General features: G+C 65.6%; 6 protein-coding genes and 1 long non-coding RNA gene across 22 annotated transcripts; 2 read left to right on the top strand and 5 right to left on the bottom strand.

Annotated features, from left to right (window-relative positions):
* Nucleotides 1-2,611: 2,611 nt before the first annotated feature.
* On the bottom strand, nt 2,612-42,233 carry CCDC187 (coiled-coil domain containing 187). Of its 4 annotated transcripts, XM_045562190.1 has the most exons (26): nt 41,453-42,233; nt 40,709-41,072; nt 40,573-40,627; nt 39,729-39,830; nt 35,483-35,617; nt 33,776-34,938; nt 33,215-33,291; nt 31,417-31,997; nt 30,946-31,033; nt 28,091-28,203; nt 24,140-24,237; nt 23,689-23,802; nt 22,437-22,561; nt 22,229-22,314; nt 18,618-18,694; nt 17,834-18,099; nt 16,836-16,923; nt 15,273-15,419; nt 14,287-14,450; nt 12,636-12,781; nt 11,820-11,908; nt 11,536-11,605; nt 9,635-9,771; nt 9,086-9,198; nt 8,524-8,597; nt 2,612-8,043 (listed from the first exon to the last, which is right to left on the bottom strand). In XM_045562190.1, exons 1-26 carry the CDS (start codon nt 41,914-41,916, stop codon nt 5,819-5,821), a joined length of 7,161 nt encoding a protein of 2,386 aa, XP_045418146.1. In that variant the 5' UTR covers nt 41,917-42,233; the 3' UTR covers nt 2,612-5,818. The 4 variants fall into 4 exon arrangements, with proteins under 4 accessions (XP_045418146.1, XP_045418145.1, XP_045418144.1 ...); XM_045562189.1 differs by having other exon boundaries at nt 33,788-34,938; nt 40,573-41,072; XM_045562188.1 differs by having other exon boundaries at nt 9,086-9,195; nt 40,573-41,072.
* Nucleotides 42,234-56,315: 14,082 nt separating this feature from the next.
* Nucleotides 56,316-58,557, top strand: LOC123645911. The gene is made up of 2 exons (XM_045562439.1): nt 56,316-56,337; nt 56,884-58,557. The coding sequence occupies exon 2, from the start codon at nt 57,581-57,583 to the stop codon at nt 58,484-58,486; it is 906 nt and encodes a 301-aa protein (XP_045418395.1). The 5' UTR covers nt 56,316-56,337; nt 56,884-57,580; the 3' UTR covers nt 58,487-58,557.
* Nucleotides 58,558-58,643: 86 nt separating this feature from the next.
* GPSM1 (G protein signaling modulator 1) lies at nt 58,644-84,720 on the top strand. 3 transcript variants are annotated; one of them, XM_045562266.1, is made up of 14 exons: nt 58,644-58,734; nt 65,508-65,729; nt 66,631-66,766; nt 67,533-67,675; nt 67,934-68,057; nt 68,325-68,440; nt 68,948-69,103; nt 70,480-70,588; nt 71,469-71,592; nt 76,731-76,801; nt 77,667-77,846; nt 82,310-82,451; nt 82,826-83,034; nt 84,413-84,720. In XM_045562266.1, exons 1-14 carry the CDS (start codon nt 58,670-58,672, stop codon nt 84,617-84,619), a joined length of 2,004 nt encoding a protein of 667 aa, XP_045418222.1. In that variant the 5' UTR covers nt 58,644-58,669; the 3' UTR covers nt 84,620-84,720. The 3 variants fall into 3 exon arrangements, with proteins under 3 accessions (XP_045418222.1, XP_045418223.1, XP_045418221.1); XM_045562267.1 differs by lacking the exon at nt 58,644-58,734 and adding an exon at nt 62,459-62,637; XM_045562265.1 differs by lacking the exon at nt 58,644-58,734 and having other exon boundaries at nt 65,184-65,729.
* On the bottom strand, nt 72,304-76,620 carry LOC123645795. The gene is made up of 4 exons (XR_006737701.1): nt 76,069-76,620; nt 74,708-75,951; nt 74,126-74,468; nt 72,304-73,545 (listed from the first exon to the last, which is right to left on the bottom strand). It is a non-coding gene; the product is annotated as an uncharacterized LOC123645795 (long non-coding RNA).
* A 3,067-nt stretch (nt 84,721-87,787) lies between the features above and the next one.
* DNLZ (DNL-type zinc finger) lies at nt 87,788-89,787 on the bottom strand. Its single transcript, XM_045562277.1, has 3 exons — nt 89,561-89,787; nt 88,861-89,000; nt 87,788-88,065 (listed from the first exon to the last, which is right to left on the bottom strand). Exons 1-3 carry the CDS (start codon nt 89,756-89,758, stop codon nt 87,897-87,899), a joined length of 507 nt encoding a protein of 168 aa, XP_045418233.1. The 5' UTR covers nt 89,759-89,787; the 3' UTR covers nt 87,788-87,896.
* Nucleotides 89,788-90,022: 235 nt separating this feature from the next.
* On the bottom strand, nt 90,023-98,411 carry CARD9 (caspase recruitment domain family member 9). Of its 8 annotated transcripts, none has more exons than XM_045562270.1 (13): nt 98,290-98,411; nt 96,891-97,091; nt 96,454-96,591; nt 95,566-95,870; nt 95,289-95,438; nt 95,072-95,215; nt 94,643-94,768; nt 93,168-93,359; nt 92,737-92,778; nt 92,509-92,557; nt 91,075-91,148; nt 90,377-90,562; nt 90,023-90,298 (listed from the first exon to the last, which is right to left on the bottom strand). In XM_045562270.1, exons 2-13 carry the CDS (start codon nt 97,072-97,074, stop codon nt 90,188-90,190), a joined length of 1,701 nt encoding a protein of 566 aa, XP_045418226.1. In that variant the 5' UTR covers nt 97,075-97,091; nt 98,290-98,411; the 3' UTR covers nt 90,023-90,187. The 8 variants fall into 8 exon arrangements, with proteins under 8 accessions (XP_045418226.1, XP_045418228.1, XP_045418227.1 ...); XM_045562272.1 differs by having other exon boundaries at nt 90,377-90,453; nt 95,289-95,468; XM_045562271.1 differs by having other exon boundaries at nt 90,377-90,534; nt 95,289-95,468.
* A 1,746-nt stretch (nt 98,412-100,157) lies between these two features.
* On the bottom strand, nt 100,158-120,262 carry SNAPC4 (small nuclear RNA activating complex polypeptide 4). Of its 4 annotated transcripts, XM_045563121.1 has the most exons (25): nt 120,193-120,223; nt 119,530-119,653; nt 118,190-118,328; nt 117,170-117,216; nt 115,757-115,924; nt 115,453-115,578; nt 114,880-114,958; nt 114,333-114,414; nt 113,077-113,181; nt 112,924-112,996; nt 112,368-112,532; nt 111,959-112,106; nt 111,544-111,650; nt 111,296-111,420; nt 108,968-109,062; nt 107,541-107,620; nt 106,743-107,243; nt 105,885-105,968; nt 105,498-105,744; nt 105,043-105,113; nt 104,477-104,551; nt 103,746-103,773; nt 101,699-103,227; nt 100,685-100,820; nt 100,158-100,399 (listed from the first exon to the last, which is right to left on the bottom strand). In XM_045563121.1, the coding sequence occupies exons 3-24, from the start codon at nt 118,317-118,319 to the stop codon at nt 100,692-100,694; spliced, it is 4,194 nt and encodes a 1,397-aa protein (XP_045419077.1). In that variant the 5' UTR covers nt 118,320-118,328; nt 119,530-119,653; nt 120,193-120,223; the 3' UTR covers nt 100,158-100,399; nt 100,685-100,691. The 4 variants fall into 4 exon arrangements, with proteins under 4 accessions (XP_045419077.1, XP_045419078.1, XP_045419076.1 ...); XM_045563122.1 differs by lacking the exon at nt 119,530-119,653 and having other exon boundaries at nt 120,193-120,262; XM_045563120.1 differs by lacking the exon at nt 120,193-120,223 and having other exon boundaries at nt 119,530-120,150.
* Nucleotides 120,263-120,645: the final 383 nt, after the last annotated feature.

The raw sequence follows: 120,645 nt of genomic DNA on the forward strand, positions 1-120,645 counted from the left end.
GGTGGCCGTGCAGGATTTGTGCAGGGATGCAGCTCTACCCTCTCATCGCCATGTGGAGGGGCAGGAAGGTGTCAGGAGACCTGTGAGAGGCTGTCCCTGTCCTCCAGGAGCTGGTGAGGGCAGGTGGAGGTGCCGGTGAGAGGGGTCCGGCACCGACTCTGGGTGTGCTCTGAAGGTACAGCCCAGGTGGAAGCAGAGGGGGGCACGTCACCTGCAGTTGGTCACGGCTGAGATGACAGGCTGCAGAGGGGAGGGTGGGAGAGCAATTTGCACGTGTGGGTGGAAATCAGGAGATTGTTCTGTATCTGTTAAATCTGAGCAACCTCTTCAACACCTAAGGAAGGTGGGAGGTTGGAAGTGAGAGTCTGGAGCCTAGAGGGTGTGTTGGCGCTGGTGGAGGTCCCCAGGGAGGCTGTGGGACAGAGGGCAGGGCCACACCCTGAGCCTGGGCCCCCCTCCCTCAGACCGAGCAGCGGTGATGTGGAGGGGAACGAATGTGCGGAGACCCAGGGGCAGAGCAGAGAGCGGACGGGAGTGTTCCCATCAGGCTGAGACGGGCATTGAGAGCCCACGCTGGGCTTTGTGCCAGTCAGCAGCCGTCTGAGCAAACGCAGGGGACAAAGGGGAGGTGTTTTCCGATAGAACAGAGGGGGAAGGAAGAGACAGCGCAGAGCTTTGCTGAGAAGGGGAGCAAAGAAACAAGGTGGGGCAGGAGGCCCAGGGCGGGTGTTGGCAGGTGGGAGGCGTCGCCACAGCGTGGGAGACTCTGAGAGCGGAGTTGGGGGGTCCTGGGAGCCTGTAGCGCATTCGTGGCAGCAGGATGGAGAGTGGGACAGTGGCATATTTGGCCATGGCAAGGCCTAAACATCTGTCTGGATCCCTTCTACGTTCTCAGTGAGATAGGACACAAGGCCGTCAGCTGAGGGTCAGGGACTGAGAGGGACACCTGCCGTGTGTCCCCTGCTCCAGGGCTGGCCTGCCAGGGTGAGGTTGGGCTATGGGAGTAGATTCAACCAAAGAAAAGAGGCAGGGAGTTGAGGGGACGCAAGGAGGAAGCAGGAAAACCAAATCCAGCCTGTGGGCAGGACACAGGCGGGAAGGGGGCTGGGCAGAAAAGGTCGCTGCACCTGCACCTGCCTAGCTCAGCCCCCAACGAGCCACCCTCTCTTTCCACAGTGGGGGCCCCACTGGCCTCCTCGGGCACCCCAGCCTCTGAGGGGTCTGTGCTGGGGGCCCTGCTGCCCATGGGGTGGAGTCCAGGCTCCCCCACGGCTGACCCCTGTGGGTGGTTAAGGGCACATGGCACATATGTGACCAAGAAGGTCTCAAAGCCACGTGCCCCCAACACCAGGAGGGCCGGTTCTGACCAGCTCTGAGCCTCCTTCCCCTCGGCATTCGGTCGGCGCCCGATTGATCATGCCAGCTCTTGCCCCGGTCGGTGGACGTGAGCCCTGGAGGGCAGGGCCGGGCTGGTCCCTTCTGTCCCACCTCGGTGGAGCAGGTTCTGCACGGGGACAGTGACGACGAGGCCAGGCAGATTTCACCTGTACCAGCTCCAGGACTCACCCACCCAGCACGCCCGCCCTCTGTAAGTGGGAGCTTGGCATTCAGGGCTCACCTGCTCATGCCCAGCACCCATCCCTTGGGAAATTTATGAGATGGAATTAGCACCCCTGCGCTGGCACCCCTGCACTCTAGCTGCATGCCAGGGATTGTGCTGGTGGGCTCAATCTCCTGTCCTCACAGTGACACGGGAAGGGCAGGGTGGCCACCCTCCATTGACTGGATGTGGAGGCACGTCTGGGGACAGGGTCCCTGCCACACCCCTGGTGAAAAGCGGGCTGGGGCCCAGGACACAGGCAGCCTCAGGCCCCAGGTTGGCACTTAGCTTCCCTGATGCCCAGACTGTGTCGTGCTGCCACCTGGGTGGACACGGCTCGAGGGAAAAGCCCCCTCCAGGTGAGTGGCAGGCGAAGGGAGGGTGGCAGGAAGCCCCCGGGCAGGGGCCTTGTCCTTGCCCCCAGCTTTGTCACAGGGTGGGTGGTCAGGACAGGGACCACGGGGGCTGTTGTGAGACCTGAGGACGTCCTTCAAGGATCCCAGAGCTGCCTGGAGCTGTGGGGAAGGACTGATCTCCGAAACCGGCCTGGGCAGAAACTGGCCAGGATCATCCCCGGGACAGGAGACCCCGACCCGGCAGGGACTCGGCTCCACCTGGAAGGCACATGGGCTCCCTCAGCTCCCAGCCCATGGGGGACCAACGCCCTGGGTGCCGGGGGGCCCCGTCGGAGCAGACGCCATGCTGGAGTGCTCCCCATGAGTGTGTACGGCAGTCACCCTATTGCAGCCAGCACTGCTGGCCTCCTTGTGTTTTATGAGTGTGGCCGTTACGGCCGAGCAGGGTAGGGAGTCAGAAGGACTCGTAAAGTTCGTCTGACGGTTTGGGTTTGGGCGGCGGAAGGCAGGTGTGTGGGCATTTTATGCAGGAGGGACTGTTAAGCGGGGAAGCTGAAAGAGACAGATCACAGGAAAATTAAATGTAGGGCTAACTGAGAAATAATCATTTTCTATGGAAGATAATGACTTCTCCTGAGGCTGGTGTCAAGATTTATTGGCCGGAGCGCTGACTCGGATGGGAGCCAAGGCAGGCGCAGCGGGAGACCTTGCCAGGGAGGAGGCTGGGACTGGAGTCTCGCCTGGGATCGATACCTCCGCGCCAGGGCCCTGTGCTCTGTGCATGTGACACTGGGGGACACTGAGTTGTCTCAAGGCCCTGCTGGCTGTGCTGCTCCTCCAGCCGGAGTCTTCGACGGCTCTGGCCCCTCTGGCCCCTCCGGCCCCGCCGGCTGGCCGCAGCAGGCCAGGCCTGGATCTTCCTCGGTCCCCACGACCAGCCTCCTCTCAAGGGCACCACGCCACAGGCCAACGATGACTCCAGTGACGCTGCACACCTGCTCGGCACCCGGGGAAGGCATCCCTGGTCCCTGCTGCATGTGCAGCCCCCGCACCATCCCAGCCGTCGGCACCAAGCCACAGCGGAGGGACAGGCAACTGGGGATCTGAGGCAGATCGCGGGGTTTCCACGCGGGAGATTTATTGCCATGACAAACACGTGTGTGTAAAATACATAATTCCTCTCACACGGCCTCATAAATCCAAAAGGGTCAGCAATAAATAGAAAAATATAAAAAATTACAGACTAATTTGTTCAGAAAACTAGAAGGAAATCAATATGAAAGCTGTAGCTCAAAATCTGTTTTGAAATTGTACACGCCGAGAATGGACACACCCCACCGCGTTCCTGCTCTAGGGTGGCTGGGGAGTATCAGGAGCAGCATCAGAGGGAGGGCTGCAGCCCGTACGTCCCTGACCTGCCAGGTGCGTCCGTAGTGAGCGGAGGTGGCCAAGGTCAGCTTTGGCAGTGGGCACCCGGAGCCGCCCGGGCCGGAGAAGGCAGGCTGGCCGTGGCTGCAGCGCGGGAGGGGCCGCCTGGAGGGGGCGCCTGCCTCACAGCAGGGGGCCCGAATGTGGCCTAAGGGGCTGGCGTAGGGGGCACAGGTGGCTGTGTGTGTCCTGTGACCTGGCACCTCGGGGCTTGGCCTGGCCTTGCAGATACCAGCTTTGGAGATGTCTCCTACTCAGGCTGTGCACATGGACATCTGGGTCTCCCAGGGGTAGGTGCAATTAGCGAATGCGTGTCTCTCTCAGGCTGGGGAAGCTGAGTGCTGGGGGGACCAGCACCGGGGCATGGAGGTTCCTCGGCCACACACCACTCGCCAAATCTGGACTCCCCGTGCAAGCAGGGCCTTCCAATCTAAGAAGCGAACTGGGAAAGGATGGCTGAATGGCTGGATGGCTGACAGGTGCACAGGTGGAAGGTGCACAGACATGAAGACGGCTGGATGATGGAGGACAGATGCAGCCGCACGTCCCTACACTGCCATCGGACACGGAAAGTCAGCTCTGGGAGGTCGGGCCACGGTGTAAGTGAGCCTCCTTGCAGATCTCACCGCGTGGAAGCTGGAAACCCAGTTTGAGAGCTGCTGTCCCCCATACGCGATGGATTGCCGGGCGCATTTAAAAGCCACTTCCCCAGTGCATGGAAGCCATGACTCAGCACAAAACCACCGAAAATGCAGAAGTGACACGCCCTCAAAACAAACAAGGTGTGTTGGTTAAGAGGAGACTGTCACGGTTGTTTCTAGCGAACTCCCTGCAGCAGAAGCTCAAGTGTGCTGGAATGTTGACAGCCACCCTTCAAGGAGGAATACACGCGGCCCGGCACCTGGTCACCCTGGGAAGGCCTGTCCCACCCTCCCACACGGCCCAGAGACCAGCCCGCCAGGAACCGAGCGGACGCGGCTGCGCACCTGTGGCTTTCGGTGGGTCGTGGCTGCAGAGCTGCTCTGTGAGAGGGTGGGCAGCGGGGACCCCAGCCAGCCTGTCCCTCCCCCACAATACGCCAAGCCCAACAGTGGCTTACAGCGGCGGCTCCTATGGGAGGTGACGGCTGTTGTGGCCCCCGCAGGCCCTCACACCTGCACACGAGGACACTGTGCTGAGTCCCCGGCCAGCCTGCCCCGCACACAGACCCCATCCCCATCCCCCTGGTGGTCCCTGTCCCCAGCCAGATGAGGCCCGACGGTCTGCAGGGCTGTTTCATTTTACAATTAAACTTTTCAAGACTTCTTTCCCCACAGGAAATCCTCCTCATGCTTGAATCAACAATGATTCCTGAGCTTCCCGCCTGGATATCTGTTCTGAGCGAAGCAGGTGCTCTTGGGCAGGGGAGCTTGCCCCCGCTTGGTGGTCAGGACCTGCCCTCCGCGCACAAGCCGCAGCGCCACCTGCGCCGCCTGCCAGCGCCTCTGAATAACAGCGCCAGGTGGCTCCGCACCGGGAGGCCTGCCCGGCAAGTGGGCTCTCGTTTCTCCCGGAGGTGGCAGCACCGGTCTCGCCGCCTGGCTCTGTGTTCCTGGGAAAAGGGGGCCCCTGGGGTCCCAGCGAGCCCTCGGAGGCGAGGCAAAGTCCCTGGCACCGGCAGAGACCAGCTGCACCCCCGCTTCCAGGCACAGGGGGCCCCGAGCGCACAGGGGACGAGGCCTTGGCCCACCTGCCCCAGAGGAGAAGCCCCGGACCGGGGTGGCTGTGGGTGAAGGGACCTTCGGCCCTGGGTTGGCACTTCCCCCAGCCTGTTCACTCAGGCACACGATGCACCCATGCCAGTCACCCCAGTGCAAGCAGCTGCTGGAACAGCAAAGGCATCAGGGCCTGCACCTTCTGAAGTCACAGCCGGAGAATGTTCCCACCGATGACTTCCTGAGCAAGGCCCTTGGGCGCCCAGTCGGGGTGAGTGCAGCCCAGCGCCCGCTCCTCCTCACCCCGCTCCTCCTCCTCCTCCCCCCCCACTCCTCCTCGCTGGGCCTTTGCCAACCCCAAGCCCCTGTGCTGGCCCAGGTGCTGCCCCATCCTGGCACCGCCCTCTGCCGGCTCCTTGGACTGTGCTCGCTTGACCTCCTGGCCTTGGCGCCTCTCCCGACCAGTGGCCTCTGGACAGCACCCGCACGACCCGCTGTGTCTGTGTCTCAGTCACTTTGGGTCCGAGCCGCTCCGAGGACTGACGGACGCAGCAGAGCCTCTGTCCAGAAGGCAGAGCCAGTGAGCAGTGGGTGTGGGGCCGCTGCCCGCCTGTGCCGCCTGCAGGGCGCTGCTCCGTGGGTCCCTGTGCCCTGGGCAGGTCCGGGCTTCCTAAAGGCCCTGGCTCCCGCGCGGCTGTTGCGTGGACGCACACACAGTTCACAAGGCCGTCTCAGCACCCCTAGGGCTGCCCCTCGGGGCCAGCGCCCAGAGAGCCGCTAAGGAGTCGCGCAGGACCCTCCTGGTGAGCCGGGTGGAGACCAGGTCCACCACCGCCTCCCTCGCCATGCCCGGCGAGTCCTGGGCCCCCGGCTGGGCCTCCGCCCCGCGGCTCAGGGCTCCCTCGGCCCCCTTCCCCAGCCCGCCCCAGGGACCCGGCCTGCCCACTGGCCCCCACGGGCACTCGGCCTGGGGGAGGGGCTGCTGGGGCCACAGGCCGGGGGTCTGGGGGTGCGGCTGCTCTGCGCTCACCCGGCATTTCTGTGGGGTCTTGGCCGCTGAGGGGCGTCTCGGCCAAGCAGGTGTGGCTGCCCAGGGACACAGCAGAAGCTGAAATGGCGTCCAGGGGCTCATCCGGGCACACTAAGAGATGCCCCGACCCTCCCGGGCATGCTGCACTCTCGAAGCTCTGCACCCTGTCCCAGGCCCCCTCCCGACGGCCTGAGGCCTCCTCGAGGGCCATGCCAGCCCAGGACCCTGTGTCCAAAGTAGGTTCCAGGTCCCCCCGCCAAGTGCCAAACAGCATGTCTGTATCACCAGCCGCCAACAGCCTTGGCAGGCCCTCCCCAGCCACACAGGGCTCTCGGGACGAAGTTGAAGGCTGTGCCGATGGCCCTGGGAGCGGCCCAGGGACACTGCCTGCCCCCTCACGCAGGAACCCCGGCCAGCCGACCGGTTCAGACCGCTGGCTGCCTCCAGCCTGCCCTCCCACCAGAGCACAGGATTCACCCGACTGGTCCTCAAAGCTCCCGCCCTGCCCGGCCGCCCCCAGGCAGAGCCCCGACCCCTGGGGTCGCAGGGACAGTGCCTCCGGCAGGCCCTCCTCGGACAAAGAGGACAAGTCCTCGGTGGTAATGGAGGTGTCTGCTCCCTGGGCGCCCCGCGAGGCCCCGGGGAACGCGGCTTCCTCGGGTGGGGAAGGGAAGTCCTCCGAGCTCAGGCTGGCGTCTTCCTCGTCACTCTTTGCTTGCGGGGTGGGGGATGGTGGGGGCAGGTGGGCGTCCCCGTGTGCGGAGGACGGGAGGTCAAAGCTGCCATAGGACAGCACCTCATCGACGGGAGACAGGATCTCAGTCAAGACGCCGCCAGCACGCGGGGCATGAGCTTCCTCCAGGCCAGGGGAGGCTGCGTCCCCGCCAGGCCCAGGTCCCTGGCCCTTGGCTACTAGGGGTGCCAGCCCACTGGGGTCCCCAGGAGGGGCCTGCAGGGGTTTCCTCTGGGTGGATAAGCTTGGATCAGCACGCCAGGGCCCACCCCGGTGGCCAGCTGTGGCCTGAGGAAGCAGCATCTGTCTTTCTTTGCCAAGATCCACCCCTGAAGATGCCGAGGTCCCCGAAGGACAGGCCAGCGGCAAGTCTAAGTCACCGCGGGGGGAGGTTGCTGATGGGAACACCATGCAGGCTGCCTCAGGGCACAGCCGCTTGGCTTTTCCTGTATTTGATCCACTGGTCAGGCTCTCGCTGGTTCCAGAGGCTTCCTGCCCCTCCCCAGGGCCCAGGGAGGGGAGAGCCATGTGGGGCTCCCCCGCGTCCTCAAGGCCAGATGAGCCGTCTGCTGGGGAGGAGCTTCCGGATGCTGGCTTGGCACCCGCACTGGGTTCCGGCAGGCTCTCCTCACTGTCCTCGTCCCAGACGTTGCTAGAGGCCTCTGACAGCTCTGACCCCAACCCCAGGGAGGGCACATCCGGGAGAGGCAACGGCCCACCCGCCTGCAGGAGGCTCCGATCCGGCTCCAGGTGCCCCGCCACAACCACGTCCACGGAGGAGCCCTGCAGGGGCCGGGTCCCCTGTCCCCCACCCCCAGGAACACCTTGCTGCCGAGGCTCGCCCCGGTGGAGCCCCCAGGACAGAGCTGGGCCGGGCTCCTCGCAGGAGCTCTGCGCAGAGAACTCCCCAGACCAGCTGAGGCTGTCACCCGGCGTGTCCTCGGCTTCCAGGCTGGACAGGGAGACGGGGCTCTCGGAAAGCTGCACCAGAATGGCGGTCGCTTTCTGAAACTCCCGGATGGAGGGGCAGGACAGGCCGCTCACAGAGCCCGCCGAGGAGGTAGGGGAGGACACGGGGGCTCTCGAAGACCCTGAGCAGGCTGTGGACGCAGACGCGGAGCTCAGGTCCCCAGGAGGCGGCCTGGGCAGGGCACTGCTCCGGCACAGGGCGATTGGCGCCTCCTCCTCAGGGGCCACAGGAGCTGCCGAGAGAGGGCGAGTTCGGGGATGGTCCAACAGTGGTCACACTCGCCCCTGAGACCCCACCCCACACCGCAGCCCCCAAAGCCAGTGGGTCAGGACCAGAAAAAGACCCCATCAGGGGCAGGAAAAATGTCAATGGTGCCACCGTGTTCAACCCCTTTGGTTCCAACCCAGCAGCCACCCTAGGCCACGGCCCTGTTCTGACACACATTTCCCCATCTTGGGGACACGCCTCGGAGCCGCAGCTACTGTTCAAGGCTGAGTGGTTGGCTTTTCCGGGTTTTGTTTTCATTTGAGATATGGACGGTTCCAGACAGAGCATCGGCCAACTGGCATCGCCGTGGCAGCCCTGAGCGGGGTGTGCAGCGGGAGGGCAGGGGCTGCGTGCCACGGGGGGAAGCCTGGCCCTGGCGTGGCAGCTGGATGGGGAGGACCCTTAAGTGGGCTGGAGAGGCAGGGGCTGGGGGCGGGGGCAGCACCTGGAGAGGTGGCCAGCCAGGTGTCTTCCAGACGGGCGGGGGCAACCCCCAGGTCCTGCAGACAGGCCTCTGTCCTGCAAGCACATTCGAGGAGGAGTTCTGGGGAGCCCCCGGGAGGGGCCCGGCCGCCCACCTCCTCCCCAGGCTGGCTGTCAGGGGCCCCACAGGGGTCGGCCAACACTGCACATCCTTGGAAAGCACCCCAGCCAGTCCTCTGCCACTACTGGAGCCCCACAGGGCCCCACAGGGCTCCTGGGGGCTTCTCTTTGGGGGTGTCAGGTCTCAGTCCCACAGGCTCAGGGAGCAGGTGGGTGGTCACCACTCCCAGAGGGCCGGGACAGCCCATGCTCAGGGCAGGGCCCTCTGCTGCCCTCACAGCCAGACCTTGGGCTGGTTCATGGGTGACATCTTTATCTCTGAAAGTGGGTCAGAGTTGGCAAGGCTGGGTGAGCCGTGCTCGCCGGTGCCGGGAGCAGCGAGAGGACAGAAGTGCTGGCGGAACCTGTCTCCCGTCTCCACGCCCCACCCCTGCCCAGGGCTCTCCCCGGCACAGGCTCTGCACCTCTGCGCCCCCGACCACCAGCTCTCTGTGTCCTGGGGCTCCCCCACGGGACTCCTGGCAAGACCCGGGCCCGACCCCGACTGGGCTTGGCTGGTGCTGCCTTCAGCCGCCTGCTGGAAACAGGAGAGAAATGACACCGTCAGGACGTGGCCTCTGCTGGCCCATCCATGTCCCTTAGCCACAGGCCACACCCCTGCGCCTGCAGTGACCACGGCTAAGAAACAAAGGCCACCGCTTAAAGAGGGCTGTGGAGACCCCCACTCACCAGACACCCCCTGCCCCTCTTCCCTGTGGCTCCAGAGACCTGTCAACACACCAGGGCCCTGCTGCCATGGAAAAGAAGATCTCTTCCCGCCCAGGTGTTGAGTCTTGGGGCAAAACCCAGAGAATCGGGGTATCTCAGAGGTGTCTGAACCTACCGGGAGGGGCTCAGAGGGCCGCAATCCCACAACACCCCCCACGATGGGTGACCCCCCATGATGGGCGACCCCACAAAGCCAGGCCAGGCCTCCCAGGCCTGCAGAAAGAACACGCCGCACCCCAACTCACACTGGCTTCCTGGGGGCCACGAGGCCCCCCTCTGCCCTGGGAGTGCTGGCTCCGAGCCCGGAGGCCCCTCGCGTGGCTGTCTGTCGGAGTCCCGGGCTCCTCTGCTGAGGAGGGGCAGGGCTGGGTCTGGGGGTCTCCTGTGGGCAAGGGGGCTGTCAGTGCTGGCAGGCGCAGGCGCAGAGAGCAGCCCGAGCAGCTCCCACGAATTCCGAAGCCGCGTGAAAAAAGTCTTAAAATTCAAAATGGACGCAGCACTTATTTGCACTATCTGGTTGGCATGAAGACATCAACGTGCAGCGCAGTCTGCTCCTAAAATTATCTCTGGTTGGACAGTCAGTGATACGAAATCTCAGAAAAAAGCTTTCAGGAAACTGTCTCAATTTAGAGACCTCTTTCCCTACTTTGGGGAAAGCCCCTCACAGGGCTGGGAAACCCTTTGCCAGAGCTCGTTCCTTCCCCTTGGTGGCCCTCCAGCCGGACACGTGGGGTGGGGCAGGCCTCTGACACACCGAGGTCACCCCCGGCACAGCCAGGAGGTCGGCAAAGTGGAGACGAAGGGGTGGGGACGCTGCCGGGGCGCCCCAGGAGCACCGGGCCTTCACCTCTACCACGGCGCCATCTGCTCTGCCCTGGGAGCGGGCCGGTGTGGGGACGTGGAGCCCCAAGGCCACCGGCCTAAGAGAACCTGAGCTCTAGCTGAAGCCCAGACGCATGGGACATCTGCCCACGGGAACATCCCGTGGTGGAGGCCAAGGCGACGGGAGCTGTGCAGGAGGGACCCTGGGCTCCCCCAGTGACCTGATGGGGCGTCACCCCGGAGCCCCTGCAAACACAGTCTCTTGACCCGAGCGCAGGTGGCGCCAGAGCCAGGCAGGCCCAGGGCGAACCCAGTGGCTCACAACAGGCTCTGGCCAGTCTGCAGCTCAAGCTCGCTGTGCCTCCTGGTCTGCAGGGGGGTGGGATGAGCGAGCCCCTCAGAGAGGCGGCGAGGGTCCGTGAGGGGCGTGCAGGTGCCTGCTGCCCCCAACAGTGACGGCCGCTCCCCACGGCCGGGGGCAGCAGGCAGCAGCGCCGACAGAGAGGGGCTCCCGGCCACAGAGGCCTGAACAGCAGCCCACCTGGGCCTGGATCCAGGAGAGGCCGGTCGTGGGGTGTGCTGTGCGTCCCTCTGCCCCCCCCCCGCCTCAGGCCTCACTGGGGAGCCCCGCCTGGCCGGGCTCTCTGGGACAACCCCAAGGCTGCGAGTGGTTCTGACCTTCCCATCTCGACAGATCTGTGCCGCGAGCGCGAATGCAGGGAGCCCCCGGCCTTGGCATGAACAGTGTCCTTCACACTCTTGGGGTGGCTGCGGGGGTGGGGGCTCCCCAGGGCCGCACGGGGAGCTCTGCGGTAGCAGCGTGGCCCCTGCAACCCTCCCGGTTCAGCCCACGGCCACCAGGCATGCCACCAGGGCCTCCCCCACCCACCTGTAAATCAGGGGCTCGGCTTGGCAAGGCCTGGGCCACGTGTAGGTTCAGAAAGACAAAAATGTAACATGCGCAAAGCCTCCTGTTCACGCCTGAAGATGCTCCTGGCAGCTGGTTTCCAAATACTTAAATACCCAGATAAACAATAAACGAAGCTGTGACTAAAACAATCAGAGCCAGCTGTGACTTTTAATTTCCCCAGAAGAGCTGTGTGTCACCTCCTGCAGGGAATGGAGCCTGCCAATCTTCTAGCTGTGAAGGGGTCTGCGGCCAGCATCGGGGGCCACCGGGACTCGTCCCCTCTGGTTTTCGCGGGCCTCCCTGTCCTTGCCTGGCAGCTGGGCTCCAGCCTTGGACGGGCCGTGCTGGATGTGGGGGAAGCTTCCAGCAAGATCCACGCGGAGGGTGCCCACCAGCCATCTCCAGGGGGCTTACCTGGGGGTGGCTCCTTCGCCTCCCGTGGGCTGCACTGAGCTGTGGGGTGGCTCTCCTCTGCCACTACGGCCTGGCCAACAAGACAGGAGAGACGCCATGCAGCGCAGACAGAGCTAGCTGGGGAGAGGGCACGGGGCCAGGGACTGACTGGGGACCCGCCCGCCCACAGGAACCAAGGACACACTGGCACCAGGGGTCCCAGCCAAGATCAAGCCTCAGCGGGGCGGAAGGAGGGGCCCTGAAACAGGCAGCTCTGGGTGGGGGGCTTCCCGGCGTGCACGTACAGGAAAGGCCGGGCCCGGCTCCTGCCCGACGTCCAGGGAGCTCTTGGGCTGAAGACCCAGCAGAGGGACACGAGGCTGCTCCCCAGGCTCTGAAAGACACAGGGTTCCCAGAGTCACTGGTTTTGGGGTGGGGAGGAGGTGGGGGCGGAATGGGACCCCCGCCAGGCCAGGCGGCCACACCGGCTGCTCAGGGCTCCTGGGGCATCTGAGGGCAGTGGGGCTGCTGTGGTCAGGGTGTGGGGGGGTCACCCCACACAGGACTGGAGGGACAGACAAGCCAACCTCATGGGCGACAGGGATGGTGGGGGCCACGCCAGGCTCTCTGCCCCACTATGTCCCCTGCCTGGAGGCCTAAGTGCCCCAAGGGCCACTGAGCCCTGAGCCAAGGGCAGGCAGGCCCCGGCCTACTCCTGCCTCCTGCCTGGGCAGGGGCTCTGGGCAGGTGTGTGTTCCCAGGGCGGCCTGGCAACACTGGCACCTGTGCCTGGCAGTGGGCCGGGCAGCTCTGAGCAGCTGCCCCGACAGGAGCCCTGCCCAGAGCAGCAGAGCCTGTCGGGGTGGCTTCTGGCCAGCGGCCGCTCGCTGTGTGTCTTGGGAATGTCGGCTACAGTGGGGGGGGGTGCGGCCTGCCTGCCCCACGCCCCCTGCACAGTCTGCTGCATTGGGACGCAGGGACAGAGAGGCCCCAGGGCGCCCCAGTCACACACAGGGTGCAGCAGGTTGGAACACAGGGGTCTGACCCCAAGCCTGAGGCCACCCCCAAGTTGCCCAGGGCTGGCCGAATGAGTGACCACTGCTACCACCCCGCCCAGTCACCTTGGCCAACATGACTGCCACTCTCCACCAGCCAGCCCAGGGCGCTGAGTGTGTCCTGTCCCCATGCTGGCCTCGGAGGCTGTAGGTGACCGTCGGTGTCTGAAGTGGTCTGGGCAGGTGCTGTGTCCTGCTGCTCAGTGGGGAGGCTGCAAGGTGGTGCCAAGTGGAGGTGACCACCTGCCCCGCCTGTTCCCTCCCAGGGTGACCAGCCCCGACCATGACGCTCCATAGCACCCTGTCCCTGGGGACAACCTCATGGCACATACAGGGCCAGCTGTGGTCAGTGGCCAAGCAGAAGACGGGGCTCTGGCCCCTCACCCAGCCACTTCCCAAGCAGGGCCACGGCTGTGGGGGTGACAACGGGCCAGGCACCGCGCCAGGTGTGGTGGGTGGGGTGTCTGCCTATCCCCCAGTGTCTGCTTCCCTTTCTGCCCAGGCACCTGCTACAACAGGGCCCCACCCAAGGGTGACCCTGGGCCTTCCACCCTCAGTCAGGGGTGTGGCGGGAGGTGTTGGCTCCGAGGACGGCCATCCTAAGAGCCTAGACCGCGTCTCCTGAGACCTGTCCTCTCGCTGGGGCAGAACCTGGAGGCGCCTGCCCACACCACTGTGCCCCAACGCAGGCTTCCGAGGGGACAGGGCAGTGCCCTTGGGGCCTGTGCCCCTCAGAGTCTCCACAAAACAACAGGGCCGAATAAAACTGGGAACGGGAGCCCCCCCTGTGCATTCAAGTCCCCTCCCGGCACAGGGTCTCAGGCCAGGACCCCATGGCACCCCTGCTGGCTGTCCCTTGCCATGCCAGCTCCCCTGGGGCCGGGGGCCGCCTGACGCTGCTCACTGATGCTCCCAGCCCCTGCACGCTGGGAACCAGCTGACTTCCGGACAGATGAATGACCAGGTCCCCGTTCCCGCGTGGCACGACCTCCGGCAAAGTGTTAGTGCCAACGGCTATTTTCCCAGGGGAGGGAGTTACAGGAGAGCGGAGGTCTCTCTATGTGCCACTCACTGTTCCCTGTTTTCTAACTTGTGCACAGTGGCCGTGCATTGCTGCTGGACGAGCAAGCTGCCCCTCTCTGCCACGGGAGGACGGCTGCCCTTGACCTCAGGGTCCTGCCGACCTGCCTGCCTCCAGCCCTGTAAACAAACTCCGGGGTACCCAGAGGTGACAGTCAGCCTGGACCTTTCCAAAGGTTCCCAGGCCACACAATCGACAGTAACATGACTGTGGACCAGGCCTGAGGACGGCTGCAGGACGAAGCCTGCGGAGCCGCTGGCTGGTGGCCGAGTGACGATGACATCGCTCACCGCGGGGCCCCGTGGGCTGGAGAAGAGCTGCTGCCGCTCCCCGGGAGGGAGGGCGCCTCCCCGGTCTGCACCGCCCCCCAGGCTGCAGTTTCGGGGGTTCTGTGGTTAGACCCTGGTGGGCTGCAGGCTCTGGGGGCCGACGCTCAGAGAAGAGAGAACCTCCCCAGCTCTCGTGGCCACTGGGAGCCGGACGGGAAGAGCTGTTCCCAGCATGGAAGCCGGGGGGCTCTTGATGGGAAAAGCAGCCACTCCTCCCACGGGCAGCTCCCCGAGCAGGGCAGGGCGCAAGTGCAGGTGGCCGCCCCGCAGGGAAGGGTTCCCGTGCCAGGCACCAGGGCCAACTCACTGTGTGACTTCCAGGCTTGCAGGGCTGCTCCGGGAGTGGTGGCTGGCGGGGCTGCCAGGCCTGCGTGGTGTCAGGGGGCACGGGGAGCCCTGTGCCAGCCCCTCAGGCTGCTGGCTTTTCTCAGGGCCCCCATCCCAGGCAGCCCTGCCTTCGGGGCTGGAACTCTATGAAAAACAGCACAGGGTGAGCCTGGTGTGGCCACCTGTGGCCCGTCTCTTCTCAGAAAAGCGGGTGGTGGGCTTCATGTGGCTGTGCCCACAGCCTCAGCACCTGCTCTGCATGCTCCCACTGGCAGTGCCAGACAAACCATGCTGCCAGGGGCCCTGCACCCCTGCTGAGAGGCTCAGAGAAGACAGTCCCTGCCCAGGGCCAGCCATGCCCCCATGGCAAGCTCTGGAGTCGGGTAGCCGGGGTGCCCTCTCTGACAGGCCAGCCTGGGCCAGGTGCTTCGGAGAGCCCAGTTCATCCAACCCTTGTCTCCACCCTCCACGTGAGACCACTGTCACCCCCAGCTTACAGAGCAGACACTCAGGTGGAGAGGCACACAGCCCTCTTGGGGACAGCGCCCCGCCCCTGTCCATACAGCCTGCAGCAGGCTGTCAGCCCCGGGGGGGGTGGTGGGGAGCAGGAGCCCCTTCCAAGGACCCTTGCTGCTTGGGGTCCCTGAGGCGCTGGCCTCCCTGAGCCCTCCGGCCACACACTCCTCCCCCCGCCAGGCCCATGGGGATCTCCCTGCTCGGCCCCACCCTAGGGAAGCCCTGGCTCCCCCCCTTCCCCCTCCACCGGGGTCTGTCTTCACACTCCCGGCCTGGAGCACCTTCCACGACCACCTGAAGTGCGGCTCTGCCCCAGGGCCCCCTCCTGCCTTCCACCTACGCCCCCAGCAACTCCCCTTCTACCTGGGGCCACGGGGCGATTTTACAAGGGACTTGCTTGTTTACACAACGCAGCCAGGGGACAGACCCCCGCCAGGCGAGAGTGCCCACCTGCGGCAGCTTGGTCGTGGCTTGCAGCTGCTGCTGCAGGTGGGCCATGGACCTCTGCAGGGACAGGATGTCCTTCTGATGCTGCAGCAGCAACTTCCTGTCTCGGTGCATGAACAGGTGGATGTTCCGCAGGTGCCGGATTTCCCTCTGACCCAGCCGAGAGAGAAAACGTCAGCATAGCCCCCAACCCACGAGCTCACACAGGGAAGAGGAAAAGGCTGGTGAGCGGGAAGGGGGTGTCTGGGGGATGCCCGGCTCCCCCACTGTGCTAGGGCCTCCCTCTCCCTCCACACGCCTCTGCCCGGCCCTCCTGCTGGGCCCAGCAGGCCCCCTTGGCCACTCTGGCTTGACTCCGTCTCAGAAAAGCAGGCAGTGGCTTCACGTGGCAGCTTTGTGCGTGGTACTTCACTGCCTCAGCCCAGGCTCCACAGACCAGACAGGAAACTGAGGCTCAGCCAAGCTGAGTCTCTCCCCCACGGCCCCCAGCCACCCCCCACGGTGTCTCTACGACCTACAACACGCACGCCCCCAGCTACAGGCCGGCGTCCCTGCCGCTGGCCAGCTCCAGGCCCTCCAGCCAGGGCTCCCCAGGCAGGGCTTGTTCCGCCAGCTGCCTTCATCGCCTTGTGACAGCTGGACCTTCTATGCCCTTTGTGTCCCACAGGCCGGGCTGGTCCCTGCAAGGTCACTTGCATTTTCTGTCCTTCCACATCTGAGAGAACCTGATCTGCGGCCTGGGCCTCTGCTGCCCTCCCTGGAGTGCCCCCCGCCTGCCACGCGAGTGCGGGTGTACGCAGGGAGTCTGGGGTGGGCTGGGGGTCTGGGCTTTGCACTCAGCCCAAGGTCCCGCACCACGAGCTCGGTTTCTGCATCTGCACCAGGGGTGTCATGTGGGGAGACCGAGATGAGGACAGCCGGCCCAGTGGCCCCAAACAGAGAGGGTCTGTGATCCCAGGTGCTGGCCGCAGGTCCTTGTCCCCGTTCCCCGGGCTCTGTCTCCACCCTCCCTCTCTGCCACTTGCACAGCCCCGACCCCCTGCTGTCCCCCTGCTGCAGGTGGGGCCCACACCAACTCTCTCCAGGGATCCGCTTCCTCCGGGCCTGGTGGTGACGCTGGTGTGAAGGCAGAAGTGGCCATTGACGGAGACCCCGCCTGACCCTCATGTGCATGTGCACATTGTGATTGTCCCCATCTTCCCACGAGGGACCTGGGCTCAGGGCAACTGGGAAGGTCCCCTGAGGTCACGCATGTGCACACATCCACCCCAGGCAAGTGCCGGCCACACTGAACCCCCCAGTCCTGCCACCTCCCATTCCAGGGGGGACACAGTCACCTGCCCAAGGCCACAGCCAGCAAGAGGCTGAGCCTGGCCTGGAGCCAGGACCACAGGGCCACACTCTACCCTGCCCATGACGCTCCACAGATACTCTGGCACACCGCAGGGTCCTGTGTGGCCCTGGAAGGGGGGCAGGCTCGCAAATTCTCCAGCTGTGGTGCTGGGATGTCCAGATGCCCACCCGCCCCAGCCCACCCAGCCCTCGCGAGCCCTCACGAGCCCTCACCTGCTCCTTCTCGAACGTGGTGAGGGCTTGCTGCTGCTTCTCCAACAGGATGGCCAGCGTGGCTTTGTCCTCCTTGCTCCGCAGACACCTGGGGGGAGATGGCAGGAGTCCCACCAATCCTGAGAGTCTGTGCTAGAGATGGGAGGTGACCCAGACACAGCCCGCCCCGTCAGCCAGGTCCACCCAGGACCCCCTGCGGTGCAGCTCTGCTGGAAACGGGGCCGCCACGTGTGCACAGGTGCGGGGTGCGGGGGGAGGGGGCGCCCAGGGCGTCACTGTTCCCACCCCTCCCGACCACTTTTGGTCTCAGAGGCAAAGACTGGCCGCAAGCTGGCACGGCGGGGGTGCGCCCACGTGCCGGGCCCTCCCTCCCTGGGTCCCACAGCCCGGCGGCTCTGCCGAGCACGTCAACTGCTCGGCCTTCTACCGCCAACCTGGCAGCATCCAGAGCTTCCAGGTGGTTCCCACTGGCCGCAACTCCACGCCTGGGAATTTGCCTGGAGGACATTCTCTGGATGTTCCGTGACAACAGCCCAAGGTGGCAAGGAAGGGAAGGGCCCAGTCGGGGAGGCCGGGGCCACGGCCTCTGCGCGCCCCACCCCACCCGGCGCTTGCGCAGCGCCCTGGAAGGGCTTTCGTGACTTTGGGCCGGAGCCCAGGCGCGGGGCACGGGGCGCGGGGCGGCGACGCACGGCCGCACGTGCACCTGCGCGAGCGCCAGCGCCACCGTGCGGCTCCCGCCACGGCACCTGGGGGACACCCGGGAGTGCGCGGACCGCGGACGTCGGACTGCGGGCGCTTAATTTGGCTTGTGTTTGGGCACTTCACTGCCTGGCCCAAGTTCCTGCGAACACCTGTCACTGGGCCCGTGGGAACATTTCGTTCCCCAAACGCGGTCGGGAGCCGGGGGCGGGTCCCGGCGGGCGGGGCGGGGCGGGGCGGGGCGGGGCAGGGGCGGGGCCCTGGCGGGCGGGGCCCCACGCGGCGCATGCGCTCACCCCCGCTTGTGCTCCAGCCAGACCAGCTCGGCGCGGGTCTTCTCCTCGAGCGCCATCTCGCGCAGGCGCAACAGCGCGGCCTGGTGCTGCGCGCGCAGCTCCTCCTCCCGCAGACTCTGCTCCAGCATCTGCAGCTTGAAGCGGCCCAAGGCTCCGAAATCTCCCGGCTCGGCGCTTCGGGGCCTCGCGGGGCTCCTCTGGGGCGGGCAGACCAACCGAGCCGCGCCACCGCCAGGCTTCCAGGCCTCCCCAGAGACTGGCCTCGCCTGGAGGGAGTGGCGCCCGTCCCTGGGGAAGAGGCCACCGCCTCCGGGAAGCCCTCCCTGACTGCCCGCCCGGCTCCTCCCTATGCCGTGCCCCTCCTCCCCATGCGCTGTGTCCCCCTCCCGACTGTGAGCTCCCCAAGGGCAGGCGGGGTCCTCATCATTTGGCCTCGTGCCCAGCCATGATCCAGTCCATGTACTCTGGAGGGTTTGTGCTCTACAGGGTTCCAGAAAGACTGGGCCACCTGCCTTCAAATGTGGGCCAGGCTGCCTGAGGTACAATGCCTGCCCTCATCTCCTGCCCAGGGCTGCGGGGCAGGCTTAGGCAGCTGCCGGCTGGAGGGCAGGGGTGTGTTGGCAGGACCTGCAGGGAGACCCAGCCCCTAGGTTCAGGCCAGGAGAGGCAGACCTGGGCACCCGGTGGCCTGTGCCCTGCAGGAGGATTAAGGTCTGATGCCCCTGCCAGTGTCGTGCTGGACCCCGAAATTGTGCCCCTCCCCCCAGGGGACCTCTCCCTGTACCTGGTGGGTAGGGTTGTCCGGAGGGCAGAGCTTGGCCAGGGGCAGCTGGGAGGGGGCTTGGTCAGGCCTTCCCAGCTCTGAGGACAGAAAGCAGGTCATGGTCGGGTCATGTGGGGGTCTGGGTGCCCCACATCCACGGGCCTTTTCTGCAGGAGAGCCTCACAAAAGTAGGATGTCTGGGGTGGTTTAATGCCCCAGCCCTGACACACACAGCATCACACCAAATCTTCACAAGGCCACACCAGCAAGGAAAAGTCTCCTTTTTCCTGACGTGAAGTTCTGGTGTTCGACCCCCACCGGGCATGGGAAAAACCAGACCAAAAGTAGAGGGAGCTCAGGGGTGACAGCCAAACTGCTCTGCTGGCACACAAGGGGACACTGAGGCCCAGAGGGGGAGAAACACTGTTCATGGTCCAGCACCAAGGAGGTGGCAGGGTGACAGCGGAGCCCAGCTTCCCAGCCTGAGCAGCTGTCCTGCTGCTGGCCACCCTCCCATTCCGGGTGTGATGGGAACAGAGGCCCGGCTACGGAAAGGATCATTAAAGACATTCACTTCCCACCAGGCAGGAGTAAAAGGGATTGGATTTTGGATTTACCATCCCATCTGAAACAAAAATTATATACAGATATGTGTAGATACGTGTGTTTATATAGAGCTACGTGTGTGTGAAATGGAAGAACAGTTTTCTGGACACTGGACATCAGACAACAGCACGGTGATCCCTGAGAGAGAAACTAAGGTGAGACCTGCTGTTATATCAACTTACTGCCCTGAGAGAGTTTCTGGGCTACAGCACAGGGAGGGGAAACTGAGGCTGGGCCTGGCGGACCCCCTGAGAGGAGGAGACAGAGGTGAGAGTGTGAGGAGACTGAGGCAGCCGAGTGGGTGGGACAGAGCATCAGAGAAGAGAGAGCCACACAGAGGGAGGACCCTGGAGATCTGAGCAGTGCTTCCCTTGAGTATTCAGCAGAACTGATCGATTAATGCATGTAAAGAAGCTTCCAGATGCCGGAACACAGGCATCCAAAAGGACTAGAAGGCTGAGAACTGCACCAACATCCGCCAGCCAAGCTGGAAGACCTCAGGGTTCACGGGGGTTGGGTGGTATGTACAGAACACTCTGGCCTTGGTTGTGGGCAAGAACTAGCCCCAGGCAGAGCACTAATCTGGATCCGCCTAATAAACTATAAAAGCAGCTGGCTGTGCACTGTGGCTCATGCCCATAGTCCCAGAGCTCCGGGAGGCCGAAGCGGAGGACTACTTAAGGCCAGGAATTCACGACCAGCCTGGGCAACATAGCAAGACCCCTATCTTTACAGAAAGATGCATGCCCATGGTCCCAGCTGCTCAGAAGGCTGAGGCAGGAGGATCACGTGAGCCCAGGAGTTCGAGGCTGCAGTGAGCTGTGATCACACCACTGCTCTCCAGCCTGGGCGACAGAGCAAGACCCTGTGTCTAAAAAAAATAATTAATAATAATAACAAACTATAAATGCAAGACCTGAAAGGATCAAATTACTTCCAAATAACCGCATTCCAGAACAAAGCTTAAGAATGTTCACAGGTATACAAAAATATCCAGCACTCAACAAGGTGAGATTCACAACATCTGCAAGGTCTGGAAGAAACTGGGAAACACGATCCGTGATGAGGAGAAATAGTCAATGGGTAACTGACCCAGGCTTGACGCGGGTGTTAGAGTTAGCAGAGAAGGGCGTTCAAACTTTCATAACTGTATTCCATATGTTTAGAAAGTTAAGTAGGATCGTGGAGGATATAAAAAAACATTGAAATAGAACATTCCGAGATGAAACTAAGACACCTGAGATGGAAATCACGCTGGGTGGGATTCGTGTCCGCTTGGACGTTGCAGGAGAAATGATCACTGTGAAGCACAGCAGTAGGATATCCAAAAGGAAACAGGACAAGGGAATAAAAGTAACAATGAAGAGAGCTGCAGTGCCACAGCCAGCAAAGAACGCGTCAAAAAACAAAGATGTGATGAAGATGTCGTTAGACACACAAGAGCCAGGCTGCCGCCAGCAGACACGCACTACCAGAAATAGGAAAAGCAGTCCTTCGAGCAGAAGGAAAATGATGCCAGTTAGAAATCTAGACCCGTGAAAAGGAACTGGTAAAATGGTGACTACAGGGAGATACGAATACAGATAGAACCTAAAACTCACGACGACGAGATAATGGACCATTTAACAAAGTAATAGAAATGTGGCCTCTGTAAAACACTGAGAATAAGATGCGCGAAGGCCAGGGAGGGAGGGTGGAGGCGGCGAGCGGGGCTCCGCTGCGCGGTCGGACGCTACTGGGAGGTGGGCCGCGTGGGCCGCGCCGGACCCCACGGCCAGCGCTCAGCGACGGAGTGCTAGCTCACACGCCAGCACTGGAGAACACGGAATCCAGAAACTACCGTTTAATCCAAAAGGAGGCAGAAACTAAGCAGCAGAAGAACAAAGTAAAGGACAGGGAGAACGAAACAAAGATAAGACAGCGCCCCTCCCAACCACATCAGCAGTCACGAGTGATGTGCACGGTGTGAGCACCCCAATTCAAAGGCAGAGGTTGCCAGACTGAATTTTTTTAAAAGCAAGATCCAACCGTATGCTGCCGATAAGAAACACCCTTGACACCGGGCACGGTGGCTCACGCCTGTGATCCCAGCACTCTGGGAGGCTGAGGCGGGAGGATGGCTTGAGGTCAGGAGTTCGAGACCAGCCTGAACAAGAGCGAGACCCCGTCTCTACTAAAAATAGAAAAAATTAGCCGGGCATAGTGACACAAGCCTGTAGTCCCAGCTACTCGGGAGGCTGAGGCAGGAGAATCGCTTGAGCCCAGGAGTTTGAGGCTGCAGTGAGCTAAGCTGATGCCACGGCACTCCAGCCAGGTGGCGACAGGGCGAGACTCTGTCTCAAAAAAAAAAAGAAAAAAAAAGAAACGCACTTGAAATACAAAGAGGCAACTACATCGAAAGTAAAAGGATGGAAAAGGAGATACCATGTATAACGCTAGTTCAAAGAAAGCCCCTGTGGCTCTTTCAATATCAGACAAACTCGACTGCAGAGCAAGGCGTGTTCTGGGATAAAGAGGGATATTCCGTAACAAGGGGCCAGTTCACCGAGAGCGCATCATAACCCGGATGTTTACGTGCCTAATGTCGGAGCTGCAAGACACACGAAGCAAACACGAATGGAGCCGCGGTGGGACTCGGGTTGCGGTTACAGGAGGTATTTCCACGCCCTTTGTTATCAGGGCAGGAGCAGCAGGCGAGAATCCCACCAGGCCGTCGGGGATTTGGACAGCACAACCTAGTCAACATCATCGAGCACCACACCCCACGGCAGAACACACGTTCCCTTCAAGAGCTCACGGAACGTCCACCAACACAGGCCACACTCTGGCTGAAACCCGAGTCTCAACGTGATTAGAATCCTACAGACCTGTTTTATGGCCACGACGAGATTAAGCTAGAAACAGCCATCGGGGGCCTTGTGATGCGGCACTGTCTGGCTGGCGGGATGCACCGTCTGCCACGACCACACCGGGGCTACAAGCCAGCTGCCGGCACGGGGAGGCAGGGGACTTGGGGACATTCTCACCTGCAGGGGCTGACGCGCCCGCCACACTCGCCCGTCCTTCCTCGGTCGAGGATACAGCGGTGTCTGTGCCCAGGGGTGGCTGTGACCTGCCACCGGGTGAGAGAATACACTGGCTACAGCGCCAGCGGTGCCAGAGTGCCACACCTGTGGCCTGTACTCCCCGCCTTCTATGTTGGGAGGGGGCGCTGGCCTCAGCCTCGGGCCTCACCGGGGTCTGGCCATCGTGGTCCTCTGAGAAGTTGTCCTCGGCGCTGGGTCCCCACAGACCTGCAGCTGCTCCAGCGTTGAAGCCGTTTCCGGCCTGGCCTGGGCCGAGTGTCTCTCCATCAGCCGCTGCGAGGACAGGGAGGGGCGTGTGCTATGGACGAGGCACAGGGCGGCTTCACGGCCCGTGGACGCTAGGTTGAGCCAGTTGCGCCCGGCCGGGGTCCCGGGGAGGAGCCCTATGTTGGGCAGGTGTCCAACCCCAGGGCCTCATTTGTCCATCTTCCAAGCGGGGCTGACTGGACACCACAGGCTGGGGAGGGGACAGGTGCCTGGCAGACAGGCAGGGAGGCCAGGGCTGGAGCCCCAGGGGTGGGACGGGGACGGCCTGGGGCCAGCGGCACAGGGGACGCCCGGCGGGGAAACCCCAGCTCAGGGCTGCTGTGGCTGCGGCCACCCAGCAGGCGCAGGGCCGGGGGCCGGAGCACCGGAGGGCAGCAGAGGTGTGGACGAGAGGGCGCAGGGCAGAGTAGGGGACAGAGGGAAGGGCCAGGTGTGTCTGTGCCACTGTGGGTCTGAGGGTGTCTGTATACATGCCCCCCACACGCAGGTACACGCGTGTATATACGCCCGCACATGCACGCACACACTCCCTGCGGTTCCCTCACTCTCCCGGGAGCGCCCCGGCGTGCACTGTGCGTGCACATCCCCCCGGCAGTCACGGGGCCAAAGGCACAGAGAGCCACTTTCCAAAGGCCCGTCACACCCGGCCGCGTCCCAGCCACCAGGGCCGGTCAGCGCCTGCTGGTGGGGTTGCCGCCTCCAGGCCTGGCACCATCTTCCCCCTCGGGGCAGGTGAGGGTTGCCCATCTGGCGAGAGCCGCCCGTCTGACGGGGTTCAGTGGCGCTGGCACAGGAAGGCTGGGCAGAGGCAGGCTCGGGAGCAGCCTCAGGCTGTGGGCACCCCTGGCTCAGATGCCCAACAGGCCTGGGACACAGTGGAGACAGTCGCCTGAGACCCGGCTCTGGTCCCAGGCAGGGGCACGGCCAGTGCAGGTGCCCCCGGGACACTTGTGGCCAAAACGTCCTGATTCTATGCGGAATCTGCTTTCCAGTGGGTTCTAGAATGAGCCCACCATGCCGGCCTCTGGCTCGCTTGTCTCTGCCTCAGCCCCGTGGCGGCGCGTTTGCGTTCCCTCCCCCCGACTGCCGCACGGAAGGGCGGGTGTGGGCACCCTGTGGGGGTGCTGGCTGACCTGCCGCTGGTGCCGGAGGAGCAGCCTGTCCAGGGCCGTCTGGGTCTCCCAGGCCTCCCGCTCCGCCCGCTGCTGCAGAAGGGCCAGCGCCTGCCCCTGCGTCTGCTGGGCCAGCTGCCGCGAGAGCCCGGGCTCAGCTTCTCCCGCGTGCGCCCGCCGGGGCCCTCAGCCGGAGAGCGCAGGCCCCTCCTCGGAGGGTCACCCCGACAGACCCGCGCCCGGGCAGGGACCGTCCCTCAGCTGGCCCGACTCGCTGTCCTGCAGAGCTTCCCACCCGGCCAGGGAGGGCCAGGTGCCCAGGGCGACTCCACCTCCCCACCTCCACACCCCCGTCCTGTTTCTAAATTCTACAGTTCTGTCCACTCAGCCTCAGGGGGACAAAGGCTGCTCCCAGCTCACCCCAAACCGAAGAGGCCTAAAGGGGACACGGTGTCATCGGCGTGGGGCATACCTTCAGGGACTCGAGAAAGCTCAGGGACTTCTGCCGGATGTCGGCGAGGCGTGCGGCCCACAGGTCTCCAGGACGAGGCTGGCCGGGCTCCTGCTGACCTGCAGAGCCACGGGGGCAGCTGAGCCCCGGGAGCTCCCTGGCCTCCCCAGCACCCACGGCAGGTGCACACAGCCTCTCGCCTGCAAGGAAACTGAGGCACAGAGGCCAGGAGTGCAGGTGGCCTGGTCCTGGGCTGGCTGCCAACAACCACATTAAGAAGAGCCCCCACCCTGCGTGTCCCGGGAGAGCTGGGCGTCACCTCGTCCCCCCAGGTTTGCTCCACCTGACCCCGGCCATGAGCCTTTCCAGGACCCATGACCAGGGCTGTGGGCGCCACGGAGGCCCAGGGCTTGGGCTTTGCCACCAGACAGACCTGGGCCCCAGTCTCGGCTCCGTCATGCACTCGCAGGTGACCTTAGACAAACCCCTAGGCAGTCAGAGCCTCTGTGGGGACACTGGGGCTCCTGTCCCGGTGTGAGGGTCCAAGGAGATGGGCTGACGAGCGCTCAGCAGTGGTAGCTGTCACCGTCACTGAGAACCAGGGCAGCGACGACGGGGGTTACAAACAGAGGCGCGAATCCGAGGGTTCTTGGAACCTCTGGTTGTTCCAGAACGTGAATAAGAAACCTCCACCTCTCCCTTGGATTGTGGAGTCCCTAAGGGCAGCAGAGGGGGCTCCTCTCTCCCCTTGGAGGTCCCCAGGAACCCAGCTCTGCCTGCATGCGGGGTGCTCCCACCCCGTGCAGGAGGGGCGGTGAGAGCGCCTCCTCCCTGCCCGCCTCGCCTGGGCCTGTGAGCACCGTGGAGGAGGACGGAGGAGGACCGTCGGCTCCCTGCCCGGGGAATGCCATCCCGGCACGTCAGAGCAGTGCAGCTTCTCATGGCAAGAGCGGAGGAAGAGCTGTGAGCAGCAGCTGAGCCAACTCTGTGCCCATAGCAGGGGGGAGCCCCGAGGCACTGAGACCAAGAGAGAAACGGGCGCTGGCCGCCTGGTGCCCGCCTGCGGCACGCGGGATGACCCCCCAGGGCCCCAGCTCACCTAGCGCCCACTGGCCACCACGGGAAGTGAAAGCACTTTTAGACTGTTGGGTTTTGGTTTAAGTGTCGGCTCTGAGCTGAAATTCCTTTGCAAAGGAAGGGCAGAAAACCCACCCTTGCTTTTCTCAGCGGCCTTGAGAGAGGTGCCCCAGGCCCCACCAAGCCCCTCCTGGCACCGGGAGCTTTGGGGGCCCGAGGACCCCTCAGATGTCCCAGCTGTGGGCCTGGGGGGGGTCATCTCCAGCCACGTCACCAGGGAGGACCTGGGCCACATGTCCCTGAGAGTGACCCAGCAGGAAGTGAGCTGTCCTTCAGCCGGGCACGGCCCTGGCTGGCCAAGTGGCCGGTGGCCCCCAGAGACCACAGGAGTTCCCCGGTGCGCTCCCCGGCTCTTCCGATGACAGCAGCAAGGAGCCCCAAGATCCCAGCACCACCCACCACCCTACAGCGCCTGGCAGCGGTGGGGATTAATAAATGCTCAACACGTGGCAGCTGCTATTACTGCTGCCAACAGTGACGGTGGGGACAAGGTGTGTTCTCAGTTGTGGGGTTGGGTCCTAGGGGATCAGGCCTCAAACCAGAACGAGGCTGGCAGGGCCCTGCCGCGGGGACCCGCGGGTCTCAGAGCTGGAGCTCGGCTGTCCCTCCGGTGGCCAGCAGCCACGCCCATTTCCGTTTAAACTTAGAGTAAGTTTAAAGCACAAAACTCCACACTTCAGCCCACCCCAGATGTGCCTGGTCTCAGGAGCTACGCGGGGCTGGGGCTGGTTAGCACCTGGATGGGAGACCACCCGGCAATATCGGGGGCTGCAGGCTTTATAAAAAACGAACGCCAAAACCACACTCTCAAGTCACACGGGCCACAGTTCAATGGCTGGGCAGCCACATGTAGCTGGTGGCTGCCATATTGGACAGCCCAGAAGCCAAAACATTGCCCTCATCACAGAAAGTTCTCCAGGAGGTGTGGTCTACATGTGTAAGTCTAGAAGTTTCCACTGGACAGCTCTGGTCTCTGTGTTCAGGTCTAGAAGGTTCCATTGGACAGTGGTGCCCCCAGTGGTAAGAGCAATGGCCAATGGTCCCCTGCCACCTGTCCTCTCCTGGGGCTGCCGGCACCTTCTGCCCAGAGGGTGGCGAATGAGCCTGCCCTGACCTCACCCCGGAGGTCCTGGCCAGGAAGGGCCATCCTCCTACAGCCAAGAACTGCCCTTGGGCTCCACGCAGCTGGCCCTCTGCCCGGCCAGCCCCCAGGAAGGACAGTCTGCAAATCCAGTGGGGGGTGGACAGAGGCCCGGTCCCAACCTGTCCCTGGATCTCTCTGGGCAGCACTTGCTGGGGAGAGGAGAGGCCGTGCTCTGGCTCGAATGTCTGTCCCCTCCAAAACCCACGTTGGCATTTCACGGCCATCCCAACAGTACTGGGGGGACCTCCGAGCCACCATTGGGCTGGGACGGCTTCACCCCCCTGAGGTCAGTGCTGCTGCCAGGAGAGCGGGTCCCTCTTCTCCCTCCCCCACCCTCACCCCTGCCTTCCTCCGGGTGGGACACGGCACACAAGCCCTGACCAGACGCCGGCACCTTGATCTTGGACTCCCGGGCTCCAGAACTGCCACCGGTAAACTTCTGTTCATGGTAAATTACAGTCTGTGGTGTCCTGTCACAGCAGCACAAACAGACCGAGGCCAACCCGCCGGGCCACCCCTGGCTGCGGGCCCCTGCACATGTGCTAAAACGCAGGCACCGCGAGGGCAGGGCCAGCCACGCTCAGCGAGTGCGTGTGGGAAGAGCAACCGCACACGGGCCGGGGAGCCAGCAGCACCCCCTGGGGCCCCCGGCACCCCCCGCCAGGCTGGGAGAGTTTCCCAGAGCGAGGGCCAAGGCAGAGACCCTCCTCCCTCAGAGGGCCCGGCTGTGAGCCCGACAGGCCCCGTGTACACATGCACACCCCCCTTTCTGCCAGTCCACGGAGAAGAGCTGCCTGCAGTGGCCGGGGTGGCCTCTGGGGCCCAGGGAGGGCACCGCTGGTTGGGGAGGGTGCTGCTGAGCCGGCCCCTGAGAAGGTCCCCGGGAGGGGTCGGCCGAGGAGGAGCCAGCTTGGAACCCAGGCCTGTGGGAGGCCGGAGCCCAGGACGGCCGTCACTCCCTCCTGCTGCCCCGCCTGGCGCTCTGCTAACCGTCCCCAGGCCTCTCTGCCAGCCGAGCCGTAAGGAAGGTGCAGGTTGTACCAGGGGCTGCTCCAGGCTGGGGACCACGTTCACTCTGAACGCGCCCACGGGCAGCCGTGAGCGGGCTGCACCCCTAGGCTCAGAGTTGTTCTGAGAAACTCAACGCACAAATAATGACGCAACAGCGAACGGGCCCCACCCACACGGGCCTGCAGCCGCCCTCCCCGAGCCCACACTGGGCAGCAGGACCCCGCGGTGCAGCCCATGTGCCGCTGCCAGGACGAGGCCCCCAAGCCAGGGCAGGTGCAGGCGGTGGGCACCCCCACAGCCAAGCGTCCTCAGCTGTAGCTCAGGGACAAAGAGACTGAAGTAGCCAAAGCAAAGACAGAGTCCTGGGCTGATGGGACGGTAAGGACACGGCTTGAGCCGCGTGGCGGCGCAGGAAGTGCAGCTGTTCCTGAAAAGAGCGCGTTGGCCCTCGTCCGACCCAAACCCATCGCGACATGCGCGACAAGAGCACAGAGCAGCCAGCGGGTCCCAAAAGCCTCCAAAAAACTTTAATACCGATGTGTGGGTGCTGCCCACATGGAAGGGGATTTGTCCACCCTGCAGGGCCAACCTGGAGGGCTACGCAGTTGGGCAGGTCCCCAGCGGACCCCCCTGGCCACCCTACCAGCCAGCCCAGGGCCTGCCTGCAGGCTTGCCCTTACCGCAGCTCCGGGTGGGCCAGGGCTTCGCCGGACTGGCCCCTCCGGCCGACGGCAGCTCCTCCAGCTGCAGGGAGCTCCAGGCAGGGTCTGGTGTGGCTGGCGCCCCGGCTGAGCTGAGAGACACACAAGCACACGCATGAGCAGAGGCGGCACGGGCAGGGGGCAGGCGGATCTGGGGCAGGTGGGGGACAGCCCCCTCGCTCAGCAGGACTCTGGCCTCCCGTGGCCAAAAGCAGCCTCAGACCCATAAACAGTGTCCCGGGTGGGGCCCCAGGGCCAGCAGGGCAGCGGTGAGCAGGTGGCTCCTGTACACTCGTGGGCACTGCAGTGCCCAGGCCTGCTCACTCGGGGGCTCTGCGCTCGGGCCAGGGGACCAGCGGCATCCCAGCAGGAGCGCAGGTGGTCAGATTTGGGGTCACTGTCAGGCCCTGCGGCCAGGATCAGAGCCCCCTTTCCAGCATGTCATCTTGGTCACCTCTGCCATCTACTAAGGCCACTGCCCACAGCTGTAACTGCCTCACACCACCTCCCGTGCGGGCACCTGAGGTGGCAGGTGACCTGTCTGTGGAGTACTTGGGCCAGGACCAGGAGGCAGGCCTGGCCGCACTGGGACACCCGTCCCCCCCACCTCCCACGACTTGCCAGCACGTCCTGCCGACGGGATTCGGGGCTGGGCGTGGTGCCGGGCCCTTCCCCAGGAGGCAGCGGCCCGATAGAGCGGGAGGGCTGCCAAGTGCCGGCGGCAATAGCCGCTGAGATGAGGGGCCTTGGGAGCACAGGGGGTGACGTGCAGGCAGGCACATGGCAATGAGCACGGTCCCCGCCACCGTCATGGCTCTCGTCGGGGCCTGTCAGGCCACTGAAGTGGACGGTGCTGAGCACTGGAGCACAAGACCCCAGAGTGGGAGCAGCCCCGGGGCTGAGACCAGAGATGCCAGGGCGGCCGGGGCTTCCTGGGACCAGTCCCGGGGCACGGTCAGTCGGACACCCCCAGGTCCCTCCCCCTTGGGGTGACGCAGAAACCAGCCTGAGCGGTGGCGGGAGCCACGCCCTGTGTCCATGGGCTCTCCCCTATGGGAAAGCCACGTGCCAGAGGGCTGACCCTGGTCCTCGGACTCAAAGCAGGTGGAGTGACCAGAGGCCCAGCTGGTGGATGCCGGCCCCAAAGCCGCGCGGCCCAATGGGGGTGAGTGGGACCGCGGTTCTAGAGGGAACCGTCGGGGTCCCCTGTCCTGCCGCCCCAGGCCCTGGGAGTGCCCAGCGGCCTCTGAGCTGCTTCCCGAGTCCCCCGTCTCCAGGAGCTGCGTCCTCATGGGGCACATGCCGCTTGCTGTGTCCCCACAGCCTCCACAGGGCTGGGGGACCAGGCACAGCCAGGGCACGGCCCCCGGCCCCACTGCAGGAACCCCTGCCCAGTCCTGCCCTCTGCCCCGCGGGCTACACCAGAACACCGAGACCTCTGGGCCAGGGTCTGGGCCTGCGGGCAGGGGGGACCCGGGCACTGAGCTCCCCAGCAATCCTCACAGCCCTGCCCCCTCTCAAGGGTGGGGACGGGGTGTTGGCAGAGAAGGAGACGGCCAGGCCAGCGCCGCCCCCTCCTGGCCACAACAACTCAGTGCCACCGACTGGCCCGAGCCTGGGCAGAGGGCAGGTTGGGGGGCAGGTTCAGGGGTGGGATGGGGCCACCCCCAGGACCTGACACAGGTGCCAAGACCCCCATCCACTGAGGTCAAGGGGGCTTCAGGGGAGAAGGGTGGTGGGTTTTCTGGGGGCCGGCAGGGTGGCATCAGACTGGGGACATGTCCCAGCGGAAGGGGGCAGGGCAGCCCCATGTGGAGGGGCCGTGTGGGGCTCCCTCTCCCCAGCTGTGGGAAAACTCCAGAACCAGAGAAGCAACCCCCCTGCCTGGATTCCAGGAGTGACGGCACCCAGACTGCAGTCCCCACCCGCTGCCCTGGCTCCACACGTGGCACCTGCTCTCACCGCGCCGGGCAGAGGCCTGTCCTGACACCGCCACCCCCAGCTCTGCGTCTTCTGGGTCACAGCTCTGGGTTTGGGAGCCTGGGTCCCTGGGCTGCCGGGGGCTCCCTGCCCTGGTGCTTCAGTCTGAGGACGGGGAGGTGGGGGCAGGGCCACAGGAGAGCGGGCCGGGGGCCCGGAGGGGCTGCTGGCGCCCAGGAGGCCTGGATGAGGAAGGAGAAGCCAGCCGGGCAGGTGATGGGGTAGAGGGATAGTCTGGCATATTCTGGGGTGCAAAGGGGAGTGTTTCAGGAGAGGAAACCCGAACACGTTCACGGGTCCTGCGCTACAGCTGCTAAACGGGGCTCGGATACTGCGGGGGCAGCTCCTTCTCGCAGACCGACCTGCGCCGCCAGCACCCAGCGTGGTTTCCCCCTGCACAGCCCCCAGTGGGCGAAGCTTCCCGGGCTCCACTGCCGCCCAGGGAGAGAGGGGGCCGCAGGGCCTGGGCGGGAAGAGACCGCTGGAGTCAGTGTGCCCTGCACACAGTCCACCAGCAGCCAAGGAGAGACGTGCCAACCGCGTCTCCCAGGGCGTGGAGCCAGTGGGGGAAGCATTTGTCGGGAAACGCGTCCCGGGGGCTCATCCCTCCGCAGCAGGGAGCTCGGGTTGCGGCCCCACGGCTCACAGCCCCACCACAGAGGTGTCCAAGAGCCACCACCGCCATGGGGCTCCCCCGCCCGGCCGGCGCGAGAGCTGCATGGCTGCCCCTGCAGCCCAGCTGCACCCAGAGCCCTGCCCCCGGCCCCCCGCCAGCGCCAGAGGGAGACACACTGGGAGTCCTCAGCCCCTGATGGCTCAGGCGCGGCCAGGGCCGAGAGCGAGTGGAGGCTTACCTCCCCAGAAGGGTGCTGAGGGCCCGGAGGGCGGCCACGTTCCTCTGCGGCCTCTTGTCCAGCTCCTCACACTCCTCGTCCGTGAAACCTGTGGGGAAGGGAGCGCAACCTCACTGCCGGAGCTGGCGGGAGGGAGGAGCTGCGGGTGGGGGGCCGGGAGGGGCGCAGACCCACAGCCGGAGCGTCTGAGCTGGGCGGGACACGGGCCTTCTGTGGGGGGCAGGGCAGGCAGCGGCTGGCGCAGGAGCAGCCTCAAGCCCCTCCGGCCAGAGGACTAGGCAGTGACGACGCGCCCTGCCAGAGAGGACCGGCACGTGTCACCCTCAGACGCCCTGGACAGCTGCCGCGCTACTGTCCTCACACTCCCCTTTCAGAAGAGGAAACGCAGAGCAGAGGGAAGTAGGGGCCTTGTTGCTCCAGCCCGTGGGGCCCCTCGGCCACGGGTCGTCTGAGCCCCGGTGCCAGCCCCACCTTCGAGCTTCCCCTTGGTGAGGGCCCTCAGCTGCTCGCTCTGCTGCTCCCCGCCGGGGCTCCATGACAGTGTCTCCCCGTCCAAGAGGTAGTTGGTGGACGGAAGGGGCCGGACCTGCATGTCCACCCAGTCCTGGGGGGCCCCTCTGCCCCTGTTGGGCACCAGGGCTCCGGGCCGGGCTGGCGCGGTGAGCATGGGGACAGCAGGCTTGGTGCTGGGGCGCGAGGGCCGCAGGTCCAAGGCCAGGTCTGGGACGGCATCCAGCACCTCGGGCCTGCGCAGCTTGGCGGTGAGGCTGTCAATCCGCCGCTTGAGGACATTGGCCGTGGTCTCCAGCGCCTGCAGCCGCGCCTGCTTGTGCTGAATGTGCAGGGGCCCGGACGTGCCGAGGCGCTCGGCCTCCTGGGGGTCCAGGTAGATGCACAGTCCCCGGGACAGGTCCTGGAGCTGCAGGTGGCTCAGGGAGGAGGCAGTCGGCAGCAGCAGAGGGGCCCCGTCCTGGCCGTCCCGGGAGCCTCTCCTTCCGGGCAGCCCTAGGGTCTCAGCGTGGCTGCAGGCTCTGTTCAAACACAGGCAGAAGCTGCAGGGAGAGAACGTGGACTGGCTCAGTCCTGGTGGTATGTGCACAGCACGCGTGCACGGGGACAAGCACTGTGGTGGCATCTATGACAGACCCAGTGGCTGCCCACAGGGACCAGGAGCGGCTACAGCGTCTGCACGGCAGGACACATGCAGCTGCTGTCAGGAACAGGGAGCCAACGCAGGCCAGGGTGCGGGGAGATGGGACCCGCCCACGGCTGGCGGGATGCACAGCGGTGGGGCGGCTGCAGGGAACAGCGTGGCGGGTCCTCGGGGAGTTGAAGACAGAATCATCCCAGGAGCTGGCAGTCTCCCTTCTGGGTCCCAGACGGACCGCAGCAGGGTCTCGGAGAGCTGTCTGTGCGCCTGGCTTCCTGGCAGCCTCGGCCACATGCGCCAGCCTAGGCAGCAGCCTCAGCGCCCACCCGGGGAGCACCAGGCACGATGCGCCTGGGAAGGAAACTGACACACGCTCCCCCACGCCGCATGGAACGAGCCGGACAGAAAGACCAGTCCTGTGAGATTTTCCGTGAGGTCCCCGGAGGTGTCAGATCCACAGAGACACGAAGCAGAGTGGTGGGTGCCGGGGCTGGCAGGGGGGGGGGACGGGGAGTCGGTGTCATGGGGACAGTGTCAGTGTGGGAAGATGGGAAAGTTCTGGAGAGGACAGTGGTGACGGCCGCACACAGAGACAGAAACAGAAAAGAAACAGAAACGCGTTGGCAAGGATGCCGCGGCTGCGGGGAAGACGGTCTGGGAGTGCCTCCCACAGTCACACGCGGAGCTGCCATGCGGCCTGGCAATTCCACTCCCCGGCCATGCCCAGGAGAAAGCAAGCCGGGTGTCCCAGTGCGGACAGGACAGCCACGTTCACGGCAGCGCTACCCAAGCAGCCAGAAGTGGGAACGAGCTGTGTCCATCAACACAGGAACGCATGAATAACGCGGTCTGTCCACGGAATGGAATGCTGCTCGGCCGTGACGAAGGCCGCATTCCGACAGTGCTGCAGCCGGAAGACAGACCCGACCTCTGACCCCACCATGTAAAACCTCAGGAACAAGCAGATCCTGACGGAGATAGCGGCAGGTCCAGAGGCCGGATCACCTGTGGGGTGCAGCCCTCCCAGGAGCCCCAGCGTCATGGGGCGGTGGCGGGAGCCCCCCGAACATGCCCATCACGGCCCCGCCTGGCAGTGCAGCCCCTGCCCCTCACACCCACCTGCCTGGGGCCTCCTGGTCCCCCAGCACCATGCCAGACGTCACCTTGCTCCACTGCAGCGCTGGTGACTCCAGGTCCTAAAGTAGGGGAGACGCAGTCAGACCCCCCCCGCCAGAAGACCCCAGAGCCCCATCTTTCAGCCTCAGAGCTGGGCCCTGGCCTCCAGCAGGGGTCTCGGGCTGATTCCTCAGAGCCGTGCAAGGAATTGGGGGTCGCTGCTTTAGGGGCTGTGACAGAGCTAATGGGGTCCCCTCCGGAGCACTGTCGTACCAGGGGGCAGGTGTTCAGGGATGCTCTCGAGCACAGCCAAAGGGAAGCAAGCTCTGGGGAACATCCTGGGGCAAAGGTTCTCCTGTGTCCGAGCCCTGCCCCCCGCCGGGCCCCCCAGGGGAAATGTCCACGGACGCAGCGTTTCTGACATGACTTGGCAGCAAGGCCGCCTGGACCCCGGCCCGTCACAGCCCCGCCCCTGGCCTCACCCTCCATCCACCCACTGCCAGTGGGCCTGGTGGGGGGCAGCCAGGGCCCTAAGCTGGAGCTGAGCACCCCACCTGCACCCACCCTGGCACGTACCCCAGACTGCGCAGAACTGGGGACAAAGGTCACGATGCCAGGGGAGGTCTGCGAAACCACGGGGATGGCTCTGCCAAGGACAGCCTCCCTCTGCTTCCTGTACACCTCCCGCAGCCTCTGCTGTCTCAGCTCCCGCGTCCGCACGGCCGCCGCCTTCTCCTCCAGGGCCTGCTGCCGCCGCGCCTGTGCCTTCTGGCGCATGAACTCCCGCAAAGACTCGGAGCTGTGCTGGTGGCCCAGGAGCCCCCGGGGCCTCGGGCTGGGCGGCAGCGCATCCTTCTTTCCGGGTGGGTTCCGCGGGACACTCCGCAAGGGCCGGGGCCAGGTGGGCCTGGCTCCCAGGGAAGGGGAGATGGCGCCTCTGCCCTTGCACGGGGCTCCGGCCCTCTGCACGGAGGGGGTGCTCCAGGGCCACTGGGCGGGAGGGTTCGGCCTTTCCAGGGGGCTCCACGGCCCGGGGGCAGGGGCCTCCCCGTCTTCACAAGCTGTCCAGGGCCTCTGCAGACAGGCCCGCCCGGCCAGGGCGCTCCAGGGCCTCTGGGGCGGGGGGCTCAGCTTCTCAGGGGGGCTCCCAGGCCTCTGGAAGGAGGGACGGCATCCTTGGGCTGCCCAGACCCTCTGTGGACGGGAGGCCCGCCCGGCCGAGGCGCTCCAGGGCCTCTGTGAGGAGGAGCCCCACCTCTCAGGGGGGCTCCCGGGTCTCTGGAAGGAGGAGTACTGTCCTTGGGCCGCCCTGGCCCTCTGTGGACCGGACTCCCACTTGGCCGAGGAACTCCAGGGCTGCCAGGCATGGAAGCTCGTAGCCCTCACTAAAGAGGAGGGCTTCCCCTTTGTCACGGCCCCAGGACTCCTGCAGGAGGAGCCCTGTGCACCCGGGGCACTGCGGGGACCCTGCCGTGTCCTCCCTGCCACGTCCTGCAGCCTCGGCTCCCGCCCTCCCCTGGGGCGCTGGGCCAACTCCAGCCCAGCCTGGATTTGCCGGCGCAGGTCCCGTAGGATGGCCATGGCAGTGTGGATTGTCGCCTGCTGGTCGCAGGAAGCCAGGCTGGGCGTGTTCTCAGACACCTGCTGGTTGCTGCGGGCAGAGACAGGACAGGGCGCCTGGGCACGGACAGGTGAGCCCCCGGTAGCTACAACTTTCCTGCTGTCCCCTGCAAAGACAGGCAGTCACAGAGCATCAGGGGCCACCAGCGGGAAGGGAAGAGCAGAGCTAGCTCCTCCACCCAGAGGGGTGGCCATGGGTGGGGGAGGCCCGCAGGCACTCGCCCACACCAGAGGCCCTCTGAGGGCAGGTGCCGCGTCTGGGTGACAAGGCTGTGCCGGGCACCTGGCATGGAGCCACCCAATCTGGACATGCGGTAATGCAGCACACATAGAGGGGTGGCGGGGGTCTGGGGGAGCCCCTGCCAGCCCCTTCCTGCACCCCTCCCATGGAGAAAGCCTAGGTGCATGCCCTGCCCCAGCAGCTGACCAGGGAGCCTCGTAGCGACAGAAACCCTCTTCTTAGGCTTTAAAAATACTGATTTCCCTGGTCCCTGCTGGTGGCAGGTGTGGAGGGTGCCTGGCAGGCTGCGGGGAGAGGCGCCAACACCCCTGCTTCCAGGTGGCATAGGGGCTGGGTGCTTCCTGCCCTGTGCCCACCCCCCAGATGCCACAGCAAAGCAGGATGGGGCCCGTGACAGAGGCACGAGATACCTAATTCCACAGCGAGGGCTGAGTCTCTTGAGCATGCCTTGCTCTGGGGCCTGGGGAGGCCAGGAGGGGGCCCAAGCAGCAGCCTCGCCAGAGCTTGCCCTTTTCTCCAGCCATAAACACCAGCCAGCTCAGAATCTGAAACAGAGAAAACACATGCACACAGCGGGGTATGCTGGCCCGGATGGGGAGCTTGGTGGTCCCACACAGCCCTGGGAGACCACTACCCACGCTCCTGGAGGGCATCAGGGTGAGACCTCTCATGTCCAGGCCCCTATGGGGCAGAGCCAGACTCTCTGCCCCAGCCAGCCTGGGACAAGGCTGAATCTCAGGGTGACCACGAACAAGTGACTTCTCTGACCCTTAGTCTCTTCTTCAGTAAGCCGAGGGTAATAAACGCTGTTCCCACAGCTTGGTTTGCAAAGCACTCATCACAGGCCAGGCACAGCACGCTCAGGAAATGCTGGCCGGCAGCAACAGCACTGTAGTAACGGGCCAGCAGCCCCCACAGCCACCGCACACACACACACACACACACACACACACGGTTCAGCGTGGGGTAGGAGGCCACACTGTCGTTGAGCGCGTGTGCTGAGCCAGGGGAAATTAATCTGTTTTTAAGCTGGAGAGAGTCGGCTACTGCCAACAGGAGTGGGATCAATGAAGACTCCCAGGCTGGCAGGACAAGGGGTCCGGACATTGTGGAAATGAACGACCGGCACATCCCAAGCACAAATGAGCTTTCTTTAACAGACGCTGTCACATCATAAACATCATTTATCACGGTTTTACTTCATAATCCCAGATCGCACTCACCAAATGCCAATACTGGCCCCACCATCCTGACAAACCCGTCCACAAGGGCCTCAGCAAAGGCGGGAAGCAGTGGCCGGCCTCCCGCTCACACAGGCGCACACACGTGCACACACTTGTACACACGCATACGCACATGCACGCACACGCCACACCAGGCCCAGCTGGCTCTGCACGGCCAGGACCACCTGCCACGGATCCTGGCCCCTCCCACGCACCTTCCTGGGGGCCAGCCCAGGGCGGAGCCACTGCCTGGCCTGGGATCGAGACCACCGTGCGGTCTCAGCCAGGACGTGCCCTTGATTTCTGCACGTGAGAGGGAACCCTGGCGGGCACTGTCCGGAGAGCTGACCCCCGGGGCCAGGCTGCCAGACTGAATCGGGCGTCAGCACCCTCCTCCAACTGCCCTGACCCCGCCGTCAGCCGCAAGCCTGAAGCTCCCTCCAGAAGGGGGAATGGGCTACACAGAGCCACACCCCTGAGCCACGCTGGCCCCATGTCTCCTAGGACAGGACTCCAAGGCCATGCCCCAAGGCCACGCCCACTCCAAGACAGGAACCCAAGGCCACGCCCTCCAAGCCATGCCCTCCCAACACCACGCCCTCTCTAGGACAGGACCCATGGTCACACCCACTTCGGGCTGTGACCCAAGGCCCTGCCCTGCAGCCCATGCCCCCTGCAGGATAGGATCTCAGGGCCCTGCTCTCCCAGGCCACGCCCATTTCAGGACAGGGTTCCAAGGCCACGCCCACTCCAGGACAGGATCCCCAACCCCCTTCCCCCGCCAAGGTTAAGAGTGTGGTCTCAGAAACCCCAGACTGGGGTTAAAGTCTGGCTCTGCCTCTGATCAGCTATGGGCCTTGGGCAAGTGATTTAACGTCTCCACGGCTCAGTTTCCCCATCTGTAAAACACGGAGTGAGCAGTCACTAGCATGACAGGAGCACTGCCTCAGGGTGGAGTCGAAGGCCAGAGCCGAGGCCAGAGGGCCGTGGGGTGGGCTCGGGTGGGCCTGGGCAGGGGTCGGGCTCCCCAGCAAGGGCCCTGGTCCTAGCCCTGCAGCAGCTCCACAGCACAAAACTGGCCCCGTCCCTCCACGGGCCCTGGGCAGGGGCTGCCCCCGGCCCCCACCGCCCGCCACTCAGCCTCCCCATCAGCCCACCAGAGGGGTCCTGGTCGATGAATGGGTCCTGATAGGCACATTTTTTTCTTCCGCTGAGCAGTTTAATGGCAATTAATTCTTTTACGAGAGGATTTTTAATCTGTGGAAACGGATGAAGTCCCCAAGTGCCCTGTCAGGGTCCGGGCCAGCCTGATCTATGATAAAAAATGCAAAGTGAGGTGGTATAATCCGAAATTAAATATCGGGCTTCATTTTCCTTCGGCCTGGATGGATGAATATTTTATAACTATTGTGATTTAATTTTTTGTTAACTACAGCAGATTTCTAATTCATCCAATTCCCAAGTCCGGTGGCTCTGACCTCTGAACCCAAACTCATCTCTCCTTAGCACAGCTGTGACTTCCGCGTGACAGGGACGAATGGTCAACACGGCCAGGGTGACGCGGCGGTTACGATGATGAATGTGGCCCCTGGCACAGCCTCTGACCCCGTGTCAGGCAGAGAGCAGGTCATTTTTCAAGCAGGACATTAAAATAAAACAAACCGAGAGCCTGGGGGAGGGAGGAGATGACAACGCAGAAAATTGTCGTATTTTGTTTTTGCAGGGGCCTTCCAGAACCTTCCTGGTGCCTCCCAGCCTCCCTCCCCTTGGGTCCTAGTGTGGGTTTTTCTTCCTCTCCTGCATCACCCCTGACCCAGCTGAAAAAACACATGTGACCCCGGCCAGGCAGCCCTGCCGAGCTCCGGCCTCCCGTGCGTCCGCTGGAACGCGGCAAAGGAGGCAGGTCCCGGTTCTTTCTGGCAGGTGCCGCCCAAAGCGGGACAGTCTGACAGTGCTGGCCAGGAACGGGCACCGGCACGGACAGAGCGCACACCAGCCACTGCCTACCCCACGGTCCCGGGGCTGTGGTCGCAGGCAGTGTGGGGAAACTGAGGCATGGAGCATCACAGGGGCAGCTCCCACACTGCACCCCGGCTGCGCCTGCTGCCCATGCTTAGATTAAGGGTCCCAGAGAGCTGACAGCCCAGTCAGTAGTGTTCTCCCCGCCTGGGGAGCCCTTGGTGGTGTCCCCAAAACCCCGTGGTTTGGAGGTCCCAGAACCCAGGCCCGGAGGATGGGCCTTGGCAAGGTGCCCAGGTGTGGCACTAGGTACACACGGCTGGGCTCTCAGGTCAGGAGTACAGGCCTGCAGCCCGAGGGGTCAGGGCCCAGCCTCGGTGCTGCCTGTGCGGCCAAGGGCAGGCTGTCCCACCTCCTGAGCCTCAGTTTCCTCCCCTGCGGAATGGGACCACGCGGCCTGTCTCGGGAGCTGTGGGGATCCGTGAGCTGAAGCCCACGAAGCTCGTGGCACACAGCACAGGCACTGAGCAGCCCCCGCCTGACCTGGAAGACGTAGCAAAGGACAGCTCCGGAGGGGCCTGCCGCCTCCACCCCACAGCTGCCCGCAGCCACAGCCAGCCCTTCCCTGCGTGGACGGACCCAGCCCCGGTCTGTCCCACAAGCCCAAAACCTGCACCCAAGCCGGGCAGCGGAGTCTTAGCAGGGCACCGGCAGCCTGCCCCATCCTTAGGGAGGGGACACCTGAGTTAGAAATTCCTCTGTGGCCGCCGACTCACCACCAACAGGACACTTAACAGAACTCTCCAGGACACGTCTACGAAATTAGTCACCACACAGATGCCAGCTGACTCGCAGCCCCGGTGACCGCTCCGAGTCCCCAGAGCTGTTGGACAGAGCAGGAGCCACCCGAGGCCTTTTCCTACCACCACGTGCCCGGGTAAAAGTAGCTGCTCTGGGCTTGTCCCGGCCCAGGCTGGACAGGGAACCTCGCTCCCACGACCAGCTGCTCAGCAGCCTGCCCCGTGGCGCTGTGTAACAGAAATCACACGCCCCGCTCCGCCAGGCACCAGCGCTGCCCGCCCCACGCCGGCCCTTCCAAAGGTCTGCGGACGCTCTGAGGAGCAGCGAGCGACCGGCACGTGTTTCCGTGCGGCAGAGTGGCCTCCTGTCCTTACAGCCGTGCTCAGTCTGCGGTGTCGAAAGGACAGAGGACAGCACCCGGGGCCTGGGGACTTGCACTTCGTCACCAGGGACATCGCTCCGTCTGGGAAGGAACCACCCGCTGCTCCAGCGGTGGCCAAGGTTGCAGTTGCCCAGGACCCTGACACTGACACTCAGGCCAGGCCCCTGCTGCCCCTAGGTGCCCCAGACCCCTGTGCACGCAGCTGGCCGGCCCCGTACCAGGAACGCGAGCCATCTGTCCACCTAGGGAGCTGCCCTGGCCTGGCCAGGGCCTCAGATGGGCAGACCTTACCTTTGTCTTTCGTAGCTTTTCTGAGGGAGGGCGACGTGGGGGCCTTCTGTCTCTTGCAAGAACCGCTTGTGACCCTTTTGGGTTTCCCCCTTAGCGCTTCGGCTAAGGAGAGAGAAGGGAAGCAAAGATGGACAGGTGAGTATTGAGACACCACAAGGCACCTGCCACGTGCAGCTGGTGGGCGCGGGGCAGGCCAGAGCGGGGCTCGGGGAGGTCTGCCTGGCTGTCAGTCGCCCCCCCCATCCCTGCCTGCGTCTGCACCTGGCACGCGTGGCACACGGGTGGGACACGCCCAAACCCACGCCTGTGGCTGTTACCCAGCGGGGCCCCACTGGAGCACAACCTTCACCCTCCACCCCGGCCGCCACCACCCCGCCACGGGATGGGTGACGATCGCTCCCTGCACAGGCCCGTGGGCCTGACACGCCCCCCACACCCCACCACCCCAGGGAAAACCACACTATTCCCCCCGCGCTGAGAACCACAATCTGCGGGCGCCAGGGGAGCCCTGGAAACACCTCTGCTCCCAAGCCGCCTGCCTGCTAACCTGTCGTGCAGCCCTCCAGGCCCAGGGACCAGGGGTCCTCCCCACCCACCCGCAGGCCCTGCGTGGCCCCCAGAGCACCCTCCCTCGTCTCCACGGCGCCCCAGCCATCTCCACCGCCGAATCAGATCATCCTCATCCTACACCCAGCTCGCAAGCGTCTTCCTCGTGGCCTCTAATCCCCAACTTGGGGGCGCGCTGCACACGCCTCCGTGTACCCAGCACAACCGACCCCGCCCGCGCTCCACCCTGCCCACGGCCTGGCCGCCCCCGGCCCTCGCCAGCAAAGCTGCCACTGACCTGGGTGCTGGGGGGCTGGAAGGGCGTTTGTCACCTTGCCGGTCTTCCCAGGCACCTGCGAGGAAGCTTTGCAGAGGCTGGAGGCGCTGGAGGGTGCCGTGGTGCCCAGGGAGGCGCAGCTCCCCTGCCACCGCACCTGCGCCCGGATCTTGTCCCTCAGCTGCTCCAGCCGCGGGTCGCTCTTTCTGGGCTGCCGCTGGGGCCCCAGCACCTGGGGGGGCCTCTCTTGCCAGCGCCCGGAGGGAGGCACACATGGCTTGTGGCCCCCTGAGGAGCCGGAGAGGCGGCCCGATGACACCGAGCTGTCCCCATTGCTGGCCTGTCCAGTGGACCACACGGGCAGGCTGCGGGGCTCCCCCCGGGGGCCTGGCTCCTCAGTGTGGTCAGAATGGGCCACGTGGGGGGCTGCCCGGACTGGGCCTGGCTGCAGGGAGGGCGCAGGCCGCCTCAGCACAGCCATGAGGTCATCCTCAGCCGTGGGCGGACGGAGCCCGTCTTCCCTGGGGAGACAGCAGCAAACATGCGGTCAGGCTTGGAGGCCCTGCGAGGCTGAGCCCGCCGTCCCCGGCACCCCTGCTCCCCGCTCTTCTGGCTCAGAAGGCCCATGGCCGGGGAAGGAAGAGGGGCCGTGCTGGGACATTCTCTCCAATGCTGGCCACAGCCCTTTTAGGTAGGTACTGTGACCAACCTGACTTACAGATGGGGAAACTGAGTCCGGGAGAAGCCAGACTGCCTGCCCGAAGGTACAGGCAGGGCCGTCTCCCGCGGGCACCCTGGGCCCACGCCCTCGCTCGTCTCACCAAGCCGCTCCCTCTCCCTCTGCAGAAGGCGTGGGACCCGCCGGGTGTGCCCACACGCTCGCCGGTCACACAGACACTACCTGGGCTCGCTGCCAGCCTTCCAGGCAATTGTTCTCCTCGGGGCCCCGGGGGAGAAGGGGCCCTGCCTTTGGGTGCCTCTGGGCCACGGCTGGAGTGTGTCCCCCAGACAGGCAGGCAGCAGGCCCAGGACCGGGGTCGGCATGGCCACAGGGCCGGCTGAGGGTGGTGAGCAGGCGCCAGGCGAGCCCCGTCGCCCCTGCCCTGGGGCTGGTTGTGCTTTCACATGGCAGCCACGAGGTCCACAGCCCGGCCTCTGTCCCTGCTCGGGCCGGGCTGGCCGCTGCCCGGCTCCGGATGCCGGCCCGTGCCGGTCTCCTGGGCCACAATGGAGACCCTCACGTTGGTCATTGAAACTGGGTGGGCACAGTGGGCTGCCAGGCACCGGGCTGGCCACAGCTGGGGCCTCCCCAGTGATCAGCCTCTCAGTGCAGGGGACAGAGTTCCAGCTGGCCCGTGACAGCATAATCGCCCTGTCACTCAGCGACAGAGCCTGGGCCTCCAGCTCCTGCTAGGCCCCCGCAGTGCCCACCCCAGTGCTGCCAAGGCCAGAGTGGGCACCGTGAGGGCCGGGGGCAGGCTGGGCTCGTGGGGTGTCAGGCAAGGTCCAGGTTGGCAGGGCCAGGGCCAGGCTCAGTTCCGAGTGGGGTCAGCCTGGAGCGGGCGCAGAGGAGAGGCGGCCCTGAGGCACGTACATCCCAGCAGCCGGTGGGGACCCAGCCCTGACATTCTAGCGTGAAAACGTCAGCTGCCATCTGCGGTTTCCTGGGGCTGGGCCAGGGGAGGTGGCCAGGGGAGGAGGTCCACGGGCTGTGGACCTCGTGGCTGCCATGTGAAAGCACAACCAGCCCCAGGGCAGGGGCGACGGGGCTCGCCTGGCGCCTGCTCACCACCCTCAGCCGGCCCTGTGGCCATGCCGACCCCGGTCCTGGGCCTGCTGCCTGCCTGTCTGGGGGACACACCCCGACACAGCCCAGGGCCCCCTTTTGCCCACAGAACTAGCACAGAGGTGGCCAGACGCCACCCTTGGCCAGGAGGCCCAGAGTCCTTGGCCTGTGACCCCCAGTGGCTCCCTGTGCCCCCTGCAAGGAGGCTGGCAGGGCAGCGTGGGGGGGAGGACGCAGCTCTGTGGTCGGCCAGACCGGGGCTCGGCATGGTCCCCCAGGAGGAACCCAGACTCAAATCCCAGTGCCCCCAGCTCCCCCACCCGGCAGTGTGCCCCTGGGCGCCAGGCAGCCCAGCCCGGCCGCCGCTGGGTGTTTCGCGCGACCGGTGAGTTCGCTGCAGCGGGGGGTGGGGGGGCAGGGGAAGGTGCTGGGAGGATTAGGAAGCTTATCCTTGTAGGAATGGCCTGAAAGGTGTCCCTTCCCGCGTGTCCCCGGGGAAGGAGGCTCTGCAGCAAAGACCCCTCACTCTGGGCAGCCGTGAAGAACGGAAGCCGCCCTCGGGCTCACTGTATGGAACCTGTCCTGGGGGGCCGGGGGGCAAGTGCCTGGGGACGCGGCCCAGGCCCAGCTCCATGTCTGCTCTGGGCATGGGGTGGGGCTCCAAGCGAAACGGGCCTGGTCCTGGCAAGTACAGCCCCTGGTGTCCAAGGGACAGAGTCTGAGCCACCAGCAGCCATAGGGGGAGGTGGGGGAGTGGCTCAAGCGCTGGCAGGTCCTGCCTGGAATGTAAGGTGCCACCACCTCCACCCCGACCCAGCCTCCCCGGCCCCTCACAGCCTCCAGCCCCAGGCCCCAGACCACACCTGGTGACCCGGACCGACGGGACCTCTGTGGCAAGGGCCAGCACCATTGGCTCTGCCTCAGCCACCTGGCCAGGGGTCCTGCCCTGCCCAGGCTCACCCAGTCCATGGGACGTCACCTGGTGTGGCTAAAATGGGGCAGATCCCACCTGTGTGTTTCTTGATGACGTTTGCAAAGGAGAAGCTCCCGGAGAGCCAACCCCATAGTAGCAGGAAAGCCCCCAGAGGCTTGGAAGGGTTTAGGCCTTTCTGGACTCTTCTAGTACCTTCTGCAGGGGATGAACATGTTCCTGCAACAAGACTCAGCCTGCTACACCCTGGGCAGCAGGTCTGGGTAGCACAGGAAGCTTTGGGGACATGTGGGGGTGACCGTCATACCCTGGGACCCTGAGGACTACCAGCAGACGTCCCTGCATGCGGGAGACGCCTCTGCAGCCTTTGTGAGAATAGAAGCCGCTCCCTGCAGCCCCAGGGCCACCCACTGCCCTCCCGCCGGTCCCGCCTTCCCGCCCGGCCCTCAGCAGCTCTCAGGAGGGGCCCGGGCACTGGGAGCCCAGAGGAGCCGGGTGCCAAGAAGCTCCTCCTAACAGACGGCCTGGCGGTTCTTTTTCCCCATTAGCAGGAAAACAGTCAAGTACTAAACTGACGCCCCCAGACAGCTGGAGACTGAGTCCTCCGGGAAGAAGCTGCAGCGTAAACACGACGGAGCAGCCAGCGGAGACGCTTTACTGTCTATAAAAGGGAAACTATGAAAACAAGTGCCTGGTGAATGGGGGTGAAACCCGCGAGCAGAGCTGCCACGTCGCCCTGCAAGCCGCACCCGCCGGCGCCAGCCTCCTTCCCCTCCCCCGCCACGCGGCAGTCCAGCAAGCTCCCGCTTTCCCCGCTGATCCGGGTCCCGCAGGCAGCGGGAGACACATGCCGGCTCCCAAGGGCAGGGTCCCGCTCCTGCCCTGGGCCCTCTGCTGACGTCCTTCCACAGGCGTGGCCAGTGACCTGCAGACTGTCCCCCTGCACTACCCCGAACTCTCTCTGCCAGGGCTCGAGTCTTCGAGCTGGGTCTGCAGCCGCATGGCCAGGAGCAGCAAAGCTCTGAGAAGCCACCAGGCAGAGGCCACAGCCCCGGTCAGGGAGCGTCCCCATGCAGGCCTGGCCTGCACTTGTCCCCAGCACCTCAGCCAACCCCAGGGCCCTGCGGCCCAGCTCCCGGCCCCTCAGCGACCTCGCAGCTCCCTCCGCCTCCGGCCACTGTGCTCCCGCCTGGGACCCTGCTGCCTGCCTCCCCAGCCTGCCTGTCTGGGAGCAGGGTCCCCAACACCCCTGCCGAGTGACTGGGGCCCCGGTGCTGCTCCCACCCTCGGCCCTCCCTACCAGGTCCCCGTCTGCCTCCCCCACAAGGCTGGGACCCCCGGGGCCGGGAGGTTACCTTGCCTGGGCTGGTGCAGATGTTCTCCCTGCAAGAGCATGTACGGAGCTGCCGGCACGCCAGGCGTTGCTAAGCACTTGGTGACTTTTCTCTTGCCCCGTTCTGTGACCACCCTGCGAGAGAAGTCCAGCTGTCACCTTCACTGTACGGGACGCTTGAGGCACAGCCTAAGTCACGTGTCCAGGGTCCCACCAAGGTCACGTGGGGGACGCCAGGCCATCTCCACAGCCTCCCAGCCCCTGGGGCCAGGAAAGAACCGCAGCCCCCACGGGGGGTCCCCAGCACCAGTGGAGCCACCGCACGAAGAGGGGGCTTGTTGGCAGGGAGGGGCTGGGAGGAGAGGCCAGCGGAACAGCCACTGTCTCTCCCTGCCTGGCGACGGCGGGCACAGCGGCCAAGGGCCCCGCCCCCAGACACACCAGGGGTCCACGGCGACTGGGGCACTTGGCACAGCCCTCGGCACGCGCTCGCTGCTCGGTAGAGAGGGCAGGACGGGGCCCCCAGGCAGGGCTCTGGGGGGTCAGAACACACAGAGCACAGAGCGCCCACCCGGGGCGGGGCGCGGAGTGAGGAGGAAGCTGGAGGACAGCGCGGGCACCTCTGTCCTCATCACCCCCGCAGAGCCCAGGCCCCGTCCACTGTGGGGTCCGCGACACACCGCGCGGGTGCAGCCCACAGGCGGCGGCTCACTATGGCAGCAGTGCCTCGCGGGGGCGTGGCCACCATGCCCACAGCCCGCTGCCACCGCGGGAAGCACGTTGGCGCTCCAGCCCGTGGCATATGCCGCACTTCTGCTGCAGGCTGGGCTGCTGGGGGTGGTGGGCGGCAGCGGGGGAGGGGCTTCCTTCTAGAAGCTGGCAGCAGCCCTGCTCTCATTAGAGACGCTGTTTACTTCTCACCGCCTCATGCCTAGAGAAGCAAACCCTGGGCAGGCCCGGGCAGGCTTAGGGGACAGTCAGCGCCGTGACGGGGAGGCAGGCCCACCACGCCCACCGCCTCTCAGGCCCAGGGTCGGCAACCGCAGCGCGCTCCGCAGCAACAGCAGTGGGGCACAGCCTGGACGTCGGCATGGCACCCAACCGCCACCTCCTCAGCCCAGCCCTGGGCGCCAGGCAGCAGCCTGGCAGCCCGGTAGAGGCTCCTGCTGCCGATGGCCACGCCCCGAGGGCTCCAGGAAAGGCAGCGGGGGCAACACTCCCCACAGGAGCCCTGGCACGGCCCCCCCAGAGGCCCACCCAGGCGAGTCACAGCTGCAGAGACACCTTGCAGACAACCAGCACGCCTGGGCACCGTGGGCCCTGCACACCTGAACGCACACGCCTCCCCTGCGGTACACACAGCACACGGCACACACAGCACATGGCACTAACACACCATGCACAACACACGCACATAACACACACAACACACACAACACACAGATAACACAGCACATAACACAACACACACATAACACAGATAACACACAACACAAAAAACATACGTAACACATGTAACACAACACACATAACAGAATAACACATAACACATAACACACAAAACACAGATAACACCACAACACACAGCACACAACACATAACACAACACACATAACACAAAAAACACACCTGTAACACATGTAACATATAACACAAACACAGAACACAGAATACACACACATAACACACAAAACAGAGAGATAACACACAACACATAATATAGAATACACACATAACACATGTAACATATAATGCACAACACATATAACAGAACACATGTAATGCAAAACATACACATAACACAACACATAACACACATAATGCATAACACACAAAACACAGATAACACACAACACACATAACACAACACACAACACTTAGCACATAACACACACCATACACATAAAAGACAAAACACACAATATACAACACACATAACACACAACACACAGAAAACACACAACACACATAATATACAACACACACAACACACATAATATACAACACACATAACACACACAACACATATAACACGCAATGCACGCACACTCCCCACACCAGGTCTGCAGCGCAGTGAGCCCATGCAGTGTCTGAGTCAGGGTGGCCTGTCCCTCCGGCCTCGGCCACGCTGGGCGGCTGCAGGTGGCTCCCACTGGCCAGCCGCTGCCCAGGGAGGCCGGCGGACACCTGGAGCCTGGTCAGGCCCCAGGGACTCGGGCCACACAGAGGGCAGATGCGAGGCGGGAACAGGTGACACAATAGCCACAGCTGGGGAAGACGCTGGGAGGAGGGTGCCCTTGGGGAAGCCAGATGGTGGGCCACAGGAGGCTGGTGGGCGAGAGGAGGCTGGCGGGCGAGAGGAGGCCGGGAGAAACCACGGGCCGGCGGCTCTGCCCTCCGAGGAGCAGGCACCACTGCCAGAGGAGCCGCGTGTAGGAAGGGAGGTCACAGCTGCGGCACCCCCAACCTGCCAGCCCACCCCACGAGCCCATCTGCTGGGCAACCAGGAATCGACCCCGAAAGCCGCACAGGAGCCCAGGACACGCTGTCCACCTTGCCACAGACACACCCGCAGACGTGCCCACAAGGAGTGGGGGCGGCAGGACCCCGCAGCACAGGCCCATTCAGCACAGGGCCCCCAGCCTGCCACCTCCTGTCCCCACGGCCAGGCCTGGTCAGCAGCAGCCCGGCCCCTGCTGCACACGGCGCCCAGCGCCCCACTGCAGGCAGCCGTGGACAGCAGCGTCTCCTAAGCCAGCGGCCGCTCGGGGCAGCAGGCCCTGTGTCCACCCGCTGCCCGGGCGACCCTGGGCTCCTCACAACTGCCCACAAGGAGGGCACTGTCACACTGCAGGACAGAGACCCTTCCTCAGCACCCCCTGGAACAGGAGCCCCGAAGCTGCTACCCCAGCAAAGGAGCCTGTGGACAGACACCCCCACCTCAGGCACCAAAACCACCCGCGGTGGCTCTGAAGGGCCCCCTGGTGGCCACAGCTTTTGGGAGGGCACAGCTGTGGGCCACTTCCTGCCAGCTGCCAACGTTTAACCCACACCGCCCAGCCGGAACCTTCCAGCAGGACAGGCCCAAGCAGGCCAGGCCATTTGCCCAGGAGGGTCGCTGGGGGTGTCCGTGCTGAGCTTGCCCTCCTGGCCGGGGCAGCCTCCCCCCACGCCGTGGTCGGGGAATGGACTTGCCAGGTGGGGCAAATGCAGAGCCGGGCACAGGCGCCATAGGGGCCTCGCAGTGTTTACCCCCATTTTACAGACGGGGAAACTGAGACAGTTCGTTAGATGACAGTCTAGCTCCAGGGCCTCGCAGCGGGACCTGAGCCCAGAGGCAGGGCTGCCCAGTGGGCAGGGAGGCGGAATCCCACTCCCGGGGCCACCTGGCTTCCCGCTGAGCAGGCCCCAAGGCCACAGAGGCAGCCCCCAGATGGGAGAACCCCTCCCCAGGGGAGGTGGACAGTGGAGGGTGGCTAGTCTGTGCCCGGCTAAGTTCACAGAGAAAAGAAAGCAGAAACCCCCTTCCCACCTGCCCCAGCCCCCTGCCCCCTGCCCAGGTGCTCGGGGCAGACTAGGGGGGAGCTCAGGAAGAGCCCCCACCCCCACTCACCGGCCGGAGGGCTCCAGGCCGCCCTGTCCGTGGGGCAGCCGTGGACGAGGACCCGGCGCCCTGGGGAGGCCCAGCTGGCGCGTTCAGGTGCAGCAGAGCCGCACGGGAGGGTCGTTGCCAGAGAAACCGGCGGCGTCTGTGCCGGCTCCTCCCCCGGGGGCTCCTGGCAGCCAGGGCCGCCCAGGTGAGGGCGGAACGGGGTAGGGACCTGCCCCGCCCCCACCACCTGCCCAGGACAGCAGGGAGGGGCGGGGCAGCTGGAGACCCCAGCACTGGTGCGGCCCCTCCCAGCTCATTGCTCCCCTCCTCTCTGCGTCCTCCCCAGGGGACCCCCACTGCGGCCAGCAGGGCTCCCAGCCAGCTGCCTCTGACACTCAGTGCAGGGGGTGGGCACACGGGGCAGAGAAGCCCGCCACGTCCAATGACACCAAACTCAAACCACGCAAAGCCACCCGGCTGCTGGGTGGGGTCGGAGCTCCCTCGAGGGGCAGCGTCGGGAGGGCTGTGGGCGCCAGGCTGCCCGTTCTCCGGGTCCCTCCGCCGTAGCATCTCGCAGTTCTGGGCGTCAGACTTCAATTTTCAACTAGGGGCGCTAATGGGTGGGGCATGCTGTCCCCACTCCCGCCCAGCTCCAGATGCAGGTGCCTGGGGGGGCCGAAGTCCCTTGGAGACAGGCCCCTGTCCCACTGAAAATCCAGGGTCCCTCCCGGCTTTACTGAGGGCGTGGGTGGTGCCAGCAGGTGGCGCCCTCTCCCCGCCATGGCTGGGGAGTCACCCTGGATGGCCTCCCGCCAACCCCCAAGAAGATGTGTCCCTCCCACCCAGAAAAGCACTCTGGAGAAGCAAACTTTTGCCAAGAAACTCCCGTTGGTGTCAGGAAATTTGGATTTGGGGCGAGGAATGTGAGGGGCCTGGCCGCTGGGACACTGGGGGTGCCCCTGCCCCTCGGGAGGCAGCTGGGACACAGGGCCCCTGGGGAGCGCTCAGCACTGTCCGAGGTGTGGCCTCCTGGGCCAGGGCAGGGCCCCCAGCAAGAGCAGCTGGAGGGGGCTCCCAGCCCTGCTGGCAGGGTGAGGGTGAGGGTCACCCCTGCTCCACCTGCCTTGGCCACCACAGGCCAGGAGGGTCCAGCGATCACAGACGAGGGCCGTGACTGGGGCTCCAAGCATCCAGCACCCGAAGGCTTATTCCCACATGTGGTTGGGGCTCAGGTGTGTGCCGCCCTGGGCAAGGTGCAGGGGACACAGGGTGACTTTGTCATCAACGTCAGGGAAGCAGGAACAAGTCCGCCTGGCCCAGGGCTGAGCAGTCTGGAACCTGCAGGGAGCAGGCGGAATTTCTGCCGCGAGTGTCTGGGCCGTCCCGTCCCCACCGCTCTCCCCTGGGTTACAACCCCTAAGTGGCAGAACAAGACCCAGCAAAGCTCCCGGGGGCCGGGCAGCCCATCCCTGTCCAGATCCGGCCCTCCCTGGCCCACCACCCCGACCTCAGCATCTCGGCCCCTCAAAGCGCCTCCAATGCAAACTCTGAGATGATGTTGAGGTCAGACCCCAAAAGCACCACAAATCAAAACAAATGAAAACCTTTTTCTTTGTTAACAGGAAATGTGCCAATGCAGACGGGTCTCTGAGCTTTAAAACAACTCTCCCCCCAGACCTGGGACTCCACCCGGTGCTGCCAGGGCCCCCTTGGCTCCTCCTTGGTCCTGGCCTTGTCTACCTCCTCTGCTCTCCGACCTGCCGCTGCAGCCACATGGGCCCTCTCGGCAGAAGGACGGGGCATCTCCTTGCACGGCAGCTTGGGGTTCGCTCTCTCTGCCAAACGGCCCCGAGGGTCAGGAAACTCACTTTTGAGCTACCAGAGTTAAGCCACGGCAGGGCCGCCATGGCCAGCTCACGGTCCCACGGATGCACTTCTGACTCTGACAGCTCAGGCCTTAGGCTGAGTGCCCGTGCCACGTTACGGCTGCACACGCTGCTGTTCTCCGGGACCCGGCCCGGGGCACTTTCCTGTGCTCACCCGCTCCTTAACCAGGAGGAACAGCCCCCAGAGCCTTGTCCGCAATGTTGGGCTCATGAGGGTTTACAGTGCTCCTAACAAGAGCCTAGACAACCGCACAGCACCCACATGCCCCCAGCCCCATGCGGGCCCTGCTGCCACCCGTCCTGGGCTAGCCCCGGCTCCAGGCTCAGGCGGTGGCCCCCATGCTCTACAGCAGTTGCAGCCAACACCCCCCAGCAGCCCTGCTCCCCAGCCACAGACGGAGCCCCCCGCAGCCTGACGCTTCCTGTCCGGGGAGCGCTGTGGGCAGGCGCTGTGGGGGGGCCCAGCCTTGCTCAGGCGAGCGGCCCCTGCTCTGTCCGTGCAGTCGGCGAGGCCCAGTGAGTGTGCCGCCCTTCGCACAGGCCCCTGTGGGGGCTCCCCCGACCCAGCGGGGCAAACGATATAAATCTGTAGTGCAAGTGTTCTTGCAAAGCAGCCAACAGACGCTACAGGCTTCTTATGAAAACCAAGGCGGCTTCCCCTCCCCGCAGGCGAGCGCTCAGCTTTTTAGCTGCTCCTCTTGGCACACACTCGGTCCGGCTGAAAAGCGTGCTCATGCCACGGCTGCCTGGTTTCCCAGTCTGGGGGTGTGCCGTGTGCCCCACCTCTCCGCACGTCCCACCGCACACGGTTCCCCCGCGGTGGGAGTGTCGAAGCATCAACTTTGGCAAAATCAACATTGAGAGTTTAAACAAAAATGCTGTTTACAGCTGAGCCCTGTAGGATCCTATAAATACTTTTCCTCCTTTTCCCCCCTGGATTATGTAATTTTCTGTGCTTATGACTAACTCAACCTCAATTTTCTTCCAATTGTCTAAATCTCCGTACGTGCAGACGTACCAGGCAGGCATTATCATTTTCGTCTTCTGGAAGAAATCTGTCCAGAGTCCTCCCAGCTGCTCCAAACCGGACTGACACCAGCTGCAGGGCAGCACCCGGCACCTCCCCGTCATGCCGAGGGCTCCCAGTACTCCGGGGAAACCTCCTCTTATCTTTGTGCCCTCCTCTCTGTCCGGGTTGACGTCTTGTTTGGGGGAGCACACCCCGCAGGTGGCTTTGTGCGTGAGGCGTCTTCACTCCACCCTCTGTGCGAGCGGCAGGATGGTCAGCTGGGCTGGGTACAGAATTCTAAGTCGGGAAACATTTTCCTTCCGAAACACAAAGGCGTTTCCACACTGGCTTCCAGCGCCTAGAGCTTCTCTTGAGACCCAGGCACGTCAGACCGCTCATGGGCGTCCCGTGAGCACACGCCCAGAAGGACCTGCCAGGTGACCGTGCATCACGGGTAGGCCCGTTTACCGTCCTCGTGGCCATGTGCCTGGTGCTGGCCAGAAGGACACCAGGCATGGCCAGCAAGGCTGATGGGAGACCCCCGCAGGCCAGGGGCTGTTACAGATAGCTACAGAGAGAGGGGCCCTCACATAACAGAAGCCAGAGGGTGGCACTTAAATGCCAACAGCCAGGAGGTTACAGATGTCACAGCTAATGGCAGGGCCAGAGGAGTGGCCCCCTGGGAGAGCTGTGGAGCCAGCTAACAGAACGCGGTGTCCCTGGGCGGGGGAGAGGGCGGCTGTCCACTTGCACCACAGAGCACGTCAAGGATGGGAGACTGAGGCGTCGCAATCTTTGCTCGGGTTAGGACCTGAGCCAGTTTTCAGCCCTGGAACCCGCTGACTGGGGAGGTGGCCGGGAGCAAGGGCCATACAAGACTCTGGCACATACAGGACAAAATGCCTGGTAAGGACACCCCAGCCCTTCTCCACGGGGACTTCTAGTAACTGCACTGGGGAAGCGGGCCACCAGACACTGAAGGACTGCAGGGTCAGGTTGAGACCGGGGACGGCCTCACAGACGGGCCTCTGTTGGAGCGGCAATTAGCGGAGCTCTGCCCAGGCTCCGGCCTTCAGTGGTCGTGCCCCGCGCAGCAGGCGTGATCGGGGTGGACACACTGGGCTGTCGGCACCGTCAGTCGGGTCCTTGGTCTGTGGGCTAAGAGCCACCGTTGTGATCACAGTGGGGAAGGTTAAGGGAAGCCTGAAAAACCACGCCCCTCCCTGGCCAAGAGTGTAGAGAAAAACAGTTTCCCCTCGGGGGAGGGAGACGGCGCTGGCTGGCGCCATCCTCAGGGTCTGAAAGATGCAGGGGTTGGTGCCACCAAGCCGGCCAAATGCATCAGTCTGGCCCCGACCACCCTGAGCAGATCCTGGGGTGACCGCAGCCTGCGGAGAGCCTGACAGGCTCGGGATGTGGCATCTTCCCTGGTGCAGACTGACGTGGCTGCAGGGACACCGTCTGAGGCCCGTGATGTGGTGCGTTGTCATCGTGACCAGACGGACATGACACAGACAACCCGGTGCACTGACAGTTCTGCCCCAGGGCCACGCCAGAGCCCAGACCACCTGGACAGGCTCCAGAGCGTCACGTGGATCCAGTCCGTCGACGAGGTCATGGTGCTGGGCCGGCGGAGCAGGAGGCCTCGGGGTGACAGAGCACCCCAGAGCATGGTGGCCCCGGGCGGCAGTGGCGTGCCTGCTGTGCACTCGCGGGCTGTGACGGGCGGGAGCTTGGAGACACTCTGACACCTGCCTCGTGCGTGAGAGTTTGAGAGCGTCAGTGGCCGGTGCACCTGGGCTTCCCCTCCAAAGCAAAAGCCGGTTGTTGCTCCTCCCACCACGGGGTGGAGACGCTTGGGTCCGGGTGGGCCTGTTCAGGGCCAGGGAGGTGGCACAGTCCACACCTGGCCCGTGCTCTGGCCATCTGCTGGTGACCGGGAGGCTGCCAGCTTTGGGCGGACCCAGGGCGGGCCAGACTGAGCAGCAGGCGGGGCTGCAGGGCTGGGAGCCCCGCCCAGGCCCACGAGCCAGGAGACCTGCCGGGGGGTGTGTGTCAGGGCTGGGGGAGCCCGGCTGGTGGGGTTTGTGGCAAGCCCCAGTGGGAGGCTCACAGCCCAGGCCCCGGGGTTGGAAGAAAGGTTGACGCTGAATGTACGTGTCCCCCAAATGCATATGCTGAACTCTACCCCATCCCCGTGTGGCCATACTTGGAGTAAGGAAGCGATTAGGCTAAACGGAGGCGTGAGGGTGGCCCTGGTCTGGGAAGTTAGTGTCCTTGGCAGAGGAAGCGCCAGAAAGGCCGCATGAGGACACAGTGAGCAGGTGGCCTGTGCCAGGAAGAGGCCCTGACCAGAAACCAAGTCAGCCAGGACTGATGTCAGCCTTGCAGCCGCCAGGACCGTGAGCACTGAGTGCCGCTAGAGCCGCCAGGCTGTGGTGGTTTGTTCCGGCAGCCCAGGCAGACCGCGACACACGCCTTTTGGAAACCCAGTCCTGGTGTGCTGCTGCCCCGGGGAGAGACGGGCACCTGGCCAGGGGTGAGCAGGAGGCAGCAAGCACCACCCCCAAGCCACGGGCAGGCCCAGTAGGGCCCGCCATGAAATGGAGTGGGGGGCAGGAGGTGTGGCTGCAGGGCAGGTGCCCACCTCGTGCCTCTGGCTGCCCAGGGCTCACGGGGCGCTGCAGGAGGAGGGGAGGCCCCCTCGGCTGGGGGTGGCTCAGTGCAAGCAGAGACGGAGACCGAGACCTCAGCTCAGTCTCCCTCCGGGAGTCCCCACAAGGCCGCGGTGAGCTCAGCCTCCAGCGGCGAGCGAAGATCCCGCACAACTGAGCACACGGCACTGCCCGGCCTGCGGGGCAGCATCCCCACACTGCCGGCCAAGGCTCACAAAGTGGCCGTGGTGGCAGAGATGGAGGTGAGAGCTCTTAGCGACCGAGCTCAGTCCAGCTGCCGTTGCCCCCAAGTGCCCGGCCGGACGGCACTGAGCCCTGGGAGGGCTGGGATCCCAGTGGAGCCCCCCTCAACCACGCTGGGCCTCTTCTGTCCTGCATACGTTTTCTGGGTATGGGTTTGCCTTGGCAGCCACAGGGCCTCAGCCAGGACCCCCTCGGACAGGGGTGGCATGTCTGGGCCCCAGCATGGGCCCCCACCACATGGCATCATACTGGGGGCCCACGTTCACCAAAGAGGCAGGGAGTGAGCTGGTGACCCTGAACTTGCGGGGCATAGCGTCAGCCGGGGGCACCGCCTGGCGAAGGGAGGGTGCCCTGCTCCTGGCAGTGCACACTCGAGCCTCGGACCTCCACATGCAGCCCTGTCCCTGGCAGGAAGGACCTGTGGCCTGGAGCCCAGGGGTGGCAGCAGGGAGGTCCCACTGCCATCTCTCCAAAGGCCCATGGGGACCCGGTCTTCTTGCCCACAACTCTGGGCTCCGTGGCAATGGCAGGGGCCGTGGTTCAGCCCCACAACCTCTCCCTCAGTTTCCCTCAGGGAGGAGGCCCACGGAAGTCCCAGAGAGCTGCTCTCCGATGTGGATGCCAGTGAGCGAGGGGTGGTCCGTGGGAAGCCTGGAGACCCCTGGAGGGAGCGCGTGCACCCAGACCCCGCCTCACCACCTGCGTCCCGAGAACCGACCCGAGACGGGCAGCGGGGACGGAAAGCAAACGAGTGGCTGTGAGGTTGGCAGGCGTTGGCTCTGACCCTGCACGGCTTCCTTTTGGGCTGATCAAGCCCCCCAGGAGATGCCTCCACTCTCCTGCCCAGGGAATGGGGTGCTCGTGGTGGGCAGGAGCCCCCAAAGGGAGAAATCAGCTGCGTTTCTGTTTGCCGTGGAGGCCGGGTAGGATTTACTGGGGCGGCGGGTTCCTGTTCCCAGTTCTGTTTGGTTTGGCCGATGTTAAAACACTGCTCTCCTGCCACACGCCCAAGGCCGTGGGGTGCCTGGGGCCGCCCTCAGGACCAGAGCTGAACAGACTGTCCCTTTGCGTGTGCGTGTGCGTGTGCGTGTGTTTGCACGCTCGCACACGTGCATTTCCCCGGCACTCACGTCATCGCTCGTCTGTCAGGCCTGGCGGGGCACAGGGTGGGGGGAGGTCCGGGACGAACCACCACGGGCCAGGTCCACGTGTGCCCACTTCCCATGTGCCCTGCCTGCCCCCACAGGCCCTGGGGACATGGCCTGGGACACAGCCTGTAGCTGCCAGCGAGTGCCCCGGGAATGCAGCGTGGCCAGGTGTCCCAGCTGACGTGGGCAGCGAGCAGCCTCATGTGGCCTTGAGCTATTTCCCGGGCTGCGAGTCACCTCCCAGCGAGGCGCTCAGGCCTTCAGGGGTGGGACAGACCGCTTCCTCCCGGCCCACCTACCCCCCTGCGGCCCCACCCTCCAGGGCGGCAGCGGGTGACCCTGTAATGGGACTCAGGGCCACAGGGAGGGACGCGGGCCCACGACTGTGAGGAAGAATAAGCCCTTTCTCAGGGCAACGAGATTATTTCGCAACAGTGGTAAAACCAAGTGTTCTCTTCATTTGAGATTATTAAGAAACAGCGGTCACACTGAGTATCCTTTTTACGTGTGTGTGTGTGGCCCTCCCTCCCTGACCCCGTCCCCCTGCCCAGTTTGGGATCCACGCAGAGCTTGGCCAGGAGCCATCACGTCCCCGGGTTGGGCTCGGCCCCCAGCCAAGGGCACCTGGGGGAACCTGGGCCCTGCAGGAGCCGCCCGCTGGGGATGAGGCCCAGGGGGTGGGAGCAGGAGGAAGCCAGGGTCTGAGAGGCCGTGGGCTGCCACCCCCACCACAGGGACATTCCAATCTAGCCCTAGCCCTGGCAAACCTCAGCAAGGCCTCGAGGCTGTGTGCCCCATGGAGGCCCATGGGCCACTGCTCTGTCCCTGGGCTGCCTTTCCTGCCTGGTCCTCACCCAGGGGACCGCACCAGCCTGGAGTGTCCACCTCCCTCCAGAGCCCAGGCCCCCACTGCCAGGGTTCAGCCAAGGACCCTGCAACTGTCCCTAGCCAAGAGGCTTGTCCAGGACGACAGGTCAGGAAGCCAAAGCTTGGCCTCAGCTCCCCACCCACTGCCAGGCCAGGTGACCTTGGGCCAGTCACCGTTGTCTCCTCATCTGTGAATCAGCAGGGCGTATGGGGGTGTGGTGCATGCCAGGGAGGGCCCGGCGACCACAGGCCAGCTGGGGCAGGGCCCACAGGTAGAGGTGGCACCAACGATGACGGCCAGTGAGCAGGGCCCTGGGTATGCTGGAGTCACACTAGCCCTGGGCGCTGCGAGTCCAGCGGCTGGGGCCGGACCCCCTCACCGGGCACAGGGGAGGTGGGGCCTCCCCGCCCAAGGCAGTGCCGCCATCTGCGGAAGCCCTGTCCACGTCCCCTCCCTGCTCCCTGTGCAGTTGGTTGGGGCTAGAAGGAAGCGACTGGAATGGGAAATGCTTGTCTTCCCTCTAATGTCCCTTAGGGAATCAGGCTGGCCAGGGATGGAAGGGGTGTGCCCTGGCCCCTGGGGGAGGGTGCTGCCCTGGCTGGGGCACGGGGGAAAACACAGGATGGTGTGTAGTGTGGCGACCAGGAGAGCATGGGCAGCCAGTACCCGGGAGGAGGACGGGCAGAGGTGAGCAGAGCAGATGGGAGGGGAGGGGTGCCCAGTGCCAGGGGAAGGTGGTGACAGAGAGCTGGAGCCCAGGACATCCCTTCTCCATACAGGCAAAGCGTGTCGGGCTTGTCAACTGGCGCCTGCCCTTGTCACATTTCATCTCGGGGGGCCCTTCGTGGATTCCCTCAACAGGAGAGAGTCGGGTCCCTGGACAGGAGGTGCTCTGCGTGACGGGGCGGCCTCCAGGCCCAGCTCAGCGGGTTCGGGAATCTCTGCAGCTCTGGTATGAAGGCAGGACCCTCCCGTCCCATCACCCTGCCTCACGGAAGGAGAAGATGCTCTCCCAGCGGCGGCTGCTGTGGGGCCACAAGGCCCTCCCTCACTCCGTTCACGTAACACCACCATGGGGCCTTCTTGTCACCAGGCCACGGGCCAACGACACAAGGTTGCCACTGCGAGCCCTCTGTGGGCCTCCTGAAGCCCATGGCAGCCCCTGCCCTAGACGGTGCCAGTTCAGGGGTGCCCAGAAGAGGCAGCCGGAAGCCCGGAGCTGGAATCGCAGGCCGCTCTCTGCCCAAATGAGGGCGGTGCCCCAGCCGGCCCCCACCCGCCCTGCCGGGGCCAGAGCCTGGGCCGAGGCTGGGAGCAAGGCCCTGCCCGGCTCCTGCGGTCACTGTGGGGAGGGCGGGAGGGGTGTGCGAGCCCTCGCGCTGCGCCAGGGCACAGATGGTTCTCATTCCCTGCCGCCTGTCTTCCAGAGGAAAACAAACCAGCCAGGACCAACAGACCCTTTTTTATCTTGGGGTTATTTTTGTTTCCATTTTCCTTTGCCCGAAGCTGCTGTCCTGTGGGCTGCATTTTGCGAGGGTCTGGCTGGGGTGGCCTTGGCATGTTCCTCACCTTAGGGCGGCTCTCCCAGGAAGGCCTGGGGTGCAGGGAGGAGCCCCAAAGGAATGTCACCCACTTCCTGCTCCTGGACTGGTCCCTGTCCTACCACGGGTCACAGCCACCTTTCAAGGGTTTGGAGTCTCCTGATCAGAGCAGGAGGGGTGGGATTGGGATTGGCACTGGGGGTAGGGGAGGGCACAGGACAGCAGGGCAGGACCAGACAGCGAGGGCTGCTGTGTGCCCAGCACGAGGCCCTGGCCGGCTGGGGAGGAGGCCGTCAAGACCTCCAGAGCTGAGGGTGGATGAAGCCACCTTGTACCACCCAGGCCCAGGGACTCCCAGGAATCGGGGGAGGAGTAGGAGGGCAGCCTGCTGGGCGCCCCGTGGGGTGGGGGCACAGCCTGGCTGCTCTGCCTGGATCCACTCTGGCCTGCACGGCCGCCCCAGGAGGAGGGGGCTGGCTACACCCCATTGCTCAGAGGTCGGGAGGGTGCTGTGGTTACCCAGGGTCTCAGAGGTAGCACTGCAGGGAGGTGGGGGCTTGCCCACCGTCCCACAGCCGGGCAGAACCCGTGTTTGTCATCGGTTGCCCCAGGTTTGGCCAAAGCCGGGCATCCCTGGCCTAGCCCATACCCACTGGCAGAGGTGCAAGTCAGCGAGGCAGTGCAGGGACAGGACGGGAGGAGGGGACAGACAAGACCACCAAGGGGGAGGGGCGCCTGCCCGACAAAGGCTAGGGGGCCTCCAAGGCCCGGGCAGTGGGCGGAGCCCAGCAGGCTCAAAGTGGGGGTGTGGAAGAAAGGGGCCCCTCCCCTGCACTCCCCGGGGTGCGCTGGGGGCCTCCGCAGCGCCCCTCCCCGGGCGTGGGTCCCGCCCACCGGTCCGCGCCCCCTCCCCGCGGCGGTGACATCACGGCCACGGCGGCGGGAGGGGCGGCGGCGCCCCGCGCACATCACTTCCTCGGCGTCTCCCGCGGGGGAGGACGGCGGCGGCGGCCGGAGGGACGACGGAGGGGCGGGCGCAGCGCGGACGCAGGCCGGACGGCGGGCACAGGCGCGGCGCGGACCCCGGTCTCGTGCGTCCCCGGCCCATGGCGGGCCCGGCCCCACCCCCGGACGAGCTCCCGGGCCCGGCGGCCCGGCGCCTGCACTCCAGGTAGGGGCGCGAGCGCGGCGAGCGGAACAAAGGCGGCCCAGCGTGGCCAGACGCCCTCCCTGCGGCGGTGCCTCGCCCCGAGCCCGCGCGGGTGGCCAGGGGCCCGGGATGGGATGGACGTCAGCCGGCAGCCCCCGGCCCCAGGCCAAGGGGACAGGGGCGAGAGGGGCAGCTTCTCTAGCCGGGCTCCCCCCCGGGCAGCTGGCCGGGGCGCTGCCAGGAGCTTCCCTCCCAAGCCTGGCACTGCCACGAGCCGGTAGGCAGGGAGCGGGGTGGCCAAACAGACCCGGCTGTCATGGATGGGGCCCTGCCCCCCAACAGCCATCCCCAGTCTGTGCCCAGTGGGACCTGCTGAGGTTGGAGGGAGCCAGCCAGCCAGGTGGGTGTGTACCTGCCTGAAAAGGCTCCTGCTCTCCAGGCAGATTCACAGGTGATCCCAGCGGTCTGGGCTCCGTGCCCCACGCCCACTGGGATGACAAAGTGGCCCCGTTCCACCCGCATGCCTGCCTGGTGACTCCCTACGTGGAAGGTGTTCCCCCAGGTGGTGCCCTGGGCCCAGGCCAGGTGGGCACGTGGCCCCCACTGGCATGAGGCACTGCCAATCTGTCCAGGCCTCCGGCAGAGCCCTGTGGGCCTGAGGCTGGGCAGAGCAGGCCCTGCTCCCTGGAGTGGGCCTAACCGGCCCCCAGCTCCCAGGGACACCACTGTCCTCATTCTCTCCGGCCATCTCTGAAACTTGGTGGCCTCCCCACTAGGGGCCTGGGCTGCTGACCCTTTGGGGACCCTAGCCTGGCCCCCAAGGATTCTCTAGCCCCAGCCAGGCAGTACATCAGCCAGCAAACCTCTGCTGGGCACCCCTACGAGCAAATGAGGCGCTGGTGGCAGTGAAAGGAGGCCTCGCCACCCCTGCCCCCCTCTGTGTTGCTAGTCAGAGACACAGCCCCCATTGTGTGGTCTGGCATGGAGCTGAGCCCCCGCCTGGCTCCGGGGCCCCAGGCGAGGGGACGGGTGTGAGGAGAGGTTTGCAGGGCTCTGATGCCGGGGCCTGCCCTGAAGGAGTCCCTGCACAGCCCCCGCCAGAAGCGCTTTTGCCCCCGGGGGGCGTGTGTTCTGTGGCTGGCGGAGCCGGCCTGGTGGCCAGCAGCAGACAGCCTGGGCTGGGCAGGGGGGAGCTGGGGGTGAGGGGGTCCAGGTCCTTAGCCCTGGGAGACCTCTGCTCGGCCAGGCATGGGAGTCAATTGTTCCAAGGGCTGGACCTGGGAGCCTGGGTTCCAGTGGGGACTCGCCAGCCAAGACCCTGGCCTGGGACAGGGACAGTGCTCAGAGGGGCCACTCGGAGAGGCCCCAGCCCAGCCTCGCATCCCTCCAAGCAGAGACCCCAGTTGAGCTCTAGCTGGGCCCAGGCTTCCTGCAGGGCCTGTGAGGAGGCCCCAGATGCAGTTTGGACCCAGCCTGGGCCTCACCTGGGCTTGGGCGGCAGTTCCTGGTCTGGGCTGGCCTGGGGGGTGGGCAGGGGAGTGGGCGTGCAGTGCCCAGAGGCTGCCTGGAGCAGAGGAGCTGGAGAGGAGGGACCTCTTCCCACATAGCCAGCAGCCTCAGGCCGCTGGGGCTGGAGAGAAAGAAGTCCAAACGTCTCTGTCCCCTTGTGGAACCCCATGTGCCCCTGCTGGCGTGGGAGCCGAGGGCTGTGGGCAGCCTGGCGTGTGGACGTCCTGGTGGTGGACAGGGTCCATTTGGCCTGCACACTCCTCGCGTGGCCGTTTGGGGGACTCTCAGTGTGATCGGGGCTCCCTGGCGCTGGCCTGAGGTCCCCTCTGCCCTGCCCGTTCCCACACCCACACTCCTGCCTGGTGGGGACAGTTTAGTTTTTATGGAACAGGGGCTCGGCGGGGCACTGCGCGTGGGGTGTCCAGTGACCTGCCAAGTCCCCAAGTCTCAGGGAGCAGAGCACTGGGGGGTCCCTGCTCAGAGCCCTGGTTCACCTGTACCTGGGCCCCTTGTCTAGGGCAGGGGTTTGGGAGGGCCCAGGGGGATGGGCAGGTGGCTGAGAAGCGCCCCCCAAAGCAGGGAAGCCCAGGGGGTCCTCACGTGACCTCCCAGCCCTCTTCCAAGTGTTCCCCCAGGGCTGAGAAGGGGAGGGGGTGTCGAGCAACCGCCTTGGGGTAACCCTGTTAGAGGTGCACCCCCAAGCAGCAGCCACCAGCACCCAGACACATGTCCATGCCACCCCCAGCCCTCACTCCGTCCTCCCGCTCTGGGGCCCACCTCCTGGGCATTGTGCCTGGCAGGGCCCCTGGGGAGTGGTAGCCTAGGAGTCCCTAGCAGCCTGACCCTTAGGCGCTTCCTAAAGCTGGGGTGGCCTTTGTGTCCCCCGAGCGATCCCAGCTCCCACCATGCTCTCCGTCCCCTGGTCTGGCCCCTCCCTCTCCCCTCCCCCTACCACTGCAGGGCAGTCGGTGTGGTTTCCCTGTGGGGGTGGCTGGGGGTGCCGGGGACAGGGAGCCAGTTGTGAGCAGGGGTCTCTTGGGCAGCTGCCCAGAGCGTGGGTGACAGCCCTGGAGAGGGGGGGCGTGGCTGACTCAGTTACTGGGGAGTGAGCTAAAGGACCCCTCCAGTGGCCGCAGGTGTGGGGGGCTGGTTTGGGCACCAGAAGGCAGCAGTGAAGGTTTTGGGGGTTCAGCCTGTTGATGGGGGCTGGGCGAGGAGGAGGGGCTCCAGGCCCTGCCCTGGCCGCTTGGTAGGGGAGGAGAGTGCCGGGGGCATGGAGGCCTCCCACCCGTGCTCCGCTCAGACCCGCAGCTGCACCTCCCTCCCTCCGTCCCCGCCCTTAGCGCTCAGCCTTGGCCTCCCCCGCCCCCATCGCCCACAGCTGGAAAGGGCCGGTGGCCTGGTGAGGGGGGCTCCTGAGACCCCATGACCCCCTCTCTATTGCTGGATGTTGGCACCCCTGACACTGGGGGTCCCCTCTTTGCCCAGGGAACGCCCCACTGTCCAGGCCCCTCTGGGCCACGGTGCTGGAGGAGCTGGGGGCCGAGCGGGGCAGGTGGCTGGGCCGGGCAGTTTGGGGAAACGAGCTGGGTGTGACGGGTGGGGAGCTGGGCCTCCCAAATCCCCAGGCCCCTTGTGGCCCTGAGCTCACCTTGGAAGGTCAGGCAGGGCAACTCGGGGCACCAAGGCCCGGTGGGCAAAATGCGATGACAGGGACTCCAAGTTCTGGATCAGTTGCCCCTGCGCCTTGCCGGCCCCTGGCTGGAGCTCGAGGAGGGGCCCGAGCTGTCCCTGCCCTGGGCCTGCCCTCCTGGCGCCAGGCAAGGTGGGGCAGGCTGCCGAGCCTCTGCCTCGCGGGGCCGGGCCGGGGGTGCCCACGCTCCATGTGCTTTTCCTCCTCTCACCCCCAACGGTGCTCCCCAATGACCACAGTCCGAACAGGTATTGGTGTGCTGAGTTGGTGGGCGAGCAGGTGGGAGGGCACTGCTGCGGGTCCGGGTCCCCGTTCCCCGGCCACCCCCCAGAGCGGCAGGTGGGATTCCCCACCCCCGCCCGGCCCTGCTGACGTTGCTGATCCGGCCTGAGCTGCCCTGATCCCTCATCCACGCCAGCTGCCGGAGGGCCAGGGGTCTCCTGGGGCTGCGGCCGCTGAGCCTTCAGCCCAGCACCTGGGGAGAGCGGAGAACCCCAGGTGGCACAGCCCCAGGACCCACAGCCTCAGTGGGGCAGGCTGGCCAGCGGGAGGGAAGCGACGCCGGCTCCCGCCATGGAGGGCCAGCCTGTGGCCCTGAGCCTGGCAGAGAAGGCCGTGTGCAAGGTGGTGTACGGAGCCCCCCGCCCCCGCCCGCTGCTGCTGCCTGTGGGGCTGGAGCTGTGGCTGTACGTGCAGAAGATGCGCAACCTGCGGAGGAAGAGGTCGGCGGGCGGCTGGGTAGCGGGGGCTGGGGCCCACGGGAGGGTGCTGGAGATAAGAGGGGGTGGGGGCTTCTGGCTTGGACACCCCACCTGGTGCCTCTCCCAGTGGCCCCCCCACATTGCCAGGGCTCACATTGGATCCCGCGGTCACAGGGTCAGCATGGACGTGTCCCAGTGCACGCGCCTCCCTGCACTTCGGCCCCTTTGCTTGGAGCCACCCGTGCCCATCCCCAGCCGAGAGGGAGGTGGGAGACAGCGCTCCTGACCAGTCTGCGGGGGGCGTGTTCAGCTCCGCTTGCCCCCAGGTTTCAGACCCGAGTCCTATCTCCTCTGCACTGGCCCGGAAGGAGGGGGCAGCGGGGGCGTCAGACCGCTTGGCAAACAGCTGTGCAGGGACAAACAGGCCTTAATTAACAAGCCCTGTGCGTGGCACTGGCTGCAGGAGTGGGGCTCTTGGCTGGTTGCCATGGTGACCGGGGGCTCCTGCAACCAATGTGGCATCCAGATGGCCCTCCCTTCAGGTGGCTGCCTGGGAGCCTGGCAGGTCGTGGGTAGGCAGCACAAAGGTCTGGTCTCCTGGTCTTGGGGCTGTGTCCCTGACCCTTGGCTCTCTGAGAGGCCGCGTGGGCTCTGTCCGTCTCTGGGGAGGCCGCGAGGGGCTGGGGTTCCTGAGCCTGCCTGGCTGGCATCCCCCGTGGAGCAAGGGGCCTGCTCCCCAGGCAGTAACTCAATGCCCGTGTGAGAGTTTGGCTTTTCTTGGTGTCTCCCTGCATGGCCCGGGCTGTGGCTGTGCCTCTATTTTGCAACGTCTGGCAGGGGTCCAAGAGGGCCCCCAGTCTCCTGCTAGCCTCCCTGCGAAAGGCAGACTACGTGGGAACCCCTGGCCCAGGAGTGGGGGCAGCTCTGGGCCGGGCACGGAGTAGGTGCTCAGTGAACACCAGAGATGGAGGGTGGCCCAGGGTGCCCGGGCAAGGCAGAGCCAGTCTGAAGCAGGCCCTGGGGTCCCGGAAGCCTGGCTGGCTCAGGGGCCACGCTGCTGGGCACCAGGCCCCCTCCTGCATGTGCCGACCCCGTCCTGAGAGCTGGGGCAGGAGCTCAGGGCTGCTCCGAGGCTCCTGACCCGGGAGGGCCCGAGAAGGGCAGAGTGGCCTGGCGAAAACGGAGGGGCCCTAAGAGTGGGGTGGCATGGTCAGAAAGGAGCTCGTCCAGTGTTGGGGGGCCAGGCAGTGTCGGGCATGGGGCACTGCGGCCTGGGGGGAAAGCTCTGAGCCGGCGGGGCGTGGGGCACCCGGGCCAGCTTGTCAGAAGGGACTCATCCCCCCGCGTAGGCTGTTCCCGTGGCGCCATCACCTTGGGAAACTTCAAAGTGGCCGTTTTCTCGACAAGGCGGGAATCAAGAGATGGGCATTGGGTTCCTGTCCAGGGCCTTTGCTCAAACCAGCGGGGAAACACAGCTCTCGACAGTGCTTTCTTTTTAAAGGAAATATGTTGCTTTTTCTTCTGCTCGCTCCGGATCCTTGCATAATTCCACCATCACAGAGGAGGGCTCAGCGCCTTGGGTGCCACAGGGGCTTTGGGTGTGGTCATTCTAAATTACTTTATAATTTAAAGCTACTTTGTAGCTTTTCGCAAACTGCTGGTCTTACCAGAAAGCAGAAAACTGGAGTGATGGGGCCGCCCGGGCCGGGGCCAGCCCCTCTCCCATCCCTCTAGGTCCCCAGGCTGGGGGCTGGGCGTGGGCCACTCCATGACAGGTTCTCTCTGGACCCCCGCCTCCTGGGGCCTCCTGGGGCCGCCCCTGTGACCCCTGGCTGAGTCCCCTGTGCCGCTCACCCTCCACCCTCAGCCACCCTGGAGGGGGCACCCTGCTCACCATGTGGCATCCGTGTCCCCAGTAGCAGCCCTTCCACCCGAGGCAGGGCAGTGGCCTGGGCCCACACCACCGGTCAGAGCAGGGCCGAGGAGGGGACCCAGGCTCTGCAGCACCCCGAGGCGGTGACCTCACCCCAGGCCCAGGGCTGGGGGCCCTCAGTGAGTGGGCCCTGGGGGCAGCTGCGTACAGCGACCTTGGGGGCTGTGCAGGGCCCAAGGGTGAGGGGCTTTCCTGCCTGAAGGTGGGGAGATAAAGGGCTGCACAGCTTCCAGTAGGGGTGTTGGGGGTCCTGAGGGGGGCCTGGGCCCTTAGGGTTGGGCGCAATTTACGGGGCAGGAATTGAGAGGTTTTGCAGGGGCCTGAGTTCCTCCCAGGACGTGGCACCGTCCACTTCCTCCACAGCGGCGTGGCGGGAGCAACCGTCTCAGGCCTGTCCTGGCAGGCAGCCAGCGAGCGCGCTCAGCCCTGTGCAGCCCCAGCTCCGCGTGGAGGGCTGGGAGGTGGGGGTCCTGCCCTGGGATCAGATCCCACTGTGTAGCCTCGACCGGCTCACCCTCCTCCCGGAGCCTCGGTTGTTCTCCGCGGGAACTGGAGGGCCAGCCCAGGTGGCTGCAGCCGCTCAGGAGGTCCCCTCGGCCCACGGGGCTGGGGTTTCGGGGCGGCGAGGAGTGGAGGCTGCTCCTGTCCCCTGGCCTCTGGGACCCACGTGTCTCACAGTGTCACACTTGGGCTGTCCCCGGTGGTGCCCCTGACCCTGGCCGTGGCGGGGGCCAGGCAGGGAGGTCTGGGCAGAGGTCAGAGGCCCAGGTGAGCCAGCCGGGGAGCCTTTGGGCCCAGCACCTGCCTCCGGCCTGCATCCCAGAGAGATGCTTAGGTCTGTGGGCGCAGGGCTGGCACGGGCCCCAGTGCCCCTGAGGGGCATCATCCGCAGTGATGCCGCAGAGGGGCTCGGGCCCCCGAGGGGTGACCAGGCCGTGACCCCCCTTCCCTCGCGCAGGATGGAGGCGTCGTGCCTGGAGCTGGCGCTGGAGGGCGAGCGTCTCTGCAAGGCTGGCGACTTCAAGGCGGGCGTGGCCTTCTTTGAGGCTGCGGTGCAGGTGGGCACCGAGGACCTGAAGACGCTGAGCGCCATCTACAGCCAGCTGGGCAACGCCTACTTCTACCTGAAGGAGTACGCCCGGGCGCTGGAGTTCCACAAGCACGACCTGCTGCTGGCCCGGTGAGCGCGGCCTGGCAGGCCCCGAGGAGGGGGTCCTCACCTCCAACCCGGCGCCCGGCTGTCCGGTTGGGGGCCAGGTGGACGCTGCCCTGCCCTCGGGCATGTGGGGAGGGGCAGTTCCAATGTGAGGACCACGGCGGCTCTCGGGGTCCGAGGGAACCAGCAGGGCACCTCCAACCTGGAAGTGCCCCCAGGGGGCTGTGTTTACGCCGAGACACGTGGGAGTGGGTCTCCATGTCAGTCTTCGTGTGAGAGCGTGGGGTGCGACCCAGCACTCTCTGTGTGGGCGCGTCTGTCCGTGCAAATCCGTGTGCATGATCCTGCATGTCTGTGTGACCCAGAGCCCGGCCCAGAGGTCGGGCCTCTCCTGGCCTGGGGTCCAGGTGCACTCCTCGCCTGTTCCGTAGCAAGCGGCCCTGCCCTGGGGGCTCTCCCTGCCCTCCCGGGAACCCCAGCCCCAGCAGGCTCTTGGCCCCTTCCCGCCCTCGGGGCCCTGAGCGCCTTGTCTGCCTGGCCTCCAGGCTGTGCCCAGGCGGAGCCAGCCGGGACACCCGTGCGCTCCCTGCCCAGCTCCTCCTCCTCCTCCAGGCCACGTTCCCCACCAGCCCTGCCCCACTGGGCAGGGAGCCCCGTCGTGGCTCAGCCCCCTGCCACCGGGCTCAGGCCGGGTCCTGAGGGCCCATGTGTAGCTCACGGCCCCTCTGCAGGCTGCGTGGGGCTGACCCCCAGACCTGGCCCGGCGGAGGGACTGCTCCTGAGCTGGGCACCCTGCCCCAGGGCTGCCCTTGGGACCTCGTGCCCAGCCTGCGGGCCCTGCCCAGCATCAGCCCCGGGGGCCGGCCGCCCCCTCCCCCTCCCCCTCCCTGGCCAGTGCCGGCCCTCACTCCCTCCTCCGCTCCAGGACCATCGGTGACCGCATGGGGGAGGCCAAGGCCAGCGGGAACCTGGGCAACACGCTCAAGGTCCTGGGCCGGTTCGACGAGGCCGTGGTCTGCTGCCAGCGGCACCTGGACATTGCGCAGGAGCAGGGGGACAAGGTGAGGGTCGGTCCCCGGCGGCCTGCCCCTCCTCCCCTTCTCTGAGGCTCGTGTCCAGAGCCGGGGTGTGGGCAGGCGGGTGACACAGCACGTGGCTCTCCCCCGACGGGAGGGAAGGCGAGGAGGTCGGTTGCCCAGAGCCCGAGTGACTCGGGAGTCCTGGGTGACCAGACCGGGCACTTCCCGTTCATGCTGACGCCAAAGGGCAGAGGCCCGGCCCGTCTTCCACACTCAGCTCTGCACCCTCGCTGGCCCGCCTGAACCCGTCAGCACCCCAGTCACTGCGTGCGGCCGGAGGGAAGCAGGGTGGCCCCGGGGGAGGCCTCGTGGGGCAGGCAGAAGCCGCGGGAAGTGGCGGCAACACTCAGAGCAGGGGCAGGTCCGCGCTGGGCTGGCCCCTTAGCCGTCCTCCTGTGCTGGCCTCCCCATAACCCTGTGAAATAAACGTCCCTGCTCCCCAGTACCGATGGGGAAGCTGAGGCTGGAGGGGTGACATGACTTGCCCCAAGGCATCTGGGCCGGGGCCGGGGCTCTCACCCTTGGGCGTAAGGGGACAGAGCCGAGGGCCTGGCCACCTCAGCCACCCCGACTGGCAGAGGAGGGAGGGGTGCAGTGGGCTCCCCCGTGTCCCCATGCTCAGGGCCTGCCCGCCTAAGTGTCTGTGACTCGGTGATGGCCCGAGGTCCTTGCCACTGGGGCCCAGAGCAGCAAGGGCGGCGGCCAGGTCACCGGCCCAAGCACCCCCCACACCCCGGTGCCGCCGCAGGTCGGGGAGGCCCGGGCGCTCTACAACATCGGCAACGTGTACCACGCCAAGGGCAAGCAGCTGTCCTGGAACGCTGTGCAGGACCCTGGGCACCTGCCGCCCGACGTCCGGGAGACGCTGCGCAGGGCCTCCGAGTTCTACGAGTGAGTGGGGTGGCGGGGACCGAGGGACCCCCAGGCCCACATCTCCCCGCAGCCCCCCGGACGGCTGACAGCCAGGCTGGCCCCTCCTGCGCCCACACCTGTCAGCGACTGGTGGGGCCACAGCGAGCCCCGGCGCTGGAGCTGAGGGGGCCGGTCCCCTCCACCCTCCTTCTGGGGCTGCCATCCGCTAGCACCTTCTAGCCTGGGGTGAGCGCAGACGTGGGCTGGAGGGACGCGGCTCACGGGGTTTCCCCGCAGGAGGAACCTGGCCCTGGTGAAGGAGCTGGGCGACAGGGCGGCCCAGGGCAGGGCGTACGGCAACCTGGGCAACGCGCACTACCTGCTGGGGAACTTCACGGAGGCCACGACCTTCCACAGGGAGGTGAGCCGTGCCGCAGGGTGGCTGGCCAGGGCTGCCCATGTGCCCGCCTGGCCTGGGGTGGCCTGCCCCGAGGCGGTCCTCCAGAGCACGGTGGGGTGATGTGGCCGGGTAGCCGGGTGTCCCCTGACCCCTGGTTTCATCTGCACTCGGTCCTGTGGCTCCGGCTGCTCCCCCTGGACGTACAGCCAGGGCCAGCGACCGGGGCAGGGCCGTAGCACCCACCTGGGCCTGGCGGGACCAACCAGGGCTGCGGGTCTGTGTGCACAGCGCCTGGCCATTGCCAAGGAGTTTGGAGACAAGGCGGCCGAGAGGAGGGCCTACAGCAACCTGGGCAACGCCCACATCTTCCTGGGGCGCTTCGACGTGGCCGCTGAGTACTATAAGTAGGCGCCCCCCCACCCAGTGAGAGGGAGGGCCTGGGGGGCTGGATGCCGGGCCAGGGAGCCACCCACCCCAAGGCAAGGGGTGGGACAGCCTGGCCTCCCCAGGAGCCGAGCGGGGGCTTCTGGGCTGCCCCGGGAAGGGCAGGTGGACTGAGCTCACAGGGTCCCCAAGCTGTGCTGGGCTCTGGCCCATCTTCCTCCTGGCCTGGGTGGCAGAGCAGTGGCCACCGTGTGGGGCAGGCTTGTCAGCACTGGGCCCTGTACCCAGCCCCAGACAGCCCATCTCAGGGCCTGAGCAGTGGGCATGGCTGTCCCCTGGGGGGGAGCGGTGGCTCAGGGTGGTCAGGAGACTTGCCAGAGTCCCACAGGAGCCCGTAGCAGTCTGGGTCCAGCAGGGTCTGAGGCCCCAGAGAGACCCCACCGGGACCGTGTGGCCGGGGGCCAGTGGGCGGGCCTCCTCACCACTGCCCACCCTCCTCGCGGGGGGCTGCCCCTCACCCTGCGCAGGAAGACGCTGCAGCTGTCGCGGCAGCTCCGGGACCAGGCGGTGGAGGCGCAGGCCTGCTACAGCCTGGGCAACACCTACACGCTGCTGCAGGACTACGAGCGTGCGGCCGAGTACCACCTGCGGCACCTGCTCATTGCCCAGGAGCTGGCCGACAGGTGCGCGGGTGTGGGGGTGGACGGGTGCGGCCGGCCCAGAGGGCTCTCAGCAGCCCCTGCCGGCCCACCGGGCTGAATTCCAACAGCCAAGGCGCGAGGGCCTGGATCTGAGCCCCTGGCTCCACTGACCAGGACGTGACCCAGGCGGGACGTCCCCAGGCCTCTGCCTCCCTCCCCTCAGTGGGTGACACTGCTGTGGGGACTAAGCCTGTGTGGGCACCGGGCTGGGCACTTATGGTGACCCAGGCACAAGCTGGTGGGGCCCACCCCTGGCCCGCGGTGCACCACGGCCCCCATGTGTGTAGGTGGCCGTGTCTGGAGGGACAGGCAGACCCCAGGCTCCCGGGCGCAGCCCCACACGCGGGTCTGGGTGGGTCACGGCCAGAACAAGGGAGGCAGAGCCTGTGGCTCTCACGGCTGGGGGAGGGAGGGTCTTCTAAAGCCTGGCCCCCGCCCCGGCGGCCTCAGAGTGGCCCGAGGTTGTCCTGGGGTGACGGAAATGGTTTGGAACTAGACAGTGGTGGCCACACAACGGTGTGAATGTGCCACGTGCCACTGTGCCGTCTGCTGTTCGGTGCGTTCCACGTCCGTTTAGAAATAACCCGCGGAGGGGCTGGGTGGGGGTGGGCCAAGCGCCGAGCGACGCGAGGCCCCTGCGGGCAGAGCCAGTGACAGGACAGCCGTGGGTCGTGGCCTGTTGGGAGCCAGGCCACACAGCAGGGCGGGAGCAAAGCTCCGTCTGTGTTCACTGCCCCCACTGCTCGCACGGCCGCCCGAGCTCCGCCTCCTAGCAGATCGGGGGGCACCAGACTCTCGCAGAAGCACGAACCCCACTGTCAACCGCACACGCGAGGGGTCTAGGTTGGCTCCTTGTGAGCATCTGACGCCTGGTGACCCGAGGTGGTGCTGAGGCGGTGACGCTAGCGCTGGGGAGCGGCTGCAAACACAGACCGTCCTTAGCAGAGAGGTTTGCACAGTGAACGTGACATGACGTGCTTCAATCATCCCGGAACCATCTCCCCACCCCCAGTCCATGGGAAAACCGTCTTCCATGAAACCAGTCCCTGGTGCCAAAAAGGTTGGGGACCGCTGCGCTAACGCTTTCAATGGGAAAAGGCTCAGCTCACTGGGGCTTCTCCCTCATGGTGGCAAGATCGGTGGGAGACCCTGGCTGGAGGCGTGTCATCCTACTGTCCTGCTCGTGCCTCTTGGGCCTGGGGGCCCCTGGTGACCCTCAGGGCCAGGCCGCACAGCCTGCTCGTGTCGCAGGTGTGGCATCCAGCGTCACATCAGCGTCCTGAGCACCGGGAGGCTGGGGGCGCGGCACGGGGGCAGGACTGGGGAGGGCAGGTGTGGACTGTCTCCCTCTCTGGCAGGGTGGGCGAGGGCCGGGCGTGCTGGAGCCTGGGGAACGCCTACGTGTCCATGGGCAGCCCGGCACAGGCCCTGACCTTCGCTAAGAAGCACCTGCAGATCTCCCAGGAGGTGAGCCAGGCTGTCCTCCCGCCCCAGACTGTGCCCTGAGTGCCCGATGGCCCCTCTGTCCTTTCTGGGCTCGTGCAGCCACTCAGCTGCCTGGCCCTTGAGGCCTGCTGGCTCCTGTCTGCCGCCCGCGGGGCCTTCCTCCCCCGGGGAGAGGGCACATGGGGTCTCCGTGGGCCCTGTCCACCAAGACCCTCCTACTGTAGTGAGGGTGGGGACCTCACACATGAACCCTGGGCCTGCCTGGCTCCTGGCCTGTCCTTGTGTCACCTCACTCCCAGGAAGCAGCCCCCTCCAGACACCCCAGGTCTGCCCATGCTAAAGGTGGGAGGCGGCTGGGTGGGCGAGGCCTGCAGGTGCCCAGGTGTAGGTGGGCAGGGCCAGGAATGCTCAGGTCAGCAGAGCCCCCCCATCCAGAGAGCCCCTCCCCCAGTGGCCTCCGAGGACAGGCTGAGGCCCCCGATGTCCTCCGGGGCCCCGTGCGGCAGCCCCGCCGTGCCCCACCCACTGGGCTTGAGTTTGTTCCTGGGCACGCAGTCACCCTGGCGTGCCTGACGCCAGCCTCAGAGCCACGGCTGGGCCAGGCTGACGCCCCCTGGAGGGCCCTACACCGTACAGGGCCGGCTGCTCAGACCCGAGCATTTCTGAGGTGGGGCTAGGGCTGCTGGGGACACAGGGGCCACCTCACCCAGGGACAGAGCCCCAGACCCCACCTCCAGGGCCACAGTGAGTCCTGGTTCCCTCCGAGGCCCTGGGGTCAATGGCCAGCCCAGGCCACCTAGCGGTTGGACACGGGTGTGCTGGGGGCCCATGGCTGACCCCGTGGGAGCCCCCAGCAGGCCTCAGCCCCACTTGCCCACTCAAACGCCCCTGCTGGCCACAGATCGGGGACCGCAACGGGGAGCTCACGGCCCGCATGAACGTCGCGCAGCTGCAGCTGGCGCTCGGCCGGCTGACCAGCCCGGCGGCCGCAGAGAAGCCCGACCTGGCCGGTTACGAGGCCCAGGGTGAGTCCTGGGGCTGGGGGGGGGGGCAGCGCGGTGACTTACGGGCTCAAAACTCAGCCTGGGAAAAGCAGGCCTCATCGGCAGGGGCATGGCAGGAGGGACACCTGTGGGAGGGGTGCCGGCTTCCCTGCGTGTGGGTCACGAGGAGGGGGTTCTGTCCCCAGAGGGGAGTTGCTAACAGAGGCCCCATCCCTGGGCATCGGGGCACATGCTCTGACAGCCCTTGTGCTGGGCCAGGAGAGAGACCGAGACCCCTGCCCTGCGCCCGAGGGCTCACGGTGGGGCTGGAGGTGGGCAGGCAGTGTGCTGAGCAGAGGGACGGGGCATGGGAGCGGGAGCTGGCAGGGGGCAGCGCCAGCCAGTGGAGGCGCGGTGTCCGGCCTGCCTCCGTCATCCCTGGACGGCAAGAGCCTACGATTGCCCTGGGCCCTCCCACCCAAGTCCCTGGTGGCACCACAGGCTGATGGCCGAGGGACAGGAGATGGCCACTCACTGTCCCCGGCTGTTCTGGCCTCCACTGCACCCGGCCTCAGGGCAGCCAGTGGGACCGCCTCCGTCTCGGTCGGGTGGGGTTGGGGGGGCTGCCCAGGCTGGGTGGGGGCTCTAATCAGGCCAGGCCCAAGGCCACAGCGGTGACCTCATCTGTGGGCCGCTGCTCAGCCCACACAGGTCAGTGACGCTGCACACATAGAACAGGACGTTCCCCGCAAACCAAATAGATTAATAAATACGGGGCCAGGGGTGGGGGATTGTCACATCGGGCTGGCTTCCCGAGGTGGCTGCCAGGTGGGTGAGGGGCAGGCCTGGGGGGCAGCTGCCCCTGCCCATGTGGCCCCACCCTGTCACCCTGTGGTTCTTGAGTTTGCCAAGAACTGAGCCTGGTCCCCGCACGGCTGTGTCCCTGAGCCAGCCACCCTGCCCCGGCCTGGGGCCCCCAGAAGGGATGTCTGGGAGCCTCGGCCCCCCCAGGCCTGCTGAGTCCTGGACGTGGTGGTGGGTCTCTGGGGTTATGACGATGACCTGTCCTGGGAAACTGGGGACACACGTCACCCCCCCCCAGAGGCTGAGGACAGAGGGAAAGGAGCAGGGGCTTCTGGGGCCCTCGAGCCTGCCGGTGGGCCCCAGTGGGGGCTGGAGAGCGGCCCCCTGCCCTGGCTGTACAGGCCAGAATCTACCCCGGCTGGGTCTCCTGAGGGGTTGCTCTGCTGAGAGCTCCCGGCGCCCCTGGCCCAACACAGCCACCCCCAACCCCGGCAGCAGGTGGGGGCAGGGCTGGGCCAGGGCCTTGAAAGGCTCCCACGGAGCTCCGGGTCCCCCTGCTGTTTTCCTTCTTCTCCGAGCCAAGGAAGAGGGGGGCCGTGGGGGGGAACGGCGGACAAGGCAGCTTCTGTCCCTCTCCAGGCCCTCTGCCGGCCAGACCCTTTCCAGCCAGGGGCCCCCGGAAGCCTCCGCCCCAGGGCTGCCAGTGGCCGGCTGCCTTCGGACGCGGAAGGAGCGTCCTCCCAGGGCAGTGTGCAGGCGCCGGGGGCCCGGCAGCCCTGTCTCAGCCCGGGGGCCCTGCCTGGGATGCAGCTGCACCAGGCAGGCCAGTGCCCTGGGAGCCTGGGCAGCCCTGGGGGAGACCCCCGCGCAGGTGAGCCAGGCAGGGGCTGGACTCGGACTCTCCGGTGGGCCGTGGTGGGCAGGTGCATGTCCAGAGCCTGTCACTGGTGGGGGCACAGGGGGTCTGGTGGGCACCGGGCAGTGGAGTGTGGGGAGGCACAAGACGGCTGCATTCTGGTGTGGCCGTGGCTGGGGCTGGCATGGCCGGTGGGCGTGGCCTTTGGAGCTGTGGGTGTGGTGTTGGAGGGCGTGGCTGTGTGGGCGTGGTCATGTGGGGTGTGGCGGTCGCTGTCCAACTTGAGGGCTGGCAGGAGGCTGGTCCAGCTGGACTCAGGTTTCCTTTAAACTGTCCTGAGAAATCAAGGGGACTTTTATGCAGCTGGAGCACAAAGAGCCCTGCTGGGCTTCGAGCTGTGTTAATCTCACCGCCCTGTCTGGCCCCTCCCAGCCAGCAAGGGGCCCCAGAAGTGTGTCTGGGGGGCACTGCCTCCCGCTACCGCCCCACCCCCACCATCCCAGCCTGGGCACAGGGGTGCATGGGGCACGCGGGATGGGGCTCCCCTGCGCCATGCGTGACGTGGCCAGCACGCACCATGGGAAAGAGGAGGAGGGAGCTCGCCTGAGCCCTGCTGGGCCCACTGCCCGCTGCCCCTGCCCCTGCCCCCAGCCAGCACCTTGCTAGTCCCTGGCTCACAGGATGTGCAGCCGCCCTTGGCTCCCTGCCCGTCTATGCCACCCAGACTCCCCTTGCTCTTTCCCATGACACGTGCCCCCAGCCCTGCCCCTCCAGGGTCCTCGGCACTTGGCGGTGGCAGCAGTGGCAGCCTCTGGGTCTGGAAGGGGCTGGAGGGGACAGTGCCCCGCACGCTCAGTAAGTGCTGGGCACCGCTCCACGGCACTCAGGAAGCACCTGCCACATGCCAGGTGCTACCTGAGCTCTTGGGGTACGCCGACAGACAAAACAGTCGCAGAGCCGAGTCCCGTCAGGCCGGGTGGAGACAAGCAGCAAACACAAGCAGGTCGTGCGTTAGACGTGCTTTGGGAGAGAGGCGAGGCGGGGGCATGTGGGGTGGGGTGCAGCAGCCCGTGCAGCAGCCAGGTGGGCTTCAGGAGGGGCTGTCTCAGTCTGCTCCAGCTGCCAAGCACAGCACCACAGGCCGGGTGGCTCAACAGGCCATTCTGTCTCCCAGTCTGGAGGCCGGAGGGGCCAGGCCCGGTGCAGCACGGTCGGGCTCTGGTGAGGACCCCCTTCCTGGCTCGCAGTCACCTCCTCACTGTGTCCTCACATGACGGAGAGAGAGAGAAAGGGAGGGAGGGAGCCTGAAAACTGGTGTCCTCTGACAAGAGCACTAATCGTCATGGGGGCTCTACCCCCATGACCTCATCTGAACCTAATCATCCCCCAGTACCATCACCCTGGGCATTGGGGCTTTAACATGTGCATTTTGGTGGGACACAAGTACTCAGTCTTGAGCAAAGACTTGGCGCTGGAGAGAGTGAGCCCTGGGCTTACCGTGGCAGGAGCAGCAGTCCAGGCAGAGGGAACAGCCGTGCAAAGGCCCTGAGGCAGGACGAGCCTGGCAGGTGGAGGGCAGTGGGGGGCTGCGTCTGCAGCTGACGGAGCCAGAGAGGGCAGGGCCCTCCGACCGAGAAGCGGAGGGGCCCGATCTAAGTGGGTCCTCACTGTGTCCCTGATCCCGGTGTGGAGAAGGGACTTAGGGGGCAGGCGAGGCAGCAGGCAGGTGAGGTGCAGGTGACTCAGGTCCCTGGGAGGGCAGAAGGGGCTGGGCCTGGGTCTGTTGTGAAGTCGGGGTGAGGGGGCGGGGGCTGCCCTGGCCTGAGCCGAGGGGGTGGGGCCGGTGCTGCCCGTGGGGGACAGGCTGGGCTGCGCCGAGGTGCCTGGTGGCTCAGGTGGCTGTTGGGTGCAACTGTCCAGAGCTGGCCGAGGGCAGAAGTGACGAGTGCACGGTGGTCAGACTCAGGCAGGGGTGTGGCGGTGCTGGGAGAAGATTCCAGACCTTGCTCGTGTAGCGGAGAGGCAGGAAGCAAAGCCAGCAGGGCCGCGGCCTCGCAACCTCTCCGGACAGAGGGTGCATTTAGCCGGGCGCACAGGGCCTTCCGCCTGCAGCCGGTGCCTGGCCGCGAGGGGCCACGCAGGCTGCATCTCAGACGGGCGTTTGAAACACCGGGGGGGAGGAGGTTCGGGCCGGTGGAGAGACAGGCCTCAGGCAGCGCGTGGGGAGAGGGAGCGGGGTTTCCGCGGGGTGTGCGAGTGGGCCCGCCTGTTACTCCGTCCTGCGCGCAGGGAGCGGGCGCTGGCACAGCCCCAAACGCCACGAGGTTGGGAACGAGGCCGTCTCTCCCTCAGCGCCACCTTCCTGGTCCCGGGTGGGGGCGGGCACCGGGCAGCCTTCAGAGAGCAGGGCCCCTCCCAGCGCCCTCCTGTCCGGTCCAGGCTGACGGCCTGAGGCCGCGGCAGTCGCAGAGGGGCAGTCCCGCCAGCACGCGACGTGCCCCACGCGGCTCGCCCTTCCGCCCCTGCCCTGCCCGGCCTCATCCCTGCCGGCCCAGTCTGACGGAGGAGGGCACCAAGGGTCCACGTCTGCTGGTCCAGTGGTGCCAAGACTGGGTCCCCAGTGTCCCCTGAGACCAGGCCTTGCTCTAACCACGACTTCCTCTGTCTGGTGGGGGCTCCGCACAGGCCCATCCACTGCACGTCTGGGCGCTGCAGGGCCAGGAGAGGAGGCGCAGGTCTTCCTGGCGGGCAGGGCGGAGGCGAGGTCCTCATTAGCCAGGCTCTTCCTACTCGCGTTCCCTCTGCCCGGAATGTTCTGCCGCCCTTTCCACGCTGGCTGCTCCCTCCATCCCACACACCTTCTCAGGGAGGCCCCTGCCGACGCTCGGTTCTCAAGCAAGTTCCGTCCCTTTGTTCGTCTGTTGCCTTGTCCTGGCCCGGCTGCCAGGCTGGTTCTCTCCTTCACGTGCCCGAGGAGTCCCCGGGCTGAGGCTAGACCTCTTCAAACCTTCGGCTCAGGCGCCGTCCCCATCAAAGCAGGCTGTCACCTGGGGTCCCCGGGCCGAGCTGCACCCGCCTCCACCAGGGCACCCCTGAATGGAGGTCTGGGGTGGGGCCAAGGGGGTGGGCGGCAGCCCAGGGAAGGTGCCGTGGCAGGGCTGGCCTAGGACTCAGCTGTGGCCTTTGTCACCCCTGCCCCAGCCTGGGCGGCCCACCCAGAGGCCTACCCCACCCGCCCCAGGGCCCAGGCTGAGGAGGCCGGGGTGGGGGCGGCAGGAAGAGTGTTCCGGCAGGCGGAGCAGGGAGCCAGGCCAGCAGGAGGCACGTGGCGAGGCTGGGAAGAGGCCCCGTCCAGAACCCGGCACTTCCAGGCCTGGGTGATGGGAGCCACAAGCCAGACCCTACTGCCCAGCAAGGGTCCGCCCGTCTCCACACACGCCGGCTTGTGTGGCTGGCACAGGGGACACCGGGCAGGACCTTCGCCTCCACGCAGGGGCTGACTGGTCTCCCTGTCTTCCAGGGGCCAGACCCAAGCGGACGCAGAGGCTGAGTGCGGAGACCTGGGACCTGCTGAGGCTCCCCCTGGAGCGGGTGAGCGGGGGCCCCACGGGGACAGATGTCAGCGCAGCTGTGCCAGAGCGTGGGCAGTGGGTGGTGAGGTTGGGGCACGGTTTGCTGCCCTGCCACCACCTGCCTCGGACCCTTCCCTGCCCACATGCCCTTCCCTTCCTGCCACCCGGAGATAAACGTGCACTCGGCGGCCGGAGGCCCATCTGCCACCTGCCCCCCGAGCCCGCAGCACCCCAAAAGGGCACCTCACTCACTGTCCGGCCGCTGGGCCCCCCGAGCAGGGCGTGGCCCTTACACTTGGCAGACCCTGTGCCCTGACCCAGCCGCTGTGTCGCCAGTGTCCTGGGAAGTCCACGGACAGGGACACCCCCTCCTGCCTGCTCCCTCCCGTTCAGACTTTGCCCGCAGGGGATGTGGAGCTGCGCCAGGTGGAGACGCCAGCTGGGGCTCCGCAGACCCAGGCAGACAAATTCAGGGGGTGGGTGGGCTTGGGGCCCTGGGCTGGCTCTGTACCTGCCAGGTGTGGGTGCTGTGTGGCCCTGGGGCAGTGGCCTAACCTCTCTGAGCCTCTGGTTCTTCCAGTGTAGCCTGGTTCAGTTGTGGACGCCTGTGAGGTGGGGGCACGGCTCAGGGATGCCCACGGTCACTGTCCTTGCCCAGTATGAAAGGCCGACAGCAGGGATCCCTCAGACACCCCGCCCCGCCCCTCCCTGCCCCAGCCCCAGGTGCCCACAGCCTGTCTCCTCCCTGTTCCTCGGGAACCAGGCGCCTACTGTGTGCCTCCGGGAAGTGGGGGTGGCACCTGCACCCACCTGGCCTTCCCCCGAGGGTCCTGGGAGAGGGGACCTTGGACATTGCCCCGGCCACATCCCAGTCCCCTCCCCAGGAGCAGAATGGAGACAGCCACCATGCAGGGGACTGGCGGGGGCCCAGCAGGGACTCGCTCCCGCTCCCCGTGAGGAGCAGGAAGTACCAGGAAGGGCCCGACGCCGCTGAGAGGAGGCCCCGGGAGGGCGGCCACTCCCCGCTGGACAGCTCGGACGTCCGGGTGCAGCTGCCGCGCACGGTAGGCGCCTCGTGGGGCCGGGAGGGAGACGACCGTGAAACTGCGCAGCACCCGCTCCTCCGCACCCGTCCAGTGGGGCCAGCCAGGCGTCACTCCAGGGCAGCAGGTGTCCCTGTGCGTCCCCTGGGACCCCAGCGGTGCTCAGTGTCGGGGGCTCAGTGCAGGGCAGTGTGTGCATAGTTGCCCGTAGCCCCCAGTCTCAGGCAGGCCCAGGCCACCAAGGAGCCTCAGTCCTGCATGGACAGGGCCCCCCCACCCCGGGCCTCAGTTTCCATCTTTGCCATCAGTCAGGGGCTGGCTCTTCAGTCTTCAGTGGCCCTGCTGTCTGTCCCCACACCCTTCCTGCCTTGCTGGACCCTCCAGACCCATCTGCTAGTCACAGGAATGTGTCCCCCCGAGAGGGACTGGCTGCACCTGCTGTGGGAGCCGGCCGCACAGACCTGCCTCCCAGACGGTGCACCCCTGGGTGGCCCTCTCGGGGCTCTGGCCAGGGGTGTTGACCCTGTGGGTCCTCTGGTGGGAGCCCCCGAGAGGTGGATGAAGCTAACACAATCGCGGGGGGTCCTGGAGTTGCAGACACCTCCTGCGGGTCTGCAGAGCCGTAGGGCAGGGGCCCGAGCAGAGGGACCCAGCGCAGAGCTGCGGAGCCCCCACGGCCACACCCGCGGGTCAGGCTCAGACGTGGAGGCACCTGGACGTGCTGCAGCTGCAGCCCAGCAGCAGTGTTGCGGGGTCTCCTCTGTCCTCAGGGACCGAGGGCAGGACAGGTGGGCACACGCTCCAGCCCTGGTCCTGGGGGCAGGATTGTGCACAGGATGGGGCTGGGGTGGCAGATGCCAGCTGTAGAGCCCATGGTGGGGGGACAGGGAGCTGGGAGTCCACCCAGGGTCCCCGTGGCCAGGAGCTGGCAGACCCCACCCCGCCCCACCGGGCTTGGGGTCACGCGTGGAGTTGGACGGGGGCCTTGCTGGGGTGGGGCGATGGCCCAGCCCGGGGACCACTCAGGTCCTCAGGCCCGGCCAGGAGCCCCCCGGGCACAGCCAGCCTGCGTGGCGATATTCAGTGGTGGAGGACGGATGGGGACGGTGGCACTGATGGCCACAGGTGTGGATGGACAGACGGGCGGGACAGACAGACTGGGGATGGGGGGCCAGGCCTCTGCTCAGCAGGGTCCCGCTGTGCCAGGCCTGCGCCATCCTCTGCAGGGACACAGAGGGGCCGAGTCCAGGTTCAGAGGCCAGCCAGGCGCCCCCCCCAAGCAGGACACCTGGGTCCAAACCCCCAGAAATTAGTCTAAAAACAGTTCCGTCCGTGGGCTTAATCAGCACCTTCCCAGCGTGCGCGGGGCGTGGGTGCCGTGCCGGTATTCTTAGCCCCGCGAGCTGCCGGAGCCGTCCCTCCCACCAGCCCCGTGCAGCCTCCCCCGACCTCATTCGACCCCAGGCTGCCCGACGGCCTGACTGCCGGCCAGGGTCGGTCTGTCCCTGGGCGCAAGAGGCCAGGGGAGGGCGCCTGGGGGTCCCCCCATCAGGCCCACCAGAGAGTGCTCCTGGGTGGCCTCTGCCCAGCCTCCCTGGGCCTGGCGGGAGGGCAGGACCGGCCGATGGGGAGCGGGAGCGGGGCGAGCGTTCGGGACGGGCCGGTCAGCTCTGGGGCCCGTGAGGGACGGATGGTTCTCCAGGAAGCCCAGGCCCGGGAGGACCCCAAGCTTCGTGTGCCCCAGCAAATGGCCCTGGACACAGCCAGGGGACCAGTCCCAGTGTCCAGCTTCACAGGGCCCAGCTGCAAGGCAGGCAGTCTGGGGACAGCAGCCGCTGCCCTGCGGAGCCCCTGCCTGCTGGGGGCCCTGCCCCTGCCGCCACCTCACAGGGCAGGACGCCTGGGGACAGCCGAGCCCTCAGCACTGTGGGGCGTGGCAGCCTCGCAGGCCTCCTGCTGCCCTCCCCGAGGATCCCTGCTGCCCTCCCCGAGGTCAGGGCCCTGCTGCCCCAGAGGAGGGACCGTCTATTCCCCAGGTGGCAGGCGGCTGGGGACTGCAGCGAGGGTGGGTTGGGGACACATGCCCGGGAAATCAATGGCTGGGTGGGGTCCGAGCGCCCCAGAGAACTCGTCCGGGGGTTGGGGGTAGGGAGCAGGGCAGGCTGGCCTCAGAGGGTGGGCTCGGCGTGGGTGGGGTCGGGGTGTTCTGGAGAGGCCGCAGCCGCCCGCCTGGCTGGGAAGACCTCAGGCCAGGGCGGTGAGGGCCACCGAGGACTCTGGAGCGGGGAGGTCCGGCTCGGGCCGGGCACGGCATCGGGAGGAGGACAGCTTCGGCTCCTCGGGGGCCTGCTCGGGAACTGGCTGGGGAGAGCGGCCTCCCTGGCGGGCCCGCTTTGGAGACGGCCCAGGCCTGGTGTCAGCAGGAGGAGGGCTTTCCAGAGAGGCTGTCCTCCCCGCCGCCCTGGCGCGACCGCCCACAGCTGCTCGGGGAACCCGTGTCAGTGTTTGCAGAGCACGCCTGGGTGTGTGAGCGTGCGTGTGCACGCACATTCGAGTGAGCGAGGGCGGCACTGGGAGGGCTGGGAGGGCTGGGCCCCCGCCTGGGTCCTATTTAAGCACCAGGCCAACACCGTGGGGCCCGGCATCGGGCGGCGCTGGGCCTCTCGGCGTCCTGCCTGGGCTCCGCGTGGCTGAGTGCCCCGCACGGCTGCCGGTGCTGCGGTGGAGCGAGCCTGTGGGCCGGCGTGAGTGGGGCCCTGCCGTCCCTGAGGGGGAGGCTCGGGGCGCACATGGGCCTTGCCAAGCTGGGGTGGCTGGGCTTGACCAGGGTCTGTTCCTTTCCTCCACGGAGACTCTGGGCTTTAAAGCAAGAGAGAGTGCAGTCAGACTCAAGGAGGAACTCTGAGACTTCCAGGAAGGACGGGGCCAGGGTTTGGGACAAAATGGTTAGGTGGGAGCAGGGGGGCAGGACGCCCAAGGCTGCCGAGTGTGTCCTGTGGGGCCGAGGGTCATGCTCCTGAGTGAGGGGCCTGAGGGAGCCTCGTGCTGTCTGGACCTGCCCCTGAACCAGGTGCCGGGGTCTTGCCCTGTGGTCTTAGGCCCCCAGCGCCTCCCCAGGAGGGAAGCATCAGCCGCTGGCTCAGGACGGGGAGGGCTCTGCTGGGGGGCTCTGGGCACGGCCCCGTGCCTGATGGGGCCAGGGGAGGCCCAGGCCAAGCCCCCCGTTCTTTGAGTGCACCCCTCAAGCCCCAAGTTTCCGTGCAGGGGAGGCGTGGTCTCGACCCCCGTGGGTCCTGCCTTTCCCAGGAGGGGCCTTGCCCAGTTTGCCTGGGGAGCCCACAGGACTGCTCCAGCCTGGGGTGTCCAGCTCGGGCCAGATGCAGGGGCTGGGGGCCCGGAGCAGCGAGTATCCCTTGAAGCGGGCTGTGCTGTGTCCACCCCACCCCAGGCTGTGCCCGGGGCTGCCCACAGCCACTCTGGCCCCAAAGAGCCCGAGGCAGCTCCCCTCTGGGCTTCCCGGGGAGGCACCTGTGTGGCCCACGGCAGACGCCCTCTGCGGCCGGCAGGGTCCTAGAGCCCCAGCCCAAGCGTACGTGGCCCTCAGTGCCAGCTCTCCCTTCCCTCCTGGTCCCGCGGGTGGGGCTGTGGGCCAGGGGGCTTGAACTCTTCCCAGCTTCAGCCCCCGAGGGGCAGCCGCGGGCCTGCTGCCTGCTGACCTGGCCGTCCCCACCACGTCACCCCTGCTGCCGACAGCCTGGGCCAGTCCTAAAGCAGGGTGACCCGTGGGGCCCGCTCTACTCCTGCTCCCGGGACGCTGGCAGCCACACAGCCTCTGCGCCTCGCTCTCCTCTGTGCCAGGGGCTGGTGACAGGAAGCCCTGGTGTCCTGTGCTCCAGGCTGTGTCCGGCCCCCAGGAGGCGGTATCTTTGCTGACAGGGCCTCGCTGTGCGTTTGTTCCTGGCTGTGGGGGCCCTGAGGAGGCCCCCGCCGAGACGGCCAGGCCAGGCCGGCAGGTGCCCCAGCCCCACGGGGAGTGGACAGTGAGCCCGTCCACCTGTCAGCCCCCTCGGGCAGAGTGCTCTGCCCTGCCCCCCGGGGTGGATGTGTAAACCGAGGCCAGATGGGGTCACGGCTTCCAAGGTCACCTGCTTACTCCGTGGCAGACACTGGCAAGTGGGGGGCCGTGTGCACAGACACGGGGAGCCCATCCAGGGGCTGGCGGGGCTGACAGGGCCGGGGGCAGGGGGAGGCTTCTGAGGTGAGCTGGGGCTTCCCAGGCTGTGGCTGAGTGGGTGGGCGGCAGCCACGGAGGGAGAAGCACGCAGGGGGCTGGGGGGGCACGGGTTTGGGGCCTGGGGGAGGGATGGCCACAGGGGCAGGTGAGGGTCCTGACTGGCCCAGGTTGCAGGACTGAGTGTGGCCGGCACAACGTCCAGGGCTCTGAGGGACCAGGTGTGGCTGCAGCGGCCCCGTTCCCTCCCCAGAGCATCCCGCGGGCGCCGTCTGCAGGCGAGGAGTGCTTCTTCGACCTGCTGAGCAGGTTCCAGAGCAGCCGCATGGACGACCAGCGCTGCCCGCTGGACGAGGGCCAGGCCGGGGCCGCCGAGGCCCTGGGGGAGAGGATTGGTGAGTGCGCCCTCCTTCCACGTGGGGCAGACCAGCGGCAGCGCCCTGCCACCGAGCACCCCGCCCTGCTCTTGCCCCAGGCTGTGTCCTGGGAAGCGTGTAATCGCCCCTGCTCCTCCGGAACACGCGGTGCCAGGGCGCAGCAGCGGTCTCAGCGGGGCCTGGGAGGCCGGGGCTCTGCTCCTGTCCTCCTGGAAGTCCCCAGAGGCAGGCGCAGCACCCACCAGGGGCCATGTCCCCAGGGGCACAGGGGGTGGGCTCAGAGGTCAGAGCTACCAGCGGGTGGCCTGAGCCTCAGGCCCGACCCTGCAGCGGGTCCCAGCCCCCCAGCACAGCCCCAAGGGCGCCCCAGGCCTCACCCTCTGCCCCCGCAGCCCAGCCCGCGGCCACGGCCTCCCCGCAGACCGAGGAGCTCTTCGACCTCATCGCCAGCTCCCAGAGCCGCCGGCTGGACGACCAGCGGGCCAGCGTGGGCAGCCTGCCCGGGCTGCGCATCACCCACAACAACGTGGGGCACCTCCGTGGCGACGGGGACCCCCAGGAGCCAGGGGACGAGTTCTTCAACATGCTCATCAAGTACCAGGTGGGCCTGCTGCTCATCCAGGCTGCCCCGCCGAGCCCCATGTGGGCCGTGGCCCCTTCGCTGTCCAGTGGAGGCGCCTCGAGGGCCCCCAGGGGGATGAAGTGGGCTCTAGTCCCTCAGTGCAGGGCCGTGTTTGAGGGATGCCCCCAGGGGCTGGAGCCGCAGCTGGTGGCCAGGGCCACCTCAGCAGTGTCACTGGACGACCACGGGTACTCGGACCTAGAGCCTTCTTTCTGGAAGCCCCATCTGCTGCAGAGATGAGGGCCCCCCAAGAAGGCAATCCCAGGACAGCCTCAGGCTGGGCTGTCCCCTACAGCACAGCAGCTCAGAGCTGGGATTGGGGGTCTCCGGGTCTGAAGTTCGTGTCCTCAGGGATCCCCACCAGGTGCCACATCTGGGCAGAGAAAACCAAGCGCGTGACAGCAGCCCCAGCATCGGGGCAGGGAGACCCCGCGGCTGCCAGGCACCAGCGGGGTGAAGGCGGGGACCACGCACCATGCACAGCGGGGGCGGAGAGTCCGGAACTGCGGGAGGGACAGCGGAGCCAGGGCAGGGGTTCCAGCTGGGCAGCCTTATGGCGGCGTCCCCCTCACCAGCCTGGGGGGGGTCTCACGGTCGTTCGGGGGTCCAGCCACCTGCCATCCAGGGCAGGCGGCACAGCAGGTGGGGGTCGGGGTCAGGAGACGGAGCAGGTGGCTCAGGGGTGGGGCACGGGCAGCGGCTCGGCCTGCAGAGCCAGCAGGTCTGCATTCCCACAGAGAGGAAACCATGGCCCCGGGCCCTGCATCCGACAAGCTGCTTCGAATCCGGCCCCTCCCAAGAAGCCCAGAGCCCCCCGTCCACACGCACGCATGCGCCTCCGCCCACGGCTGTGCCGGCTCCCGGCCCTTCTGCTCCAGGCCCTGCAGAGAAGCCCAACGCCCCCTCGGGCCCCCCCTCCATGCCGGGGCAGGCAGGGCCCCCGGGCTCAGCCACCTGACCCAGGGGGGAGCCCTGGGGAACCCCACACTATGGCTCCGTGAGCTGCAGCCCCCAGGTCCACCAGGGTCAGCCCCAGCTGCGCCAGCTTCCGGACCAGTGCAGAGGGGTGGCCACGCCTGTCCCTGGGGATCAGCAGGCCTCGGGGGCCGTCCTGTCCCAGCAGCTATCTCAGGGCCTGGCTCCTCGGAAGACTGTTCTCGGGGTCGGGACTCCCAGTGCAAGACCCGAGTCAGGTGGCCCTGGAGGTGACCTCCCAGGTGGACACAGGGAGGCCCAAGGTGGCCAGAGCAGCCCACTTGAGCCACTGGGTGTGGGCTTGACCTCGGAGGTGTCCATGAGTCCCCAACCAAGCGGCCAGGGGAGGGTGAGGCCACCAACCGTGTGTGTGTCCACTCAGTCCTCCAGGATCGACGACCAGCGCTGCCCGCCGCCCGACGTGCTCCCCCGAGGCCCCACCATGCCGGACGAGGACTTCTTCAGCCTCATCCAGAGGGTGCAGGCCAAGCGCATGGACGAGCAGCGGGTGGACCTCGCCGCCAGCCCAGAACAGGAGGCAGGTGGGCCATCTGTGCCCCCGCAGCAGTGCCAGCCCGGTGCCAGCTAAGGCCCCTCACCCACTCGTGGACGCCAGGGGCTCATAATCGTCCATGATGCCCACAGCCCCCCAAGGAGCCGAATCCCCCCAAGGCCACAGCTGAGGGCAGGCTCTGAGCCCCAGGCCCTCCCCTGAGCCGACGCTGGGCACACAGCCCCATGGCTGGCATCCCCAACCCAAGGGGCAGGAGGGCAAGCTTCCGCTCCAGGCCTCCTGCAGGCCTGCCCGGCCCAGCCTCACCCCTGCCCCTGCCCAGGCTGGCCCGGCCTTCAGCATGTTGGCCCCAGACCCAGAGCTGGCCAGACCCTCCCCGCTCTCTGCCCATACCCCTTTCCCAGCCTCGTCCTGCCCAGCCAAATGTGAAACCCTGCCGTCTCCCCACACCCTCCAAAGGTGTCTCTGAAGCCTCTGGGGCTTCTGGAAACATGGGCACATCGTGTCCTACAAAGCTGGTCCTACGATGGCCACGTGGCAGACACACTCAATGCCCCCTGGCTTGGTCCCTGGGGCAGGGCTGCCCCTGAGCCTGTCCCCCAACTCCTGGCAGCCACAGAAAGCCCACCCAGACCGGCGGCAGAGGGCAGGGGAGTGCCCCTGGAGTCCCTGGCCCTGGCACGTGTCCTGAGCCAGTGGGGGCCTTGTGGAGGGAAGGATGGGGCATGAACCTCAGCATTCCTGATCCCCAAGTCCCTGGGCCAGAACACAAGTGGGGCCTGGTCCTAGGGCCACTGGCGGGCAGGGAGGTCAGTAGCCAGAGTGGGACTAGGCTCTGTGTCCGTCACCGAGTCGGTGCGTCAGCGAAAGCTGGGAGGGGCTTGACTCCACTCAACCCTCTGAACTCCCTCAAACAAGAACCCTCCTCCCCTCCATCAGCTGAGGGTGATGACATCACTGCCTCCTTCCGTGGGGGGTCTAGTCCCCACACACCTGAGAGCCCATAGGACACAAAGCTCAGGCCTGGAGACTCGGGCGGGACCCGCCAGAGCCTCTGGAGCCAGGTCCCTTGGGGGACAGTGGCCTCAGCCCACCCTCTGGAGAGCCCCTGGGGCTGGAGGTAGCTTCCTCTTGGTGGGTGCCTCGGGTCCTGCTCTCCGAGCCTGGGGAGGAGGCCTGGCCCCCACCCCGTGGTACGTCCTGGAAGCTGGGCGGGGCCCCGGCAGGGGAGGGTGGTGGCCCCACTTGTGAAGAGAGCAGGGCAGATGCCAGGGCACAGGGTCTCTTGGGGACACAGTGCTGCCCCACATACTTGAATGTACATGCATATTTATTGCTCACACGTGTTTGCCATGTTGTCAGTGGGTCCTTTCCAGCCCAAGAGGTACACTTGTTTTTCTGTTTTTCCCAAAAAATAAAGTCTGCCAAGCGAGTGCTGTCTGTCTCGGGATTAGCCCCGGGTCTGGCGCTTCCTGGAGCCCCGGGGCTGACCTGAGCCCGGAGGGAGGCTGCGCCCTACAAGGCACCCACGCAACCCGTCTAGTCCCAAGACCACTGCAGGAGGGGTCCCTGCTGCATTTAGCAGGGGAAGCTGGGCAGAGGAGCCCACAGGGGTGAAGGCCACCCACACTCCTTGCCTCCTGGGGGACGGAGGGGGCAGGAGCCAGAGCAGGAGGCCCCCGAGCAGCCTCCCTCCGGGTCAGCCAGGAGTCTGGCTCCTTGGGGCTCCGGTCCCACAGGTCCATACACCACGACGCAGCTCAGAGCAGCGCGGCAGCCCTGGGGCTCGTCCTGCGTGGGACCCCCACAGGGCTCCGGGACACAGCCACGCCAGGCAGACACACCCCAGCAAGGACACCCCACACACACCAGCGGCCAGCCCATGCTCCCCTGGCGCCCTGCATGGAACCCCGCCACCTCCCCACCTGCAGAGGGGATTTGGATGTAACTGCTCCGACTCTGGGCCTAAAGCCCTGGGACTGTGTCTGGGCCACACAGGCACCTGCAGGAGCCTTCCGTCCCTCAGGGTTCCGGCCAGGCCACCTTGAGCCCACTTTAGGGATTTCCAGCCTTGGTCTGCTCAGGGTCCCGCCCCCCAAGCTGGGTGGGAGAAGCAATCGCGCAGGATGGAGCAGCACACTCCGAACAAGGACCGCCCCGCAGGGCAAAGGGCTGAGTGTGGCCCTGTAGGGCGAGCTCGCTGCTGGGCAAGGCCACCGCAGCCCACCTGCTTGTCTGCTCTGAGTGTGGAGAGGTGGGCGCATGAACAGGGCACGGAGAAACAGGTGTGGACCAGACCACGCTTACGGGAGGAGCAGGCCCACGACGTGACTCTCTCAGTGAATTGGGTCCAGAGCCTTGAGTCAGCAAGGCAGCTGGGCCAAGTCCAGCCCCGGCGGCCCCCAGGAAACCCCCAGCTGCCCCATGGCCGGGCCCTCAATGGAGAAGCCGGCCCAGGTGTGCGGGGCTGGCTCAGCCCCAAGGCCGATGACAGTTTGCACACCCGGGGCAGGAGGCTCTGGGCGGGAATAATAGAGGGTTGCTTGCCGAGGGGAGGACAGGGGGTAATCAAGTCAGAGCTCACAATGCCGAACAATGCCACCGCCCCCAGCCTCCCACAGCCCAGCGTGAGCCGGTAATCACTGGCTGACACCTGCGGGCAAGGGCCTGTGTCAGCGAGGCTGGTGACTAATACGGAAGGTCTGGAAATAAACACGCCCCTGCGTTTGCTCACTTTCATAAACACAAGAGCGTCCTGAGCACACAGACGAGGCTGGGAGACAAACCACACAAGCCCAGGAGGCGTGGGGACACTGGCTCCTGACCCAGGACGCTCAGCCCCCAGCTCACACACCCCTCCTGAGCTTCCTCGAGGGCCGTGCACGGCTGGTCCTGCCTGCGGCCACAGTGCCTGGTCTTGTCAGACTGAGACCTGCGCTGGCTACAGAAAGGAAGCCACCAGTACTGTGCAGGGGTGGCGGGGGCACAGCAGGAAGGCAGAGGCTCAGAGGGGCAAAGTAACCTGCCCCGGGTCACACAGCCACAGCCTGGAGGGGTCTGACCCCACGTCCAGCCCCCTCGAAACTGGACATGGTACTGCGTGGGCGAGGGGAAGCGGCTGCAGCAGGAGAGGCGGCAAGGCCGGGTCGTGCAGCCACAGAGCCCCACCCGGCAGCGCTGGGGGTTTGTGGCTGTTGTTCCGACTCTAGAAAAAGAAATGCCAGAGCCACAGGCCCCAGCATCTGGAAGCGACGTCTGTTTATTGATAGAAAACAGGCCACGTCCAGAGAGGCCCGGGGCCGAAACATCCTTCCGGAAGGCCTAAGTCCCACAGCACCAGCGAGCGTGGGAGTCAGCTGGGCTCTCCCTTGCCAGGGTGGCTGCGGTCCTCGTCCTCACCCGCTTCCGGAGCAGAAGTGGATGTGGGGGCCCCTTCAGCCTCCAAAACCAGTTCCAGGGCCCCCTCGACAGCCACTCGGCGCACCTGCTCCCCTCTGGCCTCCAGGATCTCCTCGATGTTCCTGAGAGGCAGGCACATGGTCACTCGCCCGCCCTGGCGGCCCCTCCTGCACTCCGGTCCCTTCAGGGCACCCCATGGCCAGGCACTTGTGTGGCTTCAGGCCAGACCTGTGCGCCCTCACCCACCCCCCTGGGGCTGTCAGCAAGCGCCACTTCCGGAACCAAGGATCAAGGAGGTCTCTCAACTGCTGTGGGGCATGTCCACTAAGGCGCCTCAGCCCTGACCCCTCACCACGCCACCATTCCGCAGCAGACCCCGCTCCCCACGCGTCAGAGGGGACAGTCTCCCCACAGCCCCAGGTGTGGCGGGAGGATGGCTGGAGGCGGGAGGGCAGGCACGTCCGAGCAGCTTCTGTGCTGACTCGAGGGACCTTCTGCTGCTGGTCCTGCCCAGGGCCTCCCAGCGGGCTCGTAACGGCACCTCCACTGCCCTCCCGGGAGAGGCGGCAGCGACCCTCAGGGCCAGGGCCCGGTCCACACCCCCACGTCCCCCCGTGGGGCAACCACCCCGAGAACGCAAAGCACCGGGAAGGGAGGAGGCCGTCAGTGCGGGTGACGGGCAGACGGTGAGCACAGGGGCTGGCCAGGGCGCCCACGTTCGGGGCACACCAACGCTGAAAAGCTCTCCGCGGTTCCTCTGCAATCCAAACCTAACCGTCCTGCATTGATAAGGAGGCTGGGCTGCCCAGGTGGGTCTGTGAACCGCCACGCCAGGGGCAGAGTGCCCCAGGGAGGCCGGGTGCCCTGCGGGGCTCCTCACCCAGGACCCACGGGCCCGCCCCCGGCGCAGGCCTCACCTCTTCCCGTCCAGGTCCGAGAACCAGCCCAGATTGTCAGCGATGATGTGATGGCTCCGGCAGCCGGGGCAGGTCACGATGACCACGCCCTGGTGATAGGCCAGCTTGGAGATGCGCTTGGAGGACCGAGCCCCGCACACCTGGCCGGATGGAGAGCCCGTGAGGACCCAAGCCGCCAGGTGAGGACGAGCCCCGCCCCGCGATCGCACCGCCCCCCCGGATAGCTCCACCCCTTCCCGTGGCCCGGCCCGCCCCCTGGAGGCTAGCCCCACCCCTTCCCGTGGCCCCGCCCCTGGAGGCTAGCCCCACCCCTTCCCGAGGCCCCGGCCCTGGAGGCTAGCCCCACCCCTTCCCGTGGCCCCGCCCCAGAGGCTAGCCCACCCTTCCCGTGCCCCGCCCCTAGAGGCTAGCCCCACCCATTCCCGTGGCCCCGCCCCTTGAGGCCAGCCCCACCCTTCTCATGGCCCCGCCCCTAGAGGCTAGCCCCACCCCTTCCCGTGGCCCCGCCCCTGGAGGCTAGCCCCACCCCTTCCCGTGGCCCCGCCCCTGGAGGCTAGCCCCACTCTTGGAGGCCCCACCCCTTTCCGTAGCCCGCTCCGCCCCCGGTCCCGCCCCGGGCCGGAAGGCCGCGCTGGGGCCCCTTCTCACAGTGCCCTCCGCCGCCAGGTGCGAGCCCGGCCGCGCTCCGCCGCGCGCCCACCTTACAGGTGTAGACGAGCTGGTAGTGCGCCGCTTCCACGCGCCCCGGCCCCAGCTCGGTGCTCGAGTGCCGCCATCCCCAGCCCCAGGCCCGCCGGTTCCTCGTGGCCTCTGGGCGGGCACTGCGGCCCCACAGCTGCCTCGCGCCGGGTTCCCGGGGCCACGCACGGCTCAACAGCCTCAGCGTCGCTCGCAGCATCCCGCCCGCCGGCTCCAGCCACCCGGCTCCGCCCCCGCCCCACCTCCTGTACCTGAAGCCGCGCTCGCCATTTTGGAAGCGGGCACTGCGAGCGGAAGTGGCCCTCGGCTTCCGTCCGCCCGGCCGTGGCGCGCCGCGCTCTGCTGCCCCCTGCTGGGGCCCTGCGCTCACGTCCGGGCCTTGCAGCACCGCCCAGCTGGGGGTCCCGCACTCCCCGCCCCGCCGCCCTGGGGGTACCGCCGGGCGCGCAGCGAGGAGGGACAATTGCTAGTTGTTATTTATTGATCAGCCGCCGCTTCCACAGCGCGAGCGTATCGGGTAGTAAAAGAACCGCCGTGGTTACGTCGGCGGGGACCAGCCCGCGCCCTCGGGCGGGGCAGCTCGTCGTGGAGCCCTGGGCTCCCCTCGGGGCTGCGGGCCGGGGCTGGCTCAGACGCCCGCTAGCAGCCTTCGGCGTCGGTGTTGTCGCTGCCCGAGCTGTTCTCGCGGTCCGCCTCGCCCTGTCTGCAGCTGTTCTTCATCTTCCGGAGGGCGCGCTTCCTGCGGGGGTCGCAGGCGTCCAGACCCGCCCGCTCAGCCAGCCCGGCCGGCCCTGCCCGCCCAGGCGACACCACTCACCTGCGGTAGTTCTCGAAACTCTCCTTGAGGCGCCGCCGCTCCTTCTCCGGGGGCTCCCCGCTGGTCAGGCCTGTGTCCTGGAGCAGGGGGAGGCTCGGGCTCCAGCCAGCGCCGCTGGACGCCGTGCACACACCGTCCACCAGGCCCCGGGCTGCGGACTGCAGGGCAGGCCAGCCCCCAGACTGCCTGAGCTCAGCGAGAAGCCAGGCTCGTCACCTGGGGCCTGCTCGTACCCCTGAGGCCAGCCCGCGTCGGTGTCCCGCCTTCCAGATGACAAGGCAGAGGCCCAGGACGCGCAGCCAGTGGGCTGGGCCAGGACAGGGCTCTGGCCTGGGCCCCCAGCTGCTGTTCCTTTTACTGCTAAGCCAGAGGTGGCCCCTTTGCTGTCAGGACCCCTGAGTTAACCCACGGAGGTCAATGCTGACCTGCTGCAAAGGCCCCCAAGGACCAGAAACAGCCGTCGTCCATGGCTGCCCCACCCGGGCACATCCACTCCCAAGCCCACCCAAGCCTGTTGGTCTGTGGGCAAGGGGAGGGTGGTCCCCTTCTTGTCCCAAACACCCCACCCCAGGAGCCCAAGGGCAGAGGCCTTGTGATCACCCAGCCGTCCAGGGGCCATGGGGGAGGGCCCAGCTGGTGAGCACTCACGCAGGCCCAGGCGGGGGGACCTCGGCTGCAGGGACCCCAGGCAGCCTTACGTTGGGTGTCAGTGAAAGGTGCTCCTTCTGCAGAGCCGCAGAGGGCTGCTCCGGGTGCTCCCCGTCGGCCAGGCCTGGAAAGGACAGTCGTGCCCGTGGGTCCTGCCCACTCTCCAGACTGCACTCAGCATGGCGCCCCCCACCCCCACCAATGTTGCTGGGCACGACCCAGGACCAGTCTCCAAGGTCCTGTGGGAACCTCCCACGGATCCAGTGATGACTGTGCATTTTACAGACCAGGAGACAGAGGCTGAGGCCGTCTCCTCACTCCCAGGAGGGGCCCTCTAGGCGGGTGCTCCTCCCAGCCCCGTCTGCTCCTCTCGACTGACTGCCCCCGACCACTGGAGACAGGTGGGCAGGAAGGCTTCTTGGCCCATGGGAGAGTTTGCCCACTTAGGCCCAGGCCTGACCAGGCCCCAGCCCCTTGGCAGCGTCTCCAGGCAGAGCAGCTCCTGGGGAGTAGAGTCAGGCGGCCACAGTGGAGGTGGCAGCTGGGCACTGCGGCAGGTCGGGGCAGGAGGGTCAGGCTGGACCCTGTCAGAGTCCGCCAGGGCCTGGGCAGACCAGGGCTCAGGCCCCATGGGCAGAAGGTGCACAGGTGGCCACTGGGACCTTGTGCGTCCAGTCTCAGGTGGCACCGCGGAGAGAGGCCGGGCCCAGGCTGTGCTGGCCAAGTGGCAGCCCCTCCTTGGAGCTGACACCCTCCCCTGCTCGCTCCTGCCCCGCCAACGCCTGGAGGGAGCTGCCTGAGCTGGGGACTCCCGCCCACCTCTGTGCCACATGGGGCTGGTGGCCTCAGGCGCACGTCTGTTGGGCTGCGGGGCCCCCACTTCTCCATCTGCGGCCCCTTCTTCCCCTTCTGCTCGGCTCGGAGGTTGGGGTCAGGCCTGACGCTGAGGAAGTCTGTCCGACTTCCCACGAAACTGCTGCCCTCCACCCGCTCAGGACTGCCAGCTCCCGGGGACGCCGCAGCTGCTGCTCCGTGCCGGCCCCCGCCAGTCCCCTTTTGGGTGGGCGGAGAGGTCCTGCTCCACCTGCTGAAGCCCCCGCTGCCCCAGAACACAGCAGGCCCTTGCCCACCCCTGCACCTGGCCCATCGCTCAAGCCACACGTAGCCCATCTGTACCCCGTTCTAGCCTGAGAACCTAGGTATCAGTTTATGTCCCCTCTCTCCGCCCGGGAGGAAGCAGGGTGGGCAATCCCTGCTCACCTCCGTGCCATGCCCGGGGGATCCACACCCGCTGGGCCCTGGGTTCCAGTCAGGCTCTCCAGTTTGCTGTCTGGTGGCCTTGACCAGAGTACTTATCCCCCTCCGAGCCTCAGTTTCCCCATATGTAAAGTAGGGACTGGGAGACTGAGACAGGAGGTGACTGGGCAAGGCTCGGGGTGACCAGGGGGCCGTAGCCCCAGCACCTCCAGGCGCACGGCCCTCACCTTTGTCTGAGAGTGGGGCATCCTCCTCCAGGTCCTGGGGGAGCGAGAGCTTCCAGAGAGAGGCGGGTAGTCTAGTTAGGCCAACCTGGGAGCCATGCCCTCCCGCTGCTCCTGCCCCCTCAGCCGGGTACAGCCACCGCTGTCACCCCCTGCAGAGCCTCTCAGGGACTCCCGTGCCCAGCCAGGCTGGGCAGATGGAGGCCCTGGCATTCCTGGGGCCACACTCACCTCCTGGGAGTTCCGGGGTGAGCCATCCTCCAGGTCAGAGCTCTGTTGCCACAGCAAACGGGGCGGGGGTGGGGGGTCAGCTGGCCAGGGGGCACCGAGCCGGCCCGGGCATGGGGTGGGCAGGGGTGGTGAGGGGTTCCTGGGGACACCCCTCCCCCACACACCCAGGGCCGCCTGGTGGCCACTGCCACAGACAGTCCCACGTCCTGCTCAGGCCTTGGGCTAGTTGCACCCCTCACCCCACCACGAGGAGGGGGCTCGGTGGGGCTGAGCTGGCCTTACAGAGGGGCCGGAGCTCAGGAAGGGCCACAGAAGGCCAAGGCCACTGACTGGGCAGCAGCCGTCCTGAGGCTCCACAGCCCCCTGCACCCTGTGTGGTGTGCCTGGCATCCCCCGGGCTCCCCTCCCGCCCCGGCCACCCGGAGGCCCACCAGGATGAGCGTCTCCAGCTGCTGCCGCTTGAGCCGGCCCTCCGTGGCCAGCAGCTGGGCCTCGCGCTGGAACAGCTGCAGCTGCAGCTCGTCCGCCTTCTCGCCCAGCTCCCGCACCCGCTTGCGCAGCTCGTCCTTCTCCTGCAGGCTCCGGGCGTACTGCGTGTGCAGCTCCTCCCGCATGGCGATGGCCTGGGGGACAGCACGGGCCAGGCCCTCAGGGGTCCCCACAGAGCTTGCCCGGCCCTCGGCCCCAGAGGTGCTTCCTCTTCCTGCAGCCCGCTGCTCCCCACTCGGCCCCGACGCCCAGCCAGGGTCCCCGCTGAACGCCACGCAGAGCCACCACGAGGCACTGGGGCCCAGAGGGGACCAGGCAGCACCGGCCTCTTCCTCTTTGTTCTCCATGGATTGTAAAAGGAAGGAAGGATCCTGAGGGAACGTGTGGGCGTCTACACATGTAAGGAAAAGCGAAGTCTCCACATTCAGCACCAGAACAGTCCTGCTGCCCTGTGTGGTCTCCGGTCTACACTGCAGGTGGACCTGGCCCACGTTTGGGGCCCTCTGCACACAGCGTGCGTTTGGTGAGTTTTGGCTGCAGCTGGGTGTGGAGGCTGTGATTGCTCGCGGCTGTGTGAGTCTTCCACATGCGCACAGTGCGCTTCTGTGCCCGCCCCCACGGGGACGCTGAGTGTCCAAACTGCCGGCCGCCAGACCACAGCAAATAGCCCAGAGGCCACCAGTGCCCCCGTGGCCATCGGCCCCAGATGGCCGGATGTCAGCCATCGCTGGCCGCTCCCCTAAGTTTTGTCCCCACTGTTGAAGTGGGACCAGCCAGAGAAGGACAAACACGCCCCTGCCCAATCCCACTGGACACCGGCCAGAAGCCCCCTCCCCTGCCTGCCTGGGGTCTCCATCAAGGTCAAGGCCTTCACTTCTCTCCTGGCAGGGAGGGGTCTGTGTTTTAAGGCTGATAACACCTGTGGCCAAGTTCCCAGCATCTCGCTGAAGCACCGGCTGTGTTAATTAGAAACCAGCTCAGGGTGTTACTTGGGAAGGAAGCGCTGAGGCAGACACGGCCCACTCTGTTCACAGGATGCCCCCGGTGCCACGGCTGCCACCCAATGCCCCCAGTGCCACGGCTGCCACTGGCTGCCGAGGTGCCCAGTTTTATTAAAAGTAAAAAATCTACTTGCAAAACAAGACAGATGGAAAGCTTCCATTTTTCTAAAACAAACCCCAAAACTACATGCCCACGGACCCAGGTCTGGAAGGGGAAGCCCACGGTGGTCGTGGTTTCCCCAGAGAGCAGGCTGGGGTGGGGCAGGGAGGTTAACTTCGTTACCATCTGCATGAAAATGAGCACATAGTACTTCTGTCATTTAAAAACTGGACAACTGCCCCAGAAAGGCTTCTGCCTGGCTGCGCCCTGGCCCTCGGGGACATGGGCGGCTCCCTCCCGCCTCGGTGAGGCCCACCTGGTCCCGCTCGATGGCCACTTCCTCCATCTGCTGCAGGATGGCCTCGATGCGCTCCTTGTACATCTTGGAGTCCTTGCGCAGGGCCAGGCACTGCAGCTCGAACATCTCCTTCTCCTCCATGCACTGCCGGGGACAGCGGCTCAGCCCCCTCACGCCCAAGGCCCCCAGGGTGTGCTCAGGGCGGGAGCTCGGGGACACTCGTGGTCAGGGGCCCTGTGCTTCCCGACCGCGGCACCATGAGTCCCCCCCCCCCCCGACAGGGGACGCGGACAAGGAGAGGGCACCAGCGGGCGGGTGTCTCCAGGAACGGGGGAAGTGGAGGCGTTGAGCCCAGGCCCCAGCACCGCCTTCAGGGCGCGGGGCAGGCGTGGCAGCCACCCAGCCTGGCTGGGCCCCGGGCAGCGTGTACCTGCCCTGCCCGCGTACCCGGATGCGCTGGGCCTCGCCCTGGCGCAGGTCCTTGCGCAGGGAGAAGATGGTGCTGGCCTGCTCCTGCTGGTCGCGCAGCGCCTGCCGCCAGTCCTCCTCCAGCACCTGGATGTAGGGGCTGCTCCTGCCCAGCTTCCCCTCCTGCGGGGCAGAGGGCTGTGGTGCTGGGCGGCCCCCGCGCCCTGCCCGCCCCGCCCGCGGCTCGCAGCCCCACCTGGACCGAGGCCTCCAGGCCCTGCAGCCGTGCCTGCAGCTGGGCGTTCTCCTGCTGCAGCTCCCAGAGCAGCTCCTGGCTGGGCCGCTGCTCCATGGCGTGCCTGAGCTTCAGCGTGTGCTTGCGCTCCACCTTGCAGTCGTCCTCCGCCTTCATGAGGCTGTGCTTGAGCCGGTCGATCTGCGGACCAGCCGTGAGCCCGCCGGCCCCCGCCCCTGCCTGCAGCCCCCCGGCCGGGCGAGTGGGGCGCACCCTGCTTCCCGGGGGCGCACCTCACCTCGAGCTGCAGGTCGCGGTTCCGCATGAGCGCCGCGCCCTTCTCCTCGCTCTGGCGGGCCAGGCGCATGGCCAGGTCGTAGTTCTCGTCCTTGCAGCGCTTGAGCTCGCGGCTGCCGGCGTCGCACTCCTCCCTGAGCCGCTGCACGCGCTCCTGGTGCCGGCGCAGCAGGCCGTCCTTCAGGCGCAGCTCCTCAATGAAGTCGTCCTTGGAGCGCAGCAGCACCGTCAGGTCCTGCACCTTCTTCTGCAGCTTCATCACCTCCGTCATCAGCAGCTGCGTCAGGCCCGACTCCCCGGACGCATCTGCGCGAGGCCAGCGTCAGGCGGCGCCTGTGCCCTCGGCGGCCCTGCCTGCTCACGCCGGGCCTTGGAAAGACCGGCAGCTCACGGCTTCTGGGGACACCGGCCAGGCCAAGGGGACACGCTGGCCCCCGCAGATGGAAGCTGAGCCCCGAAGAAGCGCTGCTACCTCGGTGCCAGGGCTGCCCAGTGCTGAGGAAAGGACCCAGATCCTAACCTGCCCTCTGGGCCACGTCCCCGGGCACGGGGCAGCCAGGCGCCAGGCCATGCCCTCTTTGTCTAACGTGGTGACGGGTCTTAACGAAAGACGTGACACGATCCCCCGCTAGGAGAGCGTCCTTCCGCTGCTGGCCCCGCAGGATGGGGTCCCCGTGGCAGCAGGGGTGTGGCCTGGGGACAGGGCTGTGGGGGCCACACCCTCATCTGGGTGAGTACCCAGAGCCATGAGGGGGTTCCCACCCCCGCTGCCCCCCCTCCAGAGGCCCTCGGGACCCCAGCCTGGCAGGGCGCTCTGACCCCGACAGCAGACAGGGCAGGCCCTGGGGACAGGAGTGGGGGGACCACAGTGGCGCAGGCGGGGCCTCACCGATGATCATGGAGAAGACGCGGGAGGGCTCCTTGCCCGTGACCTTCTTGTACAGCTGCGGGTAGTACAGCTCCAGGCTCTCCAGAAAGGCCACGTAGCCCTTGTGGCCAGTGCGCTGCAGGATGTCCAGGAGCACGCCTGCAGGCCCCAGACGCCGGGTGGGACACGCGGGCACGCTCTGGGCAGAGGCCAGCCGGGCTGCGGGCGTCCCCCTCCCACCCTCGCAGCCTGCAGGGGCCCAGGTGAGGCGGGAGCGGCACCTCCCTCCTCTGGACAGCCCTGCCGACGGGAGCGGGCCGGGGGTGCGGGGGGCTCCCGCTCCGGGTTGGGCTCACGGGGGCCGGGACAAAGCTGGCCGGGCCCCCCTGGGGCAGGTCAGGGACACAGCCGCCTCCACGGTGGCTCCTGGCTGGGTTTGGGGGCCGAGGGGCACCGACCTGCCTTCCGCTTGCGGATGACCAGGCTGGGGTCGCTGAGCACCTGCTCCTCGTCGTCGGGGTTCAGGACCTTGCACTGCCGCAGGTAAGGGGTGATGCGCGAGGGGTCGATGACCGAGGTGAGCGTCACCCGGAAGCCCTCCAGGGCCGTCCAGCATTCGTCGTCATTCTCGTAGTCCGACATGGCCTCTTGGGGGTCGGCTGGGGTGGGGAGGGCAGCCTAGGTTCCGGAACCTGCTCCCTGAGCGGCGTCCACACAGGGACCCAGCCTGGGGTGCCCCTCCTGCGCCCCACTCCGGCCCTCTGCCACCCCGTCACCGCACAAGCTGGGGGAGGCACAGGTAGGGTCTGAGCAAACACTCCCTTGTGCCATGACCCTCCTCTGGCCTCTGCCCCCCGGACACCCCCAAAGTGCCCTGAGCCTGCAGGGGCAGCCGCTTCCCACCCATGGAGGTGGGTGCAGTTGTTTGCACCTGGGGGCTGCCCTGCCTGGCACCTCATCCTTGTGTGGCCCGGGGGCGGTGGGTCCAGCCTCCGGCCGGCCAGTGCTGTGTAACCCCCCGCCTTGGCAGCGGCCGGCCCGAGGCAGCGTCTGTGCAGGACTTCCTCATTGCTCAGCCCACTCACCGCCCAGGCCCACACCCTCCTTCCCGCGCCAGCTGCTGCTGCAGCCGAGCCCACCCAGCCCTCAGTAGCTGCTTGTCACCGTGCCATCCGGGAAGAGTGACGGAGGCCTGCCCACAGGAGTGGGTCTGTCACCCCTGCCAGGCCCGGGCACCAGGGAGGGGCTGGCGACGTGGCCCACGGCTGCCAGGGGGTCCCTGGGTGCTGGGCACCAGCGGCTTCCTGCGCTGGTCACCCCAGATGAGGCCTGGCCCCCAGCCACACCTTCGAGGTGGTCAGGCCAGCTGTCCCCTCCACCCCAGCTGTCCCTGCCACCAGCTGGAAGGTGCCCTCCCAGGACTGGGCCAAGGCTGGGCACAGCCGGCAGGACGCAGCCCCTCGACGGCCTCCAGCCCCCGGGACACGCTGCTGTCCAGCCCGCGGGGGCCGGATCACTGCTCCTGGAGACATGGGTTGCGGCCGGCTGGGTCTTCGGAGAAATTTCTCAACTTCCTGCTGTGCTGTCATCCACACAGCCCAGTGACGGGGGGACTGCCTACCAAACCCCGTGGCTCTGCGGGACATGGGCCCACTGCTGCCTGTCTAGCCCCAAATCCACTCGAGCCGCACCTGACTCGACTGTTCGTGCCACTGAGACAAACAGGTGCTCACGGAGGCTGTGACAGGCAGGACGGTGGCCGCCTGGCCGGCTGTCGGAAGCTCAGTGCTGCTCGGGCTATTTGCTCCAGGCCCCCCAAAAAGAGCGGCCCCTGGTCTTCCCCACCCACTGACCTACCTCGGGGTCCTCCGGGGCCACCTGCGCGGCAGACACCAGACGTGCTCCGTAGCCAGCAGCGCCTGTGGGAGGCAGCGCAGCTGGAGGAGGGAGGAGCCACGAGGCAGGAGGCGCCGTGCACTTCCTGGCGGTCTGGGAGCTCCGCAGGGGCCAGTCCTGGTGTCCTGCCTTCCGATTCGCCCAGCCAGGGCGGCCCCAGGAGGTGGGGCAGGGGGAAGTGGAAGTCCTCCCTCTGCCCTCCAGAGGAAGGCTGCTGGGAGCCCTCCCGGCCTGTGGGTGGCCAGGGGTCCTGGGTCCTAGGGCCACCCTGGAGGCCCAGCCCTGGCACCTGGCAGGTAGAAGTGAGAGCAGAGGCCTCTTGTGGGCTGGAAGAGGCCGGACACAGGCTTCTGGGGGCTCCTCCAGTGGGGGTGCTCTGTGCCCGACACCTGCACCCTTGTCAGCATCTTGGGGACAGGGGTGCAGGCCTGGCTGCGGGCAGGTCCACGGGGCGCGGCAGGGGAGAGCTCACCCAAGCCCGGCTCACACCCACACGACACGGCCAGCACACGCTTGGGTCACACAAGGCCCAGCAGCCCACCTCATGGTGTCCCGGGGGCAGGCAGGCCCAGGAGGCCGCTGCAGGCTCCGGGGGCCGTGGGCATGGGCCACCACCCAGCCTGACGCGCCCACCACGGCATCTTCCTCGCTGGGCGTCCCCACTTTGCACCTCCCTCTTTACCGGGCCCCCTGGGGGGACTGGGAGGCCACTTCCGGGACCCCGAGCCAGTTTCAGAAGGGCTGTTGGTGGCAGGGCACGTTCGTGGACAAGGGCTGCAGAGTCCTCCGTGGACGGCAGGCTCCAGCACGCCTCCGGCAGCCAGAGCCTCGCTCCGATGCAGTCTCGGAACCCCAGGCCTTGCCTCACCCGGCAGGCAGAGCCGGTTAACCGAGCTGCCGCCCGGCAGCTGCAAGAAGGGGCGGCTGGGCAGGAAGGGCAGGAAGCTGGCGCAGAGCTCACCTGACCGCTCCCTCCCGTCGGCCTGTGGCCCTCAGCCCTCGCCCGTCCCTGCTGCTGGGCTCTGCAGGAGGACAGCCCGACACCACGCAGGGAGGAGTGGCCCTGGGGTCCCGCTGCCGTGTGGCACCCGGGCGGTGAGCCCTCCGACAGTTTTCCCGTTTGTGAAAGGAACATAACGGTGTCTTCCTTGTGGTGTGTGTCCTTAATAGTGAGTAAAAATGCCACGTTCTCCGACCGTATTAGAATTAAGCTAGAAGTCAGTAACAGATATCTGGAAAATTCCCAAATATTTGGAAATTAAATAACAAACCTTAGTTGCCGACAGGTCCGCGAAGTTGTGCGAAAGCCAGGAATGTGCTCCCAGGGCGCTGGCGCGAGGTGGGACGTGCCGTCTGCAGGGCTCGGGGCAGCCGGTTGCCCACGGCGGTTACTGTGAGACGAAGCTCATGAGTGAGCCGAGGGCCCAGGGGCATCGTCACCACAGAGGGACGCAGGACACGCAGTGGGACAGAGCTGCAGCCAGGACCTGCTCTCGTGCCAGAGATGCCCGTGCAAGAGGGAGGGAGCCACCGCCATGACTGTGGGCAGCCAGGCGGCCGTTGGGGTCAGCCTGGGTGGCACGAGGGCTGGCAGCCGCCTGGAGAGGGCACAGGCTCTGCCTGAAGGCCGGAGGCACGATGCCATCCATGAGGGCCAAAACCTGCTCCTCTGTCCCCTCCCCAGTGCCCTTGTGCGAGCTGAGGCTCAGGGTCGTGGGCACAACCCTGGGCACAGGAGACTGCCAGGACCCCAGTGGCTGGCCCAGCCGTGCCAGGAGGAAGCTCCCTGTACATGCTCAGTATCTCAAGGCAACAAAACCACAAGAGCCTTTTTAATTAAAAAATAGAACTTTATTCCTTCAAATGCTCAGGTTTCCACTTGGGGAGCAGCTAAGCCCGTGATGACATGGTCCACTGGGGGCCTCCCTTGCCCCCTGCACACAGAGGTCTGTCCCGGGCAGCAGCTCCCCTGGCCTCCGGCACTTTCTCCTGCGGGGCGGCGGTGGCTGCTGGGGCAGGCGGGGGCCCTGCCTCTCCTCAGCTGCAGCTGTGGCTTTTGGGGTGTCCTGTCCTGGAGCACAAACACTCTGGTGGGGCCCCAGGCACACCCAGCCAGACCCCATGGGCAGTGCTGTGAGGGACAGGGACCAAGGCTGGCACTGTGCCAACTGTCCACCTGCTGGACCACCTGTCCCTGTCTCTGATGGCCTGGGAGGCAGGGCCATGCTTGGGCACAGGAGCCCAAGGATGGGCTGCACGGGGGGCAACTGGACGGTCCCAGGCAGCCCTCGCAGCCCCTGTCCCCTCCCGCGTGTGCTTTCTCCTGGCTGTGGGGGTGGCCCCCACTCCCCCTCACCTGCTGCTCACAGCAGCCGCCTGCGCTTCCGGGCGTGCCGGGAGTGCCGCGTCCTGAGCACGTCCAGGTCGGTGTCCAGGTCGGCAGAGGTCTCCAGGCAGGAGGGGGCGGAGCCCTCACCAGGGCCCGGGGTTCGCTGCAACACAAAACCCAGGCAGGGACACGTGTGACCCCCAGCCATGGCGGGCGGGAATCCGGCGTGGGGAGCAAGGGCTCTGAGGGGGTCCCGCATGGGACAGGGCGCCAGCTGCCCCAGGCCCCCCAGACGACGCGTGGCTCTGGCCTCCTGCCCCGAAGGGAGGACGGTGAGGTCCCGGGCAGGGCTGGGGGCTGCACACGGGTGTGGGCACGGGAGCTCTCCCGGCTGACTGGGGCGCAGCCCCACTCCCCGGGGCGGTGCGTCAGCCCAAGATTCCCGGGCTCGAGGCAGCGGCCTTGGGAAGGGAGGCAGAGCTGCCCCCCGTGTGCCCGGGGCGGGAAGGAGCTGCTCTGGGGCTTCCCAGGGAAAGGCCGGCGCTGCCCCCAGGCTGCTGCAAGTGGCAGCAGGGGAAGGGGCCTTGCTGGGGGCTCCCTGGGTGCAGCTGTGGGGGACCCAGGGACAGTCCCACACGCTTTCCACGTCAGGGTTCTCGTTAGGAAATAAGTGGTTTTACGCACAGAGCTGAGAACACTCTCCCCACGTGCAGTCAGGGAGGCGACACCCGGGGGACCCTGTGCCCCCAGACATGCTGGGAAAGACGCAGCTGCTGCCCTACGCGGATGGCCCACGTGTGTGGCGCATGGCCTGGGCCAGCAGCCCCGCGTCCCCACACTGCCCCAAAGGGGAGGCGACTTCTGCACAGACGCCACAGGCGGGGGGGCTCGGTGCCCACTTCCTCGTCCCAGGGAACCCAGCTGCCCGCGACTTCTGCCTGTCCCTCCGCTGCTGTGGGCAGGCCACACTCGCTGGGGCGGGTGAGGGTACCACCGGGGCCACCTTGGGGAAGCGGGGCTGTGGCTGGAAGCCCACCGTACCTGGTCGGGGCTGCTGGCCGCCGTGAGCTCCGGCTCGTCCAGGCCCTCGTCCTCACACTCTGAGCCCACGCCTGTGGCTGCCGAGAGGGTGGTGGGGACGCCACGGGGGGGCAGGGTGGCCAGGAGCGCGGGGATGGCGAAGGCAGCCAGGAACCGTGCCTTCAACAGGAGGTAGGCAGGGTTGTCTCGGAGCTGCCCCCGCACCAGCCCCAGAGCGGCCTGCAGGGCTCCGGCCCGGGACTCGGCCTGGCCCCCGGCTGCCCTGCTGTCCACCAGGGAAGTGGCCTTGTGCTCCAAGGCCTTCTTGTGGAGCAGGAGACCAGACAGTGCCCGCAGGCTGCACAGGGCAGGGGGCTGGTAGGGCAGCCTGCTCCCCAGGGGGGGCACACACCCCCCGCCCTGCCCCCGCAGCCACTCCAGAGTGGCCGCCTCACTCTCCTGGGAGAGCAGGCCCAGGTCCAGGGAACCTTTCTCATGCCCAGGCGGAGGCCCTCTGGGCTCCTGTGTTCCTGAGGGGGGCCCTGGTGTCCCTCCTGGATCACTGCCCGGGCCAGCATCACTGCAGGCAGGCAGCCGGCTGGGCCACAGGGGCTCCGCCTCCAGGTGGTCGGGCTGGGGAGACGTGCTGGCCACACAGGCCACCCCACCGTCCACTTCTGCAGGGCCTCGTGACGGGGGGGGTGTGGGAGGGGTCGAGGGGCTTGTCTTGGGGGAAGGGTCTGCTCCCACGTCCACGCTGGCCTGGAGCTGCCAAGGGCAGCTCAGCCCCGGGGCCTGGGGGCCCTGGACTGCCCGAGTCTGAGCCGGGGGAGGCAGCAGAGTGACCGGCAGCCCTGTAGGGTCCGGGGTCCCTGCTGGCCTGGGAAGGCCCACCACAGCTGGCACAGACACAGGAAGCAGCCCCTGGGCCGTGAGCACCCAGGTGACAGGGAGAGGGATGTTGGCTGCCACATGTGGCCCACCCCTGTGTGTCAGGCTGAGGGGCTGGGTGGGCAGCTGAGCGGGGCTGGGGGCTGCGGGGAGAAAGGGCAGCGCCTCCGGCAGGCCCTGCTTCCGGGATGTGGCAGGGACCTGAGACTGTCCGAGACTATTTGGGTGGCAGCTCCCGGGGACCTGGCCGGGAGGGGTTCCAGATGCAGCCGCAAGGGGCAGGGTTTGCAGGGTGGAGGGCCCCTCGTCCTTGGCTGAAGTGCCAGCCTCCTGCCAGGAGGCAGAAGTGCCCGGACTAGCCACCGTGTTTGAGGCCACGGGACCTGAAGCAGGGGGTCCGTGGGGGGCCGGCGGCAGAGTGGGCTGGAGGATCACAGGCGAGGGGAGCAGCAGGCGGGGCGCGAGCACCGTGGGGCCCTGGGCGGCCTTCCTGGCACGGGCCTCCCGCAGCCGCTTCTCCCGAAGCAGTTCCGACACGGTCTTGGGTTTGGGCCGAGGGCCACACGGAGTGGGCGGGGGCACCGGGGCTGGGGCACACTCTGCCTGGCGGCTGGCATTCTTTGCAGCTTTCTGAGCTGTCACGTTGGGGAAGAGGCAGCCTGCAGGGAAGAGAGACCCCATAACTGAGTGTCTGTGCTGGGCAGCAGTTGGAACGTGGACACCAGGGCCTGCCCTGACCTCAGGGTACCCAAGCCCCAACACCCCGGTCACAGCCTGGGCAGTGGAGGTTCCAGCCAGCCCAGCCCCTAAATCTTGAACATCTTGGAGACCGGGACCGTGGGGAGGGCACTGCTGCTCCCCACTGCTCGCCCGAGAAAGCTTCGTCCCCTCGGGAGCCCGGGCCCTGCCTGACTCTGCTGGCTGGGGTGTGGGCACACTGGTGGGTGCCAGGACGGCCCTCGCTCAGGGCGGCCCCTCTCGTGCACCTGGGCTGGGGAAGCCGCAGGGCCAGCAGGGGCAGCTGGGAGCACCAAACCCACCCAGCCAGGCTCTCATCCCTGTGGCGGGGAGTATAATGAGACCCTGTCAGCAGGGGCACGGGTCACCAGAGGCCGTGGTTCAGAGCCAGCGGCAGGTTGGGACTGCCCTACCGAATCGCGGACAGAAGCAGCAGTACCTGGGGTGCTCGGGGCTCTCGGAGGCTCCTGAAAGAGGAGAGGAGAGTCAGCACCTCGAGTTCCTCCGTGTGCTCAGGCCACTTCCCACCACCCAGACCACCGGTCGCCACCACCCCTGCAGGGGGACAAGGACCCAAGTGCCGGAGCTGGCTCCCCACACGCCCCTGCCGGAGCTCAGCGGCCTCAGGCCTCCCTCCTGCCGCAGCTCCCGCCATGGGCGCCCCGGGAAGCGCTCACTCTGGGGCTGGGGCGGCACAGGGTTTACAGGAGAAGGCAAGGGGCTGAGGGCCCTGAGGCCCGGGGGGCATCACAGAGCTGCGTCTGGTCCTCAAACAACAACACCATTTTGTCGTCCCCCACCCCAGGTGACAGGGCTCTGGGGCGAGGCTTCTTGCCAGCTGAGCTTACGCAAGTTAGGTTTCTGAGGCAGAAAGGCAAGAACCAGGCACCTGCAGCAGACAGCACCCGGTGGCTGACCTCTGCCCGGGGTGGCCATGGGGAGACAGGCTGGGCAGGTGGGCCGCCTCAGTATCGGTCTCACCTGCACCCACCTTGGACTCCCCCAGAACCTCTCAGGGCCGCAGGCCCCCATGTGGGCTGTGTAGACACTCCCTGGGGGCCCCCTCCCTCCTGTGGCCCCACCACACCAGGGAGGGCGGTGCTCACCCTCACTTCTCGCCCCAAGTGCCACTACCTGCACGGGACGCGGACAGGGGTCCTGAGTGCCCACCTGGAGCAGCCTGGGTGTCTGGACCTTCCTCTCTCGGACGACCTCCATGCAGCCAGCAGTATCGATCTGGAACAGCTGAGGGGCATGGGGGTAGTAGAACCTCCCACCCCGGTGCCCCCAGACCCCACAGGGCGGGACACTGGAGGGCAGCCCTGGGCGCAGCTGCTCTCAAGAGACCCCGCGCCGCAGAGGCCTTGGCGGGCACCTCGGGAACCTGCATGGCTGTGCCAGCCTCCCCCGAACCCTCGGTCTTCCCGTCCTGACTCGCACGCGGACCTCGGGCCTACTCCCACCGTGTCCTGGACGTCACGCCCCCACTCTTTCATTTACACCCGGTCTCTGGCCCCTGTCACCCTTCCCAGGACACCGTTTAACCCGATGGTGGCAGTGAATGCTCAACAGCCAGCAGCTGGTTCCACGCTAATTTGCCAACAGCCGTAAGCTCAGGAAGAAAGCTCTCCAGAATCGAGAACTTTAGACTTGGCCGTACAGGAGTGACCCTGCTGCGAACTTCCAGGCTTCACACCTCACAGGCACAAGGAAGCCACCCTTGCCTAGGTGCTCACCTGGATGAACAGCGTGAACACTGGGGTGCTGGCCAGGCGGGCGTGCCGCAGCTGCTTCCCGAGGCTGTCGGCTGGGGACAAGGGCACACGTACAAAGTGGCTCCAGCCACCACGCCCCTCTCCAGGAGGCCCGAGGGCCCTCAGGACTGGGCGCCAGGCAGGGGGGGAGAAACCGCAGAACCGGCAGCACACGCCCACCACTGGCAAAGGGCGGGGCCCAAAGAACCTCAAATCCAGCCACCCCGTGCTCGGCCGGGAAGAGCAGCCAGGGTCCTGACTGGCCATCACCGAAGCCTTGGGGACAGGTGCTCCAACCCGCACCAAGGAACCTGGCCCATCCTAGAGAGCTCCCAGCTGAGGCCACTCCCCTGACTCACCCCCGTGTGCTGAGCAGGATGCATTGCCTGGCGCCACCCCCCGACCCCCGAGGCACCCAAGGGAGCCCTGGGCAGTACCTCGGGTCTGCGCCACAGGTCTCCGGGGAGTTGGCATGCAGGGCACAATGACATCGCCCACCCAAGGGGTCACAGCCAGTAGGAGCCTGCGGTCTAGGAGCCTCTGGTGCAGAGCATGTCTCCAGCGCCGCCGTCCATTCTGGAAGGTTCTGTGCCATAGCTGCCGCACATGGGACTGGGCCACGCTGTCACCAGAGCTGGCCCCCAGGGGTGTGCTGGGCAGGGGCGGCTGCTTTAGCTTCTCCTTCTGCAGGGAGGAGAAGGCACATGGGCCTCCCCGCCAGGCCCCGCTCCCCGCTCCCCGCTCCCTTCAGTGCCTGGGGGAGGAACGCTCGCACCAGGGGGGGACGTGCAGGCTCGGGCAGGGAGGGGCGCGGGGTGCCTCACCAGCGAGCGGCTGCGCGCGGCCGTGTTGGTCCTGAGCACCCTCAGCACGGTCTCCAGGGGCACCTTCAGCAGCCGGCTTCCGTCCTGACAGAGGAACGGGGTGAAGCCGAGTGTGTGGGAGCCTCCAGCATGGGGCCTGCCGTGGACATCTCCTCGCCCAGCCTCCGGAGCACAGTGTGTGCCATGTGGCAGTGCCACCGTGGGAGGCGTGTGGCCCTCAGGCAGGGCCTCCCCCAGAGGTGAGAGGATGGCAGCCCCAGGACACTAGCAGCGGTCCCCCTGCCCCGGGCCAGGCCCTCAGGCTGATAGCAGGCCTCTCTCCAGTCAAGGTTCCCAGCAGGCCCTGTGGCACGTGCACTCTGCCCAGCCGCCTCAGGGTCTGCAGTCCCCCCAGCAACTCCCAGGAAAGACCAGCCTGGTCAACCAGACGGCTGCTCGGGACCCAGCCAGACGGCACCTGTGCCCACGGCCTCAACACCCCGCGCTCGACCAGGACAGGCGGACGTGCAACTGTCGCAGGCAGAGCCCAGCAGGCGCGCAGGGCCCCTTCACAGGGAGGCCCTCCTCCTCCCTCCTCCTCTGCCCCTCCCCACCGCCCGGCTCGGGGATGAAATGTTCCAGAAGTGCCTCCAAGTCCAAGCGCTCACTCAGCCAACCTGGGGAAACGGAGGCTGCCAGCCTCAACGGAGAAGGCTGCTGCCGAGGGGACAGGTCTCCCAAACCAGCCAGACGCAGGACATTCTGATGAGCAATGAGGGGGTTTCTCTCTACGCCTGGGGACACCATACTGTTCCCTGAGCACCAGCCCTGGTGACCACTTCCTCCCCGTACTATTCTGGGGCACATTCTGGGGCCTACCTCGAGGGCCAGCTCCTCTGAGCTCGCCAGGAGTCTGTCCGCGGAGCGCGAGTCCTGGACACGCGGCGGGGCGGTGCTGTGGGTGCCAGGGGGGCCCTGCGCCGGGCTCAGCTCCTCGCGGGGGGCCGGCGTGGTGGCAGCTTCCTCTCTGCCGCCTTGGGCAGCACTGGACCCCCTGGGAGGGCCGAGGGAGGCAGCGGGGCATCCTGGCCGGCCTCCTGCCCCTCCTCTCTGCGCCTGGCTGGCGCTCTGTCTGGCAGGAACCCACAGATCCATGTCCGGCACCACATACTGCGGGGACAGCAGCACTTTGCCACCCTCTTGCACCTGCTCCAGTTCCACCTCCGACTCCTCACTGCTGCTGCTGCTGCTGCTGCTGCTGCCGCCGCCGCTGCTGCTGCCACCACTGCTGCTGGTGTCTCCACTGCTGCTGCTGGAGCTGGAGCTCCATCGAACACCGCGACGCAGCCTCCGCCGCCGCCTCTGCAGACCCTGCCTCTTCTGAGGGGCGGAGAGGGCCGGGTGGAGGCCTCAGCCACGCAGGTTCACTGACAAGGACAGCAGGCCAGCCGCCTTCCAGGGAGAGGCTGAGCAGGGACACCTCTGGGGGTGGGCGGCAGCTGTGCCGAGGAGGGTCTCCCTCTGCCCTTGACTGCCCGGAAGAAGAAGGGCCAGAAACCACACGTCCCTGCTTCCTCCCACTCCCCCGACCCCCTTATTCTGCCCAGTGGGCCCCACAGGTGATGGGACCTTCCGTCTGCCTGCAGGTGAAGCTCTAAGAACAAACGAATGCCTCACCCCAATCATAACTTTCCACTTGCTCAGACACTGGGAGCCTGACCGATGGGGTAGTTCAGAAGCAATTTTTGCCCAGTGACCTGCAAAAGCAAAACCACATGGAGACTGCTTCATACAACAGTCTCTGACAGCACAAGGTCATCAGCTCAGAGGAAGAGTCTGCTCCCAGGAGGGTGTGGTGTTCTCTGGAAGATTCGCTCTGGCCCCTGCGCACCACATGCTGCCCAGCTAGAAGCTGGGTTAGATACGCCGCTGCCCCTGCAACTGTGGCCCGAGTCTCCGTGGGTGCTCAGCCCCTCAGGAGAGTTCTGGCAAATGCACCACCAGAAGAAAAAATCACCCCATCTTGCATAACGCGGCCCTTGCGCATCTGCGGCACCCGGGCTTCCCTGCCAGACATTGCTGATGACCTGTGTTCTCTTTCAGACAGCGCTGGCAGGAGGGTGGCAGCCATCGCGTGTATGGGACAGCTGCCTTAATGCTCTGCATGTCCCGGAGCCTGGAAACTCCACAGCTGGGATGTATTCTAAGGAGGTGTCATAAATATGAGCAAAGATTTAGCCCTAAAACACTCAGCTCGTTCCAGGCCCACAGCAAAAGATGGGCACAGAAGGATGGCTGAGTGACCTCGTGCCACCAAGAAACATGGCGCAGCCACAGGCAGAGCAGCAGCAGGACAGGGTGTGCACAGACGGGACGCTCAGCCTGACAGCACGGCTTGTGACACGCGGTCAGGTAAACAGTGGTCAGTTGTAAACGAGTCAATTTTTTTTTTTTTTTTTTGAGACAGAGTCTTGCTCTGGTGCCCAGGCTACAGTGCCATGGCATCAGCCTAGCTCACAGCAACCTCAAACTCCTGGGCTCAAGCAATCCTCCTGCCTCAGCCTCCAGAGTAGCTGGGACGACAGGCATGGGCGACCATGCCCGGCTAATTTTTTCTATATAATTTTAGTTGTCCAGCTAATTTCTTTCTATTTTTTTTTTTTAGTAGAGATGGGGTCTCGCTCTTGCTCAGGCTGGTCTCGAACTCCTGAGCTCAAACGATCCTCCCACCTCGGCCTCCCAGAGTGCTAGGATTACAGGCATGAGCCACCGCGCCCAGCCGAGTCAATTTTTTAAAAGCTGCCTTTTCCTAGAAGAGGACAGAGGAAGGGGAGGGGAGGTGTACGCCAGCCAACAGCAGTTATCTCTGGGTGATGCGCTGTTACTTTTCTTTTTTGTACGTCTGCACTTGTAAGTTTTCTATAACAAACTTGCACTAGCTATAGCAAGGGGAAACCGCCATCTGTCAACACGAGGAAGAGTGAGGCGGAGGAGAGCAGTCCACCTGGGGTCAGGCAGACTGGAGCCCCGGATGGTATCTGCAAACCCGCAGGGCGCACGCCAAGCTAGCAGACGCTGGACAACCAAACGTATCAACAACTCACCAACACCGTATTTTTCTATTAATTCAAGTAACTGTTCCTCTTCTTTTAAATTCCAACGTCCCTTTTTCAAGCTGAAATGCAATCTTCTGAGGTATCTGAAAGTGACATGAAAACAAGGGGACATTTTAGATGCTGAGACACTTCCCACTGCTATCCTGACTTCTACAACGGTTTCTTAGATATGTCACAAAAATCACTAGCAATGAAAGAAAAATATAAACTGGACTTCATCAAGATGTAAACCTTTGGTGTTTCAAAGGAAACCATCAAAAAAGTAGAAAGAAAACACACAGGCTAGGCTGGTCAGAAGACAGAGTTATCTCACTGTTCAGCCAGTTACAGACTGAACTTCTGGTTCTACGACCTTACCCCTTCTCACTTCTGCACTTGACTAGTCTCAAAAAAAAAGGAAAAAAGAGAACACACAGCCTGGTCCCCGGCCATGCCACCCTGCACACTCCGATCTCGCCTATCTCGGGGGCTTAGCCGGGTCGGGCTGGTTAGTACTTGCAGGGGAGAAAACCCAGACCAGGAGAGAATGTGTGCAGAACACACATCTGATAAGGGACTTGGGTCTGAAATCTGTAAAGAACTGGTAAGCCAATAAAAAAAACGAGCAGAGGACTTGAATAAACATTTTTCCAAAGAAAAGTATACACAAATGGCAAACAAGCCCATGAAAAGATGTTTAACATCCTTAGTCACTAGGAAAATGCAAATAAAAATCACCATGATTCCACTTCACAGCTGCTAGGATGGCTGTTGTCACAAAGAACAAGTATCTCGAGAATGTGGAAAACTAGAATCCCCATGTGTTGCTAGTGGGAACACAAAGTGGTTCCCACTTGGGAAACCTGTCTAACACGGAGCTGCCACTGCACCTGGCAGCTCCACTCCTGGGCTGTACCTGAGAGAAACGAACATGTCTGTCCACGTAAAAAAGGGTACATGGACATTCATGTTTCCAGAGTTCACCCATGTTGTACCAGAATGTGCAGAAATACAGTATTTACTAGAATTTCATTTTTTAAGGCTGAATAATATTCCATTGTACGGAAAGACAACATTGTATTCATTCATCTGTCAACAGACACTGGGGTTGTTTCCCTATTTCGGCTGCTGTGAATGACGCTGTACAAGTGCGTTTGGGTTCCTGCATTCACTTCCTTTGGGTTTTACAGTTACCAATTATCGTGGGTATCAGGCCATGTTTAACTTCTTGAGGAACCAGCCCACTGTCTTCCACAGCGGCTGCGCCATTTTACATCCCCACCAAAATGTACACATGTTCCAGTTTCTCCACATCCTCACCCACATGTGTTACTTTTCATTTTGTTTTTTGAGATAGGGTCTCGCTCTCTTGCCCAGGCTGGAGTGCAGTGGCGTCATTAATAGCTCACTGCAACCTCAAACTCCTGGGCTCAGGCGATCCTCCTGCCTCAGCCTCCCGAGTAGCTGGGACTACAGGTGTGCAGCACCATGCCGTGTTAATTTTTTTAAAAAAAAGTTTTTTAGAGATGGGGTCTCGCTATGTTGCCCAGGTTGGTTTCAAACTCCTGGACTCAAGAGATCCTCTCACCTCAGCCTTCAAAAGTGCTAGTATTACAGGTGTTAGCCACAACGCCTGCCCCCCACCCCCACTTTTTAATAGGTATCATCCCAATCTGTGTGTGGTCTTGACTTGCACTTCATGACGGCTAACGATGCTGAGCATCTTTCATGTGCTTTTTGGGCATCTGTATGTGTTCTTTGCAGAAGTGTCTGTTCAAGTACTTTGCCCACTTTTGAACTGAGCTGTTTTTGCTGTTGAATAGGGCTTCTTTCTGGGGTGATCAAAAGGTTTTAAAACTGTGGTGATGGCTGTACAGCTCAGTGGATACACTGACAACCACTGAACTGTGTACTATGTGAATGGGCTGTATGCTACGTGAGTTTATCTCAATAAAGCTGCTTTCAGAAAAGACAAGCAAGACCGGAGGGAGGCGCGGCTGCCTGCCCACGGACTGTGCCCATCAGTGATCTGAGAGAATTTAGACACCACGGGTCAGGAAAGCTGCTGACCAGGACGCCCTGTCTCTGGTGGAACCTGGGTCTTGTTCCTGGCAAACAAGGGACATAAATATAATACAAAAGTCTGGCTTGGAAAATTAGCTCACCCTGCTTCCCCAGTGAGTCAACTGTGGCACACAGACCCCCGTGGGCCACACCCTCTTCCTACAACAGCAACTCACTCCCAGCCACTGTCGCCCGGCCTGCCTGCGGCCTGGATAAGAGCAAACCTCACACGCACCCCAGCGAGCCCCTCCCTCCCGGCGCTGCGCAACTCACCGATCTCGGCACTGGGCATCGCTCCTACCTGGCACCTCTTCCCGGATTTTAAACCAATCCTGCTCCCCATATTTGGCAACCGCTTGAAGCAACTTCTGCAGGAAGGACGAGCACAAATGGCCTCTCTGCAGGCACAGTTCCCCGTCCTGAACTCAGTCACAGAAGGGAACCTCAGGGGCGTAGCAGCCACTGCAGACAGCTAGGTTAGATTCCCCGAGGACAGTTTTCTTCGGGTCCCACAAACTTACAGCATCTTCCTCTGGGGCCCAGAACCCCTTTTTCAGGTTGGGATCCAAGCTCTTGGTCCAACGATAGATGAGCTGCATGGAGTCTCTCCCCTCCATGTAGTAGACAACTGGGGGAGAAGGGCCGCGTGGGTGCCAAGGCTCCTGCCCTCCACTCAGGGGGCACTAGGGACAGGGGGGCCTCCTGGGGGCCAAGACACCCACTTCCCAGATGGGTCGCACAGCAAAGAGTCGCTCTGAACCCCAAGAACCCAACTGTGGAACACCTGGGACTACAGAACCCCTCGCACTTCCCGCCGCCCCTCCCGACTGCAACGGCGAGCCATCCCACAGGTCTGTGCTTCCACGCGCGGGGCCCCAGGCCTCCAGGGCCCTGTGACAGCCTCAGGGGCCTCTAGGCCGAGCCACGTGACCTCACTTCTGCGGTAGGGGATGTGGCTCCCGACGCGCATCTCCTGCACCAGCTGCGTGAGCATATGGTCCTCCTCCTGCGTCCACTCCCTGCGCCGCAGGGCTGTGTTGTGCCGCTGGAACGTCTGCAGGCACTGGAAGGCGCTGCGGCGGGTCTTCCCAAGGCCCGAACCAAAGCAAAGCAGTGTCACCACGCTTTGCCGAGGCACATCCAGGCCTGGCTCTGAGAGGCTCGGGGACAGGTGGGCCCTGAGCGCCCCACGGTAGCACCCGTCTGTAAGCCTACGCTCTCCTCTCACCAGGGTCCCATGGGCGCGGCGGAGACCACCGGCTCTGCCCCGCCAGGTCCACTATAGGCCCTACACGCACTCAGGTCTCTCGGGCCCCCTGGGCTCGGATTGCGTCCTGGTCCTTACCCCCAGCTCCTCTGCCACCTTCTGCCACTCCAGGTGGCCGTGCGAGGCTGCAATGGCCTTCAGTCGTTCCACCTCCTCCCCACTCCACTCCTGCTTGTTGATGCTCGGGTGCTCAGAGTTTTGCCAGAACTTTCGGATCTCTTCCGCACCACGGCCTCCTTCAAACTGCACGACAGAGAAACTCAGCCTTGCGGGGCTGCTGACCCTAGAGGCCCCCAGACGAAGCTCCAGGCCAAGCTCTCGCTCCCTGCCAGCCGGTGGCCTCCACAGCTGGAAGTAACGGGAACCTCCACCCAGCTCACTGGGCCTTGTGCTGCCAAAAGTACACATTTGCAAAGCCAGGAGCCTTCAAGACCATCCACCGCAGGAGAGAGAGATGTGCCCATCAACAGCGGAGGGCCCACGAAGCCACTCACTGCTCTTGGCTGCTGGACGCACACTTGACCAGAAGGGTCGCGGCGGATCAAGGAGCTGGGAGGGTGCAGCCTTCCTGCCCAGTTCCGACCCACGTCCCATCCCTGCAGGCTGCCTGGGGCTCAGGCCGGCCCCAACTCACGTTAACCTTGGAGATCTTCTCCCAGTCATGGTTGTCCAGCCTGTTTCCCAGCAGAGCCTCTTCTGGGAGCTGGCTGGAGAGAGGGACCAGGGCACTGTGTCACGCCAGCCTACGGGCTCTCCCTGGGGCCCTCCCGGGACGCCCCCATCTTACTTGATATCTTGGATTTCCTTCTCAGCTTCCCGGATCTGCTTGTCCAGGGCCTGCCTCTCCGGCTCACTGGGGACTCTGCTCTGCTTCTGCTGCAAGTACTCAAGCCTGCGAGGCAGAGCGGAGGCGAGGGCTGGGACGGTGGTGCGTACTCTGCAGGCCTGGGGCCCTGCTTCTCTGGGGCTGCACTGCGCAGGGCTGCTCACTCCGCTCAACTCAGTGGTGCAGAACTGCAACTCGGTTTGAATTCTGAGCCCGCCTTATCCTCCCTGCCTCAGTCTCCTCCCCCATAACGGACGCAGGAGCACTCACCTCTCTTGCTGTCAGCAGGGTCAGAACGGCGGCAGCACGTTTGCTGACGCAGGTGGTGATTACCTGCTCCTCCCCCCACGTCAGAGCCCAGCCCACACCCCTCCCGAGCGTCAGCGTCCCAGCCCCCGCCCTGTGCAGACACCCCAACTTGTGCCCAGCAATGGGGCCAGCAGCTGCTTCGTAAGCCTACAGTTGCCGGTACAGTAAACAGCCACTTCCTACAACAGGCCGGGGGGAACCCAGCTCTCTCACAGCCTGAGGAAGGACCCGCTGTCACTGCTGCAAATCCTGACCGTGCACATCAAGCCGTGAGGTGCACGTGAGCCCCTGGGACCCCCCTGGCCTGGCCACAGGCCTCTCAGTGCCCAGAGAGGCTGTCTGACCCCAGCTGCTTCCACCCTGAAGGCACCACCTCTGGCTCCAGCACTCGTGGCACTGCACAGGAGCATGTGGGGACCCTGCTGTGCTGTCCAGGCCCTGCTGCCCGCCCCCCGGGGGCCGAGTCTCCTGGTGCCCAGCTCTGGGCGGCGCCTGTGTCTACTGTGTCTCTCACTGCAGTCTTCCAGACCCCCATGTCCTCTGTGGAGTATTTACAAAAAGGCAGCACCCCGTGATGCATCTTGGTCACCTGATGTCACCCCATCAGCAAACACATTAAGTGGGTTTCATGGACGGTTCCCATTTTTACAGGGGGAAACTGAGGCCCAGAGAGAAGAAGCTACCTGAGCCACACAGCTCAATGCAGCTGTGCAGCCTGGCCCTGCGCTCCCGCTTGGCCATGATGCTGGCCGCCGCCTTCGGGGGAAGGGGCATGAAAGCTCAGGAACCGGCCTCTCCCAGCGGCAGGGAGGGAGCGTGGCTAAGCTGCACCTGTGCCGAGCCCACGCTGGCCAGCTGCGACCCTCCTGCGGCAGGGGACGGCTGTCCTCTCATATGTTGTGACTTACTTCAGTAACTTGGGCTGCAGCAGACGCTGCAGGCGGTCGCTCACCACAGACTTTCTGAGCAAGGCTTTTTCCCAGTGTTTCCCTGAGGAGAGATGACCATGACGTCATCGGAGGGTCTGGCGTGTCCCCAGGAAGCACGTCATTCACTGCACCCTTTCCACAACCCAGGCGCCACTGTTGGCTCCCACTTCCCGAGCAGGAGACGGATGCTTAAAGGATGAGGGAGGGAGTTACTGTCTGATGCCCTCTGGGCGCCACCACCTCCCGGAGAAACACGGCCCCACCTGAAGCCTGGCACAAGCTCCTGGCAGGGAGAGACCAGAGTGTGGGGTGGTGACCCCAGCCTGCCCCCAGTGACCGGCATCCTCGAAAGGACGCTGCTCAACTGGAAAAGGCTGGGGGTCAAGTGGCCAGTCCCAGTGGTCAAGGCCAGGTGCCCAGGAGGTCCCAGCAGGAGAGTCTGAGAACCACAGCACAGCCCTGAGAGGAGGAGGCCTCCTGTGTCCCAGAGCTCACTGGACGCCGAGGGCCTGGCCTGGGCTCTTACACTTGGTCACGAGCAGCTCTTCGAAGGCCTTGATCCCCTGGGCAGCCTTCTCCCGCGTCTCCTCGTTGGCAGGAGGCCCCTGTCAGAGCACATGGCAGCACGACGTGAATATACCTGTGTGCTCACCTGAAGGGCCCCAAACGTTCCTCCCGGATCCACACCAGGACGCAGGGCCCCTTCCCCGCAGCCTCCTGGTGGGCGAGGGCAGACACTGGACCTCGGGCTCCAGAGCTGCTGCCCCGTGGGTGGCTGTGGGGCTCGACCCAGCCGGCACGCGCAGTGTGGGCCCAGCGACTCCACGAAGGTCGATGAGGTCGGGGCCACTGTGGGAAACACTGGGGTCCACATGCTGAGGCCCTGCTGACCATCACGGTGCCACTGCGCAGGGAGACGTGCCCCAGGTGGCCCACCTGAAGGAGAGGTCAACTCACCCACCCGGGGAGGGAGGCCTTGACTTTCACCAGGGATGAGACAGAGTTCTGAGGTTGCAGAGTGTTACCCTGAAGCCCCCAAGGGAATTCACAACCACCCAGCAGACTGTGGGGACAAGAGCTTCCTCCCTCAGCCACTCACCACTCCGGTGACCTTGTCCTTGAAGTACGGCTTCATGAAGTGCCCTATGTACACGTTCAGGGGCAGGCTCTTGCTGTCTTTCACCTTGGGGCCTTTGGGCCCGGCCAGATCCCACATGATCTCCTCCTGTGACAGACACAAGGGCCCATCTGTGGGCAGGGCAGCAGTGACACCCTCTGCAGAAGGGGACCCCTGGGTGGAAGTGAGGCAGGCAACTGGGGAGCCCTGGTCCTGGGAGCCTGGCTGTGAGGGCTCCTGGGGTCGGGAGGTGTCGGCACGAGGAGGGGCCGTCACCCCATCCTACCTGCTGCTCCCGGTTCTGGGCCAGCAGCAGGCTGACCTCTGCCAGCTTCTCACGGATGACCTCCTGGTAGACCATGTTCAGCTGCAGGCAGGTCTCTGGGTCTTCAGGGAGGGTTCTGTCCTTGGCGTCATCCTCATCATTGCTGGCTTCACCCCACCTTTCTTCTTCCTGGTTGTGAGGCAGAAACTGCCTGTGAGCATAGGGGACACACAGATGTTCTGCCACCCCCCGGGCCCCAGCCTGAGCCCACACACCAGTCACTGGGCCCCTGGAACACTCAGGCAGCTCTGGCTTAAGACCACCCAAATGTGGAACCAAGAAATGACCCTGATGGGGGCAGTAGCACACTCGCGTCTGGGGTGGTGCCTGTCCCTCCCAGAGTCGAGCGTGTGCGTTTCCTCATCCGCAGTGTGAGGGTAGGTGGGGTCGGTGTAGGAAACAAGCAGCTTTCAATCACTGCAACAAACGTTTCTGCACGGCCCGAGCGCCATGAGCCTGCGCCGCCACTGCCAGCGAGCCGTGTTGCCACGATCTCGCTCGCGCAGCAAGATCACGGGCCAGCCACAGCTCCAGACGGCCACCCAAGCCAGGGCAGTCAAGGTGCCCATCTGGAGGCGATGAGTCCAAAGCCACGGAGCTAGGTCAGTCCACAACAGGGGCCGCTCTGAACCTGACTTGGTGGGAAAATAAGCAAAAGGCAGCCAACAGTAACCGGCACACCCCAGCAGCTGCCAGGTGCTCTCATATGTTAACTGACTTGTGCTGCGACTGTCCCCATGGCGCTGGGGGACAGAGGCACAGAGAGAAGAGCTGTGAGGGGCAGGGCCCAGGCACACACCTTGCTGCCTTCTGCATGAAATAAACTCTTATGAGAGGCGTGCATGTCAATATGGGCTCAGGAAAAACCCAAGAGACTGTTAATAGCAGTTATTTCTGGAGACAATTTTAATATCAACAATAAATCCCCTGTGGCATCTCTTTTTCTTTTCTTTTCTTTTTTTTTTTTTGAGGCAGACTCTCACTCTGTTGCCCGGGCTAGTGCCGTGGCGTCAGCCTAGCTCACAGCAACCTCAAACTCCTGGGCTCAGGCAATCCTCCTGCCTCAGCCTCCCGAGTAGCTGGGACTACAGGCATGCGCCACCATGCCCAGCTAATTTTTCTACATATATTTTTAGCTCTCTGTATAATTTCTTTCTATGTTTAGTAGAGACGGGGTCTTGCTCTTGCTCAGGCTGGTCTCGAACTCCTGAGCTCAAACGATCCGCCCACCTCGGCCTCCCAGAGTGCTAGGATTACAGGTGTGACCACCGCACCCGGCTGGCATCTCTTTTTCTGTAACACCCCCTCCCGGGCTACTCTGGAAGGTGGCGGCAGGTCTGACCCAGGACATAGCCAGGTCAGGCCAGCAGTTACCAAGATCGGGGGATCAGCGGCGTCCAGCCCCTCACCAGGCAGCAAGTCTGTGGGAAACAAAAGCACACCGTGTTGGTGACCAAAGACGGGAAGGGCACGTGGCGCGGCCACCGCGGCTTCCTGGGCAGTGCAGATGGGGGAGGGGCTGAGGGCCCCCGGCTGCCAGGTGACGGGAGCCTCAGAGTGAGACTTGCGGTGAACAGACCCTTCCCTGCTCCCTGACGGTGCAAGGCGCACACCTGACCAAGGCAGGTCAGACAGAGAGGATGCCGGCATAGCACGAGGGGCCTACACACAGGGGACAGAGCTCCAGCGTTCACTGGGCTACGCGTGCTGTCTTCCACCAGAGGGACGACAGGGAGGGCTTTGCAGCACCCGGCTCCATCCTGAGGGAGCTCAGCCAGTGAGCGGGAGGGCACAGATGCGGAGCCCCCTGCCCACAGAAGACGAGACAGAAGGTCACCCCAGGGCCGGCCCTGGGCCCGGGGAGAGGTGGGCAGCTGTGGGCGGGTCTCTAGCCAGGGAAGCACCAGTCCGGGTTGGGGGAGGCTCAGGGAGTGCATGGGGACAGACAGCATGGGCCTCCACAGAAGGGTCCCTGTAGGAGGGGTCGCCTGAGCCCAGCACGAGATTCCGGGGGTGTGAGTAGTGGTGACTGTGCAGACTGGCCCGCGGGCTGAGTCCTGGGCCCACCCCTCCCAGAAGGGCACACTGCAGAAGCCCAGCATGCTCACCCTGCGGGCCCCTAGAGCCCTAGGCTAGATGGCAGGACCCCTCCTCCCTGCCCCTTTCCAGGCAGCAGAGGCAGGGCGCTGCGCGCAGCCAGCGGGTCCAGACCATGACAAGGGGGCGCTGTTACGGGCCCTCTGGCTGGGGAACAGGCAGAGCCCAGTGTTGGCAGAAACAGGGCTGAGGCCAAGCAGCATCAGCACATCTTACTTCACGTGGCCAAACAGATCCAAGCACCGACACAGATGGTCTTGGCCACGTTCCAAGGAGGCCAGGTGCGCAGGGGCTCACCTGCTTCAGAATCTGAATCGAGACTTGATTCGGAGACCTCCGCGTGGATACTTGAGGAGCTGGGGTCCAAAATCCTTTCTAGCTCCTTGATCTCCTGTGTTATTTTCTCCCTTTCAGCATCTATATCCATGACTTCTGCCTGCCTCCAAAATACAAGATGAGATGCTGGAAACCAAGAGTGTCCCAGAATCTCGTTCTCCTTCAGACACACACGCCTGCAGAGGACGGCAGAGGCCTGCTCCAAAGCAGGTACCCAAATCTCAAGGGAGATTCGGACTCAGGCCCAGCCCTGGGCTGCACCCTTGCACCCCCCTGCACCCCACAAACACCTGCTCTGCACTCTGCCAGGTGCCAAACCCCGTGAATGTCTCTTGCCTGCTCTGAGGCCCCCACCACATAGGTGGAGCAGATGGACACCAATATGGCCCAACTGCCTGGTCTCTGCTCCCACACCCACGGCACAGGGGAGCTGGTCACCCAGTGCAGAAAGTGCAAGGTACAGGGGCAAAGTCCCTAGAGGACAAGGACGAGGCCCATGGCCCCTGTGAAATCTAAACCTACGACCTCAGCTTCAGGTGCATCCTGCTCTCCATGGCACAGAGCTGGACCCACAGAAGACATCTGAAAAATGTCCACTGAAACACAGACTGACCAGCTGAGAGTCACTAACTGCACTGGGAAGTGAGCTGCCCGCAGGCAAAGCTTTCTGTCTGTTTTTGCTGTACCGCCAGCAGCCAGAGCAGCACCTGGCACGGGGCAGTGTCTGACTCAACAAGCAGAAGCAGACATGAAGCTTTTTTCTTAGCAACAGTGGTCGGGGAAGTCTGAAGGGGGAAGGAGGCTGGGGAGAGAGAAGGGTGGGAGAACAAGGCATTAGCAGAGAAGATTCCAAAGACACACAAGCACAGGCCCAGGAGGAACAAAGAGAAGCATCGTCCCCTGCTCTTGGCATGAGCTCTCCCTGCTGGAGACTCTGGCGGAGCCTCCTGCGACTGGAACGGAACAAAAGCACCCACCAATGAGCACTCGTCGGCGGCCCCAGCAGCCCATGCCCCTCATTCCTGCGCTGGATGCACCGTTTATACTTGAATTGTTTCTAACCCAGCAAACCAAACCCAGCTAAAAGCCAGCGACATCTGCAGAACTAGTAGCAACCCCTGCCAGGGTCAAAGCTGCCATTTCCGCCAGGCAGGGCAGGGAGGGAATGTTTTCTTCTGGAAGCCTAGCCTTGAAGGAAAAGGCAACTTGCGTTTTGAAGACAAATTCATTTTCACTTCCCTCCTCCACCCCCTCCCGTGTTGCTCCCAAGTGATGAACGGCAGGAAGGAGGTCAGACTCACCGTTCAAGTCCTGAGCCTTCTGCCTGCAGCCCTCCCTGCCAGCGGGTGTTCCGAGGGGCTGCCCAGCGTGGTGGGCAGAGGACACTCCAGCCCCAGATCCTGAGACCCGGCCCAGGCCTCACGGCTGGCCCCAGTGAACCCAAGGAAGCCGTCAGCACGGGGCAGGGGTGTTACAGGCGCTGGCCTGGGACACAAACCCGGCCCAAGCCCCGTTCTGCCTCTCGCTAGCTGTGGGGCCTCCTCCGAGCCTCAGCTGCCGCGTCTCTAAAATGGGGCGAGGAGTCGCCTGCACAATCCCCGAAACGCACTTAGCGCGGGGCCTGGCGCACGCGGGCGCCCTATAGCCGGGGCCCCGCGGACAGTGAGGACCGCGGGACGAGAGGGCGGCTGTCTCGGCGGAACCTCCGGGAGTCGCGGCCTGCGCCCCTGCGCCGCCTCCTGCAGCCCGTTCCCGGCCGAGGGTCCCTCCGGGCCAGAATCCCCGCGGGGTTGGGCCTCCGGGTCTCCCCAGCCCGGCAGGATCGCGACCACGCCGGGCCTCAGTTTCCCTGTCTTTGGGAGCTGCCCCGCCCCCACCCCGGGCCTCAGCCGTCCGCTCCTCGGGACCGCGCCCCGTGGCTCCCGGCCCCGCCCAGCACCTCACCTGCCCGCCGAGGCCCTCACCTGCGCGTGCGGCCAGCGCCGTCGCCCGGGCGACCGCAGACACGACGCTTCCGGCGGCCGCGGGACTGGAACGCCACGCACAGGAAGTCCCGCCTCCTGAGGCGCAGGGCTCGCCGGGACGCCGCTGCGGCCCGCGGGGACCATAGAGAGGCGAGCTGCTCGGTGCTGCCCTCGCGCGGCCGCCCTGGGGACCACCTCCTGCGTCCCGGGCAGGAGACCGGCTGGGAGCGGGGCAGGCACCCAGCTACTGCCAGGCTCGGCCCGCCTGGTCGCCCGGTCACGATCCGGCTCCCACGAAGCCCGGCGAGGCAGGGAGGTTTGGGCGAGTTCTCGCCGGCTGTGTGACCTTCGGCAGCCCCCGGCCTCTGGGTGCCTGTTTCATCTTGTCGATTGCACCTTGGAGTTTGGTCGGGCAACCAACGCGAAAGCGCCCAAAGTGCTCACTAGTGCCCC

This window comes from Lemur catta, chromosome 10, assembly GCF_020740605.2.
Source record: "Lemur catta isolate mLemCat1 chromosome 10, mLemCat1.pri, whole genome shotgun sequence".
Classification (NCBI taxonomy): domain Eukaryota; kingdom Metazoa; phylum Chordata; class Mammalia; order Primates; family Lemuridae; genus Lemur; species Lemur catta.

What these genes read in the sequence shown, in the direction of transcription:
- CCDC187 (XM_045562187.1), bottom strand. Translation starts at nt 41,916, where the DNA reads ATGCTGTCACGGGCCAGCTGGAACTCTGTCCCCTGCACTGAGAGGCTG. An exon ending in AAGGCTGGCAGCGAGCCCAG is followed by an intron (nt 41,073 to 41,452) that starts GTAGTGTCTGTG and finishes CTGTCTCCCCAG; the next exon opens with GGAAGACGGGCTCCGTCCGC. An exon ending in AGCCCTCGCTGTGGAATTAG is followed by an intron (nt 34,939 to 35,482) that starts GTATCTCGTGCC and finishes CTGTCTTTGCAG; the next exon opens with GGGACAGCAGGAAAGTTGTA.
- LOC123645911 (XM_045562439.1), top strand. Translation starts at nt 57,581, where the DNA reads ATGTTCCTCACCTTAGGGCGGCTCTCCCAGGAAGGCCTGGGGTGCAGG.
- GPSM1 (XM_045562267.1), top strand. Translation starts at nt 62,489, where the DNA reads ATGGAGGGCCAGCCTGTGGCCCTGAGCCTGGCAGAGAAGGCCGTGTGC. An exon ending in CACGACCTGCTGCTGGCCCG is followed by an intron (nt 65,730 to 66,630) that starts GTGAGCGCGGCC and finishes CCTCCGCTCCAG; the next exon opens with GACCATCGGTGACCGCATGG. An exon ending in GGCCGGTTACGAGGCCCAGG is followed by an intron (nt 71,593 to 76,730) that starts GTGAGTCCTGGG and finishes CCTGTCTTCCAG; the next exon opens with GGGCCAGACCCAAGCGGACG.
- DNLZ (XM_045562277.1), bottom strand. Translation starts at nt 89,758, where the DNA reads ATGCTGCGAGCGACGCTGAGGCTGTTGAGCCGTGCGTGGCCCCGGGAA. An exon ending in AGCTCGTCTACACCTGTAAG is followed by an intron (nt 89,001 to 89,560) that starts GTGGGCGCGCGG and finishes CCATCCGGCCAG; the next exon opens with GTGTGCGGGGCTCGGTCCTC. An exon ending in TCGGACCTGGACGGGAAGAG is followed by an intron (nt 88,066 to 88,860) that starts GTGAGGCCTGCG and finishes CCTGCCTCTCAG; the next exon opens with GAACATCGAGGAGATCCTGG.
- CARD9 (XM_045562268.1), bottom strand. Translation starts at nt 97,074, where the DNA reads ATGTCGGACTACGAGAATGACGACGAATGCTGGACGGCCCTGGAGGGC. An exon ending in CATCCGCAAGCGGAAGGCAG is followed by an intron (nt 96,592 to 96,890) that starts GTCGGTGCCCCT and finishes TGGGGCCTGCAG; the next exon opens with GCGTGCTCCTGGACATCCTG. An exon ending in CACCCCGGAACTCCCAGGAG is followed by an intron (nt 92,558 to 92,736) that starts GTGAGTGTGGCC and finishes TCTCTCTGGAAG; the next exon opens with CTCTCGCTCCCCCAGGACCT.
- SNAPC4 (XM_045563122.1), bottom strand. Translation starts at nt 118,319, where the DNA reads ATGGATATAGATGCTGAAAGGGAGAAAATAACACAGGAGATCAAGGAG. An exon ending in AGGACAAGGTCACCGGAGTG is followed by an intron (nt 114,959 to 115,452) that starts GTGAGTGGCTGA and finishes GTGCTCTGACAG; the next exon opens with GGGCCTCCTGCCAACGAGGA. An exon ending in GATGCCCAGTGCCGAGATCG is followed by an intron (nt 109,063 to 111,295) that starts GTGAGTTGCGCA and finishes TGTCACTTTCAG; the next exon opens with ATACCTCAGAAGATTGCATT.